The following is a 141,141-nucleotide window of genomic DNA, read 5'->3' as shown; positions in this document are numbered from 1 at the left end:
CCATTGGTCTTACTGGTGACTTGTGTACTGGTGGGTATGTGATGAGATTCTGGCTGATGGGACATGAGGGCAAGTCCGCTGGAGGGGTTCTGAGAAAAGTTTTTTTTTAAAGATTTTATTTATTTGATAGAGGGAGACACAGCAGAGAGGGACCACAAGCAGGGGAAGTGTGAGAGGGAAAGCAGGCTTCCCGTGGAGCAGGGAGCACGATGCGGGGCTCGATCCCAGGACCCTGGGATCCTGACCTGAGCCGAAGGCAGATGCTTAACGACTGAGCCACCCAGGCACCCCAGAAAAGTTTTTACATTGATAAAAAGAGTGCACAGGAAGATAGGGCCTGTCTTCTGCTAGGTCTTCTCTTGTCCAGAAGAGAGTCCTAGAACTGTAGCAGCAGTCTTGAACCATGGAGGGTGCTAATGGAGTCTATTTTGATATTATGAGGATGTCAGAATTGAAAAACAAGTCATGACACAGTGACACAATGATGACACAATGATGACATCATTGCATTATAAATTAAACAAACCTGGGCCCTCCTTCCTCCAGACTTTTTTTTTTTCCTAGTCAGTATATAAATTTGTATTTGTCTCAGAAATATTATAAACGGGTTTTTGTTTTTTATAATTGTTAATTTGGGTTTTTTTACATTTACTTTTTATTTTTTAAGATTTTATTTATTTATTTGACAGAGAGACAGCGAGAGAGGGAATACAAGCAGGGGGAGTGGGAGAGGGAGAAGCAGGCTTCCCGCGGAGCAATAAGCCCGATGCAAGGCTCCATCCGAGGACCCTGGGATCCTGGTGACCTGAGCTGAAAGCTTAATGACTGAGCCACCCAGGCACCCCTACAATTACTTTTTAAAAAAAATTTAATTAACTTATACTGTGTTACCAGTTTCAGAGGTAGAGTTCAGTGATTCATCAGTCTTACTTAATACCCAGTGCTCATTACATCACGTGCCCTCCTTAATGTCCATCACCCAGTTACCCCATCCTCCCAACCCCCCTCCCCACTAGCAACCCTAAGTTTGTTTCCTATGATTAAGAGTCTCATGATTTGTCTCCCTCTCTGATTTTGTCTTGTTGTATTTTTCACTCCCTTCCCCTATGATCCCTATTTTGTTTCTTAAATTCCACATATGAGTGAGATCATATGATAATTGTCTTTCTTTGATTGACATATTTTGCTTAGCATAATACCCTCTAGTTCCATCCACATCATTGCCAATGGCAAGCTTTCATTTTTTTTTTTTTTTAAAGATTTTACTTACCTATTTGACAGAGAGAGACACAGCAAGAGAGGGAACACAAGCAGGGGGAATGGGAGAGGGAGAAGTAGGCTTCCTGCGGAGCGGGGAGCCCGATGCGGGGCTCGATCCCAGGACCCTGGGATCATGATCTGACCTGAAGGCAGATGCTTAACCGACTGAGCCACCCAGGCACCCCTGTACCACATCTTCTTTATCCATTCATTTGTTGATGGACATCTGGACTGTTTCCATAGTTTGGCTATTATGGACATTGCTGCCATAAACATTGGGGTGAGGTCCCCCTCTGAATCACTACATTTGTATCTTTGGGGTAGATACCCAGTAGTGCAATTGCTGGGTCGTAGGGTAGCTCTATTTTCAACTTTTTGAGGAACCTCCATACTGTTTTCCAGAGTGGCTGCACGAGCTTGCATTCCCACTAACGGTGTAGGAGGGTTCCCCTTGCTCCGCATCCCCGCCAACATCTGTCATTTCCTGACTTGTTAATTTTAGTCATTCTGACCAATGTGAGGTGGTATCTCATTGTGGTTTTGATTTGTATTTTCCCTGATGCTGAGTGATGTTGAGCATTTTTTCGTGTCTGTTGGCCATTTGTAGGTCTTCTTTTTTCCTCCAGACTTCTTATAGGAGATTACAAATGTTCTTTATTGTTCAAGCCATTTTGAATTGGGTTTTCTTTTTTTTTTTTTTTTTTTTAAAGATTTTATTTATTTATTTGCGAGAGAGAACGAGAGACAGAGAGCACGAGAGGGAGGAGGGTCAGAGGGAGAAGCAGACCCCCCGCGGAGCAGGGAGCCCGATGCGGGACTCGATCCCGGGACTCCAGGATCATGACCTGAGCCGAAGGCAGTCGCTTAACCGACTGAGCCACCCAGGCGCCCGAATTGGGTTTTCTGTTACATGTGGCCGAAGACGTCCTAATAGATACAGAATATCATAAAATCAGGACTAGGATTCTCTGGCAGTCAGAATGCTTTTCCTTTGTGCAGCTTCCCCAAGTCAGAGTAAATCACATTTTCCTCTCCCAAGGAAACACTGTTGCTTTGACAGCAAAAAGTAGACAGGATTCCCAGTGTGAGGCTGGGAGTTTGTGGGGCTATGGCTGCACACTGCTCCGATCTCCCTTCAAGGAAGAACTCACCATGTGGCTGCCCTTTTCAGCCAAACCCGTGCTCTTCATAGGCACCCCATGCTAAGCATGGTGGGGTTGCCTGAGCATGGTGGGAGTGCTGGGGCCTGGCCATTTCTGCCTGTGAAGGACTCCTCTTAACCAGCAGTCTTTCCTCCAGACCCTTTCCTTGCCCAATCTGGCTTCTCCCCTCTTTTATCTTTCCCAGGTGTTACCGCCCCCTACCCCAGTCAGCTTGCATGCCTCACTGTGTCTCAGTACTCACTTCCGGGAGGACCCAGTTGACAGAGTTGAACATAGTAATGACTCCTTTTGAAGGATTTGTGCAGCCTGGTCTGCAAATAGTAGGCCTGCTTGTTCCTTGTTGTCATTCTCTATTCTTTTTTTTTTTTTTTTTTAAGATTTATTTATTAGAGAGAGTGAGAAAGAGAGAGTGTGTTTGTGGGAGGAGAGGCAGAGGGAGCGAATCTCAAGCTGACTCCCTGCTGAGGGTGAGCCTGATGCAGAGCTCTATCCCATGATCCTGAGATCATGACCTAGGCTGAAACCAAGAGCCAGATGCTCAACTGACTGCGCCGCCTAGGCACCCATGTATCATTCTAAACATATTCCTAGTACCTTGAATAACTGATCAGCAGACATTCAGTAACTGAGCAAATGTTAAGTGCTATTCATGCTAGCACTCCTGGAGGCCTTGCATTCCTTATCTCGTTTAATCCTCAAGGAAGTCCTATGAGATGGGCATAAGTAGCCTTATTTACCAGATTGAGTAAAACTGAGTCTTGAAATGTTAGGTGATATATTCCAAGGTCACATCATCAGAAAGTGACAGATCTCATTTTATTCAGATCTCGCTGTCGCCCTCTCAGAGAGCCCTGCTTTCCTGTCTAAAACACCTCCCCTACCTTCATTGTTCTCCACTCCTCTGCCCACTGTACCACTCTTGACACTATCTGTTTATGTGTTTATTGTCTGTCTCTCTCTCCGAAAGGGAAACTTTCCAGGGCAGTGGTCCTGACTTACTTAGTGCTGTATCCTCAGAACCTAGAACAGTGTCTGGCACTGAGCAGTGCTGAACTAGTCACTGAATGGATGCATAAAGGAAACCAAGCTCATCTTTAGGTCATGTTTATATTCATTGTTTTAAATAATAATACACCCTATTATTTGAATAATACTACAGTTTACCAAGTGTTTCCACTGTGTTCTCCTTTGGTCCTTGCAGAAGTCTTTGAGGAAGGACTGACACCGTTGCTCCTTCTGGAGGGTCTTCTCACACTAGCTGGTCTTTCTGCCTCCACTTCTTTGCCTACATCACTCTATGCTTCCTTTGTCACTTCCTTAAGGAGGCTGGCCGTGGTCTTACAGCCCAGGTTAAGAACCCGTGTTACATGCTCTTGGGGCGCCTGGGTGGCTCAGTCGTTAAGCGTCTGCCTTCGGCTCAGGTCATGATCCCAGGGTCCTGGGATCGAGCCCCGCATCAGGCACCCTGCTCCGTGGGGAGCCTGCTTCTCCCTCTCCCACTCCCCCTGCTTGTGTTCCCTCTCTTGCTGTGCGTCTCTCTCTGTCTAATAAGTAAAATCTTAAAAAAAAAAAAAAAAAGAACCTGTGTTACATGCTCTCTTCATATCTTATAAGTCTCTTGCAGGCCTTATCACAATGGTAGTTAAAGAATTATGTAATTATTGTATGACTGGATCCCCTACTAGCCAAGGCTCCATGAAGACAGGCCCTTGCTGTGCCTGTATAGGTCATAAACCTTTGTGCCTGACACACCGTGGTGCTCATCATATACGTATATGTATATGAATATGCATGTATACTTATTCACGTATATGTCTAAAAGGAATTATTTCCACTCAGTAGATGGGGAAGACAAAACCCTGTGTTCTAGGTTGTGGACTGGAAAACATTTTTGTTTGTTACTCATGTAAGAAATTTATTGTCCATCATGACCCCAGGAAACACACATCCACACACACATACAATAGAGCTTATAGTTATTATGGACTAAGCACTGATATTTTTGTATTCTTTTCAACTTGACTTCATAAAAAAATGTGTCGTTCCTATTTATTTCATTGATTTCATGACCAGCTGATGTCTGAACAACCTTGGCCTAAGTGATTTGCTCAAGGTCATCTGATTAGTATAGTGGTGGGATCAGAAAAATAATTCAGTATTCTCATACCTACTATACTCTGGTGGATTTCTTGCCCTAAGGCAAAACTATCACACAGTCTTGTGTCAGTTTTGATAACCAAAGAACCAGTTTATTCTTCTGCTTTTCAGCCATAATTAAAGCAATGCCATCTCACCACCTGTAGGCATTTCAGTTTGGTTAGTCCAGATACCTTGGCTCTCTGCAATGCAGCCTTCCAGAAGGTTCCTTCTAGAAACTCTAAAGGGAAAGACTTAGCCTTAATGGGTGCACACCTATACTTGATGGAATTCTCATCTGAATTACACCAAACATTAACATATGGGCAAAGGCACATGGCATATTAAATGATTTACTGGGGTCAAAGATCAAGTCAATGGCAGGCCTACAGTTAGCCTGCCACACATCCTCAGAGTCTGCTGGCTGACACAAGGAAGCCTGGGCTAGGCAGCGTGGTCGGCCTGGACCTGGTCAGCCGTCAGCCAGTTAATCTACAACGGCACCTTCTTTTCCTACCAGAGGGAGGTTTGCCTTGAACTCCTGGGAGACCTGCCTTCTTGGAATCTAGATTTTTCTGCTTCGGAGTCTAGTTTGGCTGGTGTTGGGTGCAGAAGCTAGAGAAAGCTGAAAGTTGTTTATTTGTTCTTTTATTCCTGGATTTATAATTTGACCTAATATACTGTATGTCTGTACATGTGTTGATCTCAAAAAAATGTTTGAGCTTGCCTGCTTCTCAGGCCATGTTGGCAGGCAGCTGCTAAAGCCATCAGCGATGTTTGCTTCCAGTTACAAAAGAAAACATTCTCTATTTGGGGCTATGTTGTTGTTTTTTTTCCTTTCCTGATTTAAAAGGGGAAATAATGGTTCCCAGTAGAGATGTGGGGCTGCCCCATCCCCTTCTAGAGCTAAGAATGACTAAGAACCTTTTTCGGCACACCTGGTTCAGCGTCTTTCTAATATTCATGCTCTTTTTCTCTCCCCATGGAAGAATTCTTAGGGGATTTGGTTTGGAATTGTTTGAGCAATTGGGCAGGTTTCTTGCCCTTCCCTGGGGATAGAGTTTATGGCTCAACATCTCCCTCAAATTCTGGTGTGTTGTTAGCTAAGAAAGAGTCAGGTTATGTCCCATTCGCAGGTGCACTGCTGACACAGCTGCTGATGGGACCAAGAAAACACGAGTCATTCTAGCCTCTGCCCAGAACCTTTGAAAGAATGCACAAGCCCTGACCTTGCTTTGGAGAGACCATCTGGGGAAAACTTCATTTCCCCAAAATATATATGAAATTGAGAGTTGCTCTGGATGGGAAGTAGGGAAAGCCATATGGCAAATGTGGGGTTTGCATATGCAAATATCTGTTTCGGAGAAAACGATTTAATGTGGTAAGTACACTCTTGAAAGACTGACCTGTACCCTGGGGAAGAACATGGGAGGAGTTGGAGGTAAAGAGGAGCGAAGAACAGAGAAACCAGACAATAGCTGGGAAACAGGACACAGGCAGCATGATTTGCTGGAGGTTGGAGATGCCTTTGGAATCGGCAGACCAAAGCTCAGTAACCAGCTGGAAGCAGGAGAGGCGGGAAGGGTTGAAAACGAGGAATGGAAACCTCCAGGGAAAGTGTGGCTGCCTAAATAAAAGAGGCTTGGAGGAAAAAAAAAAGGACTCAAGAAACCGTGCCTCAGAGGAATCCAGCGATGGTTAGAATTGCAGGACAGCTTGGACTGTAAGCTGAAGATGCTGTCTGGGCCACTACACGGAAGATCTCAAGAACCCCAGGATTTCTGACGAAAGGACGTAGTCAAGTTGAAATTGCTAATCACCTGAATGCGTGACTCTAAGAAACAAGACTTTTAAATGGTATCTTTTTCAAAATTTCAGATTCCAGTTGTTTATTGCTGGCATATAGGCAAGTGATTGACCTTCATATCCTGACCTTTTTTTTTTTAAAGATTTTATTTATTTATTTGAAAGAGAGAGAGCACAAGCAGGGGGAGTGGGAGAGGGAGAAGCAGGCTTCCCACTGAGCAGGGAGCCCGATGCGGGGCTCGATCCCAGGACCCTGAGATCATGACCTGAGCTGAAGGCAGACGCTTAACCGACTGAGCCACCCAGGTGCCCCATATCCTGACCTTCTAACCCAGACTCTCTTCCCATTTATCTAGGCCTTTTATGTCTTTCATTGGTATTGTTTAGTTTTCTAGATGTAGATCCTGTTCATGTTTAGTTAGATTATACCTGGTATTTGTTTTTTTTGGATGCTATTATAAATGGTTTTTAAAATTTCAACTCTGAATTGCTCACTGCCGGTCTTCAGGAGGGCACAAGAAACTAGAATTTATCTTCTTACTGCCATTTTGAGCTTGTTCCCAAAGACACTCTGAGTGAGAGGAAGCTGGGGCATGATGGGTCAATAATCACAGCTGTCTCTGCCCCACCTTTCCCCCCTTCCTCACTCTGTAAATATTTGTTTATTTCATTTGGCTGAGTTGATGTTAGGCTAAAGAGCAACTAGGGAGGGGAAGAGGTGCTGTTGAGGAATAAGGGACAATGTCTAAGTCTCAAGGTTAAGATCTTTGGAGGAGCAGTGTTTGAACTCAGTGTTTGAGACAGAATGGTGGTTGTGGGAAAACTAGCGGTTACAGCTGCATGAGAGAGGGCTTCACCAAGTGATGTGGGTAAAGATGAAGGCATATTGTGCCTGGGGTTCCATGTGAGTGTGCCAAAATAGCATTTAAGTTGAGATATAACTCCTGCTTTTGGCCCAGAGTAATTAGAGCATAAGCAAGCCATTGCTGTGCTCATGGTTATGCTAATGTTTGTCTCAGAAATCAACAAGATAGAGAACAGGACTAGTTCCTGTACAACTTGGGGCTTGTTATGGATTCTAGCCTTGTTGGTTGTGAGAAAGTGGGGCTTGCGGTGGAAACTGGGTTGAGAAAAATGTGAGAAGACTCTTTACCCCACCTTTTTATCCCCCAGGGCCTAGCAAGTAGTTCTCAATAATGTATATTGTATATTGAACAAATATGGAGGCAGCTCAGCAAAGTTGACTTTAGTGCCCAAGTGTCCAAGGTGGGGCAAGGAAGAAATGAGTTTAAGCAACTATTACCTGGGGTAACAGCTAAGTCAAGATTTATGTGGCTTCCAGGGGTTTTTTTGTTTTGTTTTTTACTGGGACAACAGGTAGACCAACACCCTAGACAGACAAGCTGTTGCTTACTCAGTGACCGAGGTAGCTGAGAAACATGGCTCTGCTTTGGGTTGCCTGCGAACCATCTGTGGTTTCATATCTTCCCTAAATCTGAAGAATGTCTGCTGAACTGTCAGCAGATGAGATATGTAGCTGAGGAGGCTGCTGGGGTGCTAGAGGACCATGTAGTGCTAGCACCTCTTAGCATCTGTTCTAATCAGGATCACTTATGAGTCCCTAGAGCTGTGGTTAAAGAGTTGTGCCCTTTGCTGGAGGGACCCTAATTCATGGAGGGTGGCTGCAGGGGAAGAACCCCCAGGAGCCAGAGCCAAGGCCTTGGAGCAGAAGCCCCTGAGTCTTGAGGGGTGTGGGTAGAAAATCACCAAAGAAGGTCAGGAGTATAGTGGGGGAACCATTTCTAAGAGGGCTGCTTCGGGTTGCAATTAATTAAGATATAGTGGAAAAGATACTTTTACCTTTCCACTGTAAGCCCAGCTTTCATTCTGGGTCGCAAGGAAATAATTTACACAAGGTTCTCACCTGGAACATTTCCTTGAGCACTTGCATATCATGTATGTTTCTTTCATGCCTCTGCAACGTTTAGCTGAGCACTTGCATATCATGTATGTTTCTTTCATGCCTCTGGAAACACTAAAGAAGTGTAAGAACACCACCATCTTTTTCTTAGGCAAGGACCTAAAATTTAATGATAATATTACTTCACAGAGGGACCAATGTTCATTAACAGTCAAATATGGAGAGAGGTTTTATTATGTGAGGCCAAGAGCATGAGCTTTGCAAGCAGTAGATCTGAGTTCAGTTTTCAGTTTTGCCATACCCTAGCTTTGTGGCCTTGGACAAATCACTCAAGCTTTCTGAGTCCGTAAGAAATAGGGGTAGTAATAACAATATCCATTCCGTTGACTTTACAGGCTACTGCTGTAAGCAAGGAAGTGCTATACATTAATTATGATTTGTATTGGGGCAAAATTGGAATCGGAGGTGCTATACATTAATGATTTTTATTGGAGCAAAATTGGAATCCGTGCTCCCTGAAAATTATGCCAGGAGAGAGTCTATTTAGAAGGACTGATACGGGCCTACTGATACAGCAGGTCATGAAGGGCAGGGTAACTGAAAAGGGTCAGTCAACAAATATTTATTTACCGTGTACTATATGTAAAATGTTCTTGATACAGAGGGAGAAAAGTGGGGTGGAGGAAAGAGGTAGGTAGTAGGTAGTAGGCATGGTTTCTGTCCTTTGGAGAACAAAGACATGGTGAAAGTATGGCCAATACCAGGTAGTCTAGACAATTGCCAAATGAATAGTCTAGTCGGGGAGTACTAGGAATTTTCATGGGTGGGCTTTCAAGGGGGCCAAAACATGAGTTTGTTTTGATGACTAGGTGGGATTCCGATGAGAAAGGACTTTTCCAGAAAGAACAGGTGGGACCAAAGGCTGAGAGTCCAGGAAAAACAAGACATTCATGTCACTCCTCATTGTATTAACTTCTTTTACATGCTGTTGTCCAGTATAACATGTACGTGATAATCCCGCAAATTAGGCTTTGTCATCCCTGTTTTACAGATGAGGACACTGAGGCTCATCGAGATTAAATATTTTGCCCAAGGTCATCTACTAAAGAAATGGCAGAAGCAGGGTTCAAAATCAGGTTGTTGAAGTCTAAGTCCAAAAGTCTTTCCACAGTATGTGCTGCTTGCTGGGGATATAGTAAATAGGTCAGTTTGCATGGAATGGAAGGTTTCATGCTGGAGCAATAAGGATGGAGAGAGGTCCTGGGAAACCAGGCTCTTGAGTGCTAGGCAAAGGGGTTCATTTTGACTACAAAGCCGATGGGTGGCAGAGGTCTCTGAGTAGCAGAGTGATAGAACTAAAGTTTGTCCAGGATTTCCAAGTCCAAGGCTATGTGGGGGCATAGGCTGTACCAACTACTACTTGGACAGAAAGGAGGAAGAAAGCTCCCTCCTTTATTCCTGGATGATTCCTCCTCTTGAATTTACCTTCTCTGTTGTTTTATTCCTGGGTTTTCTTAAATACTTATGCAATTTCCACCTCAGAGAGAGCATCATATCACAGTAAGGGGCAGAGTGAAAGAGATTCAGATTGGTCCTGGATCCACTAGTGAGCTCCAGTGATGAAAATGCTCATAACACCCGAGTATTCCTGAACCAAGCCTTCCAAGTAAGAGGCTTCTACTACATTCTTTTCCTAAGCTGAAGGTTTCCACATAGGTCAATGGTGAAAGGCGAATTGCTGGAGGGCTAACAGACAATACCCACTCTTTACATTGTGTGAGCGAATTTCTCAACTGATTAAGTGGTAGTTTGCTTGGGGTCTTTAAGTGTGTAGCCTCCAATCCCTCTTTTTAATTGAATTTTAAATTGGATGTTGATCTTCAAAGCTTAAAAAATGTACATGCTCTATGACCCAGCAATATCACTGTTAAGAATTTATAAGCAAATTTAAAGCAAAGTCAAGAATGCGAATATGGAGTACTCTTTATAATGCCAAAAAATTGGAAACACTTAAGTTTCTAGTAATAGGGAATTGGTTGAGTAAATTATGGTACATCTTAGTGGGATGCTATTCAGGCATTAAAATGATATTGTTGAAGAATATTTAATGGCATAGAAAAATATCAAGGTTATATTAAGTTACAGTTGAGGCTAATTTTTAATTTTTAAAAAGTATAGATCTCTTCACACTTATTAGGATGACTGTTATTAAAAACAACAACAACAGCAAAACAACCCAGGGGCACTTGGGTGGCTCATTTGGTTGGGCATCTGCCTTCGGTTCAGGTCATGATCCTAGAGGGGTGCCTCCCTGCTCAGCAGGGAGCCTGCTTCTCTCTCTCCCTCTCCCTCTGCCCCTTCACCCTGCCCCCGCTTGTGCTCTCTCTCAAATAAATAAAGTCTTAAAAAAAAGAAAAAAAACCCAGAAAACAAGTTGTTGGTGTGGATGTGGAGGAATTAGAACCCTTGTGCATTGCTGGTGGGAATGCAAACTGGTACAGCCAAGTGTGGAAAACAGTATGGAGGCTTCTCCAAAAATTAAACATAGAATTACCATTTAATCCAGCAATTCCACTTCTGGGTATATACACAGACGAACTGAAAGTGGAGATTCAAACAGCTATTTGTACACCAGTGTTCATAGCTGCATTATTTGTAATAGCCAAAAGGTGGAAATAAACCAAGTGTCTATTGGTAGATGAATGAATAAACAAAACGTGCTGTATACATATAGTGGAAATTATTCGGCCTTTAAAAGAAATGAAATTCTGACCTATACTACAACATGGATGAGTGAAATAAACCAGATACAAAAGGACAAATAACTGTATGATTCCACTTACGTGAGGTACCTGCGTAGTCAAACACACAGTGACAGAAAGTAGAACAGTGGTTGCTAGAGGCTGGGGAGGGGGAAATGGGGAGCTATTGTTTGTTGGGTACAGAGTTCCAGTTTGGGAAGATGAAAAAGTTCTCCAGATGGATGGTGGTGATGATTGCACAACAATTTGAGTGTAGTTAATGGCACTCAACTGTACACTTAAAAATGGTTAAAATGGTAAATAATAAATAATAAAACAATAAAATAATTTTTAGAAAAGTATATATACAAAAGACTATATGGAAGGCTGGGTAGCAGATTATAGGTGATTTTATTTATTTTTACTTACCTTCAGTTTGGCTTTAAAAATCATTAAGTTTTTAAAAATTATTTTTAATTATATGAGAATTACATATATACATCCTCCTTGTAAAAGAGTAAAACATTACAGATAAGATTAAAATCCCCTTAGATCACCTCCCTCGAGCCCATACATACGTGTACCTGACATATATATAGGGTTGTTTTATACGTGTCATTTTCGTAGTATAATTTGTCAACTTTTTTTCACTCAACACCATTTCTTAGATATGTTTCCATGTCACTCTTTTCCAGTTTCACTCTTTCAAATGATTACATATTATTCCATAGATGGACATGTTTATTTAGCTAGTTGCCCATTGATAGACATTTAGGTTGTTTAATTGTAGTTTTTGGTATTATAAACAATGTTGGGTGTACACAATTTATGTTTTTTAAGTTGATTCTGATAAAGTGTGTTACACTTATAAAGAGCAAGTATTTTAGGGGTGTCTGGGTGGCGCAGTAGGTTAAGCATTGGACTGTTGATTTTGGCTCAGGTCATGATCTTGGGGTTGTGAGATCAAGTCCCACGTCGGGCTCCCTGCTGAGCGGGGAGTCTGCCTGAGATGCTCTCTGTCTCCCTCCCTCTGCCCCCTTCCCCTCATTTGCGCACATGCTCTCTCTCTTTCTCTCAAGTAAATAAATCTTTATAAAGAGCAAGTATTTTAAAATAGTAAAATATCTATTGTTTTAATTTGAGCTGGAATGAAGGCTGTGACTTTATTATTTTTATTTTTTTATTTTATATTTTATTTTTTTAAAAGATTTTATTTATTTATTTGACACAGAGAGACATAGCGAGAGAGGGAACACAAGCAGGGGGACTGGTAGAGGGAGAAGCAGGCTTCCCGCTGAGCAGGGAGCCCGTTGCAGGGCTCGATCCCAGGACTCATGACCTGAGCTGAAGGCAGACGCTTTACAACTGAGCCACCCAGGCGCCCCTGAAGGCAGTGACTTTAATTCAGTGTGTGCACCCATATTTCTAGAGACCAGGGTGGCCCAAGATGCACATATAGCCTTTCCTTGTCGATGTGTTAGGAAACTTGGCCTCCTTTTTTTTTTCCTCACAGAATTCAGAATATTATAAATCCATCAACTCCCCAAGTTTCAGGATCCATATGAAAACCATAAAGACCAGTGACTGCTACAGATAGGCATTGAATCCCATTCCTTCTAAAACCTCAAATCAGAGGAACTGAGTCCCGGGGAGAGACTTCTCAGCCTACAGAGGGGAGGCAGTAACGTGAGATACAGACACCCGTGCGGCACATCAGAATTCTCCAGTGGAGCTGAGATCATTTGATTCCTTGGATATGCAACCACATTAGCTCCTGTCACCACTGGATCTTCAACTCCCACCCTTATACTTGGGATGCTGGAGACGATGGAATTAATGAGGAAATCAGCAAATTCCTGGCACCTTCTGCTTAGTACCATGTCATCTTTAACGAAGGTGCAACTGAGTGTAAAATAAGTAAAGTTCTTGCATTTGCTAAAATGAATTACAACACAAAGCCTCTCCAGTTAAAAAAAAAAGAAGAAAAAAAAGGAAAAGAAAGAAACTCCCCTCCCTCTAGCCTCCCCTCAAGCCTCTAATCTCATCTGTGAAAAAGAACTGTACTTTACTGTCCACAAAACAGTCTATTTTCAAAGTGAGAGGAGAATTGCTGCGTGAGGAGAGCCATCAGTGACTGGGGTTCATGAATTCCTGCTTGTTTATAGAAAGCAGTGACTAAGGATAGACACTTTGAAACCACCTGTGAAAGAATTAAAGACCAAGGGGGGCGAAACCTCCATCACAAACAGAATCTCACTGATCAAGTGTGAAAGAAAGGGAAGAAAGAAAAAGCCAAGTAGATCTTTGCAGGCAACCACTAGATGGACATAGAATTCAAAAACATTCTTTAGTGAGATCAAGGATGGCAGGCTTTGAAGCCTGGAGGGCTGGCGAGTCTCAGAACCGGCCTGGCCGTGGCAATCCCCACACTGACGCGCCCACAGTCTTGCACTTGCTGGAGTAAAGCATTTAAATTGGAACAATGTCAAATTTCACAGCTATCTTATGTCCAGTGACCTTACGGGACCCCGGGGGAAAGACAGATAAAAAATGATTGGTCTCAACACGTTCCTGAAAGCGAAGAAGTCACACAGGCAACCTCGAGAAATAACTTTTTCAAAATGCAAACACCCACAAATTCTTGCTTTGCTGGACGGCAAGCAAATTGTGCTTATTTATTTATTTGTTTATTTATTCTTTTTCCTGAGGACTCCTATTCCTTATAGAACACATGCAAAGATCAAGTTCCATCACAATGGCACATAAATTTGTGAGGATAATGTTATTGTGGGAAAAGAGGAGGTAACAACTCTTCTGAATTATTTAATGAATTTGAAACAAGTTTTATTGTTGTTACAAAGAAAGTGAGACATAAGTTCTGTCTGACAGAAAAACCCTCCGTATGTTATGTGAAAGGATAATTTGAGGACAAAGATGAGATCTCTAACCTCTGCTGTGTTTTTAGATAAGAATTTCAATGACCCTTCACATCCCCTAACTATGCCTAAGTGAATCATCTTAGCTTAATGTTTTTTTTTTTCTTTTAAAGGAAATAGATGTTACAGATGTAGCTAAAATTTCCTTTCACCACTACCCTCAATCTCATTTCCCACCTTCCTTCCCAGAGGCGGCCATTACCATGAGTTTAAGATGTATAGTTCTGTTCTCTTTTTTGTACTTTTACATACATATATATGTTCCCTCAAGAGTTAAGATACTGTTTTTTGTGTTAATTTTTTTCATAAATGGCATCATACTGTATATATTGCTTCAAATTTATTTATTTTGCTATTACATTCAGCTTTATGCTTTCCCACCTAGCCAGATAAATGTTTCATTCCTTTCGGGGATTTAATGTTTTAAAGGAAGAAAGCAAGGAGGAAGAAAAGTTTATTCACACCAGAACAGTTACATGTACCTATATGTTTCTGCCTGTCTCAATTTAGGAGACTAACGTCAGGAGGACTTCTTGGAGGAAGGGCAACCTAAATTCAGTTTTTAAAAGAGTTGAAAAAATGCTAAGTGACAAAGAATGTCATAGGGCATTTTAGAGATACCCTTTAAAATAATGTCCTAAACTAGTAATTGTGAGGTTTGCTATATGGTCTTTCCTTCACTATTTGGAATATAGGTTCTATGTTTTTTTGTTTGTTTGTTTTTTACATTTGGCTAGATGAAGGTTTCACTGGGAAAGATGTTTAAAAAGGGATGCTATACTAATCAAGTAGGGATTTACTAAAACCAGACCACTCCAGAAATTCTACAAAACACTATCATTTAAATCCAACAGGTGGACACACATACCAATTACAAATGAAAGAATCTTTGATTAATGGGAGTCGTTGGTGTGTGCTGAATAAAATCCATTCAAAATCCAAAATGTATTTGTAGTGTGAGGTGAAGATACGGAGGTCACAAGTGAGTGCTGCTTATATTAGTAGCTTTAATTTTACCCTGTTGGAGCCCCTGTGTACAAAACTTGAGAAAGCAAGACCTTGATTTGCTCAGGTTTCCCTGAGGAGGGGCCGCAGAATCCTTGAAGCATGATTTGAAAAAGATGGATAAGATATTCCACCCAAAATTCAACATCACCTTTAATCTTGCCCTCTCCTCCTCTAATCCCTAGGTAATGTTTTGTGCTTCTTTTGCAGGAAAGCAATTTTGTTAATCACTTTAGCACCAATTCTTGCATCCCTGGCAATACTCAGAACTGCCTCCATCCAAGTCTTTGATGTGGGAAAGAAACACACACACTCTTTCACATGTAATCTGAAAACAATTCACCTCTTGCCAATGAATGCACAGCACTCCACTTTAATAGAGAGCAAGTTTCTGTGGAGGTTTCTAATCCTTTCTGCCAAAGAAGAGAAGAGAGAGAATCACTCAGGTAGCCCAACCTCATTCAGGAGTTAAAATCACTTGGAATGTTTTGTGGTGGGTTGGGAGCTTTTTAAAAAATATTACTTGCTGAAGATTACTGCTCTCAGGGGAAATCAAAACAACTCAAGATTAAAAAAAATTAATAAATAATAAAAAAAATAAAAATAAAAGATTCCCCATCCCCAACTCAAACAGGATATTCTTCTCAACTCAGATAACTCTTGATCTAAGTGTATTACAAGAAACCTGCTTTAATCCCTCAAAGCAATGGTGTTATAGATAAGTAGCAGTAACTCAGGTGGCTTAAATTCCAGAAATATACAAAAGATTTGGTTGGAAACAAAACTAAAGAAGAAAGGAAGCTCAATCTGCATTGCTGTGACTTGAAGAGGTAAATTTAGGGCAGTAAAAATGCAAAGAATGACCCCTAAAAAAGAAATAGCCATAAAGTTCAGAATTGTCTTAATGGTCTTATCGGCTGCTTACAGCGTGTGTCTGAATGTGTGTGTGCTTTTAGGTGTGTTTGTGTAAGTGTTTGAAGACAGTGAAATTGTTTTACTGATTTCAGGATCTGCTGGAGTTCATTTGAAAACTTATTTATACATTTTACTGTGATGCTACAACATTCTGAAGCTATTTCACAAAAGATTTTCTTCCTCCTTTTATAATTTGTAGTTGAGTTCCAGTATTTTCTTCCTGCTCGGTCCTTTTTCCTAACATATCACTGCTGACTTAAAATGCAATGAGATGGACTTGATGCTTTTTCCTTCTGTGAATAATCACCATATTTTCACAGTCTGGGTATTCATTTTGATCTACTTTCTGACATCCCAGTTAACAGATTGCAAAATCCCCCTCCCCCTTGTCAACTGTAGCTCTCTGTAACAAAATAATGGCAATTTATTTCATTATAGCCTCTTCCGTTTACCCAAAACGTGCTTGAAAATGCCCTTTCACTTTTTAAAGTGTGCCCCCTTTTGAGAGGTAAAGCTTGTGATATGCTAGGTGATACATATAAATAGTTAATAGTTAAAAATTCAGAAGGTGTAAAATAGCATGCTACCCAGGTCCCCTCCTTAGAAGCAAACATTGGTACTAGATTTTTGTGTAACTCTCCAGAGATTTTTGGCATACAAAAGCCAAAGCACACAAATGTAGTTTTCCCTGCAAATGGCAATATATTCTACACACTCTTCTGTATCTTGCTTTTTTCACTCAGTGTATATTAGAGATCGTTCTCTAACAATACGTATGATCTTCCTCATTCTTTTTCTTTTAAATTTTAAATCGATCTTCCTCATTCTTTTTCACAGTTGCTTAGTATCCTATTCTACAGATGTTCCATGATTTATTTAAACAGTTTGGAATACATTTGTTCCAAATGCTTCTATTCTCTGTCAGTGGCTTGTTTCTTCACAGGTGGTATCTGTAACTCTGTCCCTGGTACTGTAAATAAGTGACTGAGTTGAAACTTGGAGGGCTCTTGAACAAATTTTCAAATTTATTTTCTAAACATTTAAAAACTTAAAAAAAATACCCAAAGGGGTATGGGTATGGGTTTTCATACCCCAAAGGGGTATGGGTATATAGTTTTCAAAAAAAAAATAGCGTTATGGAAGTTGTGTGACGCCAAGACTTTGAATGATTTTTTGAATTATTTCCTCTCAGTATCATCATGGATCCCACCAGGATTGTGTCATGACCTAACTGCTTAAACATTTAAAATTCCATTTTTCATGGATTTTCCTATATGTGTTAACATAAGATTCTGTATTGAGAATTTCCTTCCAATAGCTGATATGAACTTTGATTCTCTTAACCTATGAAATATTATTAAATGTTGCTTCATACACCTTTAATTAAAAACCAGTTCGACATGCTATCTCATACATGACTAAGGACTCAAATCAGAGAAATCGGAACTTCTAGTTGACCTCAACTCTTTTGGGAGAGCGAGACAAGCTGTGGGGCCTGCCCATTGTGATTCCTCTCCTATTATTGAGTGGTCTAAGTGATGAAGATCTTGGGAGGTTATAGATTAGATCCCCTGAAGCAGGAAGAGGTCCAGGCTAGCCCCTGGGTTGTGCCACACATCCGCCAAGATTGGTCATGCTTAAAGCATGCATGAGGACCTGGGCAAAAATTTCTCTCATGGTTGCTTCACAGCACTTGGAAGCCCACACCCTTGCCAAGTGAGGATTTGAACTCTTAACTCAGCCTGACCAGGGCTAATATCTATGTGATTATTGTTTGGTTCTACTGTCAGACCAAGTTCAGTTTCAGCTTTTTAATGTGTTTGTTTTGGCTCCTGATTTATGAGCTTCTATTGCAGATAGAAGTTTAGCTTTTCTTTGCTCACTCTTTTACTGAGAGACTCTTCTGGCAGAAAGCCTGTCATCTGTTGTAAAGGAGAGCTGGTGTTGACTTGAAGCAACAGAGTTGGTGGTCCAGTAGCCATTGTCCTGTGTTAGGAGCAGGTGGTCTCACTAAGCTCCATGTGTTTGGAAACTTCTCTGACCAGTGCTTGCACTGCTAAAGGAAGAAGAGCTCAAGCTGTACTCCTTGTTTTCCAGGTCAATATACTGAACCTGGAAAAATCCCCAGGGGCTAGCTTGGACCTCTTCCTGCTTTTCTCTCCATGGTGGATTTTAAATATTGGGGATTTTCCTCATTCATCTCTGCATTTGTGTTCGAAACAGCTGCTATAGAAAAGAGAATAGGCACATTATATAGAATATATAATTTTTAAGGAGCAGTGACACAGGATCTCAAAGGATAACAGTGCAGTTTTAGTACAAAGGCCATAACTGCTCTTGATGTAGTATATGAGAGTGTGTGTATATATCCATTTTTTTTACCAAAGTAAAAACCAAAAAAATTAAATAAGACTTATACTTATTCCATTTACATCCAAACTTTTGTTCATGTTTAACAATTGAACACAACCCACCATCTATTCAAAATAATGTAATTGAAACTCCAGAAGAGTTGCTTTTTGTGTTTCTCTCTCTCTCTCTTTTTAAGAGAGGGAGAGTAGGGGAGAGGGGTAGAGGGAGAGGAAGAGAGAGAATCTTAAGCAGACTCCAAGCAGGATACAGGACTCAATCTCATAACCCTGAGATCATGACCTGAGCCGAAATCAAGAGTTGGACACTTAACCGACTGAGCCACCCAGGTGCCCCTGTATTTTTCTCATTTTTAACAGACTCTAAACCTAGGACAAGATAAATTATATCCTGCGGTTTCATTCAGTGTAATGAATGTCTCAGATGAAAAAAATTAGTTGAAGTTAGGCATTCTTAAATAGTAATAATAATTATAGAATCAGATATAAGAATTTTATATTTGACCCAGCACTTTCTTCCAGAACTACTAAAGATACTTAATTTTTTCCCTAGAGCTTAATTATCACTCTTTTCTTGGAAGAGAACTCATAAGATCATATGTGCATGTATTCTATGTTTTTTTAAAAAAATATTTATTTATTTTAGAGAGAGAGAGGGAGCAGGGGATGGGCAGAGGGAGAGAGAATCCCAAGCAGACTCCCCGCTGAGTGCAGAGCCGCACGTGGGGCTCAATTTCACAACCCTGAGATCGCGACCTCAGCCAAAACCAGGAGTCGGTCCTTAACCGACTGCACCAGTTAGATGCCCTGCATGTATTCTATCTTAATGATGGCCTTATTTTTATTTGTCTATGTATGTTTGTATGGATATTTGTTTATAAGTGTATATTTATTTATTTAAAGAAATCCCCAGTTGATCATGAAAATTTTACAGGATTTTGTGGTTTCCTTCATCTTTAAGTTTTATATCTTCCATCATCTTGTGCCAAATGAGTCTTCCTACTGACAGAGATTAGAAAAATCACAAATTCTGATGCCACATGGCAACACAGGAATTTATCTTATCCTAATGCTGATTTTCTGTAAAAGTCATAAAATGCTAAAACTTTAAGAAAAAACTTTTATTCTGTAGAACAGATTTAGATTTACAGAAAAATTGTGATACCAGTATAGAGAGTTCCCATATACTCCCATTATCAACATCTTACAGTAGTATCATGCATTTGTAACGATTAATGGACCAATCAGAATTCCTCAGTTTTTACCTAACGTCCTTTTTCTTTTTTGCTCCAGCATAGCCCACTACATTTAGTTGTCATGTCTCCTTGGGTCTCATACTTCCCTTGTTTTTGATGATCTTGACATTTTTGAGGAGCACTAGTCAGGTAGTTTGTAGAATGTCTGCCAACTGGGGTTTGTCTGATTTTTTTTTTTCATTGGTAGACTGGGATTACAGGTTTTGGGGAGGAAGGCCACAGAGGTAAAGTACAATTTTCATCACAATATATCAAGGGTACCTACTATCAACATGACTTATCACTGTTGATGTTGGCCTTGATACCTGGCTGAAATAGTGTTTGTCAGCTTTCTCCACTGTAAAGTTACTCTCCCCCATCTTTCCATATTGTACTCTTTAGAAGGAATCACTATGTGCAGCCCTTACTTTAGGAGTGGGAGTGGGTGAGAGTTATGCTCTGCCTTAGTGAGGATGAAGTATAACACAAATTATTAGGAATTCTTCTGCATGGGTGATATGTAAAATGAACTTTAATATTAAAATGAACTAATACTAAAATATTAAAATGAACTAATTTAATTATTTCTGACATTTAGATATAAATACTTCTTAAGATTTTTCAAGAACTGATTATTTATGTAATACATGTTCACTGCAGAAGACTTAGAAAATGCAGAAAAGTGTAAAGCAACAGCAGAAAGAACTACCCATGATTCTACTTCTCATTAAGTATCCATTTCTAGCATTTGGTCATATTTCCTTCTGGGTTTTTTTTTTTTCTGCATAAAGTAACTATTTTTAAACAGTACTTTATTATTTATTTTTATTTAAATTCAATTTAGTTAACATATAGTGTATTATTAGTTTCAGGGGTAGAATTTAGTGATTCATCAGTTGCATATAACACCCCATGTTCATTACATCAAGTCCTCTCTTTAATGCCCATCACCCAATTACCTTAAAATTGTTTCATATGAAATAAAAATCTTTTATCTTTGAATATGACAAAGGCGGTGGAATCATAAAAAACAGAAGATCTTGGTGGTATGTCTAACATGATGAATATAAACTACCAACCTTATGATAGTTTCTGAAAACAAAACTTCAGACTCCGTCCTTCAACTTGTGAGATGCTCACATGTTTATAGATACAGTATTTACAGTGTTCACTGTTAGGCCCCTTATTTCTTCTCTTTTCTAATACTCTAATTTGTTCTTTATTTTACTAATACATGATACACATTTTAAATGGAATAAAGTTTAATGAAACTTAGGTGACTAGTTAAAAATTCTGGTAATAATCTAGGCTTCAGATCTCCCAACTTTCTTGTTGCATGGTGTGTTTGGACTCATGACAACTGTTTTTCTTTTTGAGAGACTTTATTGATCTTGTAAAAGTGATACATGCTTCTTATTTAAAAAAGTCAAGGAATACAGAAAAGTACAAAGTAAAATCCAAAAATTTATTACCTAGAAATAACCATTATTTTTTTAAAAAAATTTTATTTGAGGGGCGCCTCAGTTAAGTGTCCGACTCTTGATGTCAGCTCAGGTCTCGATCTCAGGATTGTGAGTTCAAGCCCTGTGTTGGGCTTCATGCTGAGCCTGGAGCTTACTTTAAAAAAAATTTTTTTTTCATTTGAGTATAGTTGACCACAATGTTATATTAATTTCAGGTGTACAACATACTGATTCAGCCTCTTTATATGTTATGCTATGCTTACACAAGAGTAGCTACCATCTGTCAGCATACAACGCTATTACAATATCATTGGCTTTATTCCCTATGCTGTGCCTTTTATTCCTGTGACCTTACTCATTCCATAACTGGAAGCCTGTGTCTCCCACTCTCCTTCAACCATTTTGCCCAACCCCCTACCCCTCCCCTTTGGCAACCACCAGCTTGTTCTCTGTATTTATAGGTCTGATTCTACTTTTTGTTTATTCATTTGTTTTGTTTTTTAGATTTCACATGAGTGAAATCATATGGTATTTGTCTTTCTCAGTCTGATTTATTTCACTTAGCATATTACCCTCTAGGGCCATCCATACTGTTGCAAGTGGCATAATGTTATCCTTTTTATGGCTACATAGTATTCCAGCATGTGTATGTGTGTGTGTGTGTTTGTATACATATACCACATCTTCCCTATCCATCCTGTATTGATAGACACTTAGGTTGTTTCCGTATTTTGGCTATTGTAAATAATGCTGCAATAATATAGCAGTACATATATCTTTTCAAATTAGTATTTTGTTTCCTTTGGGTTAAATACCCAGTAATGGAATTATTGGATCATATGGCATAGAAAGAACCATTATTAACATCGTTTCACAAAATCTCCCTTTGTATATTTACAAATAGGGATAAATTTACAAAAAAGGCTTATATAATATGTACCGTACATATATGGTTATTTATATATTTTTATTTATTTTTAAAAATTTTATTTTTTTACTTGAGAGAGAGCACAGAGGGTGAGTGAGAGGGAGAAGCAGACTCCCCGCTGAGCAGAGAGCATGACATGGGGCTCGGTCCCAGGACCCCAAGATCATGACCCAAGCCAAAGGCAGATGCCTAACCAGCTGAGCCAACCAGGCACCCCCATATATTGTCATTTAAATTTAACAGAGGGAGTTGAAGCTGAAGCAAATTATTAAACTTCAGTTAAATGTTCTTTTGCAAGATAGATTAGTTCCTACAAGTCCCTTTAAAGTTTTGCAAAAAGATTATGAATAGCGCTAAGAGGCTGGAGGTCTACATAGTTAACGCTTAAAAAGTATTGGAGATAAGAAAGGAGCTACTTTAACTGCTTAGAAGCAGCTTTTATTTAGATACCAGAACTGCTTGAGGTAAAGTATAATATTATTAAGTGTGTCTTTATCAGTTGCAGGGAATCTCAGAGGACCCTGAATTGAGTGTCCTATTCCATTCTCTGCTGTGTATGGCAAAGGCATGGTTCAGAGTACAGCTTTGGGGTTACCTGCCAGTTAGGAACCATGTGGCCACAGGCCTCAGTCTCATCTCCTGCAAAAAACTGGGTTAATAGTATCTTCCTCATGTGATTGTTGATAGGAATAGGATAATACATGGAAAGCTCTTATAATACTGCTGGATTAATAGTGTTTAAGCTAGTACTATTATACAAGTATAATGGTGAGCATCTGAACCAGTATATGCCATTGAAAACTGTCATTCACAAAATCATCTCTTTCTAATTCATCTCAGAATGATCCCCCTGTTAAATCTGCCTACTCCTAAAGTTAAAGGCTGGGGCCCTGAGTGTTTGACCAGTGGGTACATGGGCTCCTGTCTGAGACTGCCGCCTGTGTTTATAAGAATGGACAGAACACACAATTCTAGTGTTGTTTACAATCCTAAGCATACATAATTACCTATAACAGCAATAGTCACTACTATGCACATCACTTACATGGACATACACAAAGAACTTTATTTCTATACTTAAAAATCCTCCTTAAAAGTAAATAATATTAGTGTTTCTAAATACCGAGTATGAAATTCATCTTGAATCTTAAGTTTTAATATATTCTCAGCTTCATGTTTTTGGCTAAGTTTAAAGTAGTCTAATGCTCTCAGTTTATTAATATGCAAATTTAAATTTTTAATAAAAAGCTTTATAAAAATAAAGGTAAATTTCACCCCCTACATTATTATTATTATTTTTAAAGATTTTATTTATTTATTTGACAGAGAGAGACACAGCGAGAGAGGGAACACAAGCAGGGGGAGTGGGAGAGGGAGAAGCAGGCTTCCCGTGGAGCAAGGAGCCCGATGCGGGGCTCGATCCCAGGACCCTGGGATCATGACCTGAGCCGAAGGCAGACGCTTAACGACTGAGCCACCCAGGCGCCCCCCCACACATTATTTTATTATGATTGCTTCCTGAATTTGAACTTCAAGAGAGTTGATGACTTTTCTTAAAAATATTCTAAAGTCCACTCTATCTCCCTTTTGGGGAGCTATTAATATATTTATTTTCTTGACAGTAAAATGCTATTCAGGTACTCTATGAAGATATACATTTACTTTCATTATAAACCCATCTTTCAGCCATAATTTTTTTTTTCTTTTTAAGTACTCTCGCCCAAAAAAGAATTTTGAGAGTAATAATTCTAGCTGCTTCTCTGAGCTAAGACTATAGTTTTGGGTTTCTTTTCATGCTCAGGACTTTAGGGACACACGTAACCACCAAGTAACAGAATAAATGCCAATTTTCCATTTTGGCTTTGCCTTTCTACATAGTGAGTAGGCTTTTTTTTTTTTTGGTAAATCATTAAACCATAAATTCTAGTTCAAACAGTTCACTTGATTTCTAGTTTGGGTGTGAAAGAGGGTGATTTGATGTTTTAAATGATGGTTTGGTTTCTCCATCAATTAAGGTAACATAGGGTAAAGAGTAAGTTACATTTCTGTGACTTTACACTGACTTATGTTGGGTTAATTAAATAATTTTTTGTGTCTTCAAGTTCTCCAGTAAAAACTAGGTCATGTGCATAAACTCAGCTTTACTCTGTAGAGGAATGGTTAAAAAATAGTCAAAGAGTAAGAAATTACAAACATGTCTAACACAGTCTGAACACAAAATGTAGGAACCATATGCTGTATTCATCTCTGTCTTCCTTCCACAGTGGCTCATGGTACACAAATGTAGCAAAATCAAATAATGTTGAGTTGATGACCTTACCTCAATTTGTAGTATTCCTACCTCAAACCTTCTAACGGTATGATACCTATGAATAAATTTCTTTATAATGATCTTTAAGAGATGGTCTAAATTCTTTAGTTTTACTGAAATGTCATATCAAATATTGTTTTTATTTAAGTAAACCACTGGCTGGAGTTTGGAAACCTTTTTCTAATCAAAGCCTTTGTTGTTTTTTTTTTTTTTGTAAGGGTATTTTTTGTAACAGGATTTGACCTGTAACTATTATTGAGAATTTTCTTAAAGGAGTTCAAAGCATTTTACAGGGATCATCTCATTTATCCCTCGAAAGTAAGGCAGAGGCATTATCTCCACTATAAACTGAGAACACTAAAAGGCCAAGATAGGTGGGGTTTTTTGTTGTTGTTTTGCTAAGATCAAAAAGTAATTCTAGGGCAAAGCCAGATTCTGGTCTGACCTTGTTACATGATGCTTCTGCAGCACCATAATGCAATGTAGTAGCTTTCCTAGGTCTCCCCTTGGCTCTCCTAGGTATTGAATAATTTCCAGAGTTGATTTCTCATTCATTCTTGCTCCCTAAAAATGGGTCTTCAGATGTAAATACAAAATAAAACCCTCAAACAGGACTTGGGGTACAGGCTACACAGGGTTAGTCATCTTCCTCCCATCTTACTGCCGAGTCCAGTGCTATGTATAGAAAAATAATTGGGGCCATAAATGCAAGTCACGTGTATAATTTTATTTTTAATTTTTATTTTTTAAAAAGATTTTATTTATTTATTTGACAGACAGCAAGAGGGAACACAAGCAGGGGGAGCAGGAGCAGGAGAGGGAGAAGCAGGTTCCCCACTGAGCAGGGAGCCCAACTCAGGGCTCGATCCCAAGACCCTAGGATCATGACCTGAGCCGAAGGCAGATGCTTAACAACTGAGGTGCCCCTTATTTTATTTTTAAAGATTTTATTTATTTAGAGAGTGAAAGCATGGGCAAGCAGTGTGGGGGGGGGGCAGAGGGAGAGAATCTCAAGCAGACTCCCTGCTGAGCACAGAGCCTGATGGAGGCTCAGTCTCACAACCCTGAGATAATGACCTGAGCCCAAATCAAGAGTCCAAGAGTCCATGCTCAACTGACTGAGCCACTCGGGGGCCTCTATAAATTACCTAGTAGTTACATTAAAATATATTTTATTTACCCATTGTATCAAAAATCTTTATCACTTCATGTAATATGGAAGTATTAAGATAATTAACATGCTTTTTCTTGTATAAGTCTTCAAAATCTGTTGTGTATTTCAAATGCCCAATAGCTACAATGTGACTAGAGGGATGTGTTGGACAGCATGTCTGGACTTCAGTAGGGTTTTCTTAGCTCTCCCTTCAGATCGGTGCCCTTGTGAATGGAATGGGTGGTGTGGGGGAAGGACTCCTGGGTGACCCTGGAGAATCCATTTGCACTTGTGTGGTAACTAGTAAGAAGCCTTAGGTTTTGCCATTTCCTGATAACATCACTGGTAGTTATGGATTCAGGATCTAGAGGACTGCAGCCTCCCCAAATGTCTAAAATACCAGCTCACTGTCGGGACCGGGCTCCTACCCTGTGGGAGGACCTGGGCTAAGGAAAGTGCCAAGTTCCAGGGCTGCGGTTTCATGGGGCCCTGGGAGGTGGCCTGTGGAAAGGAGGCATCACCCAAGGAGAGGAGGGTTTCTAGAGAGGGAAGACCACCGAAGTGGATGCTTCTTGAGGGCAGAGGCACTACTAGGTAGATTCCTGGAAGGCGGAAGCTCTTCTTGGGGCCTTCGCCGCCCCGCAGCCGGCCTCACATGCCAGACGAATGAATGCATGTGCTTCCACCCGGCGCTCCCGGCGGCCCTGCCGATGGGGGAGGGGGCCTGCTCCCTGGCCTGGCCCGCACCCCGCAGCGGCTCCAGGGCCGCGGGTGTGAGGGGCGGGCCCAGCTCTTGGCCCGCGCCGCCCCATGTGACCCGGTCCGACATGGTGTCGCCTCCTCCCGCGGCGTAGGTGGCGGCGGCTCGGCTGTGTTTCGGACCGGGCCTGCGGCCGCTCATGGGCAGCCAGGGCCACCCGGGGCCGCCCGGGAACAGCGGGCCGGGCGAGGGCGAGGGCGGGGAGGCGAGGAAACTGCAGGGAGGGAGGGTCGCGAGGGGGAAGCGAAGAAAGGGGAAGGGGAAGGGAAAAGCGGGAGCAGGACAGAGCGGAAGAGGAAGCGGGGCGGAAGGGAAGCCGGGGCTGCAGAAAGCGAAGGAGGCAGCGGGGCTGGGGGCCGAGGCGGGAGCCAGGGCAGGCCCAGGGGAGGAAGGAGAGGGAGGCGGAAGCGTGGAGGAAGGGGCGAGAAGGATCGTGCTGGGAGATGAGGGGAGCGCAGGGGCGGGGAAGGAGGCCAGAGGAAGAGGTGCTGGGAAAAAGGAGGAATGGAGGGTCAGGCCTGGGCGGCGGGAGGACGCGAGGCCGGGGAGAGCGCAGGGACGAGCGGGTCAGGCGTGGGGCTGCATCGCGGGGGCTGGGGCGGCGGGGGTGGCCATGGCGGTAGCCGCCGAGGAGGAGGCGGCGGCCCGGGAGCCGGCGGGCCGCCCCGCTGCGGGGCCGGCGCTCTTGCGCCTGCCGGAGGAGCTGCTGCTGCTCATCTGCTCCTACCTGGACATGCGGGCCCTCGGCCGCCTGGCGCAGGTGTGCCGCTGGCTGCGGCGCTTCACCAGCTGCGACCTGCTCTGGCGCCGGATAGCCCGGGCCTCGCTCAACTCCGGCTTCACGCGGCTCGGCACCGACCTGTAAGCGCCCGCTCACCCGCCCGCTCCCTGCCCCGGGCCGGCCCGCGTCCCGGGAAAGGGCGGGGCGCCGCGGCCTGGTCGGCCCGGGGTTGTGTCACACCCCGAATGCGAGGCCCGGCCTCGGCCTCGGCGGGGACCCCTACCCGAGCGCCCCTCTCCTGTCGGAGGTCCCCCTCTGAGAAAGCCTCCCATGAGCATCCCTCAGTCGACACCCTCCTTGGGCGGCTTCTCACAATTAGCCATCTTAAGCACTGCCTTCAGCTTGTAATTTTCTTTCCTCGCAGACGGTGACTGGCCAGGTGCCTCAGCCCCCCAGGAGCCAGGGTGGTCTGAGGCTTCGGACGCCTCCTCCGGTCCAGGAGGAGGCGTATCCTCCTGGATACATACATATCCACTATGTAGTCTATCAGAACGTTTTTTTTTTTTTTTAAGATTTTATTTATTTATTTGAGACAGAGAGAATGAGAGAGAGAGAGCACATGAGAGGGGTGAGGGTCAGAGGGAGAAGCAGGCTCCCTGCTGAGCAGGGAGCCCGATGCGGGACTCGATCCCCGGACTCCAGGATCATGACCTGAGCCGAAAGCAGTCGCTTAACCAACTGAGCCACCCAGGCGCCCTATCAGAACGTTTTTATGGGTATTCATCCGCTCACCCTCTTCTGAAGGTTGTTAGGCTGCAGGGCTCAGGTGAAATCGAATATGGAGAAAAGGGCTCAGACCTGAAAAGAAGGCTCCTGGTCCAAGTGTCAACTGTAGTTTGACTTGATACAGGCAGAACGACACAAAAAAGGGTGCCTGCTTATGGCAGGGGACTGGATTAGGTCTAGGTGGTATAGAAAGGCGTGGTATTGCAGTTTGGCCTGTTTTGGGTAGGATCTGAGACCTGTGCATGGAAAACTGACTTGAACGACTTGAGCTGTTAAATAGGAAGGGGGAAAAAAAAAGAATTGGGTGAGTAAAAGCTTTTAGATTGCACCTAAAATTCCATCCAATTTGGGTTTTAAAAAAGGTAATTCTAAAACAGTATAACAACATTAAAGAGTTTTTTAAAACATAAAACGCTATACCATTACCTTTAGACAACTATTCACTATTTAAAATTACTTTTCAGTTGTATACTTTTCCCCCCCTCCCAGTTGCTGTTTTACTGATCCTGACAGAATAGGTGCATAATAAATGTTTGTAAACTCTACCATAATGAGATTAAAAACATTCTTCTAATATTAAACTTTCATGTTGTGTCTAGATTTTTGCTATTATGGATAACAGTGAAACAAAGCATTTTTGCGTAACAGCTTTTGATATATGTCACATACCACATATATGCCTTTTTATTTTTATTTTTTTGAGTGATTTTCTTTTTTAAATTTTTTATTAACATAATGTATTATTTGTTTCAGGAGTACAGGTCTGTGATTCATCAGTCTTACACAATTCACAGTGCTCACCATAGCACATACCCTCCCCAGTGTCCATCACCAGCTACCCCATCCCTACCACCCCCCCTCCACTCCAGCAACCCTCAGTTTGTTTCCTGAGATTAGCAGTCTCTTATGGTTTGTTTCCCCCTCCGGTTTTGTCTTGTTTCATTTTTCCCTCCCTTCCTCTATGATCCTCTGTCTTGTTTCTCAAATTCCTCGTATCAGTGAGATCAACATACGCCTTTTTAAATTAGTTCCTTAGGATAAATGCTCAAGATTGGCTTTATTGGATCAAAGGTTATGGTTTGTAAAATTGTACTAAGTTACTGTGGCACCAGCAAAGAATGATTAAGCCAGTTGCATATGAAAATTTAAAAATCTGTTTTAGTTGGGCATATGATTGTATCCCAAAGTTTTATTTTTTTGCCTTTTTTTTTACCACTGACCCCAATAAATATTTTCCCATGTGTTTGTTTCACCTGTGAGATTGTCTATACCTAGTCTTTGCCCATTTATTATTGGGATTTTGATGTTTTTCTCATATATTTGGAATCCTGTGGGTCATAGATATTAGGGTCTCATCTGTCATCTTTGATGCAAATATTTTCCCCAGTCCTTTTTACTTTACTGTTTTTAGCCTATAGAAGTTTTACACTTAAATATATCAGAATCTGTCAGTCTTTTGTGATTTTTTTTCTTTTTTTACCCCAAAACTGAGAAATTTATAATTTCTCCACAGACCTGATGAATCTTCTTTTTGATATTCTGCTGGTTTTCTTATATTTGATTTTTTAAAATAACACTTTCATCAATATCAGTTTTGTTCTGGTGCAAGGGTGAATTTAACTTTTTTTTTTCCTAAGTGGCTACCTAGTTATCACTGTACCTTTTGTTAAATAATTCTTTTCTCTCCCTTTGTTTTAGAAAGCTTATGTTGCCAATTATTAAGTTTATGTGTGTGTACAGACACACACACACGTATGTATGTACATCTGAACTCCCATTTTGTTCCATAGATATATTTTTCCATTTTTCTACTGTTTTAAATATTGTTTTTTGGTAGAGTCTGGTATTGATTAGGGTTAGATTTATCCTTGTTGTGTGTGTGTCAGGTCTCCACTCCCATTCAACTCCCCAGCAGAAAAAGATACTGTGCCTTTTCAAAAGTTTCTGTGGTTTTCACTGTAAAGTTTCTCTCTCTATATATAGTCAAATTTATTCCTAAGTATTCCTGTATGTGTTATGCATTTTGTTTTTATTGTGAATGCAGTCTCTTTTTCAGTATGTTTTTCAGCTGGGTGTTACTAATGGTGATGTACAAGATTACTATAAGCTTTTGTAAATTTTGAACCTGATTATTTTGCTTAACTTATATTCTAGTATGATTTTGTCTAGTTATCTAGTCAGGTTTGTTACCTAGTATGATGATAATGATTCTTTGGGATCTTTTGGCATGCAGTCTTGTTACCTTCATTTCTTATAAGAAAAATTCTTTCAAAGGACCTATCAGTTGACCTTTAAGGGAAGTTGGCTAAAGTGACTGAAACCCAAGCCAGCTAAGGCAAAGCTTGGCTTTCTTTCCTTATAGAGATTGAATGAATGAATTGATGTTTATTTTTCTTTCCTTTTCAAATGCTCTAAAAGAGAGATAATGGGAATGAGTGTTCGTTCTATGAGCAAAAACAACAAAATGAAAATGAGTTTGTAGTATAAAGTGCTTTGAGACTGTTAAGTGATACGGCTTTATTATTTATTAGCCATGTGTGTTTTGATTTCTTGCCCATGTCCTAGGATGGGCTATCTCTGACCTTCTAGGGAAGTTGTTTTACCACAGCATTTGATAAAGAGCAGGGTCACTGCTCATGTTTTCTGAGTTGAGGGGAGAAGTTATGTGTGTTACAGCAGGTGGAGAGAATGTTTACCAGTGTGGTCTGTTTCTGGACAGCTGCAGAGACGTGATAAGCCACCAAGAGAGGTGGTTGTCATCCCTGGAGGGAGACAGCATACACCCCAGTCCTCGTAGGGCATCAGAGAGCCTGGGCCCAAAGTATGAGACTGTGGCTGCTCGGATAGTGGCAGGGCTGTAGTGTATGGTTTGGGCTAATTAACTGCAGACTGGACAGTGGGATGTTTTTATGAGCACAACACAAAAGTTCATTTTATCAGAAGTTACACAGCCTCACTGGACCTGAGTTTTATCATCTATAAAGAGTGGCAAAGACCTACCCAGTAAAATGAGGCTTAAATGTGCAGTTGTGTACAGAATTAAGCACATAGTAGGCACTCAATAAATTGTTGTAAAATGGAACTTTTTAATTGCTTGGCTTGTCTAGTCAGTTTGTATTTAGCAAAAGAGATGGTTTGAATTGGAGGTGCTGCCGAAAGACAGGAGGTGGGGGAAAACACACACACACACACAGAGCGCTTAGTTTCTCTCACCTGTCCTGAATGCTTTTGGAAGCATGACAACAGAACCTGTGGGTCTAGGATCTGCACTCCCTGCTATAAGATCCTTTTGATTCTCAAAAACACGAACTGCTAAGGTTTACTGACCTTCCGGCCCAGGGCAAGTCCCTTTCAGTTTGGCTGTTCCTAACTGATCATAGCTTTGTTGAGTAAGATGAACTGCTTTGGTTCCTTGTGATTTGTTAATGGTCTTATACTTGTGCTTGAAGGCATTTTGGCCACTTTTAAAACCACAAACAAATAACTTGCTTCCCTTTAGGCCTCTGGCCCAAACAGTGAACATGGGTAGGTATCTGAGCTTTTAAAAAAAAAAAAAAAAGTGAACACAAAGACAGTTTGAGTCAGTCATCTGGTTTAAAATCAGTTTTCTTTGAAGGTTTTATGAAGCCTGGGGGGGAATAGAAATATCTTTAATATAAAAATCAAGGAAATGTTTCATATAGCGGTCTTTTAAGTTTTCCCTGAAGAGTAGGGGGGAAACTAACATGGTTCAGTCTTCAGGAACAAAACAGTGAAATTTAACCCTCCCAGTTTATAATGAAGGCTAAATGCAAGAAGTAGACAGACAATATGACAGGTGGAAGAGCAGAGGTGCTATCTGTAAGTTCTAATACTGGAAATGAACAAGGGCAAAGAACAGAATACAGTATACCTGTATATATAATCTAAGGGTTTTTTTAAAGATACTTTTGCCAGTCTCATGTTAATTCCTCCCAAATTAAGTCCTATGTTTTCAAACTTGAATTTTATTTTAACCATCCTTTGAGCAATACCTGGGTGCTCCTTTGCATTTACTTGTGGTAGATTTGCCTAGAATTAACAATAGGTGTTTAGGAAGTAAGGCTCTGAGGTGTTTGCCCTGGCATGTACATTCATTCCTCAGCCAGGGTCTTGCAGGCTTGGAGCTCTTTGAGGCTGGGGAGCAGGGTATCTATTTCAGTGATGATTAACGTCCAGAGTAGTGAGATGGACACAGATAAGCAGAGTGTGTTTGTTTGTTTTAAAATGATTATACCTAAGAGCATTTTTTTGGCCCAGAAAGCATAAAGTTTCCTTTCCTAACTCTGACCTGGAGAAGGCATTGTTGCCTGGTTGCATTTAAGGTCTGAACAGTGATTTTCAGAAAACAATTAGCAACTTAAAGTAGCTTAGGCTCTCTCCTTCGCCTTTCTGCCTTACCCAGGAAGGGGAGTCACTTACTTGTTCTCTAATTGATTGAAAAGTTTCATAGGTGGGTGTATTTCTCTTTAGCTGTTATGAAAAGGCCTTATTTTTAATCGTTTTGTGAGTTAATAAACGTTGAGTTCAATTTACAAGCTTAAAATAAATAATACACCTGTGGAAGCAGGAAATGGTCCAGTGCAGCTAGTGCCTCCAAATCCAAACTGGGAGAATGGAAGAGGCCTTTTCCTCCAAGACCGTGAGAATATAGAGCTGCTTATATCATTTCCAGTCTTGTAAAACTTGAGTAGTAGAGGATCAATTTCCTAACATTCAAGGCAGAAACATGGAGGAAACCCAAAGTCTTCACAGTCTGTAAGATGAGCAACTCCTGTTGGGATGAGATCTCTGAAAATATTTCAGTGCTCTATACTTTGAATTTTCTGTGCTAGCACCTTCACCTTGTAAAGATAGTGAGCTGCTGAAATCAAACTGACAGTGAAGTTACTGAGGAACCATACAGATTAAAAAAAAATTTTTTTTTGAGTGTTTGCCATAGAAAAGAATTATCTTTGTGTGATAATGTAACCTTACCTCTGGGTTGACCCTGGCATTGGACTAGTTTCTGGTTCTGACTCATAACCGTGGAACAGGGAGTATTTATTTATTTATTTATAATTTTTTTTTTAAGATTTTTATTTATTTTTTGGTCAGAGAGAGAGGGGACACAAGCAGAGGGAGCCAAAGACAGAGAAGTGGGCTCCCCCCTGAGCAAGGAGCCTGATGTGGGACTTGATCCTAGGACCCTGGGATCATGACCTGAGCCGAAGGCAGCCACTTACCTGACTGAACCACCCAGGCGTCCCAGAACAGGGAGTATTTCGGTAGATTCTTCTTAAGGCCAGTAAATTTTGAAAATTTAAGATGAGATAAGCTGTTTGAAAAAGTGAGGATAGTCAAGTTTTGAATTTTCAATGAAAATTGGGATCCCCCTCACTCTGATCTACAGAAACAGATTTTGTCTAAGCTCCAGAATTTATGTAAGGTGCATCAACCATCAGACCAGGTTGAGAATCCAAAGATTTGGTTTCTTCTTCCTTTTTTTTGGGAAGATTTTATTTATTTGACAGAGAGAGAGAGAGCGCACAAGCAGTGGGGAGCGGCAGGCCTCAGAGGGAGAGGGAGAAACAGGCTCCCCCACTGAGCAGGGAGCTGGACACGGGACTCAATCCCAGGTCCTGGGATCATGACCTGAGCGGAAGGCAGGCGCTTACCCGACTGAGCCACCCGGGCACCCCAGATTTGGTCTATTCTTGAGGAAAGACTTTTCTATTCAGCAGTCTTGCTCAGATTTGAACAGAATTCAGATGGAAATCCAGTTGTAGTCAATGGAAATTAGGTGGTAGTGCTAAGTAAGAATATGTTTGTGAATTCTGAATCATGTGAACGCTTGAACTGGATCTAAAGCCAAGGATGAGACTATCTGGAGAAAGAATTTATCTTTTGTTAGAGATTTAGCTGCCTTGTGTCAGCTCTGAGTCAGTTCTCCATTAGACCCAAACCATCCTCATTGCCCTCCCTAGAAGCCTGGGCCACCCAATGGGCCGTGGGCTGCCCCTCTTTAGCCCACAATTAATTGCCAGTACATTCTTTCTTCTTCTCCTTCTTTTTGGTATTTGACATGAGCTCAAATTGCTGAGAAAGGTGACAACTGTGAAATGAAGACAGGGCTTAGAGACACCTTAAAAAATACATGCAAAGGCCACTAAATGACAAGAGCAGACTGCCAGGCTCTTTCAAAACATCGCCACGTCTGTTGACTTTCCATTCCTTGTCTGCAGCACAAAATTGGAGGTCAAAGAATCATAGGAGTTAGAGATGGAAAAGACATTTGGGGTCAGCCAGTTCATCCCTCCACCTTCATCTGCCCCTGATTCCGAATCATTCCTTACATTATATTTTCTCCCTCAGCTCTTGTACAGTTTTCACGGTCTTCACTCAACCTCGGCTGTCACCTTTGGGGAATGATGCTGGAGGCTTCATCCAGTTTCTCCTCAGCAAAGAGAGATATTGCCTCTGCCCCCAGTTGACATTCATGAACTTCTTTGTTGGTGGTCTCAGCTGAGAGACTGAAGACTAGCTGGAAGTCTCTCTGCTGCCTGGCATGGGGCTTTTCTAACAGAACTGAAGCACATTTAGTGTCTGATGATGTTGGGGAAGGGTAAAGGGCTGGGATACGGTGTAGTCATTGCTGAATTTCTTCCTAGACTTTTGTTTTTCAAGGCTCTTCACCTGAAAGGAGGTTGTGTGTGTGTGTGTGTGTGTGTGTACAAGGCATGTGGTATTGGGGAGGTGGACAGTGACAAGGAGATTACACTGAATAGGAGTTTGGTAAAAATCCAAACTTGGAAATTGATGGGTTAAGCAAACAAAAGATACTAGTCCTGTGAAGTAGTAGAGGACTATTTCAAGAAACGCATGTTAGGGAAGACACAGAATGGGGCGTACTGTACACAACTTTCAGCTTACAGTCAAGTTGAGGAGATCAGATGGGTGGAGGCAAGTATTTTGGACTAGGGGATGCTGTTGTTTTTGGGGTCTCTCCTTTAAGAAAGTAGGGAAAGACAAGTCTTACGTTCACTGGATGCATGGTTTGGCAGGGGGAATGGTCATTTTAAGAGGCAGCTTTGGAAGGTTACCCCCAGCTCCCCATCTTGCTCCAGCAGCTGTTGGGAGCAGTCTGAAGGGGGTATTATGTTTCTTCTGGTAACTCTGCCAAGAATGAGAGGAAATCCACAATCTGTGGGCTTTCTGGGGGGAATGGGGATGGGGTGGCAGGTGATGGGACAGGGAAATTAAATTGTTTTATGGTAAATATGTTGAGATACTTTTCCTGGAAAGCTATTTCACCAGAAAGAATGATATTTCCCCTGCTCGCGAGCTTGTAATGGGTTCTTTCTCTGCAGAGAAGGGGAAATAGTCTTCTTCCAGTACATCTTTTTCTTTCTTTCCTGTAGCTCCAACTTTGACCTCCCATGTTTCTTTAAATTTTTTTTTAGAAAGTCCATATTGAAAAGGTGAGTCAAGATTCAGGTACAGGTGCTGTGTGAGTCTAAGAGAGTCCTCTCTTTAGAAGTGAGTTACTAAAGAAGAATCTGTCATTTATCCGGTATCTTGGCTGCAGTTTGACTTTATCATAATGGCCTCAAAACTGGAGATGTAAAAACTTTCTGGGTGGCGTTCTGGTTCATGTTCTTTCCATCCCTTCATCCAGGCTGGAACGGCACCAGGGATTTTGAAGCCTGGCTACTTGGGCTGAGAACCTGTTTTAGTGATTAATATGGAAAACAGTTGCAAGATTAAAAACAATAAAAAACAACCCTGAGAAGCAGAGCAGTGTAATTATTCCTTACATTTCAGATGGGGAGCCCAGGGAAAAGTCATTTTCAAGGTATGAGAACAAAGTCCACTTGTGAAGCTGTTAGTACCTAATTCATGACTCACTGAGCGGATGGTCTGTTCACAAAAAATAGTGGCATCTTTCTTGCTGTTGTTTATGCTCAGAAACTGCTAGATCAGCCTTTCTGAAAGTTGTACTGTGGGGTTCGTGAAAAACTGATTCTGTGATCAAATGAGTGTAGGAAGTGCTGTGGTCCACATTGCCTCTCTTGGAGGTTCACAGTGCCCATTGGTAAATTAAAGACACTGAGAAGTCCTGCGATCGAGAGACCTGTTTTATTTTGTTTCAGCTAGCATTGTCTAAAGTGTTTGAGCATAAATTTCCCCCCCCTGCTAATATCTCTTAACATCTTGGAGAACATACACGGGTCAAGTGCCCTGCAAATACAGAACTTGACCAATAGTAGGAGGAAATGAATGTGAGTGTGAACATAACCCTAAATCCTATACTCAGGGTTATGAATTGGGGTTATGCCTACTGCTTCTGAAACTTCTTTGGACAGCTTTGACATGTGATACCACATTAAGGTAATTTATCTGCTCAAGTTCCTTCCCTCGAGCTTCTCTAGCGTAAGAATTTGGAGGCTTTGGTTGAATTCCTAAAGGTGTGGTCTATTATACATTTTTAGGAAGGGACTTTGGATCTAGAAGGTAGTGTGTCTAGGCTCCTGAAAAGCTACAAGTATTGTTGGAAGTGTGACTTGCCAAAGGGAGAACTATACTTTTGAGGACTTACTTAAGCAGTTCCTAAGCGGTATCTATCAAAATACCTATTATGCTGGGCCCGGGGTTCTCCCCTTTTGTGTCTAAGACATACTTTTGTATGCTGTTAGAATTTTTGGTAGTACACGAAAGGATTAAAAGGTAAATTTTAAAAAAAAATCAAGCTTTAGAAAGTTGAAGAACCTGTATATTTATTTATTCACCATGTGGTATGTTACTGTTCTAGTAGAACTGTTTACTGCCCTGATCTTGTTCTCTTATATCCTCTCATATACCTTTCTCCGAACATACAATCTTCATCTTATTTGTAGCAAATTGGGCCAGGGGCCACATTGTGGCTCTGTGGTTTGTCTGAAGTCTTCATGAAAGTGGGTGGATCTTTAGTTGAATGAAAATCAATTCTATAAATTGTTTAAAGTTTGATGGCCCAGTTATTCGGGGTTCCTGGTATACCACTGCTCTGCAGCATGCTGGCTGGGATGTACTTTTAGAAGTACTGAGAGGTTAATATTTGATCCTGTGGAATTTATGACTGTACTGGACAAACCATAAAGCTGCAAAAAGTTAACAGTGCCTCAGTTTGTGTTAGGTTCAGCCCAGGGGTTCACATGAGAGGGAGCAGACTGTTGGCAGGACTTAGGAAAGTAGAGGCATAAGCTGGGTCTTGAAGAATGGGTGAATTTGACTAGTGCCCAGAAGAGGGAAGCAAGCGTTTGTCAGGGACAAGGTAGGCTGGTGCTGGCAATTTAGGAGAAGGTACGGAGGTAGGGATGAATGTAGAAGAGAGGGGCTTGGCTGGAGTTTGCTTGCATGGGGTGGGACCATGGGAGGTAAGGTCGGATGAGCAAGGTGAGGCCTTGCAAGGGACAGGTGCGTCTGCTGCCTCACCTTGTGCATGGTCCTATCATCACTGTAGGGAGCAGTCTCACTTCACTCGCTGGTGGGGCTATTCCCCTGTTTCCTGGCCAGAAGGGTAAGCAATTTAACACAATATAATGATTTTTCATTGATTGAAAAAAATCTTAATTGGGGCGCCTGGGTGGCTCAGTCAGTTGAGTGTCCGACTCTTTGATTTCAGCTCAGGTCATGATCTCAGGGTCATGGGATTGAGCCTCATGTTGGGCTCTGTCTTGGGTGTGGAGCCTGCTTAGGATTCTCTCTCTTCCTCTCTGCTCCTCCCTCACCTTCTGCTGGTTCTCTCCCTCTTGATCGTAAATAAATAAATAAATAATAATAAATAAAAGTTTTTAAAAATCTTAATTATAGACCTCCGCTGCTGAGGCTGTTGGATGATTTAGTCTGATGCAGGTGTAGACGAAGAGTGAGAGGTTTCCTTGGGCTGTGTAAATACCATGCACTGCCAGCTGCACCTCCACACTTGCCCGAGCCTTTTACCCTGGGGGTTAGCATTTTAAAGAGACCCCTCAGGAGTTCTGGCCGCTAACTGCCTCCTCCCCAGCTGGGAACTGTTGACAAGACTCTAACTAGTGATGTTTGTACCATCAAAGACTCGATTTTGTGGTTTAAGAAGAATAAAATTGACTACATTAAAAAAATACATTAAAGGGGCGCCTGGGTGGCTCAGTCGGTTAAGCGTCTGCCTTCAGCTCAGGTCATGATCCCAGAATCCTGGGATCGAGCCCCGCATGAGGCTCCCTGCTTCGCAGGAAACCTGCTTCTCCCTCTCCTACTCCCCCTGCTTGTGTTCCCTCTCTCGCTGTGTCTCTATAAATAAATAAAATCTTAAAAAAAAAAAAAATTAAAGCCAAATTCTTAGTATTGGTAGAAGGTAGGGTAGGTATAGGCAATACAAGGGACAATCTTTCTGGAAAGCAAGATCAAATAAAGAGGCAGTGTTAAAATTCCAAGCCCTGAGCATCATTTTGCATAGCCCTGTCGCCCCTCCTTAGCCCAGTGCACCCTGAGATGCCCTTGTTCTCCATTTGTGGACGGGATCCCCTCCTTTGCCGAATTCCCAAATCAGCAGGGAGCTATGCTTATGGAAGTCATGCCAGTCATGCAGGGAGGCGGCATCCACAGCATCAAGGGGAACCGAACTGCAAGATGGGGCAGGAAGGGAAACTGAGTTGTGATCCAGGAGTTTACTGGTCTTAGAGACCATGCAAGTTTAAGTCCTCTCTGAGATACCTGCACTTCCTGCTCCTTCACTCTGAGGCATTTTTATTCAGACTTATTTGCTTTGAGTTTGGGGGGTGAGGGAGGAGAGCTGAAATGAAAGGGGACTCTAGATAACTGCCTAGATTAATTTCTGTCCCTCTGGACTCACTGGTTGCCAAGATTTGAAGGGGCCCCATAGCGTACCATGGATGCATGTTGTGTTGTTTTTGTTTGAAATAGGTCTTGCGCCCAGGAATGCAGTCAAACTGTAATAGTGACTAAGTGCTGGAAAGCTGAGAGGGAGGGGGCCCAAGTGGAAAATGAGCCTGAGGCAAGAGAAGGCAGGCTGGGAAAATGGAAGTTCCACCAGGCCCACAGGCCGGTTGGAGATTCCTCCCCGCATTAACAGCCCTGTGAGAGGTTTATTTACAGGGCACTAATCATTTTGGGGGGAGCACACCCACTTTAAACCAGCAAGTGTGTTGGAGAAACAGCCAACCAGAGAGCATTTCAAAGATGGGAACAAGGGTCCTTATTGAATTCCAAGGGGCATCTGCTCCTATTTTCTTAGGCATGTCTGCTGCCTTGTTCTACCAACCCCTTTAACTAGACTGTGACAGGTCCCAAGGGGGGGGGGGGGGGGGTACCTGTTTTCAGAGAAAGATTATTTTATTCCTTCTGATTTTTCAGGTGCTGAAGCTAATAAGAATATACGTATGATTTTGCCACCAGCTAGGGAAACTAACCATCAAAGATGGTGGAGTAGACAAAAGGGATGAAAAAGCTGAGTTGTTAAGCTGCTTTTAACAAAGTGGTACTATTTCTCAAGTCAAAGCCAAAGGGAGTGGCTTTAAAAAGTCGAAATTTGATTTGAAGGGCCAGAGCCAAGTGTCGTGAGGATGGCATTGCTTGTGGGAGAAGACGCCTGCACCTGCTGTTTGGTAGCAGCTTCGAAAGTTCAACTTTGGAAGTTTCTTGCTGATCAGGCCTGCAGGGCAGTGCTTTGACCCTTAGTAAAGTGTCAGCAAAGGGCAGTTAAATGATCGGAGAGATGAGAGAAGTGTTGTCCTTAACCCAGTTCAGGAAATATGTTGATTCTTTCCCCCATACTTCCTTCCTGCTGTGATGTAGAATATTCAATTTTTGTTCACCTCCACCTCTTAGCTTGGACTAACTCCAGAGGAAAGGTGAGCTACGGAGGATGCCTTCTTTTATACCTGGGAGGGATTTGCAGATAAGATTTGACACGGAGTCTAATCTTTCTCATTAAGAGTTCAGTTCTTTGGTCCATCCTGTTAACTGTCTTTTGCTGTGCTTAGTTCTCTCTCCATCTGGTAGCGAGGCTTGCTCTCTATCAGTGTGAAACCGGGGTCCGCATTCACCCAGTGGACGAATCAGTAATATATTTTAGCTTTAATGTGTATACACCCAAATCCTTATCATTCAGCCTGAAAGAGGACTAATGTTTGACATTAGAACAATTTCTAATAATTGTAGTTAAATTAGAAGAAAAATGAATGGTTATTGGATTAGCTTCAGGGATGACACCATTAATTGATATTAACTATTACCTATATTTATATTTATGTAAGAAGAATGAACCTTTTTTGTACTTACACTGTACTTTAGAGAAGTCAGGTAACCAGAATTTTATAATTAGGAAGAGGCAGAACTGGGATTCAGATCCCAGTTTCCTAAGTGTGCATTCTGGGCTTTTCCCACAACTTCATTGAATTTACTATGTAGGTAAAGGTAAATCGAGAGACTTATCAACAATTATGTGAGAGAGATATGTAGAAATGTGTAAGATCTATAAACTCACTTCCAAAGTACCATCTATTTACTTCTTCTGACGTGTTTATGGAGATGTAATTTTATGTAGCATCTCTTCACTTCTACCTTTATAAATTTGATTTCATTTTAAAATTACCATTGCTTGCTACGGTCATTTCCAAAATGTTTGGCAGTTCCACATTTGTCATTTCTAGCGGCAGCGTATTACATTGCATGAGTATACTGTTCTGCCCCACAGACAAACATTTGGGCTATTTCCAGGTTTTAGCTCACATATATCGCTGCAACTATAAATATCTTTGTAAAAAATATATTATTCTTTTGAATTATTTCTTTGTGATTTAGTGCCAAAAATGGGAATGCTGGGTCAGAAGCTGTCATATAACAATTCTCGACGGAATTCCTTCCTGAGAGGCTGTACTGGTGTGCTACCTGCTGCCTGCGATATATAACCAAACACAAAGCTGGCTATCAAACCAAAGCCAGTTTCTGTTTTTTTCCACCTAGTAATAGATGTGAGGTGGCACTTTAATAATTGTTTTAGTATGCATGTCCGTATTAATGTTGTGGGATGTTTCCCCAGTGTTTAGTTATGTGGACACCGTGTGACTGTTCTTATCTGCTGTTGGTTGTAGATAAGGGGGTATTGGAGACAGGGTGTTATTCTGGTAGATTTCTATCAGTCCCTTAAAAGTTTTAGAGATAAAACTTGTACCTATAGTATTGTTAATTTTCCCCTGCTGTTGACTCTGTTTTCATTTTAATCTCTTTTTTCTTCTGTGCAGCATTTAAAATTGAAACACTTTAAAATCTTCTAGTCAAAAAAATATTTTAAATTCCCTCTCATTTTGGGGGGATTTATTATATTGGGTTATGAGATACCATCTAAATCAGTTTTTTCCTCCATTGATACCCAGTTTTGTCATCAGCATTAATAATAATTTATTATTTTAATGAGTATTTTCCTCTTCACCAAAATATTACAGTGTAGAGCAATTGGAAAATACATAAAAACACAAAGAAAATAAAAACACACGAAGTTGGCTATCCACAGTTAACGATTTTGTTTTTTTACTTTTAATTGTTCATTTTATAAATATTGCATTGGTCTGACCATTCCTTCACTGTCCTATAGCGTCCCCAATAAGTGAGGGGGGGTGGGACCTAGTTTACTATTTTAGAGTATTTACTTCCCATGTTCTTTCTAGGCATGTATATTCCTCTTCCCTCCCTTCTTCCTCATAAACTTGGGAACATGCTACATAAACCCAACAACACTAATGAAGTAGTGACTTCTTTCCTTACTTTAAAATTTTACTTTGTTTGTTATATATTAAGTTCGTATCAGTTTGGGTCATTTCTGGCTTTCTCTTTTTAAATTGAAGTATCAGCTAGTTTGCTTATCGCTTATTTCCAAGGTCTTCTAATTGGATAAAATACAGGAAGTATAATTGCACTATCAACAAACACATTGATACTTAATATGCATAGGTATTGGGTAAATGGAAAACAGTTCCTGGCACATCATAAACACCATATTAAATGTTAAATAAATTATCTTTGGAATTATGATCCAGAGAGATTAAAACATTCTACATCATTTTAAAAATAGTATTCAGTTGGGTTAACTAAACTCTACTCACTATGTTGAAAGATTTTCCATAGTAAAATTGAAATAAAAATGTATTTTGGGGGCGCCTGGCTGGCTCAGTCAGTAGAACATGTGATCCTTGATCTCAGGGTCATGAGTTCAAGCCCCACATTGGGCATGGAGCCTACTTAAAAAAAAAAAAAAAAATCTATTTTGGGTTGATCTTCTAGCCAGAAAATTAAAATAAGAAACCCCTTCCTGAACATTTACTCTCTTTAAAGTGTTTCAGAAGATTGACATGAAGTCATGGATATGTAAAAATTTTTTAAGTGTCCACATGGATAAAATGCTATAAAAAGAATAATAAATTGGAACAAAATTGACAATACAGATTATATAAAGAGGCTTTACACACTCACAAGAAAAAGACCAAAGTCCTCATAGGAACAGGGACAAAGGGTATGAACAAGCATTTCCCAGAAGAAATGCTAATGGCTTTCAAACATAGGACCAGATATTCAGTCTTATCCATAATTAGAAAAAATACTGTACACATTTAAACAACAGGAAGGAAACTTTTTTTTTTAATAAAGATTTTATTTATTTATTTAACTGACACAGAGAGAGAGCTAGAGAAAGAACACAAGCAGGGGGAGTGGGAGAGGGAGAAGCAGGCTTCCCACCAAGCAGGGAGCCTGGTAGGGGGCTCGATCCCAGGACCCTGGAACCATGACCCAAGCTGAAGGTAGCCACTTAACCAACTGAGCCACCCAGGTGCCCCAGGAAGGAAACTTTTTAAAAAAGATTTTTATTTATTTGAGAGAGAGAGAGAGAGTGGAGGGAAGGGCAGAGGGAGAGAATCTTCAAGCAGACTGCCCACTGAGCGCAGAGCCTGACCCAGGACTCGATCCCACAACCTTGAGATCATGACCTGAGCCGAAGGCAGACACTTAACTGACTGAGCCACCCAGGCGCCCCTAAAACCATCCTTTCTAACCTGTATCTGTTGTAATCTTGAAAGCAGGACTTGATTGCTGACTTTTAGCAAAGGGTAGTAAATGTGAAGGTATAGCAGAGACTGGAAGAAATGCATGTCTCTCTTTTTTTCTCAATAGACCTGGTAGTTATTACTCTGTTCCAAGCAGTGTACCTTTATTGTCCAATGGAGCAGGCCAGGGAAACACAGGGGAGCTATGGGGCTTAAGGTGAAGTTTTCAAATTCTTGCCCATAATTGCAAAATTCTGTCCAAAGGTGCATTTTCAGAGGGGCTTTGTGGTCTTCTCCCTGTCCCCTACCACTCCAACCCAGTCACAAACTATGCCATTCCTGTTGCTGGTGCGCTCCCTTCTCTCTTACTGCTCTAACTTTCCTCACCCAGAAAGTACTATTGACACTCCCAACATTTTCTTAATTGAAAAATTCAAAACAGAAAAGTTGAATGAAATGTACCATGAACACTCATATGCCCACAACCTAGATTCTATAGTTAACATTTCACTGTATTTGCTTTATCATGCATTTCAAAGTGAGTTGTGGATATCAGTACACTTCACTTGTAAACACTTCAGCATGCATGCATATAATTGGTATATATTAGTTTATGGGCTTTTTTGTTTAAGAAAAATTTCTATACAGTGAAATGTTCAAATCTTAAGTATATCATTTGGTGCATTTTTTTTTTTTCCATTTGGTACATTTTTTTTCATTTGATGCATTTTTGACTAAAGCATACATACCCGTGTAACCCAAATCCCCTTAAGATTTAGATATAGAATGTTACTCCAGAAAGTTTCTGCATGTTCCTTCCCAGTTAATCCCCTTCCCAGTGATAGGATTCCCAGTGGTAATCACTGTTCTGATTCTTCCATTATAGATTAATTCTCCTTCTCAAACTTCACATGAACAGAATCATACAACATGAACTCTTGTGTAACGTTTCTTTCTTTTTTTTTTTAAGGATTTATTTATTTATTTGACACACAGAGAGAGAGAGAGAGAGAGCACAAGTAGGCAGAGCAACAGGCAGAGGAAGAGGGAGAAGCAGGCTCTCCTCTGAGCAGGGAGCCCGATGCGGGGCTCGATCTCAGGACCCTGGGATCATGACCTGAGCCGAAGGCAGCCGCTCAACCAACTGAGCCACCCAGGCGCCCCATGTGTAACGTTTCTTTCATTCAGCATAATGTTTTTGAGATTCACCCACATTACTGTGTATATCAGTAGTTGTTTCCTTTTTATTGCCGAGTAGCATTTCATTGGATGAATATATACCAAAGGGTGTATGCCCATTCTCCTCTTGATGGCTGCCTGGGCTGTTTTCAACTTTTGGCTGTTAATGACTAAAGTTCCTATGAACATTCTTGTGCAAGTCTGTTTGTGGACATATGCTTTCTCTTGGGTAATTGCTAAGTCATAGAGTAGGTATATGTTTAGATTTATAATAAACTTCCAGAGATTTTTCCAAATTGGGTGTACCATTTTGCTTTCCCACCAAGATTGTAACAGAGTTTTTACTGGCCTTCAAAAAATATATATTCATATACATATGTATATAATTGTGTGTGTGTATATATATTTGTGCATATAATTGAGTGTTATATATTAGTTTATATATATACACACACAATTACAGGTATAAAATTACATATACATATATAAATGCATGTATAATATATACATATGCATACAATTATACATATGTATTTATAATTTCTTCATATTTTCTGGATATAAGCCATTTGTCAAGAATACATTTTGTGAACATTTTCCCCTAGACTGTGGTATGTATATTAATTTTGGTGAGCAAAAATTTAAAATTTTGGTAACGTCTCATTTATTAGACTTTTCTTTTATGCTATTGCCTTTTGTGTTTTAAGAGACCTTTGCTTAGCCCCCAAGTTGCAGAGATATTTTGATATATTTTCTTCTCTCAGCTTTATAGTTTTAGATGTTATGTTTAAATTTATTTTGAATTAACTTTTCTGTTTGGTATGAGGTAGGAGTCAGAGTTTGTGTTTTTCCTTAGGGATAGCCAGTGGTTCCAACTCTCTGTTATCCTTTCTCCATTAGATTGCTTTGGCATCGCTACAGACTCTGTAATGGACAGGCTGTTCTCCTTGGCTTTCTTGGTTATCCTAGGGTAGAGAGAGAAAGTTATTCTTTCTGGTGTCCTAACCCCATCACTTATATCTAGATGTATTCTAGATACTCCTGAGTTCTGACTTAAGCCTGTGGAATTTTCTCTGGTTGGCAATGAGTTGTCGTGACTGGGTTATCTGTTCTGTCTGAACACAGGATGGCCAGTGTCCCGGTGAAGGAACGGGTGAAGGTGTCTCAGAACTGGAGGTTGGGGCGCTGCCGAGAGGGGATCCTGCTGAAGTGGAGATGCAGGTAAGTAGCCTCTTGACTCTTAAAGCTACCTGGGACAGAAAAGCATGCTGGGAAGTAAAAAGTCTGGTCCTAGCTAGAGTGGATATGTGCCTCTCCTGAGGTGTGGCAAAGGGGGCATCGGAGGGACTTTTTTTTTTACATTTGTAAAAATTACCAAAAAATGTACTTTAACAAATTCCACATTTTTATGATTATAAAAATAACACGTTTATTCTATTGAAAAAATAGAAGCATTTAAAGAGGAAATAAAACTTCCGTATAATGCTACCACTCAGAGGTAACCACTGTTAATGTACCTCATCAAAAGAAATAAATGAAGCCAGCATTTCAAACCATCTTGTTTTACAGTTATTTTTCTTTAAATCTACTCTATGGAGTTATGCCTTCGCTTCCTTCACTCCATTAGCCCTCTGCCCAACTTTATTAAGAAGGCAAACTAGGACCTAAAGGCTTGGCTATAGATGTTACAGGAGGTAGAGTTCAGAACTGCGAGGAAATTTAGACAGTGGCTTTGGATTGCTAATGCCGCAAATTTTATGCTTCACCGATGCTACGTTATTTCATAGTTATCATTTGACTCCCTACCAAAGAAGTGCTCCTTGTTGATTGGTCGGAATGGATAAGGAACGTCATGGTTCCTCATTCCAGGTTGACCTGCAGACAGGCTTCTTCATCTGAAGACCCCTTCTCTCTTGCTGGTGTCCAGTTTCTGCTGCTTTCATGGGTGGTGGTTGCTGTGAGTTATGCGGGGGTCCTGGTGGTAGTAAAGAAACTACTAGGGAGAAAGACTGTTTTTTATGGTAAAAAAAAACTTTACCCTCTGCCTCCTGCTTTTACTTTTAATACCAGAAAGTGGAGTTTATTTCTGTATCAAGGTTTTGTCCCTGACATCTTTTTTGGGGATGGTTTTCAAAGCAGTTTGGCAAATAAACACACAAAGCAGTTACCAGGCTGCCCCAGGATTCTCCACTGTTCACCTGGCATGAACCTGGTTTCTTGTCCTAGGCAAATGGCTGTTTACCAGATGGCTCTAAACACATGCATTCCAACCACCCCACTTGACTGTGCCACAAACCTGTGCAAGGGGATTTTGAAGGGGGAAGTGTATAATGAGTGAGAATGTAGGCAACTCTACACATGTTCTGTAGAATATATGCACACACTTGTAAAAACCCCCTGAGCAGAAACTCAGCTACTACAAAGGCCAAGCTGCATTTAATGGCCCGTCAAGTCAATTTGCAGAACTTTTCCACATTCCCATGACGCTTGTATTAAGGAGTGTGGGGAAGAAACACAGCCCAGTTTGCTCAGACAGGCTTGGCAGTGGGAGATGGTGTCTCTGTAAATGCAGATGAATCAGCTGTCCCTATGCTTTGCTTGGGATCTGGTAGCTCCAGAACTCCTACATAGAGTAGGACAGGCTGCTGGGATGTCTACCTTGGGAAAGGGGCTTAGTCCCCACCAGAGAGCCTGGGGTCTGGCAGAGTCTGTCTGCCTTTCTCTTCTTTTCTTTTTTCTTTATTCTTTTTCTGTCTATTTCTCTTCCTCTGTGTCCCTCCCTCCCTCCCTTCCTCCCTTCCCTTCCTTTCTTTTTCTTTCCTTATTTTAAAAAGATTTTATTTATTTGTGTGTGAGAGAGAGAGAGAGAGAAAGAGAGAGAGAAAGAGCACAAGAGGAGGAGCAGAGGGAGAGGGACAAGCAGACTCCATGCTGAGTGGAGCCTGTCTCGGGCTTGATCTCAAGACCCTGAGATCATGACCTGAGTTGAAATCAAGAGTTGGTCGCTTAACTGACTGAGCCATGCAGGCGCCCCTGGCAGAGTCTTCTTTCTTAAGGCTCATTCTGTGCCGTGGGACTGGCCTGTGGCTTCTAACCTTTCTTCCTCCTGCCATACTATAGAGGGAATCTTTAACTATTTGTGGATTTCTCTTATCAGCTGCCTAGGAGAGCTGATTATTTCTCTGGAGCCCCCCAAACTGTAGTGGACTGCTGCGGAGCTGTGTTTTCCCATTGCCCCACTTACCCTCTAATACAGAAACGCAGATATCCCATGTGACGATCTAGATAGCTAACTAGTACATTAGCATCCTTTCCTAAGTGGCCTTATTCCTTTCACTTATAAATAGCCCCTTTGCATAGTGGGATAAGGGAATAGGGCTTCTTGGGGCTCACTCTTCTCTTTTCTCCATCTTCTCTGTTGGAGGAAGAGGTAGAAGTATGTGTGGGAGTCTTGGAACCTCGAAACTTATCACTTAACACTTCAAATCAGGGAGGATGCAAAATGAAAGAAAATCACTTCATCTGGGTGGAGGTTTTTTTTTTTTTAAGATTTTATTTATTTATTTAGAGAGAGAGCACAAGCAGGGGAAGCAGCAGGCAGAGGGAGAAGCAGGCTTCCCGAGGAGCAAGGAGCCCGATGCGGGACTCGATCCCAGGACCCTGGGATCATGACCTGAGTGGAAGGCAGATAATGGACTGAGCCACCCAGGCTCCCTGGAAGGTTTCTTTTTAAACCCTCTCTGCGCCCCAGTCATTGAATTTGCCGAGATCTGCCTACCCCCAAGAAGTCTACGCTGCCAGTAATTCGAGTCTTAAGCATTCTCCAATTAAGAGTGATATTTAATTGGTCTTGTAGTTCTGACTTTCTTTTATAAAGTCCAGAACTTTCAAAACAAAGTTTTACTTCTGGAAGTGTCTCCTCCCTTTGCTCTTTTCTTCCTTACACTTTGTATTCTGTCAGAGACATGCACACCAGAAAGCTCTGTCTCTCTGGTTTTCTTTTTTTTTTTTAAGATTTTATTTATTTATTTGACAGAGAGAGAGACAGTGAGAGAGGGAACACAAACAGGGGGAGTTGGAGAGGGAGAAGCAGGCTCCCCATGGAGCAAGGAGCCCGATGTGGGACTTGATCCCAGGACCCTGGGATCATGACCTGAGCTGAAGGCAGTCGCTTAATCGACTGAGCCACCCAGGCGCCCAGGTTTTCTAAGGGTGGCCTAAGGGTAGGTAGTTTTACAGGAGATTGGGGAGGTAAAGGCTGAGCCGTACAAGTTATCCTTGCTAAGTTGGGGATCAGTCAGCCTCTCCAAAGATTGGAGTCCGTTTTCATACTGTATCTCGTTGATTCTTAAATTGTGTTTTACATCTCTGCAGTCAGATGCCCTGGATGCAGCTAGAAGGTGATTCTCTGTACATATCCCAGGCTAATTTCATCCTGGCCTATCAGTTCCGCCCAGATGGTGCCAGCTTGAACCGTCGGCCCCTGGGAGTCTTTGCTGGGCATGATGAGGACGTTTGCCACTTTGTGCTGGCCAACTCGCACATTATCAGTGCAGGAGGGTAAGTGCTGCAGGAGTCTCCTTCTACTTCTTCGTTCGCATTCTTCAGGGAACTTCTGCTTGCCTGCCTCTTGACTTTTCTTTCTCAACTCCAAAGGGATGAGGAGGGAGACCATGTTTTTGTTTTTGTTTTTCCATTTGAAGCAGAGAGATTTACCAAAGGCACTATTAATAGGGTTAGCTGGAGAAGGAAAACAGGAAGAGCCTTTAATGAAAAGTGAAGCTGGTTTTGATACTCTCATAGGGGAAATTTGTTTTGTCTCAGCTCTGTTCAGCCCCAAGTGTACTGAAGAAGTAGAGGTGTCTCAAAGCTCAGCGCCTTATTGAGCTGAATTGCCTAAAACAGCAAATTTGGACATCACTGGAGACTCAGGCTGCTTCTGTAGCCTTGTTCTCTTCCGACAGAGAGAATAATTGGCTATTGGGGGTGGTCTCCCTATTTCTCTCCTAGAGATGGGAAGATTGGCGTTCATAAGATTCATAGCACCTTCACTGTCAAGTACTCGGCTCATGAACAGGAGGTGAACTGTGTGGATTGCAGAGGGGGCATCATTGTGAGTGGCTCTAGGGACAGGACGGCCAAGGTGAGTGGTCTCCTCCTTACGTATGGTTATTCCCTCCTGTCTATAGGGAGTGGGGTGGGAGAGGGTGGATAGGGCCTTGAGTCTTGGGATTGGCTGAGGGCGCTGGGTGGGGGCGGGAGGGGACGACACGATAAAGGACTCACTTATGTGCCTCTGGCATGCAGTTTGCGGTGCCAGACTATGTCCCTGCCAGCTGGCCTGAGAAAGGAGTGGACAGTGGCTGGGAAGCTTGCCACTCACTTGAAATGTGGCGTGAACTCAAAAACAGAGGGCCTGGCCAGCTTTTCCTCCCTGCGCTGAATTTCCTCAAGTTTGTGGGCTGAGTTCTGACCCCAATATTTTATTTTAAAATCTCCCTCCTTTTGCTTGCTCTCTGTTTAGGGAGGTTAATTTTTCACCACCGTGTTTATAAGCAATCAGGCTGATAATTAAAATGTGTTTTTACTGCTTCTCTGGAGAGTGATGTGGTCAGCAAGCAGTAGAAAGACAAGGAGGGAAAGGCGTTTCGGTGTGTCATTGCCAGACTGCCTGGGCTACAGTCAGTCATCTGCCAACAGAATGAGGCCGATAAGTAGTGTGACCCCTGCTTTAGGGACTCTGCTCATCCATGTTTGAGTCAAACAGGCCTCCACCCATGAGACAGAGAAGAATGTCTTTCTCCCTCCCTGTGTCCAGCAGCCCTAGGCAGGGCCCGCACACATCTGGTCCTTTGGGGCTGCTGTGGGAACTCGCTGACAACTCAGTCGAGGTATAGGAAGCCCGATAGTATCTTACTTGCCTGTTTCCCGGCATCTGGAGACTTCATAGTGCCAACAGGAGCAAAATGCCTCTTCGTGTCAGCAAATAGACTGCTAAGACACCTAGGGAGGGTCTCCGGAGAGGAAAGTTGCAGTTTTTACTCATTAACTTTTCTGACTCCATGTACCCTCTGGTGATTATCCCTTCATATAAAAATGCCACCAATTTATATAAAAAGAAGGGCAACATATGTTCCTTTTTACTTCTGGAAGTTTCTCCTCCCCTTGCTCTTTTCTTCCTTACACTTTGTATTCTGTCAGAGACATGCACACCAGCACAGGAAGCCTGAGAAAAGCCCAGAAAATCTTTGGAACCAACTTGGAAACTGAATTTCCTATTGCCTGTTTCCCGTTTCCCCTACCCTATACTTACTTCAGGTTTCTAATTGGTCACTCTTGTTGTACTATTCCTTGCAAACAGACTGGCCTTAACCTGCTGTACTCCTCAGAAACAATTTGCATAGAAATCTTTTTGGCAGTGTGACTTAAAAATATTCCCATCTCCTTCTGGCATCTTCCTGTCATGGCTTCAAGTCTCCCCTGGCCCCTCCTTTTTAGTGACATCCCTTTCTTCTATCCTCTTTTCTGTGGTCTGACACCCAGAGCAGTTTAAAACTAAGCTTTTTGACCAAAGGTAGCAATTCAGGGGGATGGACTGCTTGTAGTCAAAGGGTAGTAATCCCAATATTTGGGATATTGGGTTAGTTTCATGTTTTAAGTACCGACTCAACCCTATTTGGTGGATTCAGTTTTTTTTAAGCATTAAAGTAGGTACTTTCTAATTACAAAATTGTCACCGTAGTTCATCGTTTCCTTTGAGGATTTCTTTTAAGTCAGTGACAGAATCCCCCCCTCCCCCGCCTGGTTCTTCAACTCCAGAAAGCTGGCCTGCTGTTTTGGGGCTCCCTAGTGACCTCCAGGCCAGCTCATCTTTGCAGATTTCTGGACGCTGCTTCTGCTCCCTCTCCGTTGCTGTCTTTGCCTCTAGCTGCCTTCATCTTCCTGACCTGTTTCTACATTACCCAGTGCTAATCTTGTATAACCAGCCCTCCATTTCTTTTTGGTGGCATCTGCGGTCCCATAGCTGCTTCTATAGGCTTCTAATACACCCCAACCTACATGAGAACTTAGTCATGTTTGCCTGTAAACATCTATAGCCTGTTTGTTGGGAGTTCCCCCAAGTACGTACTGTGTTTTAGGAAAGAGATTTGTTTTATTGGGGTGAAAGGAACTAAAACATTTTCTTTGTAAGACTTCTGAATTAGGAACTGCTCAGGGAGCCTTCTTCCCCATGCCCCCCCCCCCCCCCCCGCCCCCCGCCCCGCCACTTTCAAACTTACCGTGGCTTAGTTTGGATTGCCCCTCCATCCTGATATGATAGGACTGTAGGAATGTTCTCAGTGGGCCTGGGCTGGTCCTGACCATTCTTTTGTTGTCTCCCTTAGTTCTTTATTCTTCCATTTATTCTTAAAAGTACCTACTGTATGCAAGGCATAGTGTACAAGGCACTGGGGCTCTTCAAAGGTGAGGAAGAGCCAGCCTCTCCTCTTGAGGCGAGCTCAGACATGCCTGCAGTGGCTCTGAAGCTGATGAGAAGTGGCCGGGACTGTGAAGTGTGCAAGGCTCTAGGGAGAGGGCCAGAAAGTTCACAGGGTGGAGAGATCACATCTGGCTTGAAAGGGGAGACTTTATGAAGGAAGGAACATTTGAACTTGTTTTTTTCTTCTTTTAGTTATTTTTCAATGCAGAGGTTTGCTTGTTTATATATAAGTAACCAGGCACGATGCTAAGCACCTTACAATTGTTCATTTTCTCCTTTAGGAGAATTGTTTCCCCACAAATTATGCTCGTAATATATTTTGGATATCCAATATACCCTACTGTATCTACTTTATTTTATAAGGTTTTCTATTATTATTATATATTATTTTTAAGTGTCATCTTCAATGGCTTAATGAGTAATAAGACCCACCGTTATTGAATGCTGGATACCTGCCAGATGCTGGGTTACTATGTTTGGTGCTTTACGCATTTCTTGACTTTTCTGTAGCCCTCAAAAGATAGGTATTATTTTCCATTGTACATATGAAGAAACTGAGGCTAAGAAGTCCTGAAACATCCTTAAGATCAGAGATAATAAATAACAACTGGGTTCAGACCCACATGTGTCTGACTCCAAAGCCCACGCCTGCCCTATCTGCTCTTCCTGCAGCCGTAGGCTGCTGGGAATATTTTTACCATATAGGTTTCTCTTCGTTTTAGAATTACTATCTTTGGGTAGAGTCTCAGCAATAGAATTACTGGGTGTGAGGCTTTGGTCATTTTAAGAGTCTTGATACATATCATCAACTGCTTTTTGAAAGGACTATATAAATGTCCACTTCTACTGAGTTATATCTTTTCCAGGGATGGGTTTGTTTTGGATTTGACTGCTGAGGGTGAAGATGTGTGATCAGCACGTTGTTGTCACCTCCCCTCCCTCGGGCGTCATGACACTTGGGTTCCTGCTAGGGCAGCGCTTCCCCAACGTCATGCTCAGCACCAGCAGCAAGCCTCCTGAGGCCCTCCTGGAGACCGGACACCTTGTCCTGTGGTTTGCACAGTGTCAGAATCCACCAGCCCCTTCCGTGGGAGGCACTGGTGAGTTCAGGACTGGAACTGTCCCCATAGATTTTATAATCAGAGGGCTTTAGTGTCTCCTCACCCTCCGACCTGCGTTCTAGAGAGTTGGCATCTGAGAAAAGGCAAACCTCTCCTCCGGGCTGGGACTGTGTGAAAGAAGGCATTAGAAGTGCATTTAGTTACAGGCAAAGTGGCATGGCTGTAGATCCAGAAGGGTAAGCCAGAATCCTGGCATTCCAGGAAAGTTGTGGTATTTACCTTTGTTTTCTGCCCCTCCTTGTTCAGGATCTTCTTAAGTTTATTTTCTTTTCCCTATATTGGAAGGAACTCACACCCTCCTCCCCCTGTCATGCATACACAAAATCTTAAAACACTTTCTCCTTTTATAGGGAAGACATGTCATGTGACCCTAAGAAGGCAAGACCACCCCCACTCCGTCACCTGCCCCTTAAACTCAAGGAATGTCTCCTGAAAGTTCTTCCATCTAAGGTCCTGACTGGCTTTTGTGTGTTCCCCCTTATAGCACTGCAGGGACCTTGAGAGGTCAGTGATCCATCTGGCAGCCTCAGGATCCCTCCTTGGCCACTGTCTGGGACAGCCCTGTACATTCGAGGCTTCCTTTCTGTTTGGTTAGAGGCTTATTTCCCCGAGTGTGTCATCCGGGGTTGGGTGAGGTGAGGGGGGCCTTGTGCTTAATGGGAGATTTCTAAATGCACTGGCTGCTGAGGGCTCCCTGAGTGTTGATTAGAGCTAAGCCCGGAGTGGCTGCTAATGTACATTCCTGACTGATAGGGACCAGATAACGTGCTCCAAGCAATATTTTTAACCTGTAGGAGATATGGAAGCTTAAAAGAGTTAAGCTTTTCTGCTACTTTTGGTGACACTAGGTGCTAAATTCCCTGCTGACATGAATAGCACTGGATCCTGGGCATTATCAACAAACAAACAACAACACACCACCTTCGTGCTTTGAAGCCGCTCTTCTTCTTCCATTCTTTCCTTCCCTTGTGTCTTTCTTTTTACTCCTCTCTCTTAATTCTGCTCTAATTCCATCTTTGTTCCCCCATACTGGGCCTTGATCATCCTCCCTACCGCCCAAAGAAAAATCTGGTTGAGAGATAGGAAAAAGGAAAACCCACAAACACAAGGAAGTTACTAAGAGAGGTGAGTTCCACCTGCTCACCCTGCTGAGTCAAGGCTCAGCTGAAGAGTGTGGAGCTTCTGATTCCCTGATACAAGATTGGGTGGTGAAGAAGGGCTCTCAGGTGGATGTTAAGGAGGGCAGTTCGGACTGGGAGTCAGGTGGGTGAGCCAGAGGCTGGGGAGGCTTCTCTGCTCATTCTCTGAACTCGGCATATGCAGGACAGAAAGGAGTCTCCGTTCCCCTCCCCCACCTCCCCAGGACACTCACCCCGCATCTCAGTCCCTGGCAGTGCCAATGAGAGCGTCTCCTCTCCTGTTTCCAGGTTTGGCCTTTGGCATCAGGTCGGCTGGGGCAGTGCTTACATACCATCCAGACTGAAGACCGAGTCTGGTCCATTGCAATCAGCCCAGTACTAAGGTAAGGGAGACATTTTGGGGTATGGTTTTGTCCTGTATAATAATGCTTTTATTTTCTGAGGTTGGGTGGGCTAGGAAATCCTCCTCCTGTATATTCTAGGTTGCTTTGAGCCTGTCTTCTGGCGATTTTGAAAATCCTCCAGAGGCTTGAAGTCTGTGGCTCACTTCATATGTGTGTGGGGTAGAGACAACATTCCAGAGGTTAACTTCCTAGGCATCTACTCCAGAAATATGAGGGGAAAAAATACCATTAAAATGTGACTGAGGCCAGCTGTTACAAGAGTGCCCCTTCTGGAGCCTATGCCCTCCGGGGTTACTTCCAAAGCAGAGGCCTGTTAGCACCCCGGGGAAGTTACTGCACCAGCCAGCCTGCTCTCACAACCCACATCTGGTTTGTTCCCCTTGGAAAATGTCTTCTGGAGTATCCCTTACAGACCTGAGTCATCAGGAGAGGCGTGGGGCCCATGTCCAATTGGGGACAGGTATGTGGCATAGGGTGATATTTGTAGCAGAAGTGCCAAATTTTTGATGGCAGCTTTACTTTACTCTTTGGCCTCTTTTTCTCTAGCTTTACCAGTAAACAAGTGAGCTCTGCCTCCTGATTTCTGCTTTCTAGGCTTTCTTGAACCAAGGCAGAGCCTCTCTCCTCCCCAGCAGGGTACATAGACTCTCTCCTGCACCTGCTCTATCAGAGTGTTTGTTTTTCTAGGGTCTTCCCTCACTTCCTTCATCCCTCACTCCTCACCTAAGTGATCAGTGGGCAAGCTGTAGGGCTGCCACCCTCCAACATGGGGTTTAAGTCAGTCACTAGTTTTACGAGAGTTGATTCCCCCCACCAACTCAGCCCCCTTCAGCCTCCCTCTCCTCACCCCATGGAGCCTGCACCCCTCCTGCCCCCTTCTACAACTCCCTTTAAAATTTTTTTCTTTCTAAAGAATTAGAGCCGATTAGCCACGTCATTAATTCTTCAATTTGACGGCTGATATAGCAGGACCTGAAACACATTGCTGACCCCAGAGAATGGAGACCCCGTTCCTTAGCATATTGACGATGGGAGAAGTTAATTAAAATTCCACAGAGCGGAGGTGTCGGCTAACCTATAAACCTGTCGCTGTTCAGAACAAATCATTCTAGCAATCCTAGGAAAGAGGGAAGGAAAGACCAGCAGGGAGTAGAGAGGCCTAAGTGTGTGGGAGCGGACGGTGGAGAACAGAGCCATCGGACACGGTCCCCTCCACAGTGTTTTTCCACTGCTGCCCCTTTTAAAGCCAGTTGGCCAGGCTTGGGGGTCTGTGGGCTGGATGTGTGTAAGGATTGAAGGAAGGCAAAAGAGCCTGTGGGAGGTGGCAGGTGGGCTGGTGACTATCCAATGGACATCTGCTGGCTTCAGGAGACTGGGATGGACTGGGCTGGGGCCGGTGGCAGAGGGAAGCTCTTCAGGGCTGGAGATTTAGGACAAAGAACACAGCCAGCTTCAACTAGCACCCCATCCCTTGCTCCAGCCATCTCTCTGGAATGTGTCAGGCTACCCCGTAACAGAATAGAGCATGACAACTGTTGAAGATAGTTTCAGTAAAAGAGGTTGAGCTCAGAGTCTGCCTCGGCATTGAGAAGCACTTTAGAACACAGTACACTGGGTTTTGTTTTGGCCACGACTTGCAGACCGGCTTTGAGGAAGGACCTAGCTTTCTGACAGCACCAGTACTAGCCTACAGTGGCCCCAGTGTGTGTGTATTAGTCATTTGCCCTGTGCCAGACCCTTTGCTAAGTCCTTGATGTGCCTCATTTTCGGTGAAAACCTGGGTCTTTTGTTCTCTTCTCATTCTCCTTCAGAGTCTCCTTGTCCTCTTGGTGTATTTCCTTGGCCCTAAGATGACTCTCTCAGTCACTGTTGACTGGCTTTTCAGCTCCTGAACCACAGTTGTTTGAGATGACCTTTTCCCCAGCTCAACAGATGATGTTGTGGACTCTTTGAAAATACTTTGCATTGGGGATCCTGGCTTCACTAGATGGCCAGGGTGGATGCTGCTGCTCTCTCCCCCGTTTTCTCTCTTACCCTGAAGTGTCCTGGCTAGGGCGGTTTCATCCCATTATTAGATCCATTTCTTCCCTCCGTGTCCATGAATTTGAACCTGTCAGTGAATGCTTCCGTTTTCCCAACCTGGGGAGACCCTGCCTCCTGGCCTCAGGGTCTGTTCTGGAAGACTGAGGTTCTGCTTTGCCACCATCAGCAGGGTGGCCTCAGGTAAGTCATTCCCTTCTCTGAGCCTGTTTCCTCATTTTTTCAATGTGGATACTGCTTCCTTTATAGACCTCACTAGATGATTGTGAGGATGACCTGAGATGATAAGAAAATACTCGGCAGGGATGCCTGAGTGGCTCAGTCAGTTAAGCGTCTGCCTTCAGCTCGGGTCATGATCCGCGGGTCTTGGGATCCAGCCCCATATCGGGCTCCTCGCTCAGCGGGGAGCCTGCTTCTTCCTCTGCCACTCCGCCTGCTTGTGTGTGCGTGCTCTCTCTCTCTCTGGCAAATAAATAAATAAAATCTTAAAGAAAAAGAAAATACTTGGCAAAACTAAAAGGGCTATCTTATCACGTCAAACAGAATCTCTCCTCTCCTGGGTGGCATTTGTTCAGAGGCTTTAGTTGCTCTCATGTCTCCAGCTTGGCTGGGGGCTTCTGTCCCTCCTGGAGCTACGCTGCTCGTCTGCAGTCTTCTTGAGATGCGGGACCCTCAGCAGGAATCTTTCGTCTCCCACCCCACCCCATGTGTTCCTGCCCTCGCTGGCTGTCTTCTGTTCCCCTCCCTGCCACCTACGCTGTTGAGTACGGTCATCGGTGTGCATGTGGTCACTACTGGCATGTGGCTGTGAACCCCTCACAAAGAACGTGAGGGGAGGTGGGCAGCAGCTACCCTCTGGGGCCGGTATTCCTGGTTGACCCGATGACTTCCCAGTCTCTCACTGCTCCCTCATCCCTTTAGAAGGATCCTGAACGGGTAGGAGACTTGCCACATCCCTTTTCTCAATTAATCTCTCTTCCATTGAAAACAGTTTGTCAGAGCTCTGCATCGTATTTATCTATGATGCTGGGGCTTTGCTGCCGCCTTTTCTTAGGTGTGTGCTTAGACACTTGTAAGAAACATGAAACCTCAAGCCTCAGGCTTTATTTGAGGTGCTTGTGACTGGGGGAAAGCCAGTATTCTGTCCTGTGTCCAAATGTCACCTTTCCTTCCTCCCGTGACCTTGAGTTCTTGATTGGTAAACAGCTGTGGAGGGTGATATTTAATACGAGATCTGGGCTTAGAGCGGTGTTTAGGTGCTCGAAACCACAGAAGGAAAACCAGTAGTCTCCACAGGAGGGTGGCAGATAAGGACCTGTTTCTCTACTTCTTGTGTGCCCTCCTGCCCGTCTTCTTGCCCTGACACCAGGGATCCTGTTTTTAAGATTCCTGACTTACTGGTGAAGCCTTTCTTCCAGAGAGGGGGCCTGGCCTGGAGTTGTTTGATGAGGGAAAGGAGGACAGGCTGAGATGGAAGAGAGAGGAGCTATGGGAGGCTCACCTGGGGCATAAGGGCGTATGTCCAGGTGTGCTTGTGTAGCTCACACACAACCTCCTGAGGTCACGCTGGATTCTGAGCACTTTTCCAGGAGTAACACAGAAAAGCAGAATTTTTAAAATGTGCAATAAGTTGTATTGCCATTTAAAAACTATTTCCAGCTGAATAAATTTAGCAAATAAGCGTGAGGAAATAAGGAACTGCTAAACACTCCTTCCTTCCCTCGACTTTCCATCTCTTCCCTTCCTTCTTCCTCCCCGCTCCCCACGTATTGACCGAACCCTTGGTAGATGGAGGCTCCTGTGAGGATTTTATTCCGTGGTGAGGTGAGATGGGCGCGTAACTGTAATGGCTGCCAGGTGATACTAAGGGCCCGAAACTCCGCCCTCTCCAGCAGAGGGAGAAAGTGAGGCTCGGGGAAGACTGACGCAGGGCACGCGTGGTGTGGGACAGAAGAGGTGGCTGTTTGAGCTCAGGTCTCTAGCCTAGAGCCGCGTCCTGTGGTGCTGAGTGACGACCACGAGGCAGGCCCCAGGTCACTGCTGTGCCTTCATCCACCAGCATGATGGACAGTAGCTGTGACCCTTGAAAGACTCTTGGGGCCTGAGGAACATTCTCTCTTCCTAGAGGCCCGAGTTGAGGTGGAGGGGTCGGGGAGAGCACTACATGCCTGAGGCCTGGGCTCACTCAGGCGGCTGAGTGCTCCCACCATCCCGGGAGTGTGAATGCTTATCCATCTTTGGTTTGCAGGGGGTTGGGGGCCTGGGGCCCTGGGGGGTGAAATGAATGCGGAGACCCAGTTGCCCTATTTGCCTGCTAGGGGAAGAGTGAGGAGTCCACAGCTCCTCCTTCCTCTGCAGACACCATATTTATTGCCCTCCGAGAACAAGGAGGTGCTCAGCAGACTCCTTTCGCCATCTCCGAACAACACTTGCTATCGTGTGAGTGAGTGTGGTCAGGAAGGCTTCCCAGGACACTTGGGTTTTAATCCCTTCTCTCTTGTTTCTGTCATTAGGGAAATATATGAGTGGTATAGGTGTAGAAAATTGACTTAGCTGTTATTAAATATACAATATAATTTTGTGTAACTTTGCTTACTGTGGTGGCCTGTTTGTTTTTGGGGGGAATAGTCCAAGTCTGCATGAAATGTACCGATTCAAATTTGTAAAGTGAGTTGTGGCCTCTGGGGGGTTTTGATGGAGGAGCTGCTCGTGCTTGCTTCAATTCTCCCAGAGGTGAGGGAGAGTCTGGAAGGAAAGCAATCACTGTGTACTGTTTGGGGAGGGGGTGGGTTTCTGGGGAGAGCAGGGTGTTTGTTCCAGTGGCTACAGGGTTTACTGTGTGGTGTGTGTGTGGTAAACGCATATTCACCAGCCTGTTGAAATACACCTTTCTTTAGTGAAAGGTAATTGCATCTGGAGTTTTCTCTGACAGAGGTTTGAAAGATTGGAAAAAGAGACAGCCAGCTTTCAGTTTGGATTCTTTTGGTTCCCAGTGGCTCAGCAATCCTGTGGCCCTGGACTGCATAACTCTGAGCTTTTAGGGGAAAATGAGTTGAAAGTAACAGTTGTGCCTCTGAGTTTTGCTCTTTCTGGTTGGTGATGAGGAGCTGGGCTGTGAAAAGGAACGCTAACCTCGATAACCTGAGGAGAGACTCTGATGGCTGACTTTGTCGTGGTTTACATTGTGGCTTGGCCTGTGGCCAACTCGGTCTCTCTGTCCTGCCTTCCCAGGGCCGGGGCAGAGGGAAGCTTCCTCTGGGGCCCATCTAGGGAAAGGAGACCTTCCCTAAGCAAGGAGTGGCTCGGTGTCCTCCTTTGCCAGGCTACAGAGCACACAGGAGGGAGCCGCCTGCGTGTGGTGGTCCTGGATGAGAGAGTCAGAGGCGCAAAGACACCGCGGAGGGGCCAGGGGAGGGCATGGCTAGAAGAGGGGGCATGACACCTGGAGAAAGATGGAGCTCTGGGTAATGCTAGATGGGCCTCCTGGTCCAGCCTGAAATGACTGTAAATTGAAAAAGGATCAGTGTAGGGATACAACTGAAACAGAGTCTGGTCCTGCTGAATCTCAGTGCAGTACCCTGGAGTTCCCTGCCTGTGCTAAGCCAAGCCTCTCCGGTGGGTGCACGTGTATCCATCAGTAGCAAAGATGAGATGCCACAGGGGTGGGTTTCACTTCCTTAAGACCCTGGATTTCTGCCACTGCCCAGGGCGGGATGGGCACAGGGAAGCTCATGTGCTGAGCTGCTGGCCTAAGACCAGCAACCCAACCAGCTCTGGCTGGCCCAGAACCCATTTGTGGGAGCCACTTCTTCCCTGGCCAGCAAGGTTGGCTCAGTGGTCAAGAGCGGACTTAAATAAAACATCACAAATAGAAGTAGAAGCCGCTGCAGAAGATAGGGTACTGCAGATGCAGTCGTGCCCTGAGACCCTGCCTGTCCTGACAGGGAGACATGGCCATCCCTCAGTCTTGGTCACAGTCTTTCTCCATCTCCACGTGGCTGTCTGTCTGTCTCCCTCCCCCACTCTGTGTCTTGATACTTAAGCAGTGTTACGTGCTAGACCCTGGGGAAGCCACCGTGAACTAGACAGCGTCGTGTGACAGGGACCAGTCCAACGGGTAATATGGTGTGCTGAGTTCCCAGCTGGGGGAATAGCACACTGGAGGGACTGGCCTGCCTCCCGCTCTCCCACCGCCTGCCCCTCCTGGCTCCAGTCCCTGCCTACACTGGCAGGCGGTTTCTTCTCTCTCCTCATCAGGAAGAGAGCACGTCCTTTCTCTGCCGGACCCTGACTTTTCTGGGTGGTGTGTGCAGTGTGCCTGTGTTTGTCCACCTTTGATCACTGTTCTGCCAACACATAATTTAGCAATCCACATCCCCAGGTGGAAGCATGGAGTTAATGTTAAAATTAGTTGGTGGGTTTTTTTTACACACACACACACACACACACACACACACACACACTCTCTAAACTTCAGTGGGTGATGAGGCAGAGAGGGAGACGGGAGGGTGAAGGGGAGCCATAAATTCTGGGCCTGGTGTAGCTGTTCTCTGAGCAGCCGGGAAGCCTCTGATGTCTCCACAGCACTTTCATTAACATTTAAATTAAGGGTTTGTTTTCCAGTCTGTTTTATAGGCAGGGACCTTTCATGGCCTGTCACATGCACTCCCCCCCCCCCCCCCCAGCAGTGTGTAATTGTAGCCACTGCTCTATCCTCACTGGGTTGCAGCTGGAGTTCAAAGGGAATTCCTGGAGCTGGAGTTCTGGAGGTACAAGGTGTAACAGTCAGGATGTGGGTGTTCCCTCTAACACGAAGGTGCTGTGTAGGAGCCCTTTCTCCTCTCGTCTGACCTGTGCTTTCCTCTGCTCTTTCAAGGGACACACACTCCAATCTGACTCTGACCCCTTCCCACCCTTCCTTCCCTGGGGCCATGGGATATGTGGGAAAGACTGCATCAGTGAGTGTCTGCTCCTTATATCACAAGTGAGGGCCTGGGACAGATGGTTCTAAGATACAGATCTTCATGCTTATCTTCCTCCTTTTGATTTTTTTTTTTTTTTTTTTTTGAGCCTCAAGAATACTTCGTCCTACTCTCCTCAGAGAAACAATATAAAAGAGATTGCCATCTGAGAAGAATTTATAATAGGGCCCTTTGGTCCTGAAAACTGCGTTCTAGCATTGACAGATATGTGTACACACACCGTACGTAGTTGCTCGCTCTGAGGGTACGCATGTTTGAAATAGCTTACTGATCTAGGAGCTCATTTGAGACCTGTTCTCTGGCATTCAGAGGAAGCTCTTCTATGCCCTCACAGGGAGAATTGTTTCTAAGGTTCCTTTCATAAGGTATACCTGGCAGCATTTGGGGGTGTTTTGAAAAAGACATGCCTGCTCTGGTCTCTGTCCTCCCCATCAGTATCCTGTTGATGTGTAGATGACAAGAATGTGTCCCAAACACCCCAAAGCATCTCATTAGTTCATAGCCTCAGGGCTGAGTTCACCCACGGCTGGTCTCCAGCTCGAGTGCCCCTCTGGACAGTGAAGAGAGGAGCATTGGTGCCTTTCTCTCTTTCTGTCCAGAGGCTGAGAATTTTCTTTCTCTCAGAGCCCTGACTTCACTGCTTGAGTTGCCGTAATCTTCCTCCTTTCTCCATGAATCCACGCAAGCCATCCGTGACTTACCTGCAGGACTCAAGGTGGCTGAGTGTCCTGCTGTCCTGCTCCAGGTAGCCTAGTCAACAGGTGGCCACCCTCACGCCCCGGAGTCCTGCCTGAGAGGAGTGCGGGAGTTGCTGGGGCGACCCGCGTGCAGGTGCTGCTGGGCTCGGATTGCAGCCTGGTGTCCAGGCCCCTTCTGGTGGTGATTAATCTGGGACACGGGCCGACAGAGGCCCAGCCAGGGCAGCTTTGGTCCCTCACTGTGAAGACCTTTGGCTCGGATGCTGAGCTGATCTCTGTAGCCTGCTTCGGCTTGAGTTTGATCTGTCAAGGCTAAAGAGGAACCTGATGGCAGGGCGGAAACTTCTAGCCCTGTCTGACTTACGGCACTGATCCGTTCCAGTGGCTCTGTCATGATAATACTCATATATTTAAGAAGATTTCCCCACCTGTTCGCTGTAACACTCAGATCCGTCAAAAGAGGAATCCTCATGAAATATCTGTGATTTTAGTTTCTTGGGGCAATGGAGCTCACACTTGCAAGTGGACTGGGGGGTGGGGTAGGGTTTGTACTGGGCCCAAGTGAATAAGGCAATGATGAGATGTGGCTGGATCAGTAGCATGTGTATGTTTGTGCATTCGGGGGTGATGTCAGGGGTGGAAGGGTTCCCCCTATCCTCCTGCTGTGAGTAGCTGGCTCTTGGGCCATTTGGGACAGATTTTGGTACTTCAGTTCGTAGTCAAGTCTTAAGTTCCTTGTTTTCATTTCAAACCAAGTATTTTGAAAAGGTGTCCCTCTCTCCCCCACCACCTTTCCATTTCCCAGAGTCCTGGTCCCTGGGCTCTCCAGCTGGCAGTCCACAGTGTCTGAGCTCAGGGCGGTCACACATGGCCCTGCTGGATCATGGGTTTAAGACCCAAGAATGGGATTTCTGCTGCCCATGACCGTTTCTGGGTGTGAGTGAGTTCCATTATTATAGTAGTTCTGTTTGGGAGGTTAGGAGCTGGGGACCTAAGAGCTGGGACAAGAAAGATAGACCCCGTCGTGTAGAGCAGCCATGGAATAGGTTGACTGTAGGGGAACTGTCTGTAAAGATGCTCAGAAAGCCTGTGTCGACTCTGAATTTTGCTGTGCTGACTAGAGCTTCTCCATAGGATGATGGTAAAGGATGCTTTATGCCTCAGCAAGCCGACCCCTGTGTTCTCTTCCTTCAGACCGATTCTAAAAGAACCCTGGCTGTGTGGCTTGGACATCTGCTAATCCTTGTGCCTCTCTAGCAGTTTCTTGAACAGGACTCTTTCGAAGTTTCCAGATTTTAACCTTAGCGGGGAGGGGTTTTTATTTCCTGTCTTGTGTGAATTCTCTTGCCTGTGTGCTGCAGATGAGACCCCTCTGCCTCGGGAGTGCCCTACCAAGCTGACTACCCAAGATCCTTGCCCCCTTCCCCCCTTGGCCTTGCTTCTTTCTCTGGCTAGGGCGGTTTCAGATGGGCTAGTTTGTGACCTGGTCTGTAGTACCCTGTCCGATTGGCTTGGCTCAGACAGAAGGTGCTGGCAAGACAGGGAAGAGTGGAGGAAGGAGGAGGGAGGGGGGGTATGTGCATGCAGAAGCCCATGGTAATTGCAAAGGGAATATTAGTCCAAGAGCTGCTGGCCCAGGAAATTGCTTTCTGCAGAAGCTTTCCTTTTTCATAGTTTGCAATGCAAATTTAAAACATGAATAGTGCACAAAAAAGTAAAGGAGGGGGCAGATGGAGTGCCAGTTGCGATGTGATAACCTCCAAAATCTTGAGCAGGGTCCTCATTTGCAAAAGAGAATTTCAAGTCATGGGGGAGAATCTTTTAGGAGATTAAAATAATTATAAATCATATTTTGCTGTGACCCCCCCCCCCCACGCACACATAGACACACCTATATCTTTTCCATGTTCTTTTTTTTTTTTTAAAAAAAGATTTTATTTATTTGACATTGAGAGAGACCGTGAGAGAGGGAACACAAGCAGGGGAAGTGGGGGAGGGAGAAGCAGGCTTCCCGCAGAGCAGGGAGCCCAGTGTGGGGCTTGATCCCAGGACCCTGGGACCATGACCTGAGCCGGAGGCAGACGCTTAATGACTGAGCCACCCAGGTGCCCCTCTTTTCCATGTTCTTGTGTTCAGACTTGTCTCTAGCCCTGCTCAGCTTACATTGCTCTCTCCACCTCTGCTTCTTCCTACAGCAAATCCATAATCCAGCTTCTAGAACAATGGTCATGTGCTCATGGTATAATATTTGATCCTCACAGCAGGTTGGACAGCGGCCCCATTTAAAGTTGGTGCACTTCAGTGTGCGCCCTGGCCCTGGGGACGGGAGCCTTGTCAGTGTGCAGGCTGAAGAACCCGTGTCTTGAAGGCAAGAGCTTGCCCACCTGGAGAAGGCATTAAAGCCAAGGCTCCCATCCTCTGCTTTCTCTGACCCTCTCCACACTGTGGGTAGGCTTGATGAAGTCTACCGTGGGGTTACTGGATTTTTTTCCTCTGATTTCCCATGCTTCATCTGCCGCATCTAGAGAGCACGTGTGGCTTTCTGCTTCCAGGCTGCAGACCCTTGATGTCTGGTTGCTTCTGGATGCTCTGGTGATGTTGGAGGTGGGGATAGGCAGGGGATGACCACTACTTTCATGATGCTGGCAGAGCAACCAGTTGGTCAGGTGGGAAGCTTGAGACTGGCTTTTTTCTAGGAGCTGAGCTAGACAGGAAGACACGAAGACAGGCCAGAGGCAAGAGCTTTTCAAGTGCAAGTATGCCCCAGTAATAGAGCCACTGTGCAGCTGTGGGGTTCCTTCCGTCCCGTTCTGTATGGCTGTCTTGCATATGTGACAAACGCTGGCTGAACAGATAGGGAAGGGAAAGCTGAGCTGTTTGGTGTAAAGTGAAATGTATGTACCCTTTCTGCCTGTGGCCACCAGGAGTCTTCCTTCTTCCTTCTTCTTCATTGGGAAATTTTGAGAGAGAGATTAGCTCCAGACTTGCCCTGGGTGTGTCCTGTGGTGCCTGGGCCAAACTCTGGAGTCTCAGGAGCGCACTCCCCCTATAGGATGCTTCCAGATTCAATCGGCCACTGCTTATTAGCACATGCTCCTCACTCTGAACTTGCTGCACCATGGCCTTCAGGGACTGCAGAGAGAATTCAGCTCCGAGCACATGACCCTCCTGTCTCTTTCTCCTGAGGACTCTCTTGTAGGGTGTTTCTCTTTCTCCTGTTACTTTCTCCCTGTCGTGGCTGTAGCTTTAGCTGTCGTGGCCAAGCCTGGGCCTCTTTTCTCTGAACAAGTCAGTGAGTGGACTGGAGCCCTACGGTGAAGGACCCAAGAGAAGGGTCAGCTGGATGTCGGGTGCGATCTGTAACATTTGGCCAAGAGAGGGGGACGCATGGGTTAATGTGTTCACAACACCCTACTTTCGTGGCCATCTTGACTCTTACTAGTATCCAGGGTGAGCTGTGGTTGAGAATAAAAACAAAAAATTAGCAGGAAAAAAAAATACAGATTATTCAAAGGATTCTTCCACTTGTTAAAGATCTGTGGCCAGGAAAATCCTTTGCAGGCGGGTAAGGGTGGATCCAGGAATAAGAGGGAAAGTTAGAATTTTAAAATTTCATTACTTTGGCAGTGAGTACCCAAATAAAAACATGAAAACCTTTTGACACATAAATTCCACATCTAGGAATTTATCCTGAGACAACAACCAGACAAGTGTGCAAGATGCATGCATAAAGACTTACGTTAAGAACACATAAATATCCAGTAATAGGGGTCTGGCCAAATATTTTATGGTATCTTCACCCGGTAGAAGTCCAGCTCACCACTGAAAGGATGATGAGACCTGTATTTATTGACTCCAAAAGATGTCCTAGCCTTTTATTAAATGAAAAAAAAAAAGGCCACAAAATAGTATAATAGTTATTTGACTATCTCTTCAGAGTTATTTCTTATTAGGGGATTTCTGTTGACCTTTCCTGTTTTTTTGTTTTTTGTTTTTTTTTGTATTTAAATGTTTTTGTAATGAGCACAAACATAAAGGGCATTTAAATATCCATTTCAGCACTGGGCAACTATAGAAAGAATCCGTCCTTTTTTCTTTACATAGTTATTTAAATTAAGGTTGCACAGACCTACATTTAGCTTTTTTTTTAAACAGTTGTGTGAAAGTATAATTTACATACCATAAAATTTGCCCATTTTAAGAGACAATTTAAGTATACGATTCCATGATTTTCGGTCAATTTACAGAGTTCTACAGCCATCACCACAGTTCAGTTTAGAATATTTCTATCACCCTGAGAAAGTCCTTCTTTACTTTTACTTTTACAGCATTAAACTTGGTTTCATGCTTGGGACCTTTTGTGGGGAAAGAAATTAGCTAAAATATTGGTATTTTTTAAAAAGGTAATGTAAACTCAGAACTGTGTGATGTATGTCTGAGTGCCTGCCTTACGGCTGTTTTGAGAATGCTGCTATGTGCAATGTCACATGGGGAGTATGAAGCCCAAGAGACAGCTTTTACTACCCAGGAGCTTGTAGTCCCGTTGGGAAAATAGGGTATGTACTCAGACAACAATTCATCCCAGTCTGTGTAGAGTGTAGATGTAGAGAGTGTGAGTGCCATCAACTGCCAGGGTTCTTGACAGGAAATCGGAGGAAAACAGTAGCCTTTTAGTGAAACTGGGGGGGGGGGGTGCACTTTCTGGGTGACATGGAATTTGAAGTGGGACTTAAGGGTGGCTCTGTTTACATTATAGGAGGGAACTTGCGGCACAGGGACCAGGGGAACAAAGACCCGGTAAGGGATGGGGAAGCTCATTTGTAAGTCTGGGGGTTCACGGGAGACCAATTTGGCTGGCTGGGGTGGAGAGCTTACGTAAGGAGTGGTGGGCAGTGAGGCTGGAGGAGACACTTGGGGCAGGTTTCGGAGGCTTTGAGGAGCAGTGGACTTTAACCTGAGGATGGCAAGGGGCCCTTTGGAAGATTTGTAACCAGATTGAATCAGTTACAGGATTAATGTGGCTGCCCAGTATGTAGGATGCTTTGGAGGGGGGAGGGACTGAGGCCATTGGGATATTTTTCCAGGAGTTTGGTTTGTGAGCAATAAGGGCCTGGGCTCCCAGGGAGAGTGGGAAGACGGCCCTGGATTTAGGAATAACTTGGTGGTCGCGGTTGCACGTGACAAGGCGGGAAGGGACCCACATGAGTTCTTCCCTGAGCCTGAGAGCTGAAGGGGGCCTGGTTTTGACCAAGCCAAGTTCTGTCCCCAACCTGTTGGTTTGAGGCGGTAATGGGACAGTCAAGTAGCCGTGACCAGCGACAGCCAGGGATGGTGGCCTGGAGCTCAGTCATGGCATGGAGAAAACAGCTGAAATACCACAAGGGATTTGCACCAAGGGAAAGTGCAGAGAAATCAAGCCAGCCGGGCAAGGGGAAACCAAGAGGCCGAAGGTACCATCAGAAAGGCAGGAAAGCTAGGAGCTGGGGGAGAGAGGCGCATCCAGTGAGAGTCGACAGTGGACAACTTACATAAATTAATATATCCTCCCCATTCTACGGGACACATAGGATAGATATGGTAAAAATGTATAACCTTGATATCGATGCACGGACATTTGCAAGCGTTTTATTCTCCTTGCTTGATTTAAGCATTTCGTACTTTCCAAACTACAGTAAATTCCAAGTTTTGCTTTCTCTCAGGTTCTTTCCTCTGGCTCTTGTTCTCTTCTCCTTTCTTCCCTATGGTGGTTTCCCTTGAGGGCGGCCTACGTCGGGCTTGGTAATTTTTCCCTCAGTTCGGTTTGAGAGGGTCAGCAGCTGAGCTAGATGTGCTAAGTGACAAAGTGAGGGAGTGTCCTTTCTGGTTTTCTCCCATGTTTGCTCCGTGCATGATGGTGTTCGGGGCAAAGGGAGAGGCCGACTGAGGAGAAAGTGAAAAGCCAACTGACCACTTCACCGTTTGGAGCAGTTTGGCATCCGAGCCACAGGGGCTGCCCAGGTCCTGGGCTTGCTTGGGCAACTATGCTTGTCTGAAATCTTTCTTTAAAGGGAATTAAATAGAAACTTTCAAATCCTCCTCAGGTTCTTCGCGGTAGTAATTCCATGGGGTTTGTCATTTGTGTTTGAAGCTGCTGGTGAGGAGGGCGGAGTGAGGAGAAGCGAGGGGGTGGAGCTGGGAAGCAGAAAAGAAATCAGAGAGAGAAATTTTATTGAGGGAGAGTTTGCTGGGTTTATGGGAGGGAATCTCTCCCCTCCTCCCCATTCGGATTTGAAAGGGCCGGTGAATCTTTGATTAGGTGCAGGTCAAAAGAATTTACACATTGTGACCTTAATAACTAGAGGTGATTGGCAGGCGGGCTGTGGGGAGGGGGCCGCGGGTCCCTTTCATCTCACTTAGCACAGAGGAGAGACAATGGGCCCGCCGATTTTCCTTGTTGTCCCTTGTTTGAAAAGGTCTGGTGTCTCTACTAGGTACCTGTGACATGGGGGTCTTGATTGGGGTCTCATAAAGGCCCCTGTCAGTATGTCCAAAGGCCAAGAGTACAAAAGCAAGCAGTGGGTGGGGGTCTCAGCTGACCACTGAAGAAGGGAGGGGAGGGCCCGGGAGGCAGTGGAGGGAGAAGCAACCCCCGATGGGAGCCCTTATAGAAGGAGGGGAGGAGGGGGGCAGAGAAGGGCCATTTTTGTCCCTAACTCATCAAGCACATCTGCAGAATTGTCCAGGCTGCTGCCTCCCGGTTTCAAAAGAAAAAAATGATCGTTTGATAAACCGTCCCCGATTCACCACTTTCTCACAAGGGTGGGAGACCCAGCCCTGACCTCTGTATGATTTCACATCAGGACCAGGCTTTCTTTCCCCCACCCCCAAATTGCTAGAGAAACTTTGAAATGTATCCTGTGGCTTTCTCTCTCCCTTCTTCAAGCCCCCCACCCCCATTTCCCACCCTCTCCACCCCACTGGCCTCTGTTTTCTCCCTGGGCGCTCCAGAGTGTAGGCGAGTAATTAGTCCCCTCTTTCTGGGGCACAATGAAGCCAGGGTGTTTGGCGGGCCCCTTCCCACCGCTTACAGAGCCGGGGGCCTGGGGGGAAGGACCAGGTGGTATGTGCAGTGTGTTCCAGGCCTGTACAATCGCTGGGGCACAGGGCCGGGGGCTGAGGGACCAGTGTGCTCCTGCTTCTCGAAGGAATGTGCAGAGGCGCATGCATTCATGGTCCCCACACAATGCTTGCATTTTTTCCAGCGGAGGCATCTTCCCGGTGAAAAGGCTGCCCAGCCCGGAGCCCAGGCGGGAGCTTGCCACCGCGACGGCGTTCTTTCCCACCCTGCGCTTAGTGGCTTGGAGCTAACATGGGAGACCAACAGGCCGCGTCTCCTGAGAGCCCGATCTTTGTATCCGATGTGTGCTCCCCCTCTGCCCTGTCAGTTTTGTGTGTTCACGGAGTGTTGATTTTAATGCGGGCCTGTGTCGGGCTGAGAGGCCAGGCTGGGGGGCCTTGGGTCTTTGTCTTGCAGGGCCTCTTCTTCTTGGAGGGTCTTCGGCCCTGGAGGCAAGTGGCAGATTTGAGAGCTAGGGTGAGATGCCAACTCTGGCTGGCAGAGGGTTCCCCCATCCATGCGTCTGTCACAGACCACCGTGGGGTGCCTAGAAAGCCAGAGCACCTTGGGATGCTCCAGCACACGCTCGCGTGCCCCCCCCCGCCCCGCTTGAGGGGGGCAGTTCCTTCTACCGTGTAGGGCTGCCAGCTTGAAATGAGTTACACCCCCCTTGTGACTGAGTCTGGCAGAAGCACAGATTGTGAGCCTCGGGGAGTCAGGGCAGGGCCTTGTCTGCAGGGGTTTGGGGAGGTGGGGACAGGCAGGAGGGGCGCGAGGAGGCACAAGTCTGCTGTAGACGACTACCCAGCAATTGGTAAGGGTCAGAAGAGAATAGGACCAGACAGAGAAGAGGCCAGCGTCTGGGAGAACGTTGGCAAATTGCAAATGCTCCTCTCCAGCACTTGAGGGAAGAGTCCCTTAGAACGTCGGGACGGATGGGAGGTGTATTCCCCAGTGAGGAGAACTACAGCCCCTCACAGGTACAACCACTGGGGACTGTCCGACGGGAAGTCTTCTGTCTTTACCATTCATCTCTGTGCGTCAGGAGTTGGGGGAAAGGGTCTTTACCCATTCTGAGCCCCTGGTCTTGCCGAGAGAGAAGATGTGTATGCGTGCCTCTAGGAGGGGGAGACTGGGAGCATCAGCCTTGATGTGGCCTGCTCTACTCCTGGGGCGGGGGAAACTCAGGGATCCCTCTGAGTCAGGGAGCCAATGCGTGAGGACCTCCCCACCCACCACCATGGCCAGGCCTTGGCCCTGGCATCTGGTGTGGTGCTAGAGGCTTTTGGCTGAGGAGTCCAGTGTTTAGAAAGGGACCGTGTCCTCACTTCCATACGGATCAGAAGGCAGAGATGTGGGCTGGCCCCTGAGATGAGGTGGCCCTGGGGAGGCATCCCGCCAAGGTTCCCCAAGCACAGCGTCTCCTCTGTGCTGCTGCTGGCGCCCTTCAGACTGTCTCGGGGACTGGTGCCAGCGCCCCTGCCGGCCTGACGAGGGGGAAGCAGCTGGAACCTCAGGGCCTGCGAGGGGCCTGAGTCCCAGAGGGGCCCACCAGCAAGGAGCAGCTCCTACTTTGGGCCACTATGGGGCAGAGAACATTTCCTTCTTTGAGAAATAGGCAGTCCTGGCAATACCTGCCCCCTCCCTTTTTCCTTTTACTGTTCTTTTCCCTTAACTTTTCCAAATGCTGTTTCTCCCCTCCCTTCTCTTCCATTTTGTGGACAGCTCATAAGGAGCCTAAAAGAGACACAGCTTATGTGTATGGATGTGATAATGGAGGGAGGGGTGTGAGGGATGGTCAGGTGGGGGCACCAAGATTGTCAAAAACACCGTTGTCTCCTTCCCCTACCTCCTCGGGCTGTCCTGCCAATGCCTTGCTCGGAGGGCACAACACATCACAACCTTTTAAATGCAAACTTGATGGAGGAAAGAGGTAGAAATGTGGAAAAGAATTAGATCTAGCTATAGGGGGTGTGCAGCAGGAGAAAATGAGCATTTCCTGCTAACTGGAGTGCAGGGCATTTCATTATTAAGCTTCATTACAAGGGGGGAAGAGTGCAGTCTGCCGCTCTGGGGATCCTCGGGCTGTTTTTCTCCCTTCAAAAGTACAGTTGTGTTTAGGTTGGGGGAAGAGGCGGGAATTGCTATTGGTAACTTCACGGAGCACCCGGGGATTTAAAGCCAAGTTTCCGGAGCAAGGTAGGAGAGAGAGGTGGACAGTGGGAGGGTGCTTAGAGGCCTCCCTCATTCTGTGACAATAAGGAAGTGAAAAAGCCCTGGTGAACGTGGGGACCTCACCTCTGGAACTAAGATTGAGGAATTTGGAATGTTAAGAAAAATGTCGATTAGAAACCCTGCCTTCCTGGGAGACCTGATATCTGACTACTTTGACTTTTGAATTCCAAGTCCAAAATGGTAGAATTCCGATGCAGTGCAGTGGTCTGACACAGCTGTTCTGGGGTGCACAGGACCTTGTCCTCTGGGGCCAGGGAAGGGCTGGGGTGTGCTGCCTTCAGCTGGGCCTGGTGGGGGATGCATGTTAACTTCCGTCCAGGCCGAAGGGCGGCTTGGTCCTGTCCGTGGAAGATGATGTGAATCAGTCAGGTGAGCTTGGCTTTACGGTTCCGACTCCTTTTCCTGCCACTGCTGCTCCAGGGCTCTTGTCCAAAGTATAATCCGTCCCAAGAGAATTCTGATCTGGAGTGCTTGCTCAAAGAAGTGACTTGTCTAGGTTTTGCCTAGTCATTTGGATTATCTGGTGTTCAGTGTTCTCAGGGAAGCTGAGAGAAGATACATTTTGTCATGGGAGAATTTCTTCCCATGGCCGTGGTACCAAGTGCAGGGGTACAAAATCTCATTTAGAATCCGTGCTAGTTGTGACTTCATCAGAGACCTGGAGGTTTTGCTTTCTCCCAAACTATCCTTTGCTTTTACCACAAGTCTCTGCTTCGCTCAGCCTCCCTGAGGACTTTCAGTACACAGGCTGTCTTCTGGGGCTGGTAGACCTAATTCCTTATGGAGGCCTAGTCCCTTCGTTCAGTGGCCTGGGACTTCCCCGGTGACTGGGTGAACTTGGGACTTAGGAGCTCACCTATAGGAGGTGCTATTTCCTCCCCCCACTCCCACTTCCCTCCATTTCTGCCCCCTCCCAAAGAGGAAAAGTATCCTTCTGCACTTCCCACTTCCCAAAGAAGAGGAGACTCAGATCAATGATCTGAGGAGCTGAGTAATAGGTAGCCAGCACTGCTTTTTGATTTGCAGGTGAAGGATCTCAGCCTTTGCATTCCCGGCTCTGTGTGTATCTGTCCCCTGTCTCTGAGCCCATGCATCTGAAAGTGTGTGTCAGGGTAGCAAGAAGATTCCTTGGTCTCTGGGTGCCCCACCCCCACCCCAAGCAAGAGCTCTTCTGAGATGATACACATGGGTTCCTCTGCCTTTCGCTTTCCTGACTTGTGTTGATGTCCCTGCTTCTTCTGGGACAGCATCACCTCAAGAAGGCACCTCAGCATAAGTGAGTGCCCACGTGTGTGGCTTCCTTTGTTTTCTTTTCCCTGGAGCATGAAGGGAGGGCTGGGAACCTGGTCATGGAGTTTTTGGCAGCCCCTGTGTTGCCTGAAGTTCTCTTGTCCCTCTAGCTTATCTTTTGCCCAGGCTTCTCCTTGGGATTTCTCTTCTCTGTGAATTTTCCTCCTACTGGTGGCAGCAGGCAAGGAAATGTTTTCTGGAAGAAGCTGTGCTCTTCTCAAGCGAGTCCCAGCAGGTGGCCCACTGTGGGCGTGTGGGAGAATGCCGAACCTGAGCCGAGAACGCAGGAGCCGAGGAGTTGGCAGAGGGCCGAGGCCTGTGCGGGATGCAGCTGACCTGAGGCTTCCGAGCAGTTTATCATCAGGGTCGAAACTCTGGCTTTTCCACAGAAGGAGCAGAATGTTGGGAGGGGGATGGGAAGTTGGTTTTCTCTGTCAGCTGCTAACAGTGTCCAGTATTTGGCACGGGCACCGAGTAGCAATGAAAGCCTGAAGTGAGGGGGGCACCCAGCCAGTAAATCAGGAACCCAAACCACTGTCAAGTGTGTTTGCAAATTTGTGACACTTGTTTTCATTCTTCTAAAAGATTTGTATCCCATCCCACGTGGCTTAGTGGGAAAGATAGGAAACTTCTAATCAAAGGAGCTTTTTGGTATCCTCATGTTTTTTCAAAGAGAAAAATCAATGCTTTTTATAGTTGGTGATTTCAAAAATGCATGATAAAATCATGCCACCAGAAAATATCTGTTTCAGAGCAAGCATTGGGGAGGGCGGCATGTGGGGTTTGGGCTAAACTTGAGGAAATGGGTGGACTGCGCAGGGAGCTGCTTAGGGAGGGGCTCCCAGGTCCAGTGTCTTCTAAATGGCCTCTGTGAAAACCTCTCCTATGCCAGAGAGCTGTGAGAATAGTCCTTCCACTCATCCTCTAAGGTGGCAGGACCAGGAAAGGTCTGGAGTTCATGTTCAGAGGCCCAGGGGAAGGGAGCTAACCAGAGGTAGAATGACCTGTGGGTGAGGCCTCTCATCCTAGAGATAATGAAGAAAACAAATAAGTTACGGTCTCCATTGGCATCTCCTCCGCACATTGTAGGGGGCCTTGCCTGAGGCTGGGGCCAGGAGGACCTGATTCTTGGGAAGACGTAGACTCTGGCAGCCCCTGGTGTTAAGCTTCCATTTGAAAGCTGTGCATATTTGTGATGGGCAGGACTGCATGGGTATGTGTGGACCTGGGGAGCTTGAGGTCCTAGAGTTTTATGCTAGGACTGAAGCCATATTTGTGCCCCATCTCTAACCACCCCTACCAAGAGGTAAAAACAAAACAAATGACAAACAACCGAAAAACTCCCCTCCAGGCCTCTTGGGACCAACTCTGGCTCCACTGGGACTTGAAGTCTCAGAAGGAGGGATGCTAGATATTAGGTGCTGTGGGATCCCTGTTGGCTATTTATGATCTGAATCCTGGGTTTGAAATTAATTGGATTGCAGAAACAACTTTTATTATTTTTTCAAACCAACTAAATACCCCAAAACCAAAATTTAAAACTCCCAAACTTTTCATCCTTTTCCCTTTCCTTGTGGCTTTATTTGCTGGGTAGTGAAAAGTGCTTTCCCCGGCCTCCTTTGGGTTGCCACGCTGAACAAAGTGAGAAACCCAGGGAAGGAGGAAGCTGGTGCCAAAAGGTCTGGCTGTTGCCCCCCCAGCTCTGCATCCCCTGGCCTGCCCCAGCCGCCCCACCATCTGGGCCGCAGCCCAAACAAGCAAAGGCGCCTTGACCAACAACAAGCCCTAGCTTTGTTGTGCCTGTGGGGGAACTGCTTTCTGGAGCCCAGGGATCTCCTCTGAGAACCACCTGTGCCTCCCGGCCTCCTGCCTGGCCTGGGCCTTCTGGCACCTGGGGCCCCCACATTCCAGCCAGCAGGCTGATGGCAGAGTGAGGGACGAGAGAGGACGAAGGGGGCCATGGTCAGTTTAAAGGGGGCACAGATTCCATTCTGCCCCTTCAGGGCCCCTGGTTGGCTCGGAATTTCCTGTGGCCCTGGCCAGGTTAAATTTGTCCTGTCTGTCATCAGCACTGACAGTAGCTTTCTGAAGTGGTCTACAGAATGGGGACCGTGAGCCCAAGGTCTCCCCTCTTGCCTAGTTCTTGGTGCTTCAGGAGCGGAGTGATGTAGGTTCCCTTTGCAGGCTCCTTCTTGCTGGGGAGTCCCCAGTGTGTCTGTGCTGCGTGGCCAGCGGGGAGGACAGTGATGGCAGCTAAATGCTGAGCGCTGTGCTGAGCACTTTATGGTTCCTTTAATCCTCCGAGACAGGTACTGTCCTCACCCCCTGTTTACAAGGAGGGAAACTGAGGCCCAAGAGAGCTTCATGAACATGCTTGAAGTCAAATCTGGTAATTGAGGCACTCGGGTTGAGCCCTTACATCTGATTCCAGAGTTCTTGCTTTCTAGCTACTGTGCAACACTGCCTTCCCTGCCTTGGGAGCAGGGGGCCTGAGCCCCCTTTGGGATTAGAACTTGTGGATGGTCTTGAATTTCTTCTGATTTTTTTTTTTTTTAATGTTAATTGAAGATTTGACTCTCTGGCTGGACCTTAAGCTGCCTCAGGGCAGGCGTCTGTGAGTTTTTTTTTTCCTGATCCCCCTGGCACCCGTAGCACGGGGCTGGCTTGGGTGCGCTTGGGTCCTTGTGGAAGGAATGAGGCCCCCTGTCTGCCTCCGGTTCAGGAATGACCCAGGCAAGGCCTTGTTCTGTGAGAGGGGCGGTCAGTCCCAGAGCAAGAGCTCTCATCTGAGGGCAGAGGGCGGCCTGGGTAGGTGGGACCCGGGACTGATGAGGGGCAGTAGAAGATGGGGCAGTAGAAGCCAGGCCAGATGCGACTGGAGTCAGGCCAGCTGTTGGGAGCAACAAGCTGCTTGTCCCCTGCTGGTGGTTGGTCTGCACTGCTCCCAGAGGGAAGAGGCCGTTTCAGGAATAGCGGGGTGTGAGGGGAGGGTCTGCTTTCATGTGTCTGAACTGTGGCTGTTTGGACTAGCCACCCTTTGCTTTGTAGACTCTTCTGTAGAGAATCACTTTGAACCTCTCTTGCCAGGGCTTGAGGGCGGGAATGGTAGGTAGTTCAAGCAGCGAGGCTGGGAAAGACCAGGGTGTCAGTAGCATGAGCTATTGTAATAGTACTCGGGGCTAGATCTCAGTGCTGGGTGAACGGGCACATTTGACCTGACCACCTCCTCTAAGCCACAGGCCGCCCGGCTCCAGCTGCCCCCAGCCACAGTTGTCCCTGGACACAGTTCACCTGGGCTCTTGGACTCCATCGTGTGTGGCCAGGACGGCCGGTGCGGGCCTGGTCCCGCTTCTCTTGGTGGGTCTGAGGGCAGCCGGGAGGCGGGGCTGCAGAGAGTGGCCTGTGCGGTGGGCAGTTCAGCTTTGTTCTTTTTCCTCAGCCCCGGGTTCTGCTGGATTGGAGTGTTAGTAGTGGAGTAGCCCTGGAGACGATCTGCTTCGGTTTGCGGACAGGGCTCTGAAGGTCTGCGTCAAAGGCAAGAGGGTTGGAGGCCACACAGGCGGGCTCCCTGCATCCCCTACTTCTGCTTACATGGAAGAGCCCCCGCCCCATTTCCAGTTTTATAAATCTGTCAGAGATGGTAGCTCTCACGAGTATTCTGTCACCTTTTTAACAAGTTACAAAACATGTTCTGTTTCCCATTTTACAGACGAGAAGTGTGAGGCCCCAGGAGGTTATAGGCTTGCCCAAGGTGAGCCAGCTTGTGAGCAGCTGAGCCGGCACTGGACGCTGGCCTCCTGCATCCCAGCTCCTGGTCCTTCCCGGGTGCTGTGTGCCTGTGTGCCTGGGTGCCTGCGCTGGCCTGGGTCCTGGGTATTCTCGCCTGGCAACGATCTCAACTCCTCATTCTCTCTCTCACCCATGCACAGCTCATGTATCAACCAGGCTGTCTGTTTCTCGTTCTCAGTTTTTCATTCTTTGAAGAACTGCTTCTTTCTCTCCTGGGTCTAGGATCAGGGCTCTCCTAAGGGCTGGTCGTGAGAGGCTGGCAGACCTGTTTGCTGCTGGCTCAGTGGTTATTTCCACTGCCGGAGCCCACATTTCTGGCCTTTGGACACCTCAGCGCTGACCCCAGATAAGCCCTGTGCTGCCTGTCATCCTGGGCCTCTCTAGCCTTAAGCCGCCCTGAGCAGAGGGCTGTTTTTCCTCTGCTTCGCTGGGCGGGAGGGGCGACGCTGGCAGCAACGGCAGACATAAGTGTTCCAGAGGCCCTGGGTCTTCCTGTCTCGGCCCCCAGGAGAGTCTCCTTCCCTAAAGCTTCCCGACTCGGAGGTGTCCGTGAAGGCCCAAATGTAATGTGAGCTCCAGCCCCAGGGCCTCTGGGGACAGCTGGACAGACACAGCACTGTGGCCCTCGGGTCCCCCTGGTCCTGCCCCAGCTCGGTCCACCACCTTTCCCTATTCTTTGCGTCATAAATGCAGGCTGTGGTACTAGGTACAAGTCAACAGTCTCGTCTTGCGTGCCTCCACCTCCCAGAAAGCTAGCTGTCTGGGGCCACTGGCCCTGCCTGGAAGACTCGGATTGGGTGGGTGATGATGTAGGTCCCTCGTCCAGGCCCCACTCCCAGCTGCCCCCACCAGCTCTGGGCTGGCTCACCATGGGGCCCAATTCAGAGGCCTCTTTTGTTTGACTTGCATAGAGCAGCCTGGCTCACCATTCCCACATGCCGAACTTTCCCTACCATTCACTGGGAAGGCTGAAAAGCCCTCAGCTAATTGCGTTGGGCTGAAAATTACCACTTCCCTGCGTTCCCCTGCTGCTGAGGACATTTGTGTCACTGCTGTATTTAGGGGGAACAAAGGCCCCCTGTGGGGAGAGCCCAGGTACGAGTGTGGGATGGGGAGAATAATTGCAGTCTCTCCAGGTGAAAGCCCCTGTTAAACTTCAGTAAGTCAGTTAGGCTGGGGGGGAGGGCAGAGACCCCCATGATAAACTGTTCCCACCAAGCAATTAAAGAAAATCATCTTAGCTTTGAGGAGAGAAACTGCTTATTAGAAATTTTGTGGGTCTCCCCCCTTCCCTACCCCTGCCCCTCCCTTGGGATGAAACAACAAAACGCCTTCCTCAATAGAAGTGTTTCTCCTCCTACTACTCATTGTGTGGCCTGAAAGCACTTACCGGGCAGGAGGGCAGAGGGAGGGACAGAGACAGGCCGAAGGGGGCAGAAAATGGCAGGGGCTTAACACCTGGGCTGACTAAACATCACAACTTTGGGTAGAGACTCTGGGCACAGCGCTTACACAGGTTGTGTGGCAGGGTATCTATGGGTGGGACGTGAGTGTGTCCACTGACCTGCTGTCCCGTCCTCATTAGGAGTGGAAACATCAAGCTGTGGTGGTGGGTGTGTCTGTGTGATTATGTGTGTGGCATCCTGGGTGCCGCCTTACCGAGGGGAGCAAACACAGGCTGTGTGTGTGTGTGCGCGCGTGTGTGTGCGTGCGCGTGTGTGCACTTACATGTGTCTTCTCAGCCAAGGGTGGCAAGGCCAAGACAACCCAGCTGGGCCTGCACCTCTTTCCAAGGCTGTGACTGGGCCCATGTTCTCTCTCCTCCCAGGAGCCAAATACCAGCACCTGGGAGGTGAGCCATGACATAGCTTTCGACCTCGGACAGTCCGGCCGCTGAGCTGAATGGCCAGCAGCCACCTACTGGGCCTGGGCTAGGAATGGGCTGGAGGGGAGTGATGGACGGACATGCTAATCTCCATAGTGTTCTGCCCCACATTGCTTGGGTGGGGGTGAGGTGTGGAGACTCAGCAGGAAAGAAATCAGCGGCCTGGCACGTACTTTCTTGGTATCTGACTTGGCTAATAGAGCATACGGTGGGAGTCTCCAGTTGGCAAACCCCCCCACCCCCAATCTCTGATGGGAAACAGAAGGTGGAAAGACAAGGTGATCTGATCTTATCTAGGGAAGATGGGAGGGAGGGAGGTAGACTTTTCTATCAGGAGTCTATCATTTGGTAATTTATAGGTGCATATGCACGTGTGTACCCCCAGATCACAGGTAGCATAGGTACCACACCCCGCCCTGCCCCAAATCTTGGTACTTCAGGGGAGGGCCTGGTGGCGCTGATGGTGGGCATGGCACCGAGTCAGGTACTGTCCTGGCCTCAGCGCTTCCCTGTGGCTCATGATTATTATTATTGGAACATTATTCCACTGTTCCAAAGAGGTGAAATTAAACATCGAGGGGTTGACTTTTCCCAGAAAACAAATATGCCAAGTTATTTGCCTACCAAGGGGCCTTAGGAGGTAGAATTTGGTGCCTACAGGCTGGCAGTGGGGAGGTGAGGGCTGTTGACAAAGTCCTGAGCCGGAGTGGGGAGGGGAGGCTTTAGGGAGAGCAGGGGCTGGTTGGAATTTGGGGGGCTCAGGGAGGGTGTGGAATAGCTCAGAGAAACAGGAATGGGGGCGCTGTTCACTGTGACAGGCTTCACACAGTGGCTACCTGTAAGGACATGGGTCTTCAGAGGAACATGTCACGTTTTGTTTCAGATTTTTTTATATAGATAGACTAGGTAGACACACATCAGCACATTCACGTGTCTATTTACGGACTATATGGTGATGTATTTATAAAGTTTTTATACGACATATGATATCATTTATTATTTTATGCTCCAGAATGTGGTTTTCCGTGAGTGGGCCTTGGTTTCTTCATACCTGATTTCTGATTTATGACTTTAGGTGGCTTCCTGACCTAGGTCCAGATTCATTAAAAAGAAGGAGCGGGGGGCGCCTGGGTGGCTCAGTTGTTGAGCGTCTGCCTTCGGCTCAGGTCATGATCTTAGCGTCCTGGGATCGAGCCCCGCACTGGGCTCCCTGCTCTGCGGGAAGCCTGCTTCTCCCTCTCCCACTTCCCCTGCTTGTGTTCCCTCTCTCGCTGTGTCTCTCTCTGTCGAATAAATAAGATCTTAAAAAAAAAAAAAAAAAACGAGTGGGTTTTTGGGGACTGTTTGAAGTATGTGTGGAGTTCGTTTTATTTGTTTTTTTTTTTTTTTAAGATTTTATTTATTTGAGAGAGAGAGAACGAGCACACAAGCAGGGGGAGTGGCAGAGGGAGTGGGAGAAGCAGGCTCCCCCCCTGAGCAAGGAGCCCTATGCAGGGCTTGATCCCAGGACCCTGGGATCATGACCTGAGCTGAAGGCAGGTGCTTTTAACCGACTGAGCCACCCAGGCACCCCTTTGCTTTTTGTTTTTTAAGAAAAAGTTGTACCTGCGATGTGTGGGTTTCCTGCTTGGTCCCTCCTGCATTTGGTGTGTCCCTTTAGAGGGATCCAGCGGTGGAATATTTGAGTTTGCGCATATGGCCAGATCTGTTTTCCCCTTGTGTTGGGAGCTGTTAGTACTGAGTCAGGGTGGGAAGAGAGAAAAGGAGCTGTGACAAAGGGGTTGCTTGGGGTTACAAAGTTTTACTTTCGTGTGTATATGTGTGTGTTTATTTTTAAATTTTTAATCTTGAAAACTCTCAAACACACACAAAGAGAACATAGAATCAACTTCCACATTCTCATCTCCATCTTACCAGTTGTTCTGTGTGCATCTGTAATTCAGGTCTGATCGATGCTGGGACCCCCATCTTTAAATGAGCCACGCCCTCAGGGTGCTAGCGCTCCAGGGATCCAGGTGCTGGCCCGGGAGAGGTGCCTTGTGGGTGCTGGCCAAACTTGTACTCAGTCTGTCAGGAAGGATCCAAGAGGCCAAATCTCCTAAGATCAGGGCTTTCTGCCTTCAAAAGGATGATCCAGTCTTTCAAGCACATCTTCATTATCTATTCTTTTTTAAAAAAAAATTTTTTTTAAAGTAAGCTCTATGCCCAGTGTGGGGCTTGAACTCACCACCCCAAGATCAAAAGTCGTGTGCTCTTTTCGACTGAGCCAGCAAGACGCCTTTATTATCTGATCTTGTCCACCCTTTGCTGGGAGTGGGAGAGTAGACTTTTTCCTGGCCCTCTCCTTGGGCCTCAGGGTATGAGAACACTTCATCCCCTTTCAAAGTTACAGTCCAGCCTATGCTGTCCTGCTTTATCAGCTCTCGTGGTAGTCACACCAGCTATTGACTTCACGGTTGTGGTGTCCTTAGCCAGGCCTCACGGTGTGCAGTAGGTGCCTGGCAAAGCCTGTTGTGCATCTGTCAGTGAGAAACAGTCAGATGGGGGAGAAGCTCAGTAGCTACTGAACAGAGGCTCTGTGGTGGTCAGGACACAGTGGTTGTAAGTGACAGAAACCAAGTCCACATGAACTTAAATAAAGCTGGGAATGTTTGGCTCATGAAATCCAAGAGTAAAGCTGAGCCACCAAGCCAAAGGAGGAGCACAAATACAGCTGGGCTCAGGAGTGGCTGGACCCAGACAGAGGCCACAGTGCTGCCAGGACTTTATCCTTTTGGGGTACTCATCTTTGTTTCTTCCTCGACCTCTGCACCTTTCTTTCCCCAGCTTACCAGCTTGTTCTGGAGGCTACCAAGAGCCCCTGAATTTGGCAACTCATGGTTGAAGTCATGGAGAGTGACTGGCTTCCCCAAAATCCCAGGGCAGAGACTCATTGGCCCAGCTTGGGTCAGCTGCCTACCCCTTGATCCATTAACTGTGGCCAAGGAGGAAGTCTCTCAGGAATCACCCATATGGAGGGAGATTGTAGGGCGATAGAACAATTGGTGTCTATTTTCATAAAGGCCAAATTACTCCATGACATCTGGCCCTAAAGTGTCTATGTGAATGGCATTAGTATGTGGATGGTGACCAAGCTCAGAGCCTTGACCACCAGCTCTCAAACCAAGAGTCTGGAGAGAACTGTTAAACTAGAGCCTCTTGCTTCCTCTTCCTCACTTTCACATTTTTTTAAAAAAGATTTTATTTATTTATTTGAGAGAGAGACACAGATAGTGGGCCGGGAGGAGAAGGAGAAGCAGGCTCCCTGCTGAGCAGGGAGCACGATGCGGGGCTCGATCCCAGAACCCCAGGATCATGACCCCAGCCAAAGGCAGACGCCTAACCGACTGAGCCACCCAGGCACGCCTCACTTTATTACTGATCTGCTGATGAGAGATTCCTCCTCTCTAAGCTGTTAATAGAGTCCTTACAAAAACCTGCCGCTTTCTTAACATGACCTGCACAGGGGAAAGGACCTGGCTGTGGATATGTGAGCTTAGACAGATGAACAGTGAGTGGCCCAGTGTCGTGCCAGTGGGGCAGAGAGAGAGAGTCTGGGATGACAGACTCTGACCTGGCTGAGCCTCCTACAGAGGGCAGCGACTAGCAGGAGGCCTGAATGATGCTCAAGGAGTACAGTTTACCTTGCAGAATAGGATAGAAGACAGACTCCTGCCTCTCCTCTCCTGTGCCAGGGTCAGGAGGGCAGGAACAAAGTTCAGATCAGATTCCTGCTGCTGCTAACTGATCTGGAAATGAGGGGGATTCTTAGAACTTTGCCTTCCTGGAAAGCCCTGTAATGGAAGTCTGGCGGGAAAGGACTTCAGTTGCCTTTTCTACCATCCCCCGCTTCCCACTGCCCCCTGTAATGTAGGCCTCGGTCTGTGTGGCCAAAGCAAGGACTCTGGGGCCCTTTCGTCCCGTTAGAAGGAGCGGACACGAGGTACTGGTTGGGTTTGCACACCACGGTCTGCTGCTGGCCCTCCTCTACAATGGAGCCCTTCTTTCTCGAGGGACAGGCTTCCCCTCCTGTGTACACAGACACCTCTCGTTGCTTCTTGTCATGGGCTGTACTTCTGAAGCCCTGCCGTGCATACTTCATGATGCCTAGCAGGCCCTACTGGCCGGTCGGCCTCCACGACACCCCCTTCCCTCTCCAACTCCCCGCCTCCCCCCGCCAGCTTTCAGGGTGATGGTGGAACATGCCACAGCAGTCAGACAAGGTTGAGGAGTGGAGAGCTTCTCCTGCCCTTCTCCCAGCTTGTTTGGGTGAAAGGGAAGTGGTCCCGGGATGTGGATGGTGGCGGTGAATCTATAGGTCAACATTCCCACCCTCTGCTTGCGTGTTTTTAGTTTGCTGGGTGTCACTGTGGGACTCTCTTTCATCGGTGTGTCACTAGGGCTTCTCTTACTTTAAGCCTTGCTAGAGTTACGAGGCCATTGGAGGAGGAAAGGCCACTCAGTCTTGTGGCGGGTCATGTGTATGGGCTCTCCTGACCTTTGTTTATCAGAAAGCACCTCTTTCTAGAAGGTTGATTGTGCTTTGATGCTTGTCACATGAATATGACATTGGTGCTTCTCACATGGATGCTTATGGAATATTGAGAATAAAAAGGAGAGCCAGGTCCATCTCTAGGGAGTCCATTGCTGGGCCTAAATATGACAGCAGGTCACGGATGTAAGGCCTCAGGATCGTGGATCACAGATTTTTCTTTGACCTGACCTCATGTCTCTTCTCTGTTGGTGTTATAAGTACTTAATGCCCCTGCCCAAATCTGGATTAACTCTGAATTTTGAGGTCCCTCTGTGGTTTGTTAATGTGAGTATGTTTAGAAAGAATCAGATTATATATATATATTTTAAGATTTTATATATTTATTTGACAGCGAGAGAGGGAACACAATCGGGGAGTGGGAGAGGGAAAAGCAGGCTTCCCGCGGAGCAGGGAGCCCAATGCGGGACTCGATCCCAGGACCCTGGGATCATGACCTGAGCCGAAGGCAGACGCTTAACAACTGAGCCACCCAGGTGCCCCAAGAATCAGATTTTAAAATAAACGTGTTAAGTTTATGTCCGGCTTATCTGAGCAGTTCTCCAGGCGAGCTGTGCTCTCCTCTTTGTTTGTTTGTGAAGCCCCAGTTGATCCTAATGGTTTTCATCCTCACACCTCATGCCCCTCTTCAGATGCCAGCCACTCATGTTCATCAGCAAACCTGAAAAAACACCAGAGCTTGTCTGGCCTCAGTGCAGATGGTCAGGTGTTTTTCTAGGAGAGATCCTTAGAAGAGACTTGCTGGATTGAGGGATGAATGCATTTGAAAGTTTTTAGATGCTGCCAGTTGCCCTCCAGTTGGACAGTATCAGAATATATACACCCACAAACAATGTACACAATTAGCTATTTCCTCTTAGACTTATCAGTACTGGGTAATATCAGGTGGGTTTTTTTTTTTTTTTTAAGATTTAAAACAAATTTTTTAAAAGATTTTATTTATTTGAGAGAGAGACAGATAGTGACAGAGATTGTGAGAGAGAGCACAAGTGGGGAGGAGAGGGAGAAGCAGGCTCCCGCCGAACAGGGAGCCTTACTTGGGACTCAGTCCCGGGACCCCAGGATCATGACCTGAGCCGAAGGCAGACGCTTAACCGACTGAGCCGCCCAGGCGCCCCAAGATTTATTTATTTTAGAGAGAGTGTGTGTGCATGAGTGTGAGCGAGCAGGGGGGAGGGGCAGTGGGAGAAGCAGACTCCTTGCTGAGCAGGGAGTGAGACATGGGGCTCTATCCCAGGACCCTGAGATCACAACCTGAGCTGAAACCAAGAGTCGGTCACTTAATTGACCAAGTCACCCAGGTGTTTTGTTTTTTGAAAATTTTGTTTTTAAGAAAATTTTTGCTTCTCTCATAGGTAAAAAAAAATGATCTAATTTTGGGAGTGGTTATAGAAGTGTGATTATGAGCTGGACTTAAGCACGCCTGGCTGAGGTCAAGTCCTGAATCCTTCCACGTACTAGTTGTGTGACCTTGGTGAATTATGTAACCTCTCTATTCTTCAATTTCCTCATCTGTGAAAGGGGAATGACACTGGCAGTTAATACCTCATAATAACTTAAAAAAAAACCTTTTTCTTATGGAAATTTCAAAATATATAGCAGTAGAATAATTGCCAATTCTTGGTCAATCCTTCTGTTTCAGTACGCCCCACACACTATCCCTTCTGTAGTTTTGTGACGCAAACATCATATAAATAAACATTTCAGTGTGTATTCTGAAAGATGGTGATGCTTTAAAACTTTAACTACCATATTGTTTTTATATCTGGAAACTATCATCAAATATGTAGGAGTATCTTAAGGGTTAAATGAATGAATATACATATATAATGAGCTTAGAACAGTGCCTGGTATGCAGTAAAATGCTCTAGAAGCGAATGTAGCCATTGTCACTGTTGGTCTAACTTGTAATTCTTTGATTACTAGAAGGTTTACATCATGTTCCTTGGCCATGTGTATTTTTTTTTTATAAATTATTAAAAATTTTTGCTCACTGGGGCAGGGGCTCCCTGCTTGCTCAGCGGGAAGCCTGCTTCTCCCTCTCCTGCTCCCCCTGCTTGTGTTCCCTCTCTCGCTGTCTCTATCAAGTGAATAAATAAAATCTTTAAAAAATATATATTTTTTGCTCCTTAATCTATCTTTTCCCCTTGTGACTTACAAGATTTCTTGATATGGGGGTGCCTGGGTGGCTCAGTTAGTTGGGTGTCTGCCTTTGGCTTGGCTCATGATCCCAGAGTCTTGGGATTGAACCCCACATCGGGCTCCCCTGCTGCTCCCTCTGCCCCTCACCCTGCCCACTCTCTCTCGCTTTCAAATAAATAAATAAAATCTTTAAAAAAAAGATTTCTTGATATGTCCTGCATATGAACATTTTTTTTTTTTAAAGATTTTATTTATTTATTTGACAGAGAGAGAGATAGCGAGAGCAGGAACACAAGCAGGGGGGAGTGGGAGAGGGAGAAGCAGGCTTCCCGCGGAGCAGGGAGCCTGATGCGGGACTCGATCCCAGGACCCTGGGATCATGACCTGAGCCAAAGGCAGACGCTTAACAACTGAGCCACCCAGACGCCCTGAACGTTTTGATTATTATATATATTTGGTAATTCCTTTCAGCCGACGTTGATAGTGTCTTCTGTCACGTGGAAGTTTGGTTGTTTGGAGAAGAGTTCTGTCCTCTTTACCTTTATGGACTCAGAGTTCTGTTTCTGCTTAAGAATGTCTTTCCCACTCCAAGATTGTAAAAGTATCTTCCTACATTTTCTTCTAATACTTTTATGGTCTTTCATGTAGTTTTTGAAAAGTTTTCTCCCCTTAATCCAGCTGGAATTGAGGTCTGCTCTGAGGTAGTGCTCTAATATTTTCTTTCCAAACGTGTGTTTTGTGGTGTCTCTACCCTTTACTGATTGGTTCAGTCTGTCTTGACTGTCTTTAAAAGCCATGTTTAGGGGGTTGCCTGGGTGGCTTAGTCAATTAAGCGACTGCCTTCAGCTCAGGTGATTATTCCCCGGTCCTGGGATTGAGCCCCATATCAGGCTCCCTGCTCTGCCCCCGGGGGGGGGGGGGGTGCTGCTTCTCCCTCTGCCCGCCCCTCCCCCTGCTTGTGCGTGCACATGCTCTCTCTCAAAGAAATAAAATCTTAAAAAAAAAAAAAAAAAGCCATGTTTAGGATTTACTAATTCCTTACAAATACATGGGTATAACTTTGGATTCTTATTCTAATCCATTGACCTATTCCAGCATGAACATCATACTGCAGCATTAGAGTATGTTTGATATCTGGTAGAACAACTTCTTTCTTGGGGTGCCTGGCTGGCTCAGTCAGTGGAGCATGTGACTCTTGATCTCAGAGTTTTGAGTTCAAGCCCCACACTGGGAATAGAGATTACTTAAAAAATATATATTTTTTAAAGATTTATTTATTTTAGGGACGCCTGGGTGGCTCAGTCGGTTAAGCGTCTGCCTTCGGCTCAGGTCATGATCCCAGGGTCCTGGGATCGAGTCCCGCGTCGGGCTCCCTGCTCCGCGGGGAGCCTGCTTCTCCCTCTGCCTCTGCCTCTCTCTCTCTCTCTCATGAATAAATAAATAAAATCTTTAAAAAAAATTTATTTATTTTAGAGAGAGAGTGAGTGTGCCCAAGTTGGTGGAGGGGCAGAGGGGGAGAGAGAGAGAGAGAATCTCAGGTAGAGAGATTCCACTAAGAGCAGAGACTGAGGCAGGCCTTGATCCAGCAACCGTGAGGTCATGACCTGAGCCGAAGACACCCAACCAACTGAGCCACCAGGTGCCCCCAAAATAAAATCTTAAAAAAAAAAACAAAAACACAAACCTTCACTGGAACATAGTGCCATTTCTTCCTCTTGGGATCGGGTGGAGCAGTTCTTGTGTTTAGAGGCCATGCAGGTGGACCCCTTCTTTAAAAAATATTTCTTGATTATTCTTGTACATTTCCACTTCCAGATGAATTTTAGAATCAATTGATTAAGTAAAAAATCTTGTTTGGATGGGACTATTGAATTTATTGATTAATTAAGGAAGAAGTGACAGTTTTATTTTATTTGTTTTTGAGAAGTGACAGTTTTAGATCTTGAGACTTGCCTATCCGGGAACATGGTATATCTTTCTACATATTCAGCAATTCTGTGACCTTCAGTAAAGCTTTATAGTTTGGTTTTATTTTTTTTAATATGCGCCTGTCTTGTTTTCTGTTGGTGGTGGTTTAGGGTTTTTGTTAGGTTTATTCTTGGCTATTTTACAACTTTTAAATTCTTTTTTTGTGAATGGATTTCTAGTTACATTTTGGTTGGTGATTGCTGGTGTATAATAATAGCTGATGTCTGCAGGTATTTGCTGTGTTCCACATACCACTTAAGTAGCCTATCTCCTATCATTTTTACAACAAGCCCATGCCTAAGCTATATTATTTCTATCTCACAGATAAAGAAGCTGGTTATCAGAGAAGTTAAATACCTCGTCCAAGTTCATGTACTTACTAGCTGGTAGAGCCAGGAGCCCCGAGGCTGTGTGCACAGCATGCTAACCCTGCTATTCACTATAATAGTTTATTCAGTTTTGGATCTTCTCAGTAGGCAATTATATTGTCTGCAAATAATGACCATCTTGATCTCGTGCCATGCCTCTTATTGGGCACACAGTTGTGTGAGTCTTACGTCATCATTTCTCAGTCAGTCCAACCCAGCCAGCTTGTGCTTCACTGGAACATAGTGCCATTTCTTCCTCTTGGGATCAGGTGGAGCAGTTCTTGTGTTTAGAGGCCATGCAGGTGGAAAATAGAGCATAGAAGCCCTTCTCCGTGCAGCCCCCAACACATCTTGTTTAATTCATAGATTGTACAGTGACTTCTTGTTTTTGGTGTCCTTAATTTTTCCTGTTACTCTGTTCTTCCATTGTAACAGGTTTGTGAGTTCCTACTTCTTGAGTGGAATGTGTGCATTTGGGAAGAGCTACCTCAAGATTCCTCTTCTCTAACCTGGGCCAGGATCTTGCATCCTTTTTCGGACTGAGTTTTTTACATTGGTTAAAATGGAAAATGACCACGTGTGTTTCTTTGGAGGCATTTTCCAGCTGTAGGACTGCCCTCATCCATGGAGTGGTGGCAAACTTGTTTTGTTGGTCGTTGTTTGTTAGGGTTGCAGTGGGAATGTGAACACTGGAACCCAGCCTCTGGTCACTCTTGTCTAGAGCCTGACCTTCAAGGTGACCACTTATACCATCCTGTCTTGATGCACTTGAACTAAGAGAGGCTTGGGGGGGGGTGGGTGTGGGTGTGACTGAGCGGTGTTCTGGGCCTCCCCCGGCTGTTGGAGTCAGGAGTTGCTCTTGCTTGCAAATGGCTTGTGCCTAGTTGGGAGACAGAGGCCAGTGGAGCCCCTCACTTCAGATCTGGGCTCCCTGACTAACCTTGGGCCACTGGTCAGTCCCAAAGCTTCAGTCCAAGGTGTACCGGGGCCCCTGTTGCTGCCACCTGCTCTAGCAGGAGGCTCTCTATTGGGTCTACCTGCTCTTGGCCACGAGTCAGTAGACAGGAGTCCGGTTATGTTGTGTTTTCCCTTACAAGGCATAAATACAGTTTTCTCTTTAAAAATTAGTGCCTGCTCATTAAAGAAGATTTGGAAAATTTAAAAGAAAGAATTGCTAATTACTCTGCTGCCCAAACATAATCACTGAGCATCTTAGCATGTTTCTTTCCACTCTTTCCTTTTCTATGCACAGGCTTTAAAAAAAGCAGTTGTTATTAAGGCTGTTTGTCCTCTACTTTTTTTCTTATAATAGTGTCCTGAGCATCTTGCCTGTACTGCTTGGGAGCATCATTTTAAATGACTGTGTAATATTCCATTAAGTAGATGGACCATCATTTACTTAACGTCTTTTTGGTCTTGACCCCTTGGAGGACTCCTTTCTCTGTTAACACATTTTGGTTCAATAATCCATGAAGTTGGCTAAACTCCCTTTTGGATTGATATTTTCTGTCTCTGCCATTTCTTTGAGATAATGTGAAACGGACCTTCTTTTTATTTGCCTTAAGCTTGGCGCATTCAAGCTTCAGATAGGCCTCTTGGTCTCATTACCCTTTGGTTTGATGAACACAGTTGTATTTACTGTCCCCTCCCTGGTCCTACAGCTTTGGTTCTGGGCACCCCCCAGCCCTTACAGGCAGGTGCTCCTGTGGACGGTAGGCCCCCCCGTGAGCTCCTGCCCCATCACCGATGTGCCTCTCAGCCTTGTGGTCCGTGTACAGCATTCAGGAGGAGGTTTCCCCAGCTGCAGTGTGGGATGTTTGCCCAAAAGAGAACAACATTTCTTTGCCTCTCTCCCTCTTTTTTTTTTTTTTTCCTTTCCAGACACATACATTTCCCTTCCCGTTGGGTGGCCCAGGGTGCCCCATTGGCTGGATCTGGGGAGCTGGCTGCCTTACACTTCCACGGCCCCGGCCTGTGTCTCTCCCTTCTCCCCTTCCTGACTTCCCTTGCCCTCGTGCTCCCACCCCGCGGGCCCTCCCTCGCCGTGCTGTCACGGCGCTCCTGCTCCCGGCTGCCCTGGCCCAGCCCGTTTCGGTGACCTCCGCGCTGCATTCCTGCTCGGGGACCGAGCCGTCGTAATGATGGCGGTGGCGCAGGTTAGCAGATGGCGGCCGCAGCAATGAGACCTGACATGTTCTAATGACTCCCTCCTTCCCAGCCTTGGAGCAGCCGGGGTTTCCTTGAGGCATTTTCGGAGGGGGCCACGGGAACTCGGGGGGACCCCAGGTGCCGATGGGGCCCGTGACCTTTGCCGCTATAATATCAGTGTTTCACAAGCAGGGCGGTTCGGGAGCCCACTTGCAGCCCATCAAAAATTGATTTAATTGCAATTTTTCCTCCAATTAGGAGCACTGGAGCCTGACTAATTGGAGTAATAGAGAGTAATAAGGCTCAGATAAAAAGCCTTCCTCGGCGGCCTTTGTATCTCGTGTCAGTGCCTGTCAGAGGTCAGAGAGCTTGCATATTCTATTAGGCAGCCCGGCCTTCATTTGTACAAATTAGTTTACCCAACAGTAATTAAAATGCCAATGCGGGTTGAAGAGAACTGAATACACTTGATGGGCATGTTGGTGACTGATGTGACAGCTCTGGTGGCCTCCCTTGCCAAAGTGTGTCAGGCGCGGCTCAGAGGCGGCCGGGGCCCGGGCCGGCTGGGTGGCTCCGGGCCAGCCACAGGGCACAGCTGCGAAGCACGCCCCTCTGCCGCTGGGCCGCTCGGCCGCCCCTTTCTTCTTCCAGGTGGAGCCGTTGGTTCAGTTGTCCGTTTGTTCATCCGACAAGCACTCGAGGTCTCAGGCGGTGTCTGGCATCATGCGAGGTGCGGCGAGAGAAGGCACCGGGCCAGGCCCTGGCTCAGATCCCGGCTCTGCTCGTGGCTCCTTGTGGGAGCCATGGGCCTCAGTTTTCTGGCCTGTAAAATAGGGCCAGTGGTATCTGCTGCACTGGGTTATGAGGATTGGATGGGATGAGGTTTTTGAAACCCTTCCTCAGAAGCTAGCACATAGCAAGTGCTCAGCAAATGACGAGTGTCATTAAGAGGCCCTAAAGGAGGGGTGCCTGGGCAGCTCAGTGGGTTAAGCGACTGCCTTCGGCTCAAATCATGATCCCGGGGTCCTGGGATCAAGCCCCACGTCGGGCTCCCTGCTCAACGGGGAGCCTGCTTCTCCCTCTGCCAGCCGCTCCCCCTGCTTGTGCTCGCTCTCTCTGTCAAAGAAATAAAATCTTTAAAAAAAAAAAAAAAAAAGAGGCCCTAAAGGAGCCTACCTTCTTCCCGGCCTGCTCATGCCTGAGTAATTTCCCTTCTTCCCTCCTCCTCTCTTCTGGTTCTTGTTGTTTTCCATTCCTCAATTTGAGTACCAGAACCCCTGATGCTCCTGGGGTCTCTCTCTGATGTGGGGGCTCCTGCATCATCTTCTTGGGCCTGAGGATGATCTCTGTGATGCCAGGTTTGCTTGAGCTGGGACCAGGGGGCCAGGAAGGTAGGTCGGGAATCTGGACAAGGTCTGGGGCAAGGTGGGACATGGGAGGAGCCTAGCTTCCGATAGGGGCTTTCTCATCTGAAGAGAGTAGAGTTTATAGAATCAGAATGACATTTATTTATTTTTTAAAAGATTTTATTTATTTGAGAGAGCAAGAGAGAGATTGAGAGCATAAGTGGGGAGAGGCAGAGGAGAAACAGACTCCCCACTGAGCGGGGCTCGATCCCAGGACCCTGAGATCATGACCTGAGCCAAAGGTGGATGCTTAACCGACTGAGCCACCCAGGCGCCCCAGAATCAGAATGACTCTTAGACCCTCAAGCTGAGAGAGTGTGTGTGCTTGTACAAGAATGTGTGTGTTTGGACATTAATGTGTAGGTACTGTTGGTACTTCTCATCTATAATCTGGTTGTGGTGCTTATGAGGGATTTCACTTCCCCAACGATGTGGGACTGTGGCATGTGTCCTTCAGGTCTGAGTCTGGTGATGTGGGAGTTATTTAGGAAGCAGAGGGACCTCTTCACAGCTCCTAGGTCTAGCTTCCCCGGCCTTGTCGGCTGTGAGCTCCACAGGGCCCTTTCGGTCCAATTCCACAGACTTGGACCAAGTACCTCTTCTAGGCCAGGCCCTGTGCCGGGCACCAGAGGACACAGGAGCCACCAGATGGTCCATGATCTCAAAGGGAAGATGGAGAGATAACCCCCAAAATACCATGTGTCCCCTGAGGGTAAGATAAAGCCTGGTAGAGACTCGGAAGAAGGCTGGTCAAGTCCCCTGGGGAGCCAGCAGCTTCTGCTTCAGCATGGGTTTGCCGTCCCTGTTCCTAGGACACCCCTAAGAACAAGATGGGACTGAGGGCAAAAGCCATTTGACTCTTCTTATCGTTCTGAGGAGAGCTGGCTTTTTCCGTAACTTCAGACTCTAAGTTGAGATGATAGCAAAGACCTTTTAACGGGTCAGACCCCCGGAGTAGTCTCTTGGGAGGCACCATCGAAGGGGTAGTGCGTGTGTCCGTTTAGGGTGCCTCCGAGCATTTGTTGGGAACTTCGGGCCCGCGGGGCGCAGGGCCGGGCACGGTGAGGGCGTGGACCATCTGCTGGCGGACGAAGGTGGACTGCTGCCCGTGGAGGCCGCGAGATGGCCTGGTGGAGGCTGAGCTCGTGGGGGCAGGAGGCCTCCTGCGAGGCGCACATCCCACCCCACCGGCTCCTAAGGTTGGGAGCACCTTATCCAGTGCGGCTCTGGGGAGGGGAGCAAGTGTGCAGAGGGAGTTGATGAAAATCCCTGGGAGCCTGGCTGGCACTTCGTTTTCCCTTCTTGAACGGTGGGAACCATAGCTTCTATCTGGTGAACTTACCGTGTGGTGGGAAGCATCCTTCGGGCGTCCCAGGACCGCGAGTTCCGTCTTCTCTCGCGCTCCACGTGTCTCCTACGCTTGGGCAAGACTGCACGTGGGCACACCCTTCTCATCTCCCGACCCTGGATGTGGCTGGTCTGTGGCTTTTGCCTGATGCCTCCTGAAGTCCATGGAAAGTGGAGTGTGAGGCAGGGAGCGAGCGTGGCCACAAGCAGGGAGGAATAGTGGGAGGTGTGCAGGGCCGTGTCTGCAGCCAGCTTCACCCCCGTGAGTCCTGGCCGTCCCCATGGTGTGGGCGTGAGGCCCGGTGTGTGTCCCCAGCGGAACCTGGCTCCCAGGCTGCTTGACTGCTGCTTACGGGGCTTGTACCGAGTGTTAAATTGGATTACACGCTCAGGTCCCCCTGTGTGCCGGGTGGGGGTTGGGGGGGCTCTCTACTTTCCTTCGTTCTCTTCCTCCCTGCACCACAGGGTTGGGCAAGGGAAGAGGGCGGCTTTTGGAAAGCAACGTTTCTGGGTGCTGTGTCCAGGTGATCATGACAGGCCTTTGTGTGGCGTGAAGGTGAGAGGCACTCCTGCCGGTGGCAGATGGACGGGGCCGGGGTGGGGGTGGGGGGCAGGAATAGAGAGGGACGGGGGTCCCAGGAGAAGGCGCTTGTGGCCCCACCCCAGCCTTCTGGGAGCTGTTGGGAGTGGCAGATTCAGGTTCAGGGGCTTCCTCCCCTTCCCCTCATCTCAGCTTACCTCGTCACTAGTTAAGACTGTGGCCGGTCAGAGGCCTGCCGCAGGCCTCCCTGGATGTCTGTGCATCCTCGCTGGCGCCCCTCACCTGGCCTGCACCCCTCACCTGGCCTGCACGCCTCGAAAGTCTGAAGGGCCCAATTGCCCGCTCGAATGCTTTCCAAGTGGCTATTATGTTTCCATCCCAAGGTAATTGGCTTTACCAGTTATTAATGGATTACTCTCAAGAGAAAAATGTGGAGGGGAGGGAGGTGAGGACAACCTCTCCTGGCTTTGTAATTCGGGGCTTCCGTGTCCAGTGGCTGGGAGTCACTCGGGGCAGGACAGAGTGGCTGCTTTGGCTGCCATTCCAGTGGAGTGGTCGCTGGCACTCCCGGGGGTCGGGAGGAAGCCGGGATGATGGAGCATGTCCCAGGAGGAAGTCTTGGCTTGAGGCATGGAAGCCCCAGGATGGCTCATGTGGCCTTTTTTATCAGCTCGGGGTTGAAAAACAGACACCTGCCGTGCAATTTGGATTGTCCATCAGTGGCTTGGCCAATGCCTGCCCCCATCAGCAACTGCAGGCCACCTCCCCCACCCCCCACCCCACCCCCCACCGCCCCCTCCAAAGCCTCTGTCTTCTGCAGAGCCCTCGCTACAGAACTGTGTCTGCCCGCTGACCTGCTTAGGACCAGAGAGCCACAGGTGCTGGGCAGGGCCAGGGCGGATGGGCCAACGGGTCATTAGTCTGTCTAGCCCCCTCCCCCCAGCGCCCGACCTGTAGGGACAAGGCCCTTATCCAGCCCCAGGGCTCCTGAGTGACACAACTGCTTTCAGCTCTCCTGCTCCGGGTTAGGGGTTCCAGCTGGAGTTCCAGCTGGGGTTCCCGCCAGCATCCCTCCCCACCCAGCAAGTCCTCCACCAAGGCGTGGTCTGGCACCCAGGTCCCAGGTGTGGCCCTGGGGCTCACCAGCCTGGCTCACAGCGCAGAGCTTGCCCACCTGCCTTGTGCCTCCACCTAAAAATGGAGCTGCACATGGCATGTGTTGAACTTCTTAGGGGTTTGAGAGTTACTCTGGGGAAGTAGTGTCACTGTGCTCTGAACTCCGCCGCCTGCCACCCCCCGCTCCACAGCAGCGGCGCCCCCACCCCCTCGCCCCGGCCCTTGGCGTGCTCTCCTCCCGGCCTCGCGCACCAGCACACCCGCAGTTACTGGCCTTTGATGGTTCGCTCTGCGCACTTCGGTGCCGTTACGTCTGCCCTGGGCTTGCAGCCCGTTACCTAGCTCTTACCGCCTTCAGCAGTGCCCCCCAATCACTCTGACCTCTGACCAGGGCCTCCTCTTCCCCTCCCCAACAGCCTGTTCCCGGGGGGCCTTTTCTGCAGCCTGACAGGCCTGCCCTCTCTTGGCCTGAGGGTTGCACATGTAGAGATGTGGTGTTCTGGCGGGCAGAGACCACAGGACCTTTCTGAGCGGCGAGCTCCCCTGTCCTTTCACCTGTGGGGGTCCCTGGGGGCTTGTAGACCTCCCCGCACTTCCAGTCGTCTTCCTGCAGCTTCTCCGACACGCCCCCCCCCCCAAACCTTCTCTTGTCCTGGCTCCACTCCGTGATCCCCGGAGAACGAGCACTGCACTTGGAGCTCTGTCGCCGTCCCCACCACAGGTTCTGACAAGCCCGTCCTGACTCTGCTCTCCTTTTGTTTGGCAGCTCTTTTGTGACCGGGACGGCTTGTTGTGGGCACTTCTCACCCCTGAGAATCTGGGACCTCAACAGGTAAGAGATTCCTGAGCCACTGTGGCTTCCCATGGGGGTGGGGCTGGAGCAGCCAGGGAGGCACAGCAAAGACCGTCCGGCCCACCTGCCCCGTTGGCCACCAGGTGGCCCAGGAGGAGGCTGGGAAGCACCGGGCCCACGACCCACTGACCACCTCCAAGGTGCACGCGCTCTCCTGGCCTCGTTAGAGTTAGCTTGGGAAACTGTTGGAAGGAATTTGTAATAGGTAAATAATTTCACTTAGAAATTAGGATAACAGCAACCATTTGGATTTGCGATACTTTTTCTCTAAGGAGTGTCTGATTATGTGGCTACATAAAATCCCATCTATCCTAAAATAAAGATTTCGGAAGTGACCTACAGATCCATAAAAAGAATTATACAGAACAGTTAAAATACATCCAGGTTTTATTCACAATTCTCTGCCTTGGCAGGCTTGACACATTCCCGTCGGATTATCTACCATTCTGATGAGCTTTTGTCTTGTTTTTTTAGCTTTTTATTTTGAAATAATTATAGATTCATAAGAAGTTCCCAAAATAGGACAGCAAGGTACCTGTGTAACATTAGATAATATATAGGATAATACATAATACAAATCAGAACCAGGAAATCGACATTGGTATAATCCACAGAACTTTATTTAGATTGTAGTCATTTCTGTGTGTGTGTGTGTGTGTGTAGTTCTGTGCAATTTTATCCCATGTGTAGATTCACATTACTGTTACCACAGTTAGGATACGGAACTGTTGGAACCATCACTTGCCCCGTCACAGTCACACCGTCTACCTGCCATCCCCTCTGGCACTCCCTCTTGTCCCTAACATCTGGCAACCACTATGTGTTCTCCGTCTCTATAATTGTATCAGTTTGAAAGCATTATATAAATTGAGTAATGTACGTAACCTTTTGAGATTTGCTTCCCCCCAGTGTAAGCGTCATGAGAGCATACGGTAGTTGCGCCGAGAGGGCTTTACTCGAGGTTGCTCGGTAGTGGTCCCTGGTGGGGACGCACCACAGCACTCTCCCATTGAGCAGCACTCCCCCGCTAAGGACATTGGGTTATTTTCAGTTTTTTGACTATTGCAGATTAAGTTGTCATGAACATTTGTGTATAAGTGTTCGTGTGGACCTAGGTTTTCATTTCTCTGGGATTAATGCCCCAAACTCTTTGAGTATCTGTACCATTTTATAATCCAACCCTGGTGTAGGGGAGATCTAGTTCCTTCACATCCTCAACAGCATTTGGAACGATCATTGTTTCTTATCTTAGCTATTCTCATAGGTGTGGTGTCTGGTGGCTTTAATTGGAATTTCCTTAATAGTTAATGATGATGAACATCTTTTTATGTGCTTTTTTTGCCTTCTGTATATTCTCTTTGGTAAAATCTCTGCTCAGGTCTTTTGCCCATTTTATAATTGAAGAGGTTGCTTTTTCACTGTGGAGTTTTGAGAGGTCTTTGTATGTTCTAGATGTGAGTCTTTTGTCAGACATGAGGTTTGCCTATACCTTTTAAGTCTGGAGCTTGTCTTTTTATCCTCTTGACAGGATAAAAGACCAAAGTTTTAAATTTTGATGACGTCCAAATTATTGACTTTTTCTTTTTGTGCTCTTGGCGTGAAGTCTGAGAAGTCTTCCCCTAGCCCCAGGCCCCCACGTTGTGGTTTGCAGTGCCGTGATTTACAGGAGCCGTGAGGGGGCGCTCTGCCCGCCTGTCTCCTGCCTCAGCTACTCTAGCACGTCTCCTCCTCCCTCCATCTCCCCAGGAAAGTATTAGCCATATCTTTTTGTTTTCCTGAAATATCTGTCGTATTGTCAGTATTTCCAAAAGATTTTTTTTTTTAAGATTTTATTAGAGAGAGAGAGAGGCAGAGGGAGAGGGAGAAGCAGACTCCCCGCTGAGCAGGGACCCCCCCCCCCATGTGGGACTCGATCCCAGGACCCTGAGATCATGACCTGAGCCGAAGGCAGATGCTCAACCTACTGAGCCCCCCAGGCGCCCCTCCAAAAGATTTTTTTTTTTTAAACACATGAGATGTTTTCATTAAGTATGTTTTTCTTTACAACATTCTCTGGTGGTCATCCAACCAGAGGGATAGGAGACTCCCAGCTTCCCCAGATACCACATTACATCTTTGGATAGCTCTGAGAGTTCTCATGCCTGTCCTTCATCAAGGGTTGATCTGCTTCCAGGAGCTGTGATCCTGGATAAGAAGCAAGTTGAATCGTGCCTCTGAAGACAGGCCTTTAAATATCTGAAAATTTTGGTCCTGCTCCTCCAGCGTCTTCTCTTTTTTTTTTTTTTTTTAAGATTTTTATTTATTTATTTGACAGAGAAAGAGACAGCGAGAGAGGGAACACAAGCAGGGGGAGTGGGAGAGGAGAAGCAGGCTTCCTGCTGAGCAGGGAGCCTGATGTGGGGCTTGATCCCAGGACGCTGGGATCATGACCTGAGCCAAAGGCAGACGCTTAACGATTGAGCCACCCAGGCACCCGCGTCTTCTCTTTATCAGGCCAGAAGTCTGAGGACCTTTAATTGTTGCTCATAAACATCAGTAAAGGTGCTTTTGGCTAAAAGTAATGAGGACCTAATTCAAAGTGGCTCAAACAATAAAGGGGTTATTATTATCTTGAATGACAAGGAGTCCATCCAGGAGTTGGGTGGCTCGCTGCTTCCAGGATTGATGGGTTCGGCAGCTCAGTGAAAGCTTGAGAGCCCATCTCAGCTTTCTGCTTTGCCACCTCAAAGTGGGTTTTGCCTTTACTTATCCTCAGGCTTGTTCACAAAAGCTCTACCAACCCATAAGGCAATACCCAAAGGGAAGAAGGAAGGAAGAGGACATGTCCCTGCCTGGGGTCTCTTTTTAAGATGGGGAAACCTTTTAGAGGAGCCTCCAAGCAGACTTTTCATATTTAGTGAGCCACAAGTGTGTTCTGGTACTCACCCCAAACCAAACCGTGGCAAGGGAAATGGAATGAGCAGTCCAGATTGACCTGGGCCTGGGGAAGAGCCCAGCTTCCCCTACACGCACACAGGCAGTGGGGGAGGTGGGTGGGCACAGAATCCGCTCTTGGTCAGCAAGAAAGAAAGAGAGCAATAGCTGGGTGGGTGACCTGCAGTGGGTGACCTGCGGTGTTGGTCTCATACTTGTTTTAGGACATTCTCACCTGAAAGGTTCTCCAGTTTATCTGGTTGCATCCCTCTTTTTTTTTTTTTTTTTTTTTTTTAAAGGATTTTATTTACTTATTTGACAGAGACACAGCGAGAGAGGGAACACAAGCAGGGGGAGTGGGAGAGGGAGAAGTAGGCTTCCCGCAGAGCAGGGAGCCCGATGCGGGGCTCGATCCCAGGACCCTGGGATCACAACCTGAGCCGAAGGCAGACGCTTAACGACTGAGCCACCCAGGCACCCCATATATCTTTTTTTTTTTTAAGATTTTATTTACTTATTTGACAGAGAGAGACACAGCGAGAAAGGGAACACAGGCAGGGGGAGTGGGAAAGGGGGAAGCAGGCTTCCCTCTGAGCAGGGAGCCCGATGCGGGGCTCGATCCCAGGACCCCGGGATCATGACCTGAGCCGAAGGCAGATGCTTAACGACTGAGCCACCCAGGCGCCCCTGGTTGCATCCTTCTTTTTTTTTTTTTAAAGATTTTATTTATTTATTTGAGAGAGAGAGAATGAGAGACAGAGAGCATGAGAGGGAGGAGAGTCAGAGGGAGAAGCAGACTCCCTGCCGAGCAGGGAGCCCGATGCGGGACTCGATCCCGGGTGGTTGCATCCTTCTTGAAGTGGGATGTTCACAGCTGAGTCATGAACACACCGGGCGTGAGCTGATGAGTGGCAGGTGCTATATCATCTTCCTTGTTCTAGATCTTTGGCTTTTGTTAACATAGCCGATGGTCGCATCATACTGTTGCCAGCACAGTGGAAACTTCCAAGGCTTCCTTTGTTCTGTAGCCTCTGGGATGTTGGAGTGCCTGCAGTCTGTGAAGGTTGTTCCCGTGGCTTACCCTGCCAAACTCCTGCCACTGGCAACTTCTTGCTTCTGCATGGGACGCAGGCAGAAGGAACCCCTCCTCTGGTGTGTGCTGGGGAGTCTGTGAGGGCTACAGAGGGAGCACAGGCTGCTGGTCAGACAGACTTGGGTTCTAGAACTGACACTGCTGCTGATTAGCTCTGTGATAAGGGGGCCTCTCTGGGCCTCGGCTTCCACATTTGTAAATGAGATTTAATTATCTCTGCTTAACAGAACTAGTATGAAGAAGGCATTATTTTGAAAAAGTGCCCATACAGTACCTGTCTCCTTCACTCCCTCCCTCCTCACCCGCGGCTGCCTTCTGCCTTAGGACCTTAGAGTTTGCAGAGGCTCAGCTTTTTTTTTTTTTTAAAGATTTTATTTATTTATTTGAGAGAGAGAGAATGAGAGAGAGCACATGAGAAGGGGGAGGGTCAGAGGGAGAAGCAGACTCCCCGTCGAGCAGGGAGCCCGATGCGGGACTCGATCCCGGGACTCCAGGATCATGACCTGAGCCGAAGGCAGTCGCTTAACCGACTGAGCCACCCAGGCGCCCGAGGCTCAGCTTTTTAATTCTCCAAATACCTGTGGCCTCATGACCACTAGAGGAGGAGCGGTCCTGCTGACCTCGTGGCATAGAGAAGGCTCCTGACGGTCCGTGAGGCTGCAGGCCACAAGAGAAGTGTGGCTGCTGGAAGTCCGTCTCAGTCCCCCTCCCTGGCCTGGGCTCAGGATGGCGAATGAGCCGGAGGGCAGGGGGTGCACCACTGTGGCCCACTCTTCTCTCTGAGGTCGAGTCATCTTGGAGGGCCTCTTCTGCCTGTGGTCTCCTCTGTGGGGGCTAGTCCTGGGCACAGATTTATGGTCAGGATGTACTTACAAGGCACCAGCTCCTCGAATAGCACTCCCTTATGAAATCCCTAGTCCTCCTAAACCCCAAACCCTGGGTCTTTCCAGAACCCAGGAAGAACCCAGGAGAAACCGCCCCGCTCAGGTGGTGGTGTCTCCTCTTTGGCCCTCAGACCCCCCAGGCCTCGTTGAAACATCCGTCCCGTTCCCAGGGAAGCCTGGAAGCCTGAGTCGTGCAGGGCTTGAAGGAAAGATGGCCTGCTGGAGGCTTCTGCTTCTGGTGGGAGGAAGCGGATGGACAGGGTGACTGTCTGTAGCTGTCTTTCCCAGAGAAGCCCAAGCAGATAATAAAGCCATGTAGAAAATAGGATTAAGGTAATGAACAGGCAGGACAGAGTTTGATCTTTCAATAATGCCAAAGCCTGAGTGACAGGCCAATCTGGAAGGTGGAGCAGCACGGCTGGCAGGACTTGGTGGCGGGCGCTGTGCGGGGCTGGGTGGATTCCTTGCTTTTAACCTGTCACTGCTGAAACCTGAGGAGCGCCGGCATTTTCTCTTTTATGTGTGTGCTGTGACTTGGGGGGAAGGAGTGCTGGAGGGGCAGTTTTGCTCGGAGCATCACGCCTCTGGGGCCGCCGTCAGGAGGACGGTGGGGGCTGGGACACACCGGGGGGTGTGGGGGCCCTGCTGGGCGCGTTTTCTCCCTGCTGTCTCTCGGGGACCCGCGGTCAGGTCACTTAGGCTACTTCTCACAGTGCCCAGGGACCCCTTCAAAATCAGCATGGCTCCCTGAGCCCTTCGTTCCATCAAGACTCCTGAAGACTGTTGTCCCTACGGGCTGGTGGGGGGGGGTGCCGGCTGGGCTGCACAGGACGGAGGGCAGCTGTGGGCATACACCGTTGCCTAGATGGCAAGAGTGTGGCTGTCTCTCTCTCCCTTCTTCCTTTTCTGCCTTTCTTTCCCCTGGAGTTGGAAACCATGGGCAGGGCCCAAAGACAGGGCGTTTCTAACCTGTCTAAACCAGGCAGAGAGAAAGATGGAGTCCTTTACCCAACCTGGAGGTGCCAGAGTGTTCCTGCTTCCAAGGGTAAATGGTCTTCAGGTCCAGTTGCAGCCCCCAAGGGCTCCATCTTGACAGAGAGTGCCAACAGCCAACCACTGAAGCATCCCTCACTAGGCCCCATAGTCCCATCAGACCCTAAGGAACTGGGCCCAAACCGTCCCGTTCTGAGCCTGGGGTCTCAAGGAATCCAGGCCCATCTTATGTCCTCTGTGTGCATTTGGGCAGGACCTCAGCTAGGTCCCAGGGAAGGTGCTATCTGTGTGGTATTCCTCCCAGCTGCTGCAAGGCCTGGGAGGTCGGACTGGCCAGACATCATATACAGCCCTCCTCCCGGGCTTGCTCTCACCATGGGTTCCTCATTTCTGCCACAGGCATTTGAGCTGGATCTAGCAGTGGTGCATGTGGGCAACAGGATGGAGAGGCCTGTGGTCCCGGACCTGCAGGGATCCTAGTGGGTACAGCCACAGCCCTGAGCCAGCCGGGGGGAACTGGGAAGGGAATAGGGGTGGGCTTAGGTGACCTGGCTACTCCTAGGGCATTGCCGGTTCAAGTCCTAGGTGTGTGACTGTATGTGGGCCCCGGCACACATCCTCTCTTCTCCCCTTCCAGCCGAGGTCATCCTGGTTTCCCATTACTCTTCCATTTCTGTCCTAAAGCCCCTGAGTCTCCTCTTTCTCACCAAAGTTGCGGCAGATAGGCTTCTCACACATTCCGACAGGTGCCCTCTATTTTCCCCTCCGAGCCTCTGCTCTGGCTGCCCCCTGGGCCTGGATTCCGCCCTCTCCATCCTGCTTACTCTTCGGTGCACCGCCTCCACAAAGCCTCCCCTGATCCTAGCCCCCGTGGCTGGAGTCGGTAACCCTTAGAGCACTCACGGGGCCGCCTTGTCAGCCACCGGGGAGGAGGACCCCGGGGGGGAGCACAGGAGATGCCTATCAGAGCATTCTAGTGGCCTTTTGAAAGGCGAGGGGTGCCTGGCTGCAGCCCCTTCCGGAGGCCTGCGGAAGGGAGCCGTGTCCCGAGCACAGAGCGGGCCCACCGGCCCAGGTGTGGCTCCGTCTCTGCCTCCGCCTTCACCTCCACCCCGGGCGGCCCGGCCCTCAGTCAGGGTGATTGGGGAACTGCCCTCTTTAAAGGACCTGCCTTCTTCTTTGAAAGTATTACTGACAGATTTTTTCATTTTCTTTTTTCTTTACCTCTTTAAGGAAACCTGTAATTTCTTTCTTTCTTTCTCCCCCCTTGCCTTTTTCTTTCTTGTCCCCTCTGTCCCCCTGAACTCTTTGAAATTGGCTCTCTGCCTGCTGACACCAAACTGATACTTTGCGTTTCACTTCTCCTTATCCCTTTATGGCAACAGATGTTGAAATTTTGTATCCTTTTATCTGCCCGGCTGCCCCTTCCTGTAATTACGGGCCCCTTGTTAGCAGTACAAAGTGGGCTGCCCGGCTGCCTGGCCTTTGAGCCATTGTGTCTGAACACGTGTGCGCGGGCGGGCGCGGGGGGCCGTGCACGCGCGCACACATGCAGGGGAGAGGCCGTGGGCTCGGGCAGGGCCCTTCCCGCTCGCCTGCTGGGGCCGAGGCAGGCGAAGCTTCCATGGGCCTCTCCTTGTCACCACCACTCTGGTGGTAACATTTGGGACATCCCATGCCTCCTTGATGCCCGCCCTCCCCACCAGAGGGCCAGACAGGACGAGCTCCTCCCTGCTGAGAAGCCTGGTGACTCCCTGCCCCCCCAGAGTTGGTGCCCGCTGAGCAGTGTGCACCCAAGGGCCGTCACGGCCCGAGAGCCAGATCCCGGGCAGACCGGAGTGCCTGCCAGCTGCAAACATGGCACCGGTGCCCCGGGTCTGCACGCCTGCTGGGGCGGGTCCTTCAGCTGGGCCATCCCCGTGCTCCTGTCATGGCCTGTCCCACTTCTGTCACTCCCTGGAGAACCACTCCATGCCCACAGGCCGAAATGTTCTCTGATCTGTCCTCTTACGGTAAAACTTTCATTCCTCTTCGGGGACCCACCCGGTCACCCCTTGTATTGTTAGCTGGATACATGGCAGACTCCCTCCTTCCCTGGACTGAGAACTCCTGGAGGACAGGGAGAGCTCCTTCAGAGCTGTCCCTGACATCTCCCTGCAGTTCCTACTAAAGCACAATGCCTGGTATACAGAAGGTGCTCATTAAATGATTGTTGCTCAAAGAAAGGAAGAGCGGGAAGGAGAGGGGTGGGAAAGAGGAAAAACCTGCCCTCCTGAGTGACCGTGTCTGGCCCAGTTTATACCTTCAGGTCCTCTGTCCCCGGGAGCCGACCTGCGGGAAGGTGAACTGTGTGTCACTCTTCCATCCTTACCGTCCCCTGAAAGCCACTGTTGCGTCTTAGGGTCACACATACATGCCAGGCGGAGGAGCAAGAACTTCTAGGATCTCCAGGGAACATCCTCTGTCCCGAGCACAGACCGGGCCCCGCCGAGGACGGGAACCCCGCGTGTTAACAGTGGCTGTTAAGGGGTGTGGAGGCCACAGGTATTCGTAGGTGCAGGCCGGGAGGTGGGACGGGGATCTGGCTTCTCCTAGCTTGGGGCCCTCTAGCACAGGGGGACTTCCTGCGGGCTGTGGCTTGTGTTGGGAGCAGAGGCAGGCCAGGCAGGGAGGCAGGTGGATGCTGGGATGAGCGGACTCGGGACAGGGTGGCCACTGGCTTGCGGCTCGGCAAGGCCCAGAGCAGGAGAGGGAGGGGCCCTCCCAACTGGGACGTCTGGGTCTTCAGGGCCAACACCTACCTCCAGTTAGCTGTCCCTAGATGTCCCCTAAAGATGGTGATGGAGGGGTCCTTGTCTTACTAGATTTCCTTCTGTCAGGAAGCTCCTCCCTGGGCTCCCTCTTCCCTTGAGCTGGAATCGCTGTGCAGCAGGGTGGGAGCCCCGGTTCCCTCACCTGCTCGCCCCAAGTCCCTGGGCTGAGGCCGCCCTCTGCTTGTTCTTCCCACCCAGGTACTCTGGGGCCTCCCGGAGAACGCGGCACGCAGCCCGGCCTCCTTCAGGCTGCCCTCCCCGGCCTGCGCTCGTTCATCAAGCTCACAGGGGTGGCCCCATCTGTCTTTATCTTTCCCTGGGTGGAAAGAGAATTGCTGGAGTCAGGCTCAGGAGAGGCTGGGGTGTGGAGGCGCCCCCCCCCCCCCGCAGCCCCCAGTGGCTCCTGGAGGCCCAGGCTTTGTGTGCAGGAGTTGTAAGGGAATGGACTTTTTGTCTGGCCCTCGGTAGTGACAGAGCCGGCCCTTGCTGCCGTCTTGGCCCGGGACTCTGAGGGGCAGTCCTGTTCCCACACAAGTTGTGCGACAGCCAAGGCTCTGCATCCCCCCTCCCGCCCCCCACCGTGAGAGGCCGAGAAGCATTCTTGACATTCTTTCCAGAGAAAAGGGGTGAAACGTCTGAATTTGGGGGTCACCATGTTATACAAATTGCAATCTAATCGTTTTTACAAGAACACACTTGCAGGAAGAAAAGGAGCCCGAGAGGAGGGGCTGAGGAGACAGACAGCTTGTTTTGTCCCCCTTTCCCCCAAAGTTTGAGGCTATTGTCGGGCCGATCTTGCTCCCTTCCCCAGAGCTGTTGAGCTAGAGTTTTCTAGTTAAATTGGTCTTGGGGTGGGGGCCATGAAGGGCCCACAGTGCCATTTCTGTTTGTTTTCCCAAATCAAAGCCCCAGCAGGGCTCCCATGGCAGCGCTGGGCCGCTGTTCGGAGACGGGCCCTTTCCCAGAGCCAGCTGGGTCCGCGGAGGCCCTGGACTTCACCTCCCGGGCACCGCACAGCAGAGTTGTGAGGGTCCCAGGCCCAGAGGCAAAAGAAATTGTATCTTTTTATTGGCCCATTTGAAGTGTGTGTGGCCGTTTCAGAGAATTGGAGCACCGGGCAGCCGCAGAAAGAAACTTTTCTGTCTCGGGCCAGGCTGGGCCAGCGGACAAGGGGCTGCGGGACTTGGGCTGGCCTCGGGGAGGCTGGTGCTCACTCTGGCCCTCAGGTTTCCCCCGGCGGGCAGGGTTCTGTTTCTTGTCGCAGACACTGGCAGGACCCTTTCCAGGGGTGGCTTGGATGCTGGGACGGGGGCCCAGCATGGCAACTTGGTCTGGGTATCGCCCTGATGCTGCCGGTCCCGACGCCGCTGCCCCTGTCCAGCCCCCGGGTGCCCGACTATGTTTCCCTCTGAGCCCTGGGACCGGGGGTGGGCAGGCAGAGCCATGCTGGGCTTCACGCCCCCAACCCCCACCGCCTTTCATCTTCTATTTCAAACAAACATGAAATTACTTCTGCAGATTAAAGGGGAGAGCTCCTCAGTCATTCCTGAAGGCCTCACTAATGGAAGGGGCAGGGCCCCCAAATCTGGAAGGAGGGAGAACTGTGGAGCCAAACAGCCCCCTACCCGGGTGTGCACAAATGTCCAGAAGTAGCTGTAAAAAAGAGGTGGGTGGGGGGCGGCACGGACTCCTCTTAGGACTCTGGCCTGCCCGGGGTGGGTCAGTCATGGCTGGTGGCCCTTCCTGGGAGCCAAGGTCAGTGATTTCTAGGAGATGCTGATCTGTGGGTGGTAGCCTTCTGCCTGATCCCTCTCAGGGTCCCCCACCACAGAGGCTTACCTTCTACCTCAGACAGAAAGAGGAATATCTCCCCAAGGAGGCTGGGGGCCAGGGTGCTGACTTAGGGCCTGACCTCCCACTGACCGCAACAGTGTCCCTTGCTGGGGGTCACCTCATTGCCCAGGGCTCGAGGGGAAAGGTAGAAAGGAACCCCAGGCCGCCTCATCTATTCCTTCAGCTTCTGGGGAAGATGGTGGCTGCACTGGGGAGGAGGGAGGTTGAGGGTCAGAGTCCGTGTGAGCTGGAAGGCCTGGGACTGAAGTCTGCTTTCACTTGGGGCTGGTACCATCTGCCTCAGCCCTTTGGTGAACACTGCTTGTGAGATTGTGGCGTCCTCCCTCCCACTGCCGGGGCCCTTTACCTGGGTGTCCCTGGGAAGTGTTCATGGCCTTGCTTCTCCTGTCCTGCCAGGGAAGAGAGCCCAGCATCTCTTGGGTGAAAGTGCTGGATCAGGCCTGGAGGGTGCCCCTCTTCTCCTTCATCCCCCCCCCACCGCCCCGGTCATTCTGCAGAAACTCCCTGCTTCTCCCCGTTCCCTAGCCACAGGGATTAGCGGGTGCACTTGATGTTGAGGGGTAGTTGCTAGGGCCAGAAGGCCCCCCTACATGGTTGCTAAGGGTCTGGCATCAGGGCGAGGGGTCTGCCCACTGCCGCGGTCACGGAGGGAATTACACAGTCACAAAGAAATTGTTCTTCTCAGTAATCTGCTCTCGGCCACCGGGAGGGGCGAGGGTGGGGGAGCACGCTGGAGCCCAGCAGGCTGGGGGCTGTGATCACACAGGCGTGCTAGCCCCGGGCTGGGGGCCAGCCGGGCCAGGAACACCGGGGACCGGCCCGCTAAGCTGCTTTCTCAGCGATTTTTCTCCCCAGACACAAAGGTGTTTACTTGTTTTAACATCTCCTGGGACTCCCCTTCTCCCTTTGTGTGGTCTTTATCCCCAATGAGGTTTGAGCCCCAGATTACAGGCAGGAATTAAGGCATTGGACTCAGGCAGCTCAGAACTGCATGACCTGCAGGATCAAGAACTATAAAGTAACCAAGTGTGTGTGTGCTCATGGGAGGGGGGCCGGCCCGTCCGTGAGGCCCATGCTTCCTCCCCGAGGGGCAGTGGCCAGGCGGCAAGCAGCTGTGATGCAGGCAGGGGCTGCGGGCCGATGGAGGCCTTTAGCTGCGGGAGGGGCAGCACGGCGACTGGGGTGACAGGGTGGGCATCCTGGGCCATTTCTTCCCTTGGCTCCTTCCTAAGGGAGCCTGATCTTAGCTTGGGCGGGGGGGGGGGGAGCTGCATTTCCCCAGGGACTGAGGCCATTAGGTTAAAAGCTGGTGTGGGGACCAAGGCGGACAGTCTCTCATCCTCTGCCCCTTTGTTCTCTCCCCAGTGGGCAGCTAATGATGCACCTGGGCAGTGACTTCCCCCCAGGGGCTGGGGTGTTGGATGTCATGTATGAGTCCCCGTCCACACTCTTGTCCTGTGGCTATGACACCTATGTTCGCTACTGGGACCTCCGAGCCAGTGTCCGGTGAGTGTGCGGCAGTCCTGGTGCGCCCCCAGAAGGCCCGGGCCCTCCAGCTGGAGGCTAGGAGTGGCAGCCAGCAGGGTCAGATCAAGCTTGGGCTCCCCGTCGGCGGCCCTGGTCCCATGGCCTGGGAGACCATAGCCACCAGGCGCTGATTAAGAGCCCGGGGAGTCGTCAGGGTCCTATCCCTCAGCATCCTTTCTTTCTGCCCTGCCGCCCAAGTCCTGTGACATGTAGCCAGCAGTATGAAGCACAGACGAGGGCCTCATCAGGCCTGGGGTTTGGGCATTGGCGAGAAGGAGCCCTTTCCAGAGGCGGCTTTCCCTGAATTAAGTCTGGCTTCGAAAGAGTCTGGTGATTCAGCTTCTGTCTCCCGGCCAGAATGGATTTCTAAGGCCCCTGTGGAAGCTGGGGTGGAGGGCACCCTGACCCTCCCTCTGATGGCCGATTCCCGGACAGGAAGTGTGTCATGGAGTGGGAGGAGCCCCACGACAGCACCCTGTACTGCCTGCAGACCGATGGGAACCACCTGCTGGCTACTGGGTCCTCCTACTACGGGGTCGTGCGGCTGTGGGACCGGCGCCAGAGGGCCTGCCTCCACGTAAGTGCACCGCACACCTCACACCCCCTTATTAGGGGCTGGATCTGGGAGCGGGGGTACCTGGAGAAGGCGGGGGAGTCTGCGCTGGGCCCAGGCAGCTGAGGTTAGGGCTCCGCCCTCGGTTGCAGGCCTTCCCGCTGACCTCGACCCCGCTCAGCAGCCCTGTGTACTGCCTGCGCTTCACCACCAAGCATCTCTATGCCGCGCTCTCCTACAACCTCCACGTCCTGGACTTCCAGAACCTGTGACGGGGCCACCCCGGCCTGCGGGCCAGGGAAGCCAGCTACTCAGGGACCTCTCCGCCTGGAGGGTGCAGGGATGCCTCCGCCCCCGCCGTGCCTGTGCTCCTAGACCTGTCACCACAGTGCTTGGGCACCGTCAGGTAAAGGCTGCTGACTCCCGGGAATTTGGGGGTGCCCCCCCCAAGGAACTAATTGGAGAGAAGGGATCTGCTGCTTTGAGGGAATGGCTGAGCCTGGCCGGGCCTTGCTTCCCTGTTGACCAGAGCAAGGATCTGGTCTGGACAGGCCTGCCCTGTACCTCGCCCCTTCTTAGAACCATGATAGCTTAGAGTGAGGTGAGGGGCTCCAGCCATCCCAGTTGGTCCCTTTCTGCCCCTTCCTTGGAAGGAGGGGTGAGGCTGCCAATCCTCTGCTGTGGAGTCCCCACCCTTGACCAAGCTCTTGGGGCTCATTCCTGGGGCACTGTGGCCTGGTCTTGCTTTGAAACTGAGGAAGGACAAAGGGAGGCTAGCAGTTTTGAGTGAGTCCTAAGCCAGCCCAGTCTCAGGCCGGCTGCTAAGACATGCTACCATGTTCATTTTTGTAAAAATAAAGCTTGATTGTTCACAGATCCAGTTCCTCTCTGGCTGGGGAGTCCTGGGAGGCCCTAAGAGGGGACCGACATCTTCAAACATGAGGATGGGCATGTTGGGGAAAGGGTAAGACCAGCCCCATGGCTCAGTGTCCCAAAGACCAAATCTCTCATTACCACTCACCCCTTTGCCCCGGTGGTGGGTGGGTGTCACCTGCGGGGTAGAGGACTGTGGAAAGGCTCTGCGCTTTTGGGGAGCTAAGCTACTCCCCATCTGCAGTAACCCTTCTTCACCCTACTCTAACACACCCACACTCTTTGCAATGATACAACCCTCCTTCTGCCTTTACACCCTCAATGTCTTAATCTCCTGGGCTGCTTTTAAGGTTTCTGTATTTCAAAACCTTCTTTACCTTACCTCCCCTTACTGTGGGGAGCTCATCTGGGCCCTTCTGCAAGCTAAGACAGCCCAGGGTCTCTGCCAGCCTAGTGTCCCTCTGAATTTATGCAAACAGTATGGGGAAGATACACCCCCCCTAGCGCTAGGCTCAGGGCTTCCCTTTATGTGAAAGGCTTGTTGAAGCCTTTGATGTTGAAGGTCCCTGAGGAGGAGAGAAGGGAGTGTCCTCACCAGCACCCTTCCTGGTGACAGCATAGAGCGGTGGACAAAAGGGCAGCCCCTCAACAGTGACTCAGAATGACTTTACTTGGGAGATCAGACCATGATATGGGGGCTAGGAGCACCCCAAGGCCCAGTTCTCACAGAGCCTGGACAGCTCATGGAAGAGAGGACATACCCCTGCACCAGAAAGGGGGTGGCCCAAGCCACAAAGTCCAGAAGAGCCTCACCCACCCGCCATGCTGTCAGAAGGGCAGGCTCAGGGATGCTCCGCTACTGGGTCTTACAGTCCCCGTCACTGCTGTGGGCCGTCTTCACTTTCTTTAGCTCCTTCTGAAGCTCTGACTCAGCCGCCAGGACCTCCTTTGGCTTCTGGTACTGTGGATGGAACCAGGAAGAGCACATCATTCAGCCACATCTCCCCTCCCTACATACACACTCCGGGCCTCCTCTGATCCCGTTATTTGAAAATGAGGAAATTGATGCCTACAAGGCTGAATGATTTGCTCAAGGTCACATGGCTGGATAGGAGCCTTCCACCAGAATCCCAGGCCTGTAATTTCCATCCCTCCACGTCACCCTCTGTCTTCTTCCAGCTGTGACTTCTAAGATCAGCTGAGCCCCCCCACCCTGAAGGAGAGGTGCCTGTTCTCTAGCAAGCACAGGCCAGGTGTTGGGGCTGGAACCAGGGACTCCTATGGGATGGGAAATGGGCAGGGAAAGGAGGAGTGTCTCCCTGATTCAGTGGCCAAGAAGTCTGGGTAAATCTTACAGAGATGATCAGGGTGCAGTTGGCATGAGCAAAGCTCAGCGAGGACTCATCCAGAGGTAGCTGGTATCTGTCTAGGTCGGGAATGGAGAACTTCTTGTAGTACCTGTGGGAACACCAAGAGGTCATCAGCACATCCAGCAAAGTGACCCCCAGCAACTGGGCAGCAGGCCCTCTGGTGCCAACTTTCTACACTGTTCTTCCACACTTTCCACAGAGCCAAAGAGGAAGAAGGGAAGCCAGTTAGAACATCAGTATGAATGAAAGGTGTTTTGGCGAAGCCAGCAGTGGAAGGGCAGGACCCGTCATGGTTCCTTGATTAGACCAGGGATTAGAGTGACTCCTTCAGGCCCAGACTCCCAAAGACATGCAGAAGAAGCCTCTTGTAATACATAGCTCGGGCAGGCCTCCGCTGTACCCCAAGAACACGGGAACATGTATGCTAACAAGGGACAGAATAAATCTGGCTAGGGCTGTTCCCCAAAGCTGGGGACCAAGAGTTGCCATTTACATGCAACTTTCTCTGAAGGCCCCAGCTACTTTTTCCCTCTTTTGGGGTCTTTCAAGGCCCTGTGGGCCTGACTCCTCTTTTTTTTTTTTTTTTTTTTTTTAAGATTTTATTTATTTATTTGAGACAGAGAGAATGAGAGAGAGAGCACATGAGAGGGGGGAGGGTCAGAGGCAGAAGCAGGCTCCCCGCCGAGCAGGGAGCCCGATGCGGGACTCGATCCTGGGACTCCAGGATCATGACCTGAGCCGAAGGCAGTCGCTTAACCAACTGAGCCACCCAGGCGCCCCCTGACTCCTCTTGTAGGCCAGAGAGGGAAGTACATCCACAAAGAGAAATCTAGGAGGACAAACCACATGACTCATCTCAGAAGCTGGATCTCTGGACTACTTTGCTGGCCCTGAAACGTCCCCCCTCCATTTTCACACACAATCCCTATCATCTGTAAGGGCCAGTCCAGAGATTAATGATCCTTTTTAGTAAAAACAAACCCAAAAAACCCAGAGAGCAATACCTAGCCCAGATGTATACAACTGGACTTCATTCTACAGGAAATCTGACCTTTACCGAAGTGGGAGGTAACGGGTCTCGCCTGGCTTCATGGCCAGCTGTCCGTGGAGTCGGGACCCAGCTCCTTGCTCCCGGTCAGGTGCTTGTCACCAAGAGCGTTCTCTAGCAGCAGGCCTGTGTGGCGTCTAACCTGGTGCAAGTGGAGCCCGGGGCCTCAGCCAGTGGCCGGCAGACCTGCTCCCCAGGCCTGGCATCCCCCCTGCCGCCCTGGGGCTGTGGGCTGGGAAGGGAAACGCTGCGGGCAGGTACACACAAACTCAAGTCAGGGGCCTGGAGCGGACGGGGCTTTGACTACTTCAGAGGGGCCTGGGCCTGGTGGTGACAGCTACTCCGGGTCCACTTCAAAAGCCCCGCTGCCCCAGGGACTCAGAGTTGACATCAATGCAGCACTTCTGCCCTGCTCTCCTATCCAAATCCCCGGGAGTTCAGCGGAGGCGCTCAGGGCCCCTCTCCTCCCAGGTTCTCCGCTCCCCGCCAAGGTGCTGGGACCCACAGCAGGAGAAGAATGTTTACTTAAAGGCTGACAGTTCAAAAGGAGTGGGGGCTGGGGGATCCTAATGGCACCACAAGCTTGCTTTATTTCCCAAAGCTCTGCCCCAGGGAAAGGCGATCCATCTGCCTGCAAAACCGGGGTGGAATGCGGCCTCATCCTCCTCCTAGCTGGCCAGGCTGAGGGCTCTTCCTGGGGCCCTTGGGCTGGCCAGCAAAGGTGGCAGACACTGATAATAGGGGGGAGTCAAAGGTTAAACAGCAGAGATTAGATGAACACAAAGGCTTGTTAGGAAGTGTTAACATCTTCCCTGCAAATATACACAAGCAGCAGAACTGGGAGAGAAGCAGCCCGGGCACGCGCGCAGCCTAGCCGACGCAGCGGGGCCTGCGTGAGCCTCACCGTGCAGAGCGTGGGGCCATCGTTTCTGCCTGCCTGGCTTGTGCTCCACGTGGGACAGGGACATGCCTGGGTACCCTCAGAGGGGTGCCGGCTGGGACACTGGGACTGAAAAGAGAAACCCAGGGGGCTTGGCCTCCGCCCACACCTGTCACTAGGAGGCAAGGGGGATGGAGGCAGAGTGTGGATGCTCTGCTTTGTCTTGAGTCTGTTCTAATGGATTTAGTTTACTGGCTGAGGTTACACAACTTTGATGGGCAGTGTTCAAGGGAGTCTGGGACATCTGCTTCCCCTCCTCAGGGGTGCAGCCCAGCCCCTTCTCACCTCCGTCCCCTGGCCTTGGGGTTCACCCTGCGAGGAACCACACTTGACTTTCTCACTGGCACCTGGACTAGAGAGGGACACACTGTGCTTCTGGAAAAGAACACTCAGCCTCAGGCAACCCTGAGGAGGCAGCAAACACGTCTTTAGGCATCAACTGTGTCCTAGGCCTTGAGCTGTGAGCTGGGGATTTAAAGATGAAGAAGAAAGAAGGCCCTATCTCTGCCTGAGGAGAGCTTGTGTTTCTGCTGAAAGCTAGGCCCTCATAGTGCAGCGGTTCCTGGGCTTTTGGCAGACACGTGACACTCCCCTGTTCCCATCTCCTCCTACTGTTCTCAGCCTCAGTCACACAATGAAAGGGGACGTTTGTTAATGCTTAGTGGGGCCAGGCACTGCTCCACACACATCGAATCCTCAAAGCAACCCCCTCAGGCTGGTTGCCTTTATTATCCTCTTTCACAAAAGAGAAAACGGAGATACAGATAGGTATCTTGCTGGAGTCACAAAACTGGTCAGTGGAGAAGCCCTTATTACAAGTAATAATTCCCCAAATCTCCTGACCCTCCATCTCTCCACACTCTCTCCTCCGAGTAACAAACCCCTGGTCTAGGTTCCCTGCTGTCCAAGGACGGAGCAGATATGGGGGGATCTCCCTTAGGATCCAACGACCCTGCAGGTCCTCCAGGTACTCTAACACAGTGGCTTTCCTTTCTGAAAGTCAGAAGTTTTCGAAAGACATGGGGAAGCAAAGGCTCTCAGGACAACTCTGGTCCTGGCCTGTGACCCTGGGCAGGCCTCTTCACTTCTGGGCCCCGGTTTCTTCCTCCAGATGCCTTCCTCCAATAAAGCAGCTGAATGAACTTTAGTCACCGAACTAGATGAACGAGATGAACTTTAAGTCACTGTCAAAAGGACCAGAAGAGGCCAACTCTGTACCTCCCCCCAAACTGTGCTGAAAGGATGGCTCCTTCACTTGGGCTACTTCAGAAATGACCCACAGTACCCCACTGCTCTCCCGCTGTATCCTCTTCCCAATTTCCAGTTGTTTCCCAACCTACTCTTTGCAGTGAACTGAGAAAGAATACAAGAGGCCAGGCCTCTGGAGACAGACTCGGAGGAGAGGCTGAAAAGCAGAAGCAGGGCCGCTGTGGAGAGTTACACAGGCCGCGCCCCACACACAGCTCCGGGGCGCCCTGCACACCCGCACACGGGTTTGGCAAGACTGGGCCTGAGAAGCCTCTAGCCAGTCCCGCCCTTAGAAAAGCAGTAGGCAAACCTTCCTTCTTTCTTAAACATCACAGCTCCAGGCAAGCCGATCATCCCTGCCTACAGCAGCCCTTCCTGGACTCACAATGCACATTCACATACTAAGACCGCCATACGTCCTACCAAAGAGAAACTTGTTTAATCCAGTTCCCTAAATTTATTTGACCACGGAATCCTTTTTTTCTAGTGATGCCTATTAATACCTCCCAGTGTTAATATTACCAGTGTCAAATCAGCCAAGTTCTAATTTCCAAAGAATTGCTAAAGACATGCTTCAGGCCGGCCATTGTCCCGGACGTTTGTATACATATGATTTCATCAAATTGCCCAAACAGTCTGTGAGGTGGGTATGAGTATTCTCCTGTGTGAGGAAGCCTTGCCCAAAATACTACAGTTAGTACGTGGCAGAGGCCAGATTTAAGCCAGCCCCTTCCCACTCCAGTGCCCTTGTCCATTCCACTTAATGGCTGCCAGCTTCTAGTCTGAGGCTAAGAATCTTCTTTCTGCACACTCTTATCAGGAACAGGCAGTACCACACTGGGATCCTGGAAAAGCACTTTCTTCCCTGATTCATCCCCTCCCTAATACATGAGGCCAAGGACATGATACATTGGAATCAATCCTTTCCAGAAAAGTGACCAACCCAGTCCTTCAGGGACAAGGCAGGTATGGACAAGGAACATTGGCTTTTACTAGTAACCACATTCCAGAATATTAGAACTCAGGCAGGCACAGAACTAGCAGGTAATGGAAAAAGGCAAATCAGAGAGAGATGCCACGGTGTGGATACTGCAGATGTCCGGGCAGCTAGACTGTCGCTAACTTTCCCTTTGCAAGTCAGCTCATCACACTTACTTTACAGACACATTTATATAATCATTACGATATAACACAAGAATGAAAATATGTACCCTGCCCAACACTGGATGGCGTGACGATTTTTTTTTTTTAAAGATTTTATTTATTTATTTGACAGAGAGACAGCGAGAGAGGGAACACAAGCAGGGGGAGTGGGAGAGGGAGAAGCAGGCCTCCCGCTGAGCAGGGAGCCTGATGCGGGGCTCGATCCCAGGACCCTGGGATCGTGACCTGAGCCGAAGGCAGACGCTAATGACTGAGCCACCCAGGCGCCCCAGAAAACAGATTTTTAACGTACCCTGAAAAAAAACAGTATCCTGCTCAAAAGAATAACCACTGAGTTGTTTAATTAGTGGTAGTAAAGGTATAAGACACATTACTGCCCCTGGTAGGAGATGAAAATGCCACTCGGCTCAAGAAAGAGCCGGTTAAAGGTTTAGTGGCCTTTTTCTCCTACCTCTGGGCAGAGGGACCCGAGGAAGGCTGGGCTGAGCCAGGCAGGGCCACTGGACCAGAGGCTCAGTGCGGGCTCCGAAGCGGGCACTCACATACTCCTCTCCCCTCTGTGGGGATCCAGCCCCGGCCCTGTCCCTTCTAGGGGCATTACTTCCATCCCACCTGGCCTCACCCATCAGTTCAAAAATGTCTCCAGCTGCCTTGAGCGCAGGAGTGGGCTTCTAGCCATGTTGCTCCTGGCCAACAGCGCCGCCTACAGCTGGGTATGTGCAGCAGATGGGACCCAGAGGATCTGCCCGCAGATGAATTTTTTGGTGAGCTAGCTGGCCTCTCTTCTCTCACTCCCCAGTAATCACATTTCTGCCTGATATCTGTATTCGACAGTGACCTCTGGGGGACAAAAGGGAGGCAGCAGCCAGCTCTACAAACTGCTAGGCTGCAGATTCAAGTGCTATGAGAAGCACTTTTGTTCCCAGTTTGGACCCAGGGCCTCTTACGCCAGGGAATGCTTGCTGAAGCACAGAGTTTGTTTTCCTAAAGGCAATTTCTCTGTTGTCTGAAATTGCTAAATTCCACTTTAGGCGCTGACTCCCATTAATGATGAGAACAATAACAGGAATAAACTGCCTTTTATCTGAGGGCTTCAAAGTGCTTTATAAACGCAAACCCTTATTATTATGACTTTATAGACAAGGCCCACTGCAGGGGCTGCTGGCTACATGAAGAGCAATAATCTTGAAATTAATTCATTCGTCTCCACCCCTTCCCCATCCCCTTAACCCTGCCAAAGTGAGAGGGTATGGGGGTCATAAGCAGAGGGCAGAACCCAAGGCTGCGCCGGGGGAGCCTGGGAGCTGTGCTGCTTTCCTGTGGGCCTCGTGGACCTGAGGGAGCTGGGAGGGGAGGCGGCACCACACCCCCCAAGGAGCCGGACAAGGAGCTGGGTCCTCCTGACTGCACGAAACGGATGGATGGCGGCACCTCTGGCCCAAGCTCAGCACCCACAAGGCATGTTGGGTGGCTCCAGTGTGTGGACCAGTCACTCATAAAACCTTCCATTTTAATACCTCAACTATATTTCATGGGAGTTGGTCCTATACTGCAATTCCTCTGGCCCAGGTCAAGACCAGCTCATTAACATGGTTCTCCAGTGATCAGTCAGAGCTCTGGAAATCTAAATGCATTTCCAAGATGGTCAGCCCAGAAACAGCCCTGCCTGGACCACATCTCCTCCTTGGCCACCTTCTGTTCCCTCTCCCCTTGCCTGCCCCCAGCAGAACAGTAGGAGAGAAATAAAGGGAAGTTAGGTGCCCCTTCTGAAACAGAACGCAAGAGACTTCCAGGAGGCCAAAGTACCTGCCTACTGCCCGTCAGCCCCGGGCGGGATAAGGTTGGCTAACCCCAGACCAGTACTTTAAGTGCTCTAACTGCCACCTCAGCTGGGTGTGCCCTCTAGGCTATGGCTCCCTGACAGCCCCGACAGTGATGTCACCAGGCCAAGTTCACCATGGACTGGATCCAGCCAGGGGGTCAAGGTAATAATCTTACAGCAGAACCACCTACGATCACAAGTTAATGGCCAGGTGATTCCTCATCCCCTCATTCAACAAATATTTGTTGAACCCCAGTACGTGCCAGTTACCGGACCAGACATTTCTTGTTCCAATTTCCCGCCCTGAGGGAGCTGATTACATTATTCAAGCTGGTCCTGCGGAGAGGAAGCCCTCCCACAGGCCGGCAGGTGCCCATCATGCCACTTACTTTTTGTTGGTTGTTCGGACAACGATGCAGCGCTCCTTCTGGTCCACACAGACACTGTAGACGTCCTTAGGGTAGGGGAGGTTTCGAATCCGCCACTGGAAGCTCATCTTGGTGTCCTTGCGCATGAAGATGGGCTGCAGAAGGCAAATCCAACTTAGGACCGCTCTTGGTGAGGGCCAGCAAGGGATGGCTTCCTGCTCTGCAAAGCTCTACCCGGGGCCCACAACAGGAGACCCTCAGCTCTTCCCACAGCTCCCCCCTGACAATGCTGTTGCTGTGACATTCTAGGCCTGGAGCCCTTGTCCTGGGATGACCAAGCCAAGCATTCATTCATTCATTCATTCATTCAAGGATGACCATACCCAAGTACAGGTATTCATTCAGGCAAACACTTCCAGAACTCTGTGCCCAGATGGGCATGGGAGACAAGGTGGTGAATGAGACATGGCGTCTGCCCTCCAGGCCCACTCCCACCACCCCCTCCCCGACACCTAACAGATAGACATACATTGGCATTGTCTTCCTTGATGAATTCAGACCCCAGGCTCCCTGCTCCTGGGAGTGCTGGCTCTCCCACCTCAATCTGCCATTGGCCCAAGGCTCCCAAGGCACTTTTCACTCGCCACTTTCTCACTGGGGAGAGAAGGAAGCAACGGGATTACTGGGAAGGAAGGGACTCTGCTCTTCCTGCTGAATCACATTAGATGACGGGAAGGGGAGAGAAGTGGGCGGGGCATGGCCTTGACACCAGCTCGGTCCATGTGAGCAGGACCTCCCAGCTGCCGAAAGCCCAACGCCCAGCAGAGCATTCCGATACTGGATACCCTGGAAAGGCCGTATCACGGGTACCCAAACCAAAGGGATTGAACAAAGCTCTGAAAGAAATCGAGTGGAGTTAAGAATCCTCCAGGTGTGATTTCAAGCAAGGGAGAGATGTGCTGGTTAGGAAAAGGGGAGCTACTGGTAACGGGGAACATTTGGATCCCAACAGGTATGAACTGAGATGCATTTTTTTCCGTCTACAAATGTGTAAAGGAAAAATAAATTAAGAAGATGAAAGCTGACAGGCAGATTTGTCTCATGATTTGTAAAGTCCAAATACAGAAATTCACTCATTTCAGGTATACCTGGCTTAGAACAGCCCCAGAATTGTATTTAAACAAAATGTTAGGTACATACCAGATTTTAAATGCATTATTTATAGAAGATCTCATGTGAGTATTTTTTGTAGAGCAGGATCATTCTTTTAAAATGCAAACAATTGTCTCTATTTTACCTTGGTTTACAACCCACATGTTTACGGAAGTTTTTTTTTTCCCCCAAGTAAGGTGCATACGGTATGGCAATCGTAAGTGAAAAAACTAGTTCAGTGGACATTATCTGAGGACCCCTGCCAGGATTCTGGGAACCCCAGTCATCCAGGTCCTCCGGGCGCACCCATCACAGCAGGGGATCCTCCCCTGCCCCCCACCCCCAGCTGTAACCCTAGGGCTTCTCTCTCTTCCTGCAGCATCCGCGTCCTCTAGGAGGGCAGCCTAATTGCCACCAAAGGCCAGCAGCCTTCCTGAAGCCGTTGTAAGCAGCTACAAGGTCAGAAAGTGCCTGGTGTGCCACGGCTGCTCCCGGCCACTCCTCTTTCTGGGCTGGGGGGTGAGACCTGGAGTCGGAGTCTCAGGATGGGAGACCTTTGGAGCCACTGTGCCAAACCCAAACACCCTCCCTGCTCCAAGTAAGGCACGCAAGCTGAACACAAAAGTGTGCTGTAAAATTAGAATTTTCCCTTGAATATGTGCTTTTATAAGGTCTGCTGCATTCTGCAGTGTGATTTTATTATGTCTTAGGGCCAAAAATTCTCCCTAGAAACACATTTCCAAGTTTATAATGAAAATTAATAAGGAAGAGTAAAAACTTGGAAATATGCTTTACCGGCAACTTTTTTTTCACAAATACTTCTACTCTCTTAAGTGAATGGACTGTGACCGGGAGTATATCCAAATCTATTCGTGTAATACCTCACTTAACTGGAGGCCAGCCTTCTGGCTCTTTCACCACCCTTTTTTTTTAAAAAAAAAAAACACCTTGGGATTAAATTCTTTGCTAGAATGTAGAAGAAAGTCTCCCTGGGACGCCTGGGTGGCTCAGTTGGTTAAGCGTCTGCCTTCGGCTCAGGTCATGATCCCAGTGTCCTGGGATCGAGTCCCACATCAGCCTCCTTGCTCAGCAAGGGGCCTGCTTCTCCCTCTGCCTGCCTCTGTCTCTCTGATAAATAAATAAATCTTAAAAAATATATATATATTTTTTAAAAAGTGTATTTAAAAAAGTCTCCCTACTCATTCCATTATAAGATCCAATAAACGGTTTTGGTGAAGTCCTTGTTATTTTCCCCATGTATATGGGCATGAATGCACACGTGCAAATACTCACTTTGTCTTGTCTTTCTTGTCCTGTCTTTGTTCCTAACTCAAGGACAGTTCCTGCAGCAACAGAGGGCTGTTTCCACCTGCTGTCACTCTGATTTGATTATATGTTAAACCCAAACTGGTGTGTGGAGGGTAGCTCCCTGGGACGCTGTCGTATCCTCCCGGCTGAGCCAGAGCCAGTCCTTGGAAAGGAGCCTCTCAATGACCCTAAGGGGTCTGATGGGGAGTATGTGAAGGAGACAGTGCCTGGGGGCTTCTTCCTGAGTCAGCAGGAAGCAGGCTGATGTCCTTGACTGCTGAAAGGAAGCCCCATCTTTCAGGTGGGCTGGAAAGTGGAGGTCCTACAGGCTCTTTCCCCAAAGCTCCAAGCCGTGGCCTGCTTCCAATGTGGATAATTACATTCCCCTTTCCTAAATACTCCCTGCAGCTTAAACTGGATGCAGGATTCTTCTTTTCTGCCCTAAAACACTGCAACATTGCTCTGTGGCTATTAAACAGCTGCCGCGTCCCATCCCTGAGGAGGCGGAAGGGAATCGAGTGGGTCATTTATAAAGCTGGTGAAGTGCTTGGGGATGAAAGTGCTCAATATCCTCCAAATGCAGCCTGGGGTGGTTAGGCTGGCGGTCAAATACCAAAGCAGATTAAGCCGGTAATCCAAGGTAATCCGAATGTAACAATGGGGGATGGCCTGCCCTTCAGCCTCTGCCCCCCCCCCCCCCCCCCCCCGACATGCTGTGTCCTTCTGGGGCTGGTTTGATGTTCCGATCATTGTTACAGGGCCCTTCAGGTTTTCCCCCTATGACTACATACAGCACTCATTGTGCGGGGTGGGAACGAATAGCATTAGACTGTTGAAAAAAAATATGACACCACTATGCTTATTAACACTGACTGGAAGAACTCCATGCTACACAGTTGCACCACTGGCAAATTACTTTCTGGGTTTCTCTAACAGAAAACCAGTTTAGCCAATTATCAAATTTGTATAGTTAGCTGGAAAAATGGAAACGATTCCCATTTGTGGCCATCACAGCCCTGTCCGTATTTTACTTCAGAGAGTGCTCGAGCTCAAGTTAGTTCAGGCCCTGAGATTGTTTATACTTAAAAATTAATAATTTTGCAAGGGCAGCTGGTGGGGGTAGGGTGGAGTGGTTGGAGATGGGTAAGAGAAGGACCAGCTGTTCAAAGGGTCCAGTGGTTTGAGTGGGGTGTTCCTGTCTGCCCATCTCTGTCCTGCTCCCACCAGCCCCTTCTCAGTCATTCTGGGGGGAACAAAATTTAAGAAGAAGAAGAGAGAGCAGGATTAAATATTCTCAACTCCCAATAGTATGTTGCTGTGCATTACAGCATGGGCTCTTAACCAGGCAGACTCAGACTTAAATCCTAACTCAGAAACTAACCAGCTTTGGAATTCTGAGCAAGGTGCTTAACCTCTTAGAGCTTCCATTTTTTTCTGACTGTAAAAGGGGACAACAGTGCGTACCTCATCAGGCTGTAATGAGGATGATTCAGTGAGATAACTCATATAAAGCACTTAGCACGGTGCCTAATAAAAGTTATGGTATTAATATCATTATTAGGTAAAGTTTAGCCAGTGTTCTATCAATCTCCATTTCTGCTTTTAAGAAAAAAAGGAGTTTGTAGGCCCTTGTCTATTCCCCACCTGCCAAGAGAAGTGACAGGTTAATGTGGGATGCTACAGAGGAAGGTACCAAAACTTGTTTTTCATTTTAATTTCATATCCAAGCACAACGAAGAGGCTGGGGGTTATTTGTTTGTTTTTATGGCCACAGCAGCTCTAGGTGGGTTATTTGCTCTGAGTGGAGGAAAGAGGTGGTGCTGGGGGCTGCGGGAAGGAACTGGCCTGGCAATGGTGGTGCTTAGCCCACGTGACCTCTGCTTTTATAAGCTCGCCCCTGTTAGGCATTCCAAGGCTGTCACCCCCTGGGAGCGCTATAAATTACAATGCATTGTGAGGATATTACTACTGTATTGGTTTCCACCAAATCAGTGTCATATGCTAAACACATCAAGATTTTTAATAGCACCAGACTAAACCAATTGGGACTGGAACCCAAGCAGCTCATAATAAGGAGGGATCAACACTTCACTCTGCGACTGAACATGCGCAGGACACACATTTTAAGACTGGAGACTAAGAAAATGCAAACCAGTGTAATCCGTGTTGTTGGTTCTAGACATTTATGAGCTGTCAGAAAAAGGGAAAAAGAAATTCCCTTGCCAATACTACCTGTCGATCAGGCCCACGAAGAAATTAAAGTCAAGAATAATGACAAGAAAATAACCCAAGCCATGATTCCACCATTGGATTTAGCATTTCAGGTGGAACTTAATAAAGAGACCAACTCCCACTGCTGAGAGCCCCAGGCCCTGGGTCAAATCAGCAGCCACCTAGCTCTGGGAAGTCCGTTAATGCTGATGTGCATACCTGGGCACAGAGGATGGACAAATCAAGTAATTCCCAGAAATCTGAGCTGGAGCCCCTATTCATGAGACTAGTGTTAGAGGAAAAGAGCTGCAGGAATGAAAACAACAATGTTGCAAAATCCCCATTTTTACTCAGGACCCCCTCTGATTCAGACATTTTCCAAGGCAAGGGTCAGATTTAACAGTGCAGCCTCTGAGCCTGGACCAGTACCTGCTGCGGCTGTGGCTTCAGAAAACAAACAAACAAACAAACAAAACAACTGCAGTTAAAGCCTGCCCTTAACTCTACCCACTCAGCCTGGAGTAGAGGCCCACTTCCAATTCTGCCTTCTCTCTACAGTTTTTTTTTTTTTTTTTAAGATTTTATTTATTTATTTGACAGAGAGAGACACAGCGAGAGAGGGAACACAAGCACGGGGAGTGGGAGAGGGAGAAGCAGGCTTCCCGAGGAGCAGAGAGCCTGACGCAGGGCTCGATCCCAGGACCCCGGGATCATGACCTGAGCCGAAGGCAGATGCGTAACGACTGAGCCCCCAGGCGCCCCTCTCTCTATAGTTCTATCCCAGCAGTTTCCCTACAGAAGACTTTCTCACACTCTCACTGATCTAGGGGTCTGGTAGAGTTTACCCCTCAAGCGGACGCCCACTCCACCCCTGACCTCACATTATTCTCAGGAACAGTCTTGCCTTGAGGGCCTCAGTCTCCCCTGGCTTCCACCTTTGGTGCTCATTCCTCCCGCAAGCCTCAGGCTAGAACTGCTTACCCGTGCTTTAGGACACCGCAAGTGTTCCTATGGGCCCAGTGGAAGCCCCCGTCACTTACCAAGTAGTTCGCCTGTCTTCTCATCATATTCTTCGGCCATTTCCTTTCCATCTGGGAACAAATAGTGCACCTTCCTTCTCCCTACGCACAAAGCAGAGTGCCTTACCTTCACGCCTCTTCTTACCTTGCGCCTTGCACATCAAGGGATCTACCTGGGAAATACCAACAGCCTTGGGCTTGGGCGTGAGAAACCCTCCCATGAACTCCTTACCAATCATTGCCCACCGCTACTTTAAGACAAGTCCCGGGACGCCTTTCCTTTCTGCAGCTTTCTCTGAACGTGTCTTTGCTCTGCTGTTCCCTCTTCCAGCAAAGCTCCATAATTCTTCTCATCTGTTGAACTCCCTGCTCTTCAAAACCCAGCTCAAATGTCACTCCACTGGGAAGTCTTTAGCCACCCTGGCAAAATTCATCACTTCCTTATTTGTTTGGGCCTCCCTAGTGCTTTATTCATATCCATAGTGGAGCATTTATCATATAGTATGGTACTTTTTTTAAAGAGCATCCTCTCTCCAGGAACAGTGCCGTATTTATCTTTGTCTCCCCAGTTCCTAAAACCAAGCCTATGTGCTCAGGATATTGAACTGGGTTTCCTGACCAAGCACTCCATCTAGCCACATCATTGCTGTGCCTTCTGCACGTCTCTAGGCCATTCCTAGCACACAGCCACATGTTAGTCCTCTTATGTTTTCTTCATGGCACTTACCTCTGTTACGATTTGTGATTCTTTGATTATCGCCTGTCTCTATTAGATAGGAGGGGTTTTATCCTGCTTGCCTATGGTTTCCCTAACACCAAGCATAGTACCTGGCATATGTTAGGAGCTCAACTAAGTATTAATTGAAAGAATGAACATTGATTCAACTTTCATTGAAAGAATGCAAGAATCCAGGGGAGTTTCCTAGCCCAACTCTTCCACCTATATATTATAATCCTAAGTATTTTTTTTTAAAGTGACTGTGTAATTTCCCCTATTTTTACAAATGGGTGAGTTGACATAGATAGGCTCCTCAGTGAGCCTAATAACAGGGACAGGTACCCAACCTACACTTGATAAATAAGAGCTCCAAGGAGCAGCTAAAGGAGTCACTACCTAAAATTTGCAACTGTATCTGATCTACCAAGATTTTTTCCCATTTAATTCATTCCCCTGGACATAGTTCCCTTGAGTCATTCCTAATTTGTATTCTAGGGAAACTCATCTCCAAATTTGCAGGGCTTCTCAGCACCCTAAATCATTTGGATGGCTAATAGAGCTGGAAGGGGTTTTCCTGTCAGGAGTGGGATAAAAGGTGCTGCCTGTGAGTAGCTGAAGGTTTCTGGCCTGACCCTCTTCTCCCCCTGGAGTCCATCTTGAGTCCAGGCAGGATGCAGTGCTTACTACTGGCCAGGCATTTTATGTGTTTTATTGAATTGAATTCTCAAAATAATCCTATCTGCCCCCATTACTCGTATTTTACAAATGAGGGAAACTGAGGCTTAAAGGTCATGTAACTTGTCCAAGCTCATAAAGCTATGAAAGGACAAACCCAGACTTAAGCTCATTTGAGGCCAAATTCCATGCTCTAATAACCATACTAGGATAATGTCTATAGCTTTAAATATTTGTAAGGTTGAACACTGTTCCAAAGGTTTATTGGTCATGTTTCTAGTGAATTATTACCTGTTTAGACCTTAGCATATTTTATTTGGGTATTCATCTTTTTCTTACTAATCTGATTGACCTTTATGATATTAACCATTTAATTTTTATATAGTCAACTATTTTTTCCTTTGTGGTTACTACCCAGGAGTTGTGTTCAGAATTTCCTCCCTTACCCGAAGATTATATAATAATTATCTGTACTTTATTCTAATACATATTTACTCTATAGGTATATATATAAATGTATATATGTGGATAATAAACAATTTTTTTTAAAAGATTTTATTTATTTATTAGAGGGAGAGACAGCGAGAGAGGGAACACAAGCAGGGGGAGTGGGAGAAGGAGAAGCAGGGAGCCCGATGCGGGGCTCCATCCCAGGACCCTGGGATCATGACCTGAGCCAAAGGCAGACGCTTAACGACTGAGCCACCCAGGCGCCCCGATAATAAACAATTTTATTAGTATACTTTGGTAAAAAAAAATACACGTATGAGTGTACATGCATGGAAGAAATATGGAAGTTTATGCATGAAAATATAAATTACGGGGGTGCCTGGGTGGCTTAGTCAGTTGAGCATCCAATTCTTGTTTCCGGCTCAGGTCATGATATCGGGGTTGTGGGGTTGTGGGATGGAGCGCTGTGCTGGGCTCTGCAGGGAGTCTGCTGGAGATTCTCTCCCTCTGCCCCTCCCTCCATTCATTCTTTCTCTCTCTAAAATACTAAATAAAAATCTTTTTTTTTTTAAAGATTTTATTTATTTGACAGAAAGAGACACACCGAGAGAGGGAACACAAGCGGGGAGTGGGAGAGGGAGAAGCAGGCTTCCCTCAGAGCAGGGAGCCCGATGCAGAGCTCAATCCCAGGACCCCGGGACCATGACCTGAGCCGAAGGCAGACGCTTAATGACTGAGCCACCCAGGCGCCCCATTTTTTTTTTTTTAAGATTTTTATTTAGGGAGCTTCTCCTGCTCCCTCTGCCATACCCCCTGTTTGTGCTCTAATAAAGAAAATATTTTTTTAAAAAGTAAATTATGATTATCTCTAGATGGTAGTTGATGGGTGATTTTACTTATTTTTCATATTTCCATAACGAGCATAAATTCTTTCTGGAAAAAATTTGGAGTATTGGGTTCTTATTACCAATAGCAGTGCTTTTTTGTGGGAGGGAGGTAACATCCTCCTCACAGCCACACATCCATCAGAAGGGTAAATCTATAGGAGAGGTTTGACAAGACGTATCCATACACTTAACATTATTATTGTTTATTATTATTTGGTTTGGGGAAAAAAGACCAACAACATTGTTTTGTGATGCTACTAACAAAAAAACCTAACAAAATCCTAGATGATGAAATATTTGTTTAGATACCATCCTGTGACCAAAGGAAGTGAAAGCAGGGACTTGAATATTTGTACCCCCATGTTCACAGCAGGATTATTCACAATAGCTAAACAAATGGAAGCAACCCAAGTGTCCATCAACAGATGAATGGATAAACACAATGTGATGTATGCATACAAACAGTGGAATACTATTTAGCCTTGATACATACAACACAGATGGACACTGAAGTGAAATAAGTGGATGGTAAGTGAAATAAGCCAATCACTAAAGGACAAATATTGTATGACTCCACTTAGGTGATTACATTCCTGCCGTAATCAAATTCATAAAGACAGAAAGTAGAATTGTAGTTGCCAGAGGCTGAGAATGGGGGAGTTAGTGTTTAACACGTACAGAGTTTCAGCTGAAGAAGATGAAGTGCTGGAGATGGATGGTGGTGATGGCTGCACAATGTGAATATACTTTATGCCACAGAACTGCATCCTTAAACATGGTTAGAATGGTAAATTCTAGGGGCGCCTGGGTGGCTCAGTTGGTTGGGCGACGACTGTCTTTGGCTCAGGTCATGATCCTTGGGGTCCCAGGATCTAGTCCCACATTGGGCTCCCTGCTCGGCGGGGAGTCTGCTTCTCCCTCTGACCCTCCCCCCTCTCATGCTCTCACACATAAATAAATAAAATCTTTAAAAAAAAAAAAGATAAATTCTAGGTTACCTTTTTTTTTTTAGATTTATTTATTTATTTGACAGAGAGAGACATAGTGAGAGAGGGAACACAAGCAGGGGGAGTAGGAGAGGGAGAAGCAGGCTTCCCCGCGGTGCAGGGAGCCCGATGTGGGGCTCCATCCCAGGACCCTGGGATCACGACCTGAGCCGAAGGCAGATGCTTAACGACTGAGCCACCCAGGCGCCCCTAGGTTATCTATTTTTTACAATAAAACCAGAAACCACAGTCCTGAGAAAATGTCCAAAATCTTTAACTTGGCAAAGGAGATCACAGCATACCCCAATTTATCCAAAATCCCTCTTCATTTCCCACCATTTCTCCTCACTGCTCCTTGAGAAAAGAGAACTTTTATTCACCCTTGCATCCTAGCACCTGACATAGTGTGGGGGGCTGTTTGACCGGGGGAAGGCTTAAGCCTCACTAAATGTTGTTATTCCCCTAGTAATCAGCCATATATTTCCACAAATCCATACCTCTCTTTACATGTGGGTCATTCCCTCTTCCACACTTAGCAAACCGTATTAATTCTTCAGGACCCATAAACATCACCTTTTCTGTCAGATCTTCTTTCAAAGGGACGATCATTCCCACCTTCGTGCCCTCATACACTTTATAGAAGATTCCAACCTCTACTTAACACACACTCTTACTCATTTACATATCTTTTTCGCCCCCTCCCCCCCCGCTCTAGTACACAGCCTAGTACATAGTAAAAGCCTCCTTAAATGCTGCGTGAACGAATGAAATGAACAGGTGATTTTAATTTCCATGCTTCCCTGATTGGCCTCTGCCTGTGGATGTGCGCCTCCAGCTGGTCGACAAGCTACAGAAATTTAGACCTAATTCATCTGGCTGCCAAGGAGGGGGCAAGGAAAGGACCCCTGCAGCACTGGGGGTCCTACATCCGTCAATCCTAGGGTGAGACAAAATCAGGACTCCTTACCCCCTATGCCCACCTTTTCCAGGCACAGGGCTGGGACCCTTGCTGTTTTCCCTACAGACCCCAGGGAACATTTAGAAGTTCACTTACAAACATTACAGCTGGAAAGGACATCAGAGGTAGCCCCTCCAGCTCATTTTACAGATGAGGAAAATAAGGCCCAAGCAAGTAAAGAGGCTAACTATGACTTAATGGCAGAGTAGTAACTAGAGCCCAGGTCTCCCGCCTCTTCATGACGCCAGGCTGCGTTCAGCAACAGAACCCTACTGACTGGACGAGGGGCTAGGGCTCGTCTAAAACCCTCTTTCATTTGTTTCCTCTTCTGTAAAATGGGGTGGAAAATTAACAGCCTCTTGGGACAGTTATCGGGAGCAAATGACATAACGAATATGAAAGGAGTTAATATTTATTAGTAACAGAACTCAGAGCGGGGCGAAGTGGTGTAGAGGAAACTAGGAGGTATCCAGAGACGCGTGTTCCAGCCACGTCATCTCTCCGGGCCTCAGTTTCCTCATCTGCCAATACAGGACTGGGCCTAGTCTGGCAGCCGCGGCCCTTCCAGCTTGGCCGTCCCAGGCTCGGAGGCCCTTCGCGGAGGCGCCAGCGCGGAGGGCTGCACCCTGGGGGAAAGGACTAGGGAGCTCGTGGGGGCCTCGAGTTACCGTCCTGCAGCAGCGCCGTCTTCTCGGCGGTCCGCAGACTCTCCAACCAGCCGGTTACCGCCATCTTCCCTCTGCCCAGCCGTGCGACCGGCCGCTGCCATGGCAACCATTCCGCCTACGGTCACTTCCGGCCGACCCGGAAGGTGTTCTGGGCATTTGCCCTCTCCCCCCTACTTCCCACCGGTCACGCCCTTCGTCCGCTCTCATTGGCTGCCCAGGTAAGTGGTTTACTCGTGCCCACCCGCGGGTGACCCGAGGGGCCTGAAGTTGACCGCCCCCCCCACCCCCCCGGCTGACCGAATCGCCGCGGCGGGGAGGGGCCCTTAGGGCGGGGTCCGGACACTCCAGCCCTCCTCTGGTCCCCAGCTGGGAGTCGCTGGCACGCGCCAGCTGCGGACGCGGCGGGTGCCCCACAGCTGCCGGTTGTCTTCACCCCCAGCTGTGAGGCCGAGACTCCCCCAGGCTCGGAAGGCGCCCCACACCTGCTGCGGCCATGCCCCATCTCCCCGCAGCTGCGGGGCTGAGCACTCCCGTGACAAGAGGCCCGCCACCGGGGCAGGTGTAGAGCGTTCCCCCGCCTCCCGAACACCCGCCACCACCAGGGTTTCCTCTGCCGGTCTGTGATGGGATAAAGATCATGTGGGGTCTATATGTAGAGTCCTCTCAGTCCTTCAATTCTCTTGGGAGCCCAAGCCCTTTCTAAAGATGTAGCTCCATTTCCTAGCCTGGCATCCCCTTTTGGTAAAGCCCTTTCAAAGTGGGCTGCAGCAGGGCAGACACTGCACTGAATCTTTAGAGCAACCCCTCTGGGGAGTATCATTTTGTACCCCTCAAGAGTTCCCCAGTAGTCCCATTCTTCCCCTTATTTCCCCCAGTACTCTGACTTTGAAAGGCTGGTAAGTGCTATGCTAAACTGCTGAAGTTCAGTTGGGTTTTGGGAGACCCCCAGGGACTGAGCTACTGCCCCCAAAGCCTGGTCATTAGAGACGCCCACCTCCATAGGCAAAGGGTTGGGTAACCTCAATTCTGGGTTTCCACATGACAGTTGCCCTGATCAAACCTAAAACCATAAGGCCGTGATCTGGCCGTACCCCGATGGACCCTGGGGGCATCTTGAAGGCATTTCCCAAGCGGAGGAAAATTCATGCCAATCCATCATCAAAAGGACTTACAAAGATTCCCAAGCAAGAAGGTGGAGAAGAAGCAGGAGGTGAGCAGATCCACCCTCAGAACCCTCACGTACTTGAACCCTCAAGCTTCCTATATTGTTTATGTCTAGAATCAGATATTAGAGCTGGTTCTGCCAGTCCATGGCCTGCAGGTTGGTTTGTATCTTCATTGCACTAGGCTTGGGCCCCAGGCTTTGACAGGCCACTTGCTGTGTTCTTTTCTACCCCACCCCTAGACCTCCATCAATCAGAAAATACTCTCTGGTCCCTAAGGAAATGACTAGCAGAAGCCTTTGCTCTCCAGGAGGTTGCCTGAAGAGGGATGGAGGGGGTGGGAGACTCAGATTCTCAGAGCTACATTATTTTGCAGCCAAGCTGACAAATAACAGCTCACGTGGCGGGTAGGGGAGGGGAGTAGCTCTTACACGATGAGGCCTGTAATGGCAAGTCATATGTGCCTTATGCCTTGTGCAGAGGTGGGTGTCTATTAATACTTGAAAGAATAAATGATCAAAGGAAGCGATATACAGGATACCTACAATGTGCTCCAGCAGTGTTTACACTGTTCTAGGTTACATGAGGGAACAGGACATACTGAAATCCTTGCCCCTTACATCAAGTGATGGTTCATGGGGAAACTAACTGTATGCTTGCATCAGAATCCCCAGAAGGCTGGCTCTCTGGATGGAAGGAGAATGATCGTTTGGGGGCACAGGACTGTAAAGGGTTCGTTTGGATCATATCTGACAGTTATGACAATAGGCATCTGGATGTCCCCTCCACAGAGTGGTTGAGCTCCCTGCGGGCCCATGTTGTGCCCAGTGGCATTGGGCGAGCCCGGGCAGAACTCTTTGAGAAGCAAATTATCAAGCATGGTGGCCAGATATGCGCTGCCCAGGCCCCAGGGGTCACTCACATTGTGGTGGATGAAGGCATGGACTGTGAGCGAGCCCTCCGCCTCCTTCGACTGACCCAGCTACCCCAGGGTGTTCAGCTGGTAAAGTCGGCCTGGCTGAGCCTGTGCCTGCAGGAGAAAAGGCTAGTGGACACAGCAGGATTCAGCATCTGCATCCCCAACAGGTGAGCTGGCCTCTGTCTTTCCTCAAGTGCTTCCTGGCAGCATCTTGAGCTTTCTTCTTGGATTATTAAAAAATAACTTTCATTGTCTTAATTGGACACATTAGAAAACCAAGATTTCAGAATAGAGGATTGGGAGCAGAGGGAGGGCCAGGCCTTTGGGTGTTAAACTTGCCATCACCATCCCTGCAGGTGCCTGGACCAACCACAGCTCAGCAAGGCAGACCAAGACTTTTCTGTGCCTCCTGGAGCCCATGAGGCTGTGCTCAGGACAGCCCTTTCTCCTTCCCGTCCTCCCACCAGGCCTGTATCTCCTCCCCGGAGGACAGAGGAGGCCCCGAGCACCCAAGCCCAGGTCAGGAGCCTCCCAGCCCTCAGAGCTCCCTTCCCCTGGGAACTAGGTCACAGAAACAGGGAGGGCCTGGTGGTTGTTCAGAAGGTCCCAGGCCCCTGACAGAGGAAGGATCTCTTTATTGTGAAGCCATTTGGCTCTGCCCAACACTCATCATGCCTGCATTTGCCCAGGCCCACATCTACCACACACCACTGGGGATTCTAGGGCTGGGCACTGGGGGAAGCCAAAATGAACATGGCCCCACAGTTAAGGAGACCCAGGTCTGATGCAGGAGACCCAGCCTCATTCCTGGGTCTGAGTAGGAGACTCAGCCCCCACCTTTGAGGAGCTCTCCTGGGGGCCGCTGGGGGCATGAATTTCTCGTCTCTTCTCTTTCCTTACCTCAAGCCTGGCTATGATGATGAAACCAGTGACGAGGAAGAGACCCAGGTTAGCGCAGCTGATCTGGAAGCCTTTATCAGCGGCCACTACTCCACCCTCCTTGAGGGAGATGGTGAGCCTAGTCCAGCCCCTAAGGGCCTGGATAAGTGGGTCTGTGCACAGCCTTCGAGCCAGAAGGCGATCAACCACAACCCCCACCTCACAGAGAAGCTGGAAGTGCTGGCCAAAGCCTACAGTGTTCAGGGAGACAAGTGGAGGGCCCTGGGCTATGCCAAGGCCATCAATGCCCTCAAGAGCTTCCACAAGCCTGTCACCTCCTACCAGGTACCTGGGGGCCAGGACAGGGGATGCGGGGAGATGGGGGGCTTTCTGTTTACTGGGCACCAGTCACAAGTGGGGATCAGGTGGAGTGCTTAAGATTTTATGATGTCAGAGACTTGCACAAAAGAAATAAAATGGAGAGATGGATGAAAGCAGATTGGTAGAACCTTGATAATTATAGAAGCTGCTGATGGGTAATGGGGGTTCATTATACTGTTCTCTCTACTATGGGAATTTTTCCCATAGTAAAAAGTTTTTTGTTTTTTGGTTTTTTTTAAAGATTTTATTTATTTATTTGACAGAGAGAGACACAGCGAGAGAGGGAACACAAGCAGGGGGAGCAGGAGAGGGAGAAGCAGGCTTCCCGCCAAGCAGGGAGCCCGATGCGGGGCTCGATCCCAGGACCCTGGGATCACGACCTGAGCCGAAGGCAGATGCTTAATGACTGAGCCACCCAGGCGCCCCTAGTAAAAAGTTTTTAAAAAGTTTACTCAGGAGGCCAACAGACCAGGGTTTGAATTCTGGTTCCCATCATTCATTAACTGTGTGATTCTAGGCAAGTTACTTAAACTCTTTAAGCAATGAAAAGGAACTAAGACTAGTGAGAGACTCAGGTACTCCTGGAGGACCAAATGCCATGCTCCCTGCAGTGCGGGACCTGATCCGCAGAAAGGCCTCAGTGAATGCCCCGCTCTCACTGTTGCCATGACAGTGGTGACTAGTGTGGTCACTGCTGCCTTTTCTCTACTTGCTGTGCTGATCTCCATTCCTCTGAGAACCAAAAGACAAGTGACCCAGCCCATCCCATCCAAACTTCTCATCTTCATTTGTGCCCAGGCTTTTACACCAGCTGCTAACGGGCCAAGCTGGCTTTTACTCAGATACCTGCTAAAGGAGTCTGCTAACCCACCGCTGGCTCTACACCTCCCATCTTCTCACTCTGCTTTTCCTGCCTCTGCCTCCCCCTACCCCCAGGAGGCCTTCGGTATCCCTGGGATTGGAAAGCGGATGGCCGAGAAAATCGCAGAAATCCTGGACAGCGGGCATCTGCGGAAGCTGGACCATATCAGTGAGAGTGTGCCTGTCTTGGAGCTCTTCTCCAACATCTGGGGAGCTGGAACCAAAACTGCCCAGATGTGGTACCAACAGGTCACACCATGTCCCAGCACCCACTTCGGTTTTACTTTCTCAGAGGTCCTGCCCCCCAGTTTTCATACCCTGTGCTCTAATGGGAATGAACCAGGACTAGAGGGAGACCACTTTTCAAGGGGACTAGGGCTCATGTAGACCCCTCTCTTGCTCCCAGAACTGCCCTGTTGCCTGATAGCCTCAAGGAATTAATCAAGGAGGCAGAGAGACAGGAACTGTGTTTCTCTGTCTCCCAGACTAGCAAGGGCCTTCCTGAGAAGATCAGGCCTCAAGGCTGAGTATCCAGATCAATGGTTCCCCAACCTGGTGATGCCCAGAATCCCCCAGACCAACGGGCTTATGAACCAGTATTTTAGGGTTGTGGCAGAGCTGGATTGGGGTGTGTCTCCCATGCTCCCTACCTTTCTTGAGTCCCGCTGATTACAGATCCAACCACTCCTGGGGTTGATCCTGCCTCAGGCCTTCCTTGGAATCTGGGGGTGATGGAAGCCTTGTGTATGTGCTCGTTCACTGCCTCTCCATTGGTCTTGGCTGCTCATAGCCTCCTCATCTGGCTTGTTTTTTCCAGGGTTTCCGGACCCTAGAAGACATCCGCAACCAGGCCTCCCTGACTACCCAGCAGGCCATTGGCCTGAAGCATTATGATGACTTCCTGGAACGCATACCCCGGGAGGAGGCTACAGAGATTGAGCAGGCAGTAAGCAGTTGTCCCAGAGCAGTGAGGAGAGCCAGGCCTTGCTATAAGGTCAGGACCTGGCTCAAAGTCAAGAACACCTGATCCCTCAGCTGGGGAGCCAGGTGGAGGAAGCTGTGAGACAGAGGTTGGGACCAGTGGGGATAGGGCCAGCTGAGACTGAAGCTGGAAGTGTGGGTGGCTGTGGTAGGGAAGGGCTGTAACAGCAGGCCTCTGGGTTAGGGTAGAGTAAGCATTGGCTTAGATGCTAGCATGGCGTTAGGGCTGGATTAGAGGCGGATTACTGTCAGAACTACTTGAGGATATTGGGGTTTGAACTGGATTAGGTCAGGGTGGGTCAGGACAGAGGTTCTTAATGTTCTTTGATTCACAAACTTTTCTGAGAACCCAATGAAAACTATGGACTCTTTGTCTCCAAAATTTGTGCAGATGTACAAAGTTTTCTATTTCCAGATGTGCATACCCTCTGAAGGATCCCCCCTCCACCCAGCCCCCTACAACCTGAGGCTGGTTCAGGGTTTGGGTTAGAGTTGGTGTAGAAGCACAGTGCCAGTATGATTAGGTTTGGGGTCAGAGGAAAGCTTAGGTTGAGTTGAATCAAGGTTAGGCCTGAATTAAGAGTAGGGTTTTCTTAGTATTGGATGCTTTTAGTTAAGATTTGTTGTTGCCCTAAAAATAAGATTTGGCCAACATTAGGGTTTGATTTAAAGTTGGGTTAGGGATTAAATTCCTATAAAACCTAGATTAGAAAGAGACTAGTGTATATTTGGGGTTAGATATATAATTTGTTCAGTTGGTGTCAGGATTAGGGGCTGGTTGCTGTGGGCAAGGTTTGCTACTTTGGAAGCAGGTTTTGATAAGTAGCACTGTATGGAGACCCTGGCCCACCTTAGTTGAAATCAGCCTCCAGCTCTACTCCAGGCCTCCAGCCTCCACGCTCTACTCTGTGGGACTATGAGCTGGCACAGGATGGATGAACAGGCCCCTTTGTCCATCCATCACCAGGCCTTGGTGCTAGTAGTGATGACACTGCCACTCAGCCACGGTGTCCAGGCACAGAGAATGTCCCGGTGAGCCTCCAGCCCCCAGCCCATTGGCAGGGGCTTCCCACATGGCATTGAAGGGCTCTAGCTTTAGTTTTTGATGGGATTACTCATCCTAGGTCTCCTCGCATCCTCTTGGGAGGCTCAAGAAGGGAGTGAGGGGATTAGCAGAGCCTGGCCTGTCAGGAGAATTGAGGTGTCCCGGCCAAAGTATCCAGGGTCCCAGAAATCTCAGTGTCCCGGGGTAAAGGCGTGGAGGCCATCTGCAGACGAAAGGCTTCCGTGTCGCTGGGGTAGAGGCTAATGGGCTTATTTCCCTCAGCGAGGGATGATCCTTCAGCTGACAGCCCCCTCTTTCTTGGCTCCCTCCCCAAGCCCCAAGCCTCCTTCCTCCAAGTAAGGGTGTGAGCACTGGCTCAGAATTGCCTCCCTCTTCGCTTTTTTTTTCTTTTCTTTTATTGTAGGTACAGTTGTATTTCTGGGCTCCATTTCCCCCTAGACCTGGCCTGGGGCACCCTGCTAGCCACCTGCTCAGGCCTCAAGCCCCAGCTCACACACTCTGCCTTTAGCTCTAGATCCATACCTGGGGCTGCTGAGACCTGGCAGAGGGCTTCCAGGCATCTGGCCCTTTGTCCTAAGTGGACAGACCTGGGCACATGGGTCGGGGCAGGGGCCGAGAGAAGGGGTGTCTCTCTGCTCTTAAAGAACCCTAGGAGGAAAGATCAGTGCCTTCCCTCAGAATCCGAGTATACGCCTCTTAGCTCGCTCTTCAGGCTGAGTCTGGTGGTGGGAACACATTTTCTTTTCCATCCTAGTGAAGCTGGAGAACTGCCATTCCCCAGGGTAGACTGCTGGCTCTGCTCCTTGAGGCTTTCCCTCACTTGTATCACACCTCCGGGGATTGGCTTGGGGCATCAGCTGGACACGTGGGCTCCTAAGTCAGGGAAGTCTCTCGTGCTGCCCCGGGAGAGGAACTCCATGCAGGGCTTGAGGCCCACAGGCCCTCCTTGCTGCCCCCTGCCTCCCCTCCCCCCCGCTCTTTCCCAGGTCCGGGCAGCAGCTCAGGTCTTCAACCCCGGGCTGCTGTGTGTGGCATGTGGTTCTTACCGCCGGGGGAAGGCAACCTGTGGTGATGTGGACGTGCTGCTCACTCACCCGGATGGCCGGTCTCACCAGGGCATCTTCAGTCCTCTCCTCGACAGCCTTCGGCACCAAGGTATAAGCTCTGTCTCTGGGTGAGTGGGCTGGCCAGGGCAGTGCAGGGAGGGCGACCCCTGGGAGGGAGAGGCTCAGAGTCGCAAGCTCTAGGCAGGAAGCGGGGGAGGGCTGCTTTGTGAGAATACCGTCTCTCCCTCGAGGCCAGAGCCATCGCAGGGAAGACAAAACAGCCCACCACTCCTGCCCTCAGTAATAGGTGCTCACTACTGCCTGCAGGTCGAGGTTCATCTCACCTGCCTGTGACACTGCAGGGGGACATGAGGAGGAATGACTCTGCATGGTTTAAAGAGGCAGGCCCAGGGAGGGCAAGGTCAGCCAGCAACGAAATTTGTGAGCTGGGAATGGAGGACCCAGGGATGAACAGGAGAGACCTGGGAGGACAGGGCAGCCCGGGCCTGGCTCCCTGCCCTCCCAGCGGCCCTCTGATGTTGCGCCAGGGTTCCTGACGGATGACCTGGTGAGCCAGGAGGAGAACGGCCAGCAGCAGAAGTATTTGGGGGTGTGCCAGCTACCCGGGCCGGGGCGGCGGCACCGACGACTGGACATCATCATTGTGCCCTACAGCGAGTTTGCCTGTGCCCTGCTCTACTTCACTGGCTCTGCCCACTTCAACCGCTCCATGCGGGCTCTGGCCAAGACCAAGGGCATGAGCTTGTCGGAGCATGCCCTCAGCACCTCTGTGGTCCGAGACACCCAAGGCCTCAAGGTGGGGCCTGGCCGAGTGCTGCCCACCCCCACTGAGAAGGATGTCTTCAGGCTTTTAGGCCTACCCTACCGAGAACCAGCTGAGCGGGACTGGTGACCCACGGCTGGGGGGAAGGAGGCGCCAAGCCGGACTGGCTGCCCCACCTGGCCATCCAGTACTTGGCTCCAGCCTTAGTAGGCTGAACCTCACCACTTCAGCCACCTGGGCCTGAGGGAAGGGGCCAGCCTGGCTCCCAGGCTCGGCTTGGCCTGGCCCTCTCCTCAACAGGAGCAGACTGCTGTCCTTCTACCTCACCAGTGCCCCTGGTAGAGTTTTGTACACGGCCCCTTGCCCCATTTTAAGCAAGAACAGGTGCTGGTGTGAAGCCAGCTTCCTGTGCTGAAGGCCCATGACACCCCTCTTCCCTACCCAAGGAGGGTTTGGCTGCTGGGGGCGGGGCGGGGGCTGCAGGGGAAGGGGCAAACAGCTGTGGCTGAGCATCACCTAAGACCCTTTGGAGCAAGAGAATGTGCTACTCCACATGGACTCCTATGCGGCCCGCTTCCTCTGCAGCTGGAGGTGTGGGGAGGGGGCAACCGAGGCTCAGTAAGGACAGCATTTGAAGGCCCAGGGGCCCAGTAAAGTGCACTTGACATTCCGACTGCCTAGTGTCTGTGAACGGCTGCAGTCCCTGCCTGCCTTCCACCCGGGTGGGGATGGAGATGGGAGCTGAATGGGGGCCCAGAAAGACAACTGCTCTCTAGACGGGCTGGCCTGAGTCAGCTCCTGAGCTCAGAAGGGGGCAGGGGTGGGTGGGTAAGAGAATTCATGGAGTCAGGCATTAGGAGCGCCTGTCTGCCCATCAGCAGCTCTTGTGGGCCCTGCCCTAGAACAGGCTATCGGGACATAAACAGAGGTGACAAGACTCATTAGGAACAACTAAATGGTGACTTGTGTGCCACCAACAGGGCTGAGGCAGTCAGAGAAGGTTGCCTAGAGGAGGGGAGGGGCGGGCTGGCAGGGAAATTGCCTGTCTGGGGACAACTAAAGACCGTGCTTTAGATAGAATGCTTCTGCCGAAGTCAGGGGGAGGCCAGGCACGGAGGACTGGGAGTCAGGCTAAGGGGCTTAGTTTGATAGAACAGATAGGAGCAAGCCCAGCTGGCGGGACCAGGATGGTGCTCGGAGGTTGGACCTTGCAGGATGGCGTCGGGCATACCAGCTATGAAGGATAATGGGCATAAGGCAGGAGAAGGTGGCTGTGTTGGAGGAGCCTGGAGAGGCCTGATGGCATGGGGCGTTTGGTGGCTTCAGAGATGGACTCAAGCTGGAGCATGCCGGCTGGGAGGCAGGACTGGAGGGTAGGTGCTGAGTCCTGCCTCTTTGTCAGTAACGAGAGTCCCAGAGCTGGCCTTTGTTGGCCTGATTCTTAGTCAGGGGCTCCTGGCAGCCTCAGAATAGGCATCCTAGTTCAGAACCCTGAAGTCCCAACCCTGGGGCCCCACCTACATGGGTCATGCCAGGGAAGGAATCCAAAGCTCATGGAGTCTGGGGGACCCTTACACAGCCTGGTACCAACCAGAGACAGTCAATCAAAGGCTCAGAACTTCTGTGAGAGGTGAGTTCCTCAGAGCTTCCACTCCCAAGGAGGCATGGCTGACTGGCACCTGGAATGAATAAGCTGGGTAAGTTCCTGGGCCCCCAAGGCTGCTTCTGGCCCCCGCTCACAAGCTCTGCCAGTTCTATTCTGGACTGGACCCCCAGTGTCTGCCATCATTCCCAGCAAGGGTCAGAGTTGGCAGATACCCAAGCCTGGAGTGTCCAGGTCCAAATGTGGAAGTTGCTTCTCTCCTTTTGCTTCTCTCTTCGGGGCCCTGGCCTGCTCCGCAGCCTCTCCAGGCCCAGAGGAATAGGGCCTCCAGGGCTACAAGAGGGAACCAGTGGGTCATGGGGTAACTTGGCCAATTAACCCCTTCCCACACACAGGAAGTCCCCAGAATCAGAGAGAAGGACAGTGCTGACTTCTGTGTCTGAAAACAGGGACCTGACCCCATTCCTGGCATCTCCTCCTCCTCCTCCTCCTCCCAGGAGATTCAGAATTCCAGACATTACCTTCAAACCATGTAAACTTATGGTCCCACCTTCTGGCAAGGACAACAGGAAATTGGGATAGAAAGGGAGCATGCCCACACCTTCCAGAGAGACCCATTCTGGAGGTGGTATCCTCTTGGTTGCTCAATCTGACACAGGAGCCCAGGAGAAGAGCTGATGGAGGGATTTCTATCTTGAGAAAGGCTGCCCAGTTTGGGGTAGTTCTCCAAGTCCAAACTAAGCAAAGAGTGTGTTGGAAGGTTCTCCAGGTACTTCAGAGTCTGGACTTGTTTCTGAGTAAGCTTGCTGCCCAGTGTCCCATTCTGCTGGAAACCTGGTGGGAACTGGCATCCTGTCTAGCAACTGAGTACCCCAAAACTACCGCCCAGTCACCATGTGGTCCTGAGGAGGAGGAGAAGGGCCCACAAGCCTGCTTTCTGCCCCAAACCCAGCTGTTATCACTCTATGAGCCAAAGTTGTCCCTGGCCAGACCACATGAATGGTAGGCAGAATAATGGTCCCCCAAAGATGTCCACATCCTGATCCTTAGAACCTGTAAATATGTGACCTTGCTTGGCAAAAGACATTGCAGATGTGATTAAGGTTAAGGATTTTGAGATGAGATTATCCTGTGGACCCAATCTAATTATGAGTCCTTAAAAGTGGAAAACCTACACAGAGAGATGTGACAACAGGAGGAAGGTCAGAGCGATATGATGTTTCTGATTTTGAAGATAGAGAAAGGGGGCCACCAACCAAGGGATGTGGGTAGCATCTAGAAACTGGAAGAGGCAAGGAAACAGATTCTATTCAAGAGCCTCCATAAAGGAACGCAGCCCTGCCAACACCTCAGTTTTATTCCAGTGAGACCTGTGTCAGACTTCTAAACAGTAGTACTGTGTGGTAATAACTTTGTGTTGTTTTAAGCCACAAGTCTGTTCCTGCAACATTAGGGAACCAGTAAACTGGCTGTGTCTTGGTCTCCTTTTATAGTGAGTGGAGGGACCTGCTGTGAGGCAGAGGAGGTCCCCCCACGATTGCAGCTGGGGTGTGGGGAAGGGTGGGAGCCTCATATGCCTGGAGTAGGGGAGGGTCATGTGGTGGGCAAGACCCTGGGTCCCAGCCCTCTCCAGCTGACTGCCACTTGGTCAGTGTGAGCCTCCCTTAATTTCAGTTCCCCTCTGACACTTTGTGCCCAAGATACAGACCTCTCTAGACTGCTCTGCCCCAACCCCGCCAAGCTGGGAGCCTCATCTTTTCCCAGGGGCTGAGGGAATGACATTGATCTTGACCCCAGACTTGCACTGGAAGTGGAACAAGAAAAGGCCACACTCTTCTCCTGGGTTCTGGCTACTCATGGGGGAGTAGGTGTGGGCACAGGGCCAGGAGCCCCCTGGCCTGGAGTGGACATGACAAGGTGGGCAAGTCCAGCTATGTCCTACTCTCCAGGTTTTAAGGGCTGGGAATGGAAACCCTAGGCCCTTTGTCTTGCTTCTGCAGGAGAGTTACAGGATTCCTGTCCCTTTAAATGGGGTGGGCTGGGGCACCCAGTTGGTTAAGTGTCTGCCTTCAGCTCAGGTCATGATCCCAGGGTCCTGGGATCGAGCCCCACATCGGGCTCCCTGCTCAGTGGAGAGCCTGCTTCTCCCTCTCCCTCTGCATCTCTCCCTGCTTGTGCTTTCTCTCTCTCAAATAAAATCCTTAAAAATGAATGAATGAATGAATGAACGAATGAATGAGATGGGCTGCCTTTTGCCAGGACTAGGGACTACAACATGGAGAAGACATTGGCCTCACTTTCTTCACTCCTCAGGAGAGCCCCTTCCAGCCCCTCCCACCATCCCAGAGATCAGCCTCACTGGGAGCTACAGCGGCTGGCGCACCTGCTGCTCCTTATAGCCTCCGCAGACACCTACGCGCTGCCCTGGGCCTGAGGCCCAGCCTCAAGACCTTTAGCCCCTGTCCACTCTGCCCTTCAGCTCAGGCACCAGCCAGCTAGTTTTCTAGAACCCCCAAGCCACCGCGCAGCCCTGCTTCTGAGCTCTGGAACAGGGGGCCCCTCAGGGCTAATTGGCCTCATAAATTGTAAAAGCTGGCCTGAGACTCTGGGTCAAACCTCACCCCATCGTCTGAACCGGGGCCTCCGCAAGCCCTGGTCGTCCGCACTGGAGGTCAGTGCAGAAGCTGAGCCCCAGCGAAAGACCCAGAGAGAACATTCCTGAAGAAGGGCCTGAAGATGAGAGGACCCAGGGGTTGAAGGAGTGTGGGGGAGGGCTCTGAGGATGCCATGGAGGACATCTCCCGAATCCAGCGGCACCACATAAGGGGGCCACCGCTCGCTGCTTGACTGGCTGTGGAACCTCACCTGGCCCGTGGCTCTGCAGGACTCTGGCCTGGCCCTGACCAAGCAGGCCCATGACCCTAGACACGGTGGTCCTGCCGCAGCAAGACACCCTCACCCACTGGGCTCCGGTCCCTCAGCTGAGCTGTCACTGTGCCTTTCGACTGCACGTTCATTTGTGTGCCTAATGTGCATTCTGGGCCGAGTGTGTGCGCTGTGCGGTCAGGATTTTGTATCTGTACGTGTGGGCAGCCCCACATAGGAGTCCGTGCGCACATTGATCCAGACTCCGTGGGCATGCCCCTACGTTGTCAAGGGCCTGGGCAGGGCCTGGGGGCCGGAAGGGCGGTCCCTGGAGTCCCCGGCAGCGCTGGGCAGGGACTGCAGAAGGTGGAGCCCTGGCTGGCTCTGGACTCTGGGTCCTCAAGTCCGTGGAGGCGGCCGCAGGGCGGGCCGCCTGCGTCAGCCTTGAGCGGCCATCAATAGCGCGCAGTTAATTAATTTGATGGGAACAGCAGGGACCGCCGTTTGCATTTAGTGAAGTTCCAGGAACTTCCAACCTCATCTTCATAATTGGCCTCATAAATTGTAAGAAAGAGAGAGATCAGCAAAGCGGGAGGGAGGAGGGGCTGCCCGTCCGTCCTTATTTAATTTTATTGCTGAAATTCATCTTTTTAGCCTCCTCCGGAATCGGCTCTCCCTGCCGGATTTGCCTAATCATGATAAATTAATATTCATTTCCCCGCCTCTTACCCAGCTCCCGCGCTTGGATGGAGTTGGGGAGGGTCTCCTTCCAGCCCCTTGGCCAGGCCTTGGTGGGACCCCTGAAGGGGACCTTTTGTGAAGAAAAGAAAGTGGAGCCTGGGGAGAGCTGGAGGGGAGCCAGGGAGAAGAGGCGGCTCTGTTACGGTGGGGAGGTGTGTGTGTGGGGGGGGGTAGCTTCAGGGGGATTGACTGGGGCTCCCGGATGAGCGGCTCCTGAGGCCCCCTGCCGGTTCTGGGGCAGGAACAATCCAGACGGTCCAGGGTGTGAGGCTCAACTACCCCTGCCCAGCTAGGGTTAGGTGGGAGGGGCAGGAAAAGTCTGAGAAGGCCCTTTTGGAGACCCAGAGACCCAGAGGCCCAGACTGGGGGCAGACAGGATGGATTCAGGAGATGGATTTTGAAGGCTAGTTCCAGTTGAGAAGTCGGGGGAGGAGGAGGGTCGGCTGCGTGCCTGACCTGTCTTTGCCCCACACCCCTGCTGATGCTTGGTGCAGGCCACCTTGCCCTGGGCAGACTCCAGTGGGGACCTGGCCTCCTCTGTGGGGCCTCACAGGTGCCCATGGGCTCTGGCCAGCTGGGTGGCTGGACCTCGGACACTGGCTACCTTGGCTAGGCCATGTGATTGCCCAGGTTACTGCTCTTCCTTGGTGAGGCCCTTTTCCAAGGCCTGTAGCAAGGTGGCTGGGAGGATAATGCAGGCCTGCTCTTCTCAGTGGGGCCCCACAGTCCAAAGGGGCAGAATTCTCTATCTTCTTGAATCACAATTAGTATGTGAAACTGGGAGGGATTTAGACTGTACCCAGCTCTTTGCCCTATCCCACAGACAAGGAAACAGGACCAGAGATGGGAGGTGACT

General features: G+C 48.2%; 3 protein-coding genes across 7 annotated transcripts; 2 read left to right on the top strand and 1 right to left on the bottom strand.

Moving 5' to 3' along the window:
- Positions 1 to 26,241: 26,241 nt before the first annotated feature.
- Positions 26,242 to 107,485, top strand: FBXW4 (F-box and WD repeat domain containing 4). Its single transcript, XM_021699734.2, has 9 exons — positions 26,242 to 26,963; positions 44,988 to 45,083; positions 48,237 to 48,422; positions 48,873 to 49,005; positions 53,891 to 53,985; positions 94,415 to 94,480; positions 106,417 to 106,557; positions 107,014 to 107,155; positions 107,284 to 107,485. Exons 1-9 carry the CDS (start codon positions 26,242 to 26,244, stop codon positions 107,401 to 107,403), a joined length of 1,701 nt encoding a protein of 566 aa, XP_021555409.2. The 3' UTR covers positions 107,404 to 107,485.
- A 1,167-nt stretch (positions 107,486 to 108,652) lies between these two features.
- On the bottom strand, positions 108,653 to 127,121 carry DPCD (deleted in primary ciliary dyskinesia homolog (mouse)). Of its 4 annotated transcripts, none has more exons than XM_021700166.2 (6): positions 126,997 to 127,121; positions 121,676 to 121,756; positions 116,494 to 116,618; positions 115,986 to 116,119; positions 109,360 to 109,462; positions 108,653 to 108,965 (listed from the first exon to the last, which is right to left on the bottom strand). In XM_021700166.2, the coding sequence occupies exons 1-6, from the start codon at positions 127,058 to 127,060 to the stop codon at positions 108,861 to 108,863; spliced, it is 612 nt and encodes a 203-aa protein (XP_021555841.1). In that variant the 5' UTR covers positions 127,061 to 127,121; the 3' UTR covers positions 108,653 to 108,860. The 4 variants fall into 4 exon arrangements, with proteins under 4 accessions (XP_021555841.1, XP_044772067.1, XP_044772068.1 ...); XM_044916132.1 differs by having other exon boundaries at positions 115,986 to 116,148; positions 116,490 to 116,618; positions 126,997 to 127,098; XM_044916133.1 differs by having other exon boundaries at positions 109,360 to 109,426; positions 126,997 to 127,098.
- Positions 127,122 to 127,141: 20 nt separating this feature from the next.
- Positions 127,142 to 135,748, top strand: POLL (DNA polymerase lambda). 2 transcript variants are annotated; one of them, XM_021700168.1, is made up of 9 exons: positions 127,142 to 127,214; positions 128,042 to 128,206; positions 128,951 to 129,245; positions 129,435 to 129,597; positions 129,985 to 130,302; positions 131,275 to 131,448; positions 132,017 to 132,145; positions 134,233 to 134,401; positions 134,841 to 135,748. In XM_021700168.1, exons 2-9 carry the CDS (start codon positions 128,092 to 128,094, stop codon positions 135,203 to 135,205), a joined length of 1,728 nt encoding a protein of 575 aa, XP_021555843.1. In that variant the 5' UTR covers positions 127,142 to 127,214; positions 128,042 to 128,091; the 3' UTR covers positions 135,206 to 135,748. The 2 variants fall into 2 exon arrangements, with proteins under 2 accessions (XP_021555843.1, XP_044772066.1); XM_044916131.1 differs by lacking the exons at positions 127,142 to 127,214; positions 128,951 to 129,245; positions 129,435 to 129,597; positions 129,985 to 130,302 and having other exon boundaries at positions 128,083 to 128,206.
- The last annotated feature ends 5,393 nt before the right edge of the window (positions 135,749 to 141,141 follow it).

Source organism: Neomonachus schauinslandi, chromosome 6 (genome assembly GCF_002201575.2).
Source record: "Neomonachus schauinslandi chromosome 6, ASM220157v2, whole genome shotgun sequence".
NCBI classification, from domain to species: Eukaryota; Metazoa; Chordata; class Mammalia; order Carnivora; family Phocidae; genus Neomonachus; species Neomonachus schauinslandi.
Note: the sequence above shows the minus strand (reverse complement) of the source record. Positions and strands in the feature narration are given on the sequence as shown.

What these genes read in the sequence shown, in the direction of transcription:
- DPCD (XM_044916132.1), bottom strand. Translation starts at nt 127,060, where the DNA reads ATGGCGGTAACCGGCTGGTTGGAGAGTCTGCGGACCGCCGAGAAGACG. An exon ending in GAAGACAGGCGAACTACTTG is followed by an intron (nt 116,619 to 121,675) that starts GTAAGTGACGGG and finishes TTCTCTCCCCAG; the next exon opens with TGAGAAAGTGGCGAGTGAAA. An exon ending in GGAAGACAATGCCAATGTAT is followed by an intron (nt 116,149 to 116,489) that starts GTCTATCTGTTA and finishes CCTCACCAAGAG; the next exon opens with CGGTCCTAAGTTGGATTTGC.
- FBXW4 (XM_021699734.2), top strand. Translation starts at nt 26,242, where the DNA reads ATGGGCAGCCAGGGCCACCCGGGGCCGCCCGGGAACAGCGGGCCGGGC. An exon ending in CACATTATCAGTGCAGGAGG is followed by an intron (nt 48,423 to 48,872) that starts GTAAGTGCTGCA and finishes TTTCTCTCCTAG; the next exon opens with AGATGGGAAGATTGGCGTTC. An exon ending in GCAATCAGCCCAGTACTAAG is followed by an intron (nt 53,986 to 94,414) that starts GTAAGGGAGACA and finishes TTTGTTTGGCAG; the next exon opens with CTCTTTTGTGACCGGGACGG.
- POLL (XM_021700168.1), top strand. Translation starts at nt 128,092, where the DNA reads ATGGACCCTGGGGGCATCTTGAAGGCATTTCCCAAGCGGAGGAAAATT. An exon ending in AGGTGGAGAAGAAGCAGGAG is followed by an intron (nt 128,207 to 128,950) that starts GTGAGCAGATCC and finishes TCCCCTCCACAG; the next exon opens with AGTGGTTGAGCTCCCTGCGG. An exon ending in AGCATCTGCATCCCCAACAG is followed by an intron (nt 129,246 to 129,434) that starts GTGAGCTGGCCT and finishes CCATCCCTGCAG; the next exon opens with GTGCCTGGACCAACCACAGC.